At 47.2% G+C, this 144,179-nt stretch overlaps 1 protein-coding gene across 1 annotated transcript; it reads left to right on the top strand.

Annotated features, from left to right (window-relative positions):
* Positions 1 to 24,077: 24,077 nt before the first annotated feature.
* On the top strand, positions 24,078 to 82,078 carry LOC119445518 (pancreatic alpha-amylase-like). Its single transcript, XM_037709783.2, has 7 exons — positions 24,078 to 24,532; positions 34,713 to 34,870; positions 54,771 to 54,960; positions 59,470 to 59,791; positions 76,203 to 76,578; positions 76,921 to 77,239; positions 81,865 to 82,078. The coding sequence occupies exons 1-7, from the start codon at positions 24,266 to 24,268 to the stop codon at positions 81,886 to 81,888; spliced, it is 1,656 nt and encodes a 551-aa protein (XP_037565711.1). The 5' UTR covers positions 24,078 to 24,265; the 3' UTR covers positions 81,889 to 82,078.
* Positions 82,079 to 144,179: the final 62,101 nt, after the last annotated feature.

Below are 144,179 nucleotides of genomic sequence, written 5' to 3'. Positions count from 1 at the left end.
TAAGTCACCCTACTCTAACTTGTTGTAACTTTAATTCACTTCACTGTAATTCACCTTAATTCACAATAACTACCCATAATTACTACTAATTGATGTTGTAATACCATTTACTATCTTCTATATTACTACTGATTTCATTCAAGATGCTGATGATGTCACATTGACTTTTGATACCACTCGTTGTGAACGACGCCGGCTTTTCTGCCTCATGGCTCATGTAATGCTTTCGCATTAATGACTACTGTAGACGACAACGGTCCGTCTGCACGGCACAGAGTAAACAGCTTTCCCACTTTCATCTGCTTTCATTGCGATTTGCGCAGCCCCGGTGCGCGGCATCCCGTCATGCTCAGAGTTGATGCAGATAGTTTTGCGCGGCGACGAGGGCAAGCGTGTATACTGCTCGAGTGCACGCGATAGGAGTGAGACCGCTGCTCCGGCCTAAGCGGCCAGATGTGCTTCCTGGCGCCGTGGTGGGAACGCGCCTTTGCCGATACGGATGGCACAAGAGCTGAAGCAAGTGGTATACCGGCGTTGTTTCCGCCATGTTCTCTGCTCTGTGCCGAGTAGAACGACTTATATCACTTGTCACGGCGTGACGACGCTCGGCCAACGGCGGTGCCGGTGGCGCGAGGAAAAGAGAGGCCCCGCGTATACAGGGGCACTATCCCTCACCAGTACACGGGAGCCCAAGCCCAGAGTCCACTAAAGTTTGCTTAAGTGATTTAATAGTGGAGATGTGGTTTATGGTAAATGAAAAAAAAATAATCACGATAAGTAAGCCAGAGAATGTTGATTCCACTGTCAATCTGCATAAAATCGGCAAATTTAACACATGAAAACTTTTCTATAATCGCAATGGAACATTCGCATCACTTATGCTAAAACACTGCGTTGGATCTCATGTGAAGCTTTCATTGTTGTTGTACTTCCTCTATAATAATCATTGAGTAATAATGCAATACTAGTAGCAGTAGGGGTAGTAATAGCAGTAGTAGCACTGATGGGACTTCAGACCCCCCCCCCCCCAAAAAAAAAAAAAATTATTTCGTGCTGGCATGCACCGCCGACCAAAACAACCACCGGCGCCGGGAATCTTTCTGGATTTTGTCTACAGTGTCTTTTTCACGCTCGAAAAGACATTTCGGCACGCACATTGCGAACTCGGGCTGGATTTCGTCGCAGCGCCCTTGGCACCTGGACTCACATAACGCAAGGAGCCCCATCCGAGCACAAACTTTCAAGGGTATTTCGATAGCGAGCGGGCGCACTGCGGCATCTCGCAGCGGCCGGGGAATCTACGGAGCGCATGGAATTCAATTCCTAAACTTTATGGGTATAAAGTTCCCATAAACTTATGACGCGAAAGGTGCACTGACATTTCCAAAGGCGTGCTTTAGATTTTCAACTCTTCAAATTTATGGGTTTAATGTTCTTATAAACTTGAGCTAACATGCGCGCACTGGAACCCTCGTGTCCAAGCCGTTTCAGAAATGGAAGCCCGCGCTCGCAATCTTCCACACACACGAAAATACTAAATATGACCGTGACTGCCAGCTGGCAGCTGATAATTTTCTCCAAACATTTTCAGGAAGGGCGCCCGATGTGATCAATCAGCTGGACCAGGGCAGGTAAAGTAAAATAAGAGAAAACAGAAGAAAGTTAATGGCCTATTTTTCAGGCGGTTCTTTTTTGCGGACGACAAGGTCTGGCTCTCCGTGGCCATAGGGACAGTGGTCTTATGGATTTAAGCAAATCCCCTCTTAAAATATTGGTATTTTCAGAGCGCTTCTTCATTTGCGAGCTGATTGTGGAGATACTTATCTGAAGAACCATTTGGATGTTGCCCCAGTAATACCTCGCATTTGAGTCCAGATGTACAAAACCAAATTATAGAAATTTGTGGTGAAATTATCAAAGAAAGCCTAGATGCAAAAGTAAATGGTGCAGGCCGCTTTTTCATATTTGCTGATGAAACGACGGATATTGCCGGTATCCAACAGTTTACTCTTTGTGCAAGGTACCTAAACAAGGATGCCAACGACATCGAAGGAGTACTTTTAGGTTTTAGCACTGGAATAGATGCCCTCTCTCATTGCGACTGCAGGTTCTATGTAAATGTGTAGAAACGGCTTCAGATTCTAGCCACCCTTCCAGTGACCACTTCAAGCGCAGATAGTATATTTTTAACATGAGATTAGAAAAACTACTTGCGCTCTACAATGTCTGAAGAACACGTGGTTAGGCAGGCAAAGTAAAATAAGAGAAAACAGAAGAAAGTTAACGGCCTATTTTAGAGGCGGTTCTTTTTTGCGGACGACGAGGTCTGGCTCGACAAGGATGCCGAAGTCCACAGAGACGTCGGCATCAACGTGTCCGAAGTCATTGACCGCTTCACTAAACTTCTCCGCCGAGTGAAGCTTGTCCTTCAGATAGCGAAGCGGCAAAAATCAATGCAAGTCAAGGTTCTGTACCTTCAGGTCCATAAACGCGTAATTAGGAAAACATATGACTGTTCATTAGTTTCTAAAACCGCAGAAATTATCGCTGTTTATTCAAACAGGTAGCATCATGATCAAAGTTATCGTGTGAAAACGAAAATTACGAGGACATCATTAACAAATTTTTACCGACCTTGTTTATTGAAAGCCCGGCCCTCGCGGCGTTTCCCAACAAACACACTCGGATATCGGGTAGTTTAACTTGCCGCATCATCTGTGGCTTTCGTTGGGTCTTTTCTTTCCTTTTTAGCTACCCGCTTTTACTTCTTTTTTGAGCCGAAGAAATACCCTTCCTTAATTTTGGGTGCAGAAAATTTGTCGCCGCTCTGCAGGCAGTTAAATTACACATTTTCGTACTGATTTTTGCATTATTCCTCTATTATCTACCCATATGGTGCTGTCGCGACCACCGCATGGCCCAAGTACATATCACGAGTTACTTTCAGACATAGCGCAAAAAAGTACGCACAACACACACGAAGACACGACAGACGCAGACGAGCGCTACTACCAACCGTTTATTTAGTCAACAAACCCTCCAATTTCTAAGGTGAACCACGTACACCAGTGTCACGCCCCTTTCCCATGCGAGGTGATAAAAAGAAATCTAAAAAAGTTAACAGTACTATCTCCCTCAGGCAACAGAGTTCAAATAGTTCAGTTCGGCACTGTGCAAAAGAATTGACGCTTCGCTTATACAAATATCTGAGTTCTTGTGGATGTAGAATGCTTCTAGAGCCACTCGAGCCTTGTAGCTTGCAGATTTGCCTAAGATAGTGGTCTCATAAAATCGTGCCTCGCAACCACACGTAATGATGTGGGCAACTATATGTGCATACTTGTCCTCTTTTTTCTTAACTTTTAGCGCATGCTCCCTGAGCCGGTCGTTTATGCACCGTTCGGTTTGGCCGATGTACACCTTCCCGCACAACAAGGGGACGGAGTATGCCACTCCTGTCGCACACCCCACGAAGCGGCTATCGTGGCTGGTTTGGTAACCTCCTTTCTTGTCCCCGCAAATTCGAGGGCAGAGCCTGGATAGCTTATTAGGAGCCGTGAAGACCACAGGAATACGATGCCTGCTCGCAACCTTCTTCAGGTTGTGCGAGACCTGATGCATATAAGGCATGGCTACGGGTCTCGCCATCCATCGCTGGGTCTCAGCTCTTTCCGCTCCAGTTCTGTTCTTTACCCTCTGCAGAATCTAGACTCGGCCACCGCAACAACAAGCAACTCAGGGAATCCCGCTGCTAATAGGCGACCAATCTGATTGTCAAAGCTATGCTGCATTGAATGCGGGCATGGCTTACGGAGCACAGCATCCAGACATTGTAATGCGATGCCCCTTTTTACTATTTTAGAGTGGGCAGATTCAATAGGCAGGGGACACTTCTTAATCCGTGGGAGGTACTCTCAGCATACATGGCCTGCACTAAATTTTAGCCTGAGATCCAGGAATTGTAACCCCTCAGTTCCAAGCAATTCATGAGTGAAACTCAAACCCTGCCCAGCTTGAATAGAAACATCAAAAATACTCCCAGGGGCAGTGAAACCGTCCTCTTTCTTTAAAAGAATTAAAAAGTCATCGACGTACCGAAACACTTTGAATACCTTCCCTCCATTAAAAGCCAAATCAAGCACACGGTCAATATCAGCTAAAAATATGTCGCATAGAATCAGAGCCACGCAAAACCGAATACACACTCCTCTACATTGCAGAAAGGGCTGCTCGTTAAAAACAATAAATGTTACATTAAGATAAAATTCTAAAAGCGTTAAAAAATCATGAACCGACAAGCAAGCGGAGTTTTAGAAATCGCATTCGCCACTCTGTTCAATGCACTTCCTAACAGCAACTAAAAGCTTATCTTGAGGTACTGAATAAAACAAGTCCTCAACGTCGACAGACAAGCCATAATCTATACTCTCGTTGTGTTTCACATATTCAGTGACTTCTTCAGATTTCCTCACGCGGAAAGGATCAACAACCGTGAGTCACTTAAGGCTCTTCAGTAAAAACTGACTAACATTCTTTTGCCAAGCCCCCCCCTTCGCTCACGATGGTTCTGAAAGGGACATCTACCTTATGTGTTTTTGCAGAAAAGAAAACCTTCAGACTGTTCCCCTTACTATTTCTAATAGCACTAGCAAGATCATTCAATTCCAAGTCCTTACCAAATTTGATGACCTTAGTCTTAACCCTCACTGCACTTTTTTAAACAGCCACAAAGTTCTTGTCCACTGCCGCTTGGGCTTTTTCATTGAACATGCCTTTCGGCATCACAACAAATCCACCTTCCTTGTCAGCTTCTAGGAGAACCAAACTGTTCTGCCAAACTGAAAGAAACTAGGTTAGACCAACTAGCCCAACAGGCGGTCCTTCTGGAACATATCACGATTTCTGCGATCACAGTTTTGTACTTGCCTGGATCGTCTGTCTTTCTATGCGTAAAGCTACTACTATGTGTGATTGCGCAACATGTCTATTTGTCTTGTTTGACGCATTATATGCAGTGACGTTTGCTTAAATACTTGGATTTATTGGATACTTATACATATATTTAAACAACTTGTTGCGAGGCTTTGTGTATACAAACAGTGCATTTTGTCACCAGTGACACTTTTGTGCCCTTTATCAACTTGTATCTTCGCACTTGTATATTCCATTCTATTTTCGCATTTCTAATGTACATCTTGCAGAACTCCTGCTTCTTATATGTACTCACTGTTGCGACTATATTATCGGTATAATTACAATACACGACCGGTAACAACTGCTCATTCGCAATCTATTGCAACGAAGGACAGCGCCATTGAGGTTTTTCCCTGGCCGTTGCATATGTACAGTCACGAGCCAAAGTTTGTGGACCAAAGGTATGGTATGATGGTATGATAAAGCTTTATTACGGTCCCTCGGAACGCGCGTCAGCACGTAGCGGGCCGCTCCCACGTCGGTACAAAAAGGCCGAGCCTCTCTGCTGCCACGATTTTATTTTTTTCCTTCGAAGCCTGGGCATTCCAGCTGTAATCAAGAGCGCCAGCCTACGTGCGCGTGATGGACCAATACAACGTATTAAGCTAATTCGGGGCCGTGCAGCTGCACTTGAATATATTTAAATTTTTTGCTGATGCCATGGTCACCAAACTTCTGCTCGCGACTGTACAAAAAAGTAAACAAGGTTCTTTAATGACAAAGATTTATCAAAATATTTGTGCTCAACTTGTTCTTTTCATAGCTTTTACGTTTTTCGCACCAGCTGTATGCACTGATTTGCAGGTTTGGAACTGATATTCCATGATGTTCTGATGTTCTAAAGTTCGTGTGATATTTTCTTTACTAATTAAATAGACAAAAAAAACGCGGAAGCATTGATAGCAGTTATTTCTGCCACAATTTTTGGGACGTACGAATACAAGCTTTTATGAAAAAATACATATTTTACTTCACAGTGGGTAGCACTCAGTAGTTTGTTTGCAGCCTCTAATATACCATGACATTGGCAATGGCAATGCAGTTACTATTGATGTATTTGATCTCTCGACCAATTCTATAAGGAGGAGGCCGCGCTGCAACGTGAGCCCCCCCCCCCCTCCCTCTCCGAACAAAATTTCTGGCTATGCCACTGTGCAGTGAAGCAGGTCTTCGAACACTGACCAGTTACAGATGATTTTCTGCATTTACACCCGTCGCTTACCAAGAGCTTAGAAAAGGTGTTCGGCTGAAAAGTAGCAAATTTTCTTTACAAAGCCACTAATTTATTTTGTTCACAGGAACCTCCCTGAGGAAACTGACGTCAATCCGAGCATTTGTTGACGTGATTTTACTCTTTGCGGTGTCGGCCATTTTCGTTATGGCGCGGTTTCGCCAAGGTCACTGCCAATGGCACCGAAAATATAGCCATGCACCTAAGGCTTTCGCCTTCGAAAAATAGAAATTCCGTGGCAGTGAACATAACTCGATCAGGCACCTGCACGCAAATGCGCAAATGGACTCGTAAACTGAGGCCAACCGAGATTAAAGGTGTCAATCATGCGACTGCATATCCTGAAACATGCGCCCATCGCGACCATTTAGCAAGCTTACATTATTATTTTAGAATCAGCTTTCGAGAAATGAAGCGATAAAAGGGCAAATTGCCTTTCTGATTTGATCGGACAAAAAGTTGGACGGGGAAAAGATGGACGGAAGGGGGGGGGGGGGGGGCGGAGGCCGCTCTTTCAAGATTCTGCACCCGCTTTCTCGAAGCGGGGCTGAGCCTCTAAACGACTATCAATAGCAGCAAAACTGCTGATTCACAGTAGACTAGCTGGCCGCTCGTCTTATACGCTCGGCGTTTATCAGATCAGCCATTCCTGATTCGCGTTCGTCCATGCTGGACGGTGAAAGCTGTTGGCGTGGTCCCCCTTAGGAAGCAGGAAGCCAGCGCCGGAGGGAGCAAGGGGGGGGGGGGGGGCGCACTTCTCTGCCAACAACCGCGCTCGTCGCTCGCTCGCACCGTCTCTTATCTCCACGCGGCTCTGACCTTTAAGCGCCGGCGCATTCAGTTTCCGTTGAAGCGATAGACCGCACGTACCTTCGCCCGCTGCGGCGTATGCTTGCTGCCAGCGTTTTGACAGTGGTTGTCTGCTGTCATTCAGTGTGATCTCTTCGTGTTTGTGCGCGCTCACACCACGCTTGTTCATTCAGTTCGTAATAGTCGGGCCACATTTTCCAACGCACGCTACACGCGCAATGCTGCCCGGATCGGCAGTGCAGCGCTACAGGTGTGTCCCTTCGCACGCGCGCTGCCCACGGGAAGCGCTTCTCATCAACACCACCGTTTCACACGCGCCTTCTCGTGGTCATCGAGTCTCTCTTCATGTCGGTCTACTTACGCCGCAGCACACCTGCTTACTTAATCAGCTCATGTTTTTTCTTTTATTGTTAAAACGTGTATTCTGTTATCGTCCAGTACACTTCGTGCGTCATCGCGCGAATTTCGAATCTTAAAGGTCCGTACGCCACGTGGTGTAAAAGCTGTGAACTAAAGGCGATGTCCGGAATTGCTGGGGTTGCGAAACGGGCGTTTCTGTTCGCAATTAGCGCTCGCATATTTGACATAACTAGCATTAAGCTAATGCATACCGTACCTTATTAATAGAGGAGAAAATAAATGGCAGGCAGATATCCTCTGATGGACCCGCCGTGGTTGCTTAGTGGCTATCGTGTTGGGCTCCTAAGCACGGGGACGTGGGATCGAATCCCGGTCACGGCGGCCGAATTTTGATGGGGGCGGAATGAGAAAACACCAGTGTACTTAGATTTAGGTGCACGTTAAAGAACTCCAGCTGGTCTAAATTTTCCGGAGTCCCCCACTACGGCGGATTGTCCGGATTGCGGCGATCCCTTCTGCTCTGGCGGTGTCCCTCGTTACGGGACCACGATAATCTCACCACGGAAGAAGAGTGGGTGGAGGCGCTCAAGAGCTCCGACCTCACCGCTCAGCTACGGGCTGTCCAGAGGGCCCTCGACGCGGCGGTCAGGCACGGCCTGCCCGTCCCAACGTGGGAGCTGCCCGCGGTGGCTCCTCCCCCGTAAGTTGTTCTCGGAGTCGCTCCTCAGGACTTAAAATAAAGTTCACTGCCTGCCTGCCTGCCTGCCCCCACTACGGCGTGCCTCATAATCAGATGGTGGATTTGGCACGTAAAACCCCATAATTTTTATCCTCTGATGAGTGGTCCAGTGTTAAAAGTGCATTCGCTTCAGGCACGTCACAGCCGGCTCAAAGATTTTTTTGTTGGTCTCGGTCGCACGCGCTCTACGTGCTTTCCCGAATCGTCGGGAGTGAACAAAAATTATTTCAGCTAATGCGAAGAATATTACGCTAGTGGTGTGGGTAACGAAAGCTGCAGCAATTTCTAGGCTCGCAGTGAAGAGCTCCTTAAGTCATATTACTGCGACGCACTGCATCCTCCTGCTCGTCAAATTGGTTAATACCAATATATGATGCTTTAGAAATCATTTCATATAGGAGTTAAGTAAAAAAAACTAATTTACTCGTCAATGCGATGAACTAGAATGGTAGTGACCATGAAGAATACTCAAAAGAACGAGAGACAGCACTTGATTAAGGCGGTGGTCCCACTCCGGCGGCACGAGCCCCCCGTTTTCAGTACTTTTGGAGTAACCGTGGCGGCTCTTTTACTTAGGATATAAAGTTGTGGTATATACCATAAAAAGCTTAATTCTTGTACATTCCAACTATATATAATATAAGGAAATTGATTAATGTGATTTAGAAATAAATGCTCAAGAACAAGCATGAGATACATGGTTTTGCGAACTGTGTCTCAGTTGTGACCATATTTAGAAGAAACTACCGCACTTACTGCATTGCGGCTTGCTCTGTAGCTTTAGGACATATTTATCTAGTTCCTAGACGTAGCAAATTAATTTTTTAATTTTTACTTTTTATATAATTTGCTTTTGAATATTGCCAAATATTGCAATCTTCTGTTGTAAACAGCCCGGCAACTACATGCTCAAGGAAGCTAAATTTTGGATAAAGTAGAGCTCAAGGAATTTCCATTTAGGACACAAAATTTCATTCATGTAACTTTATTAGTTTTAAAGCGCAGCTTCGCAGCTTTATTACCTTCCCGCAAAACTGGGCAAAAATAAAACCAGAATTCTAAATATTGCTTATTTTCGGCCGCATTATTAGGAAAACTAATAAAGTTACACGAATGAAATTTTGTGTCCTAAATGGAAATTTTTGAGCTCTACTTTATCCAAAATTTAGCTTCCTTGAGCATGTAGTTGCCGGGCTGTTTACAACAGAAGATTGCAATATTTGGCAATTTTCAAAAGCAAATTATCCAAAAAGTAAAAATTAAAAATTAATTTGCTACGTCTAGGAACTAGATAAATATGTCCTAAAGCTACAGAGCAAGCTGCAATGCAGTAAATGCGGTAGTTTCTTCCAAATATGGTCACAACTGAGACACAGTTCGCAAAAACCATGTATCTCATGCTTGTTCTTGAACATTTATTTCTAAATCACGCCAATCAATTTCTTTATATTAGATATAGTTTGAATCTACAAGAATTAAGCTTTTTATGATTTATACGACAACTTCATATCTTAAGTAGAAGAGCCGCCACGGTTGCTCCAAAAGTACTGAAAACGGGGGGCTCGTGCCGCCGGAGTGGGACCGCCGCCTTAAGGAATTCAATATACGGGGTGTCCCAGCTAACATGCAACAAGATTTAAAAATACGCAAATGCCTCGTAGCTGGACAAAACTAAGGCAGTGTTGTTCGCCGTCACTTGTAGATACTCAGATTATTTTTGCATTCCGCCTACTTACATAATTAGTCCTAAGTAATTATTCAACTTCTCAAATATTATAATTAAATAGAAGAATCAACGAGAAAATTGTAGAGCAACTTGAAAAACTACCGACACAGCTTTCTGTTGCTCAATACGTGCTGCATAAAAGTGTTTTTCCGAGGGTGAAACAATTAAGCCAGTGAATACACGCAAAGTGCCTCGAGCGGCCAGTCTCGCTCCAATTTTGCGTGTATTCGCGAGCTTAATTCACGCTGGGAAAAACACTTCTATGTAACACATATTGAGCAATAGAAAGCTGCATCGGGTGTTTTCATATTGCTCTATAATTTTCTCATTGACACCTTTCATCTAATTATAGTATTTGAATAATTAGGCAGATTCAAAAAAAAATAATCTGAGTATCTAGAAGCGACGTCAAAGAACATTGCCTTGGTTCTGTCCAGTTACGGGGCATTTGCATATTTTTAAAAATCTTGTTGCATGATAGTTGGGACACCCTGTATATGATTGCACTGCGGTTCGAAGTGCAGCCAGATCTTCGAAGTCCTGTCTAAGGCCTTGACTGCACGGGGCACGGCCCGCTGCCACGCTTTAAGTGCCTCATCGTCATCAGACACCGAGAAAAGGTTTTTTTTCTGCTTTTCTAGCAGAAAGCATAGCCTGTTGTGCAGCCCGGCGCAAAACGGCGCGTCTGTCGTCTCATGCGACTTCCCATTGCTTCCTACGGCATGGCAATGTGTAGAAATATTGTCACCACTAGGAGGCACAACTCCACAGTGTGAATGCGAACAGAAGCGAGCGTGGAGCAAAAAATAACCGAACAGAAGCATGCCAACCGAGCGCACTCGCTAGCTCCGACAGCAGCCTAACTACAGCGGAGGCATCTTAGTGTCGACGTGCGCGCCACCACTCGGCATCATAAATCACTGCAACACGCGCCGCGCTCTTCGACGGCTGCGTTGCTCCCTCCTCCCCCTTCTAGCCACCGTAGCTCCGCCGCCACAGCAGAAGGGGCCATCAAACTCTGGTCTGGTCGCCTCAAGGGTCTCGTCCATCGAGACGAGGCCTTCACGTCAAACCTTCACATCAAACGTTCTCTCTCGCTCTCATTTTCTGTTTCGCTCTCCCAAGCATAGCGCGCGCCGCGCGCATGCTCTCCTTCCCTTTAACCCAATCTTTCCCCCTTTCCAACTATAATCTCTCTTTTCTCCTTCCCTCTCCTTAGCGTCCCATGCACGGGTCCCATGTCAAGGCAACATGTGCACGGCGCAGAGAAGAGGTGAAGCACACGCCGCTCCGCGAGGTGATTGCTAAGCAATGCGTGGTGACGTCATCGCCAGGCGTAGTTTCTGTTCGCACTACGCGGCGCAACCAAGAGCTTAAACAGCTCCGCCAATAAAAAAAACAAAAAACACGGCGAGCTCTGAAGCATGTGTGTAAATCCAACTGTGTAAAGAATTGGGCACGCACCAACATCATTGTCTCTGAAATGCAATCGAGTGAGTATCTCACTAAACAACTGCAAGATACCTGCATCACAATCAGTTAAGCACTTCAACTGTGCGGGAGATTTCTACCTGCTGCGTTCGATGCCTTGCAATTTTCTTGTGATACTTGGAAATTTTCCCTTGAATATGTATGATGTCCTTTGGCTGTGGAGTGTATTTTGAGAAAGGAGTAGTGGAGATTCCTGCAATGCGCAGAATGACAGAAGCAGAAGATAAGCAATACTGGAGCCTTGAATGCTTTCGAATGCGGGTACTTATTCGTGTAACGCATAGTTTTTTGACCTACTGTCTGTGGAAAACGCATCTACTGTCTCTGGAGAGACGTGCACCACAGATAGTCGCCGAACATTTTGTACACGTGCAGACGGGCAGGAATTCGGTTCTTTTACATCAAACCGTGGGTTACCACAAGGCTCCGTTTTGGCACCGTTACTATATAATATTGCCTTCATGTCTCTAACCTATAAACTACAGGACGTTGATAATATAAGCTTTTTTATTTATGCTGACGACTTAACACTGTGGTCCACTCACAGAGACATTGAGATAAAATGTAAACAACGGCAGAAAGGTCTTGTGTTACACGAATACGTGCAGTCTGCTGGACTCCAGATATCGACACAGAAATCTCGCTACGTACACGTTGCCAACAAACCGGGCAGAAATTCAGTTTCCAATAGCCACTTCCATCTTACAATCGGCTCATCGCTGATTCCTGAGACATAGGAGCGGCGGGTTCTTGGCCTGGAAGTTCACCTGTCGGGGTCTAGCATGAAGAGAACCAAATTGCCGTGTGACTGGCCACTCGAGGCACTACGCGTGTATTTGCGGGCTTCTTTCACGCTCGGAAAAACACATTTATTTAGCACGTATTGAGCAACAGAAAGCTGTATCGGGATCCAGCTTATCATGTTGGTCTACAATTTTGTCATTGACACTTTTCATCTTATGGTAAGATTAGAAAATTTGATTACTTAGTTAAGACTAATTATGCTTCTCCTTTAAAAATGGCAAGCGATAGCGATATTGGACGCCGTTGACGCTGACACCGTATTTTCTGCGACATGGGGCCCGATCAAAATGTACAAAGGCTCGGTTTTCAAGACTCTGCTCAACGTTGCCTAGAATCAGCGAAACACCATCACAAATGGAGGACGCTCAAGCTTCGCCATTAAGAGTGGAACGCGATAGCATTCAAAGATCCCTGGCTGCTTATCAGCTTTTTTTTCTCGTATGTTCAAATTACAGTCCGACGCTACCACGTCTGTAGGTGGTGGTTAACGATTTTTCTGACGGATTTTTCTTCGAGAAATTCATTTTTTGTTCACTAACGACTTGCGCCACGCAAGGCGTTATTTCGGGATGATGTGTTCGGCATGGTTATTTCAACCAGACACCGATGCATACGCCGACACCGACGCCGGGTTTTCTGTGACACGCGGCCCTTAACGCTATGGCATTAAAATTGAATAACACATCAGCTTACGTCAAAATCTGGCCCGATATCGTGTATAGTGCTATAAAAGAATGCATTTCGACGCTCTCCCCACTGCCGTCACGCGAGGAGTGACGCGATAAAGTGCGGTGCGCAGTGACCCCGCCCTTATCTTACCCACAACTCGCTCCGGAAGACTTTGTCTTTTTATCGATTTCAACTGGAGGTTCAATCGCTTTCCAAGATTTTTTATACATATCGCCATTTGTTGCCTAAGGGGTGCATGGTAAAAAACGAGGGCACCGGCCGGTGACAACCGACCCTACCAGTGCCAGGTGGCGCCAGAGTGAGGTGCAACACATAAACTTTAGCCAAATTTTTTAATCATCATATACAACAAGAAAGGTGAAGTTTGCGTGCCTGATTAACACATCTACCAATGCGGAAAAAGGTAAGTTCTGCAAGAGTACGAGAACCATCACCAAAACGAAACCACCTTTATGACAACGCAACAGTACACAAAAAGAATGTGCGAACGAGCTGTGAGGTATAAAAATAAGATACTCTGATTTATTTAATGCTGTATACCAGCTAGACAAAGATAAGTCGGGGCATTTGGTTGTCCCGACTGGGTGAATTAGTGGCACGGGACATTTACTGAAATATCGGGACTGTCCCGCTAATTTCGGGACAGTTGCCAACCCTAATTCTGCTGGAGCGCCTCGATTCTCCGAGCCTCCGTCACAATCAAGGGCTACGCTTCGTGGAGGTAGATGACCCAGGCGCGAGCATCGCCGCATTGAGTAACCACTATCTTGCCCGCAAAGCATTCTCACGTTATTAGGTTACAACAACACCCGTTCCTCTAGCGCGCACATTGGTCAAGTGCACATTGTCGTTGCTGATGTTTTCGCACAGATGACCGACAAAGACTTTGAAAAACAAGTGTTTGTTAAGATAAACAACGTGTGAAGGGCGGCAGAGGATCCCCACTGAAAAAGCATGTCAGACCATTGTATTTACCGTATGTGTGCAATGTTAATAAATAAAGTAAGTAATCTGGAAATAGTCAATTACTAGTTAGTAATTCCTCAGTTACTTTCATGGAACGGTAATTGCGATTTCTAACCAAATACAGTTTCATTGAAGATTGTAATCGGTCACAAGTCTGCTTCCAATTGATTTTATTATTGGTTATTTATTAATTTTACTACTGATCATTTATTGATTTTATTATTGGATAGTATGATAAAAGCACCCAAAAGGAAAAGTACAAGAACAACGTTTTTCCATGGTCACATTGCATGAAACCGATGTTTATTTTTTCTGTGTCACGTTAAAGGCACCTATGGTTTTCATATAACCTAACCCTTAATTGATGAGGACAATCGTTGGCCATAGTGCCACGTGGCGCCATCTCAGCTGCCCCAATTATTTCTCTTCTTGACCTCTCACCATTCCTGCCTTCAATAACGCAGGCTTCACATTTGGACTGCAGCCGTGCCAGCAACCGTGTTTTACATTCCTCTTCTTTCCTAGCTTGCCCTGAAATAGAAGCCCAGCGTAAAAAGTACTTGTATCCCGCATATCGTCAGCACATCCCTCTTCACCCAGCACTCTTTCTTAACCATGAGCCGCTTTTCAATTTTAATACAGTCTTAAAGTTTTTAGCAGACGTAAACACTTTACAAACCATCTGGCCAGGGAATCTGTAGCGCAGCCTCGTCTTGTAGGCTGCAGCTGGAGGGCAAAAAGGTTTTACAGCACGTGCTTCTCAGCCCTTGACTTCAAGGAACCTCTTGAAGCACTAATGCTATTGTATACGTTTTACTATATCATTAATTCCTAACAAAATTTTTGTAGTCATAACTCTAATTATTAGTGATTGTCATTATTTTAATACCAATATATTTTACGCAATTTACGGCTACTTGCTTTTAGACCTTTTTACAGCCACGTTACATAACCATTTTTAACTCATAGTCAACTCTATTTATAATACATTGAAAAACCATCACCATATGTCATGGCGCTCTTTGGCCATATCTGGCCCTTGCGCCAATAAAAACCCCATATTATTGTTATTCTTTCCTGGCTATGAGTCCCTACAAACTTTAACGGCTTTCTGTCGTTATATGCCCGTGATTTGATCTTCGATGCTTTCTGGTAGTCGCAGCGCGCCAGCCTTCGGTTCTGTGCGTCGTACTAGAAGACGATGTCTGGCGCCTGATGCTCGCACTCAAACAAGGGCTAGGCGACGGCAGGTTTTCACATGCACAGAATCGGTACTTATACCTCCCTCAAGGGAAATAAGTAAAAAAAAGAAAGAAAAGATAAGCGGACGCTTATCTTGAGGCGCATACAGAGCGGGCTCTGCCAACACAGACCTTGACTGCGTCTCTTCAAATAATGGCTGATCTTTTCGCCCATACTTTCTGAAGTTTTTTTTCCTCGTTTCAGCGGCAATGGCAGTGCTTTTAAAAGAAGTTGTCAGCCATTAAGAATTGTCACTACAGCAGGTAACTAATTCTGCGCCGTCTGGGATACATTCCAATGCAACTGGAATTTCCTCCTTTCGTTCGTGTGTGTTTGTTAACGTTTTCTTTTCTGTTCTTTTTTTTTCTTTTTTTTCGGGAGCCTGGAACACACCCAGTAGATTTCTGAACATGGGCGTCGTGATATTAACAACGCTAGTTGGTTGCGTATCTCTGAGTGTATGCTTACAACGCGTTCAGTTCTTCACTAAACCAAACCGAATAAACAGTTAAATCATGAAAACCCACTGCTCCTGGCCTGCACTCCCACCGGGATGGGCCCACAATTTTGCTCACGAACGCGGACAGGAAAAATTCCGAACACCGAGAGGCTAACAGCTTCGCTGTAAACTAATAAGATGACGATGACAACCTTTGTTTTTCCGTAGATGTCCTAACACCTCGAAAACAACGGACATTATATATATGAATTTATAATCAAAATAATTATTTTAGGCGGCATTACATTACGGAGGTAAAGTTAAAAACGTCACACTTTATAACCCCTTATGCAATAAGCCCCTTATAACCCGTTATGCAATAACTCCTGCAATAATGCAGTCTATCAGATTTTAAAATAATAGAAAATTATGCAGGTTCAACACACGTCGTGAAATCTATGGGAAGCGAAATTTTCCGGAAGCAGTTACCGTATAGACTCGTGTAAGGGTCACACTTATTTTTTAGAATTTTGACGACGTGCGGCCCTTACACGGGACCAAATCTTTTCGTCAGAAAGGTGCGGCGCATCCGGAAACATCTGCACAACCGGATCCCTGGATGCACCAATCCATCAGAAGGCAACGCACAGCTCTCGCCGTCTAGTAGCGGCACGCGGAAGTGCGCAGCGCGCGAAAGTTCGCCGATGGGCGCGGGCAGCATTGGGCCACCGAACGTGATTGCTTCGATTGCTTCCTTGTTGGAATTTTTTTTATAATGTTGGGCTGCCAAATTGGGGTTGCGGCCCTTACACGAGCCTATACGGTAATAAAACGCTATAAATCAGCCCCTTTCATTCTTGCGTCTTTGGCTTAAAGAAAACAGGCGCGCGCGCATGCGTCTTCGGTCAACCGTGCTACGCAATGCTACAGTCTAGCAAATTGACACACGTAGCGATCACCCCAAAGAGCAATTTGCCGCGAGATAGAAATATAGGTGGCAGCACCGTCACCACATTAGTGTAGACAGGCGCTCGACGGCGCGCTTTGAAATGTACGCGTCGGCGTTCGGCTGTGAACAATTTACTACGAGTTTCTTGTAATCAAAAGCACTGGCTGCAGTGAGCTGATCTTATTGCGCTCCAATTCCACATTTTTGCACGAAATGCGCACAACGTTTCTATTTACTTGAAAGAAGTGCGATCTGCAATTCAACGGTGGACTAGGCGGCACTCACCCACGCAGACTCTGTTTGCGGCACTTTCTCGGGGCTTTTTGTTGTATGTTGCGCTTACGTTCCGCCTACTCTATTATTACTGTTGCGTCAGTTATTAATACCGCATTCTCTGCGAATCTTGCACATGTTTATAGAAGTGTGCATTCCTGTACAACGAAGGCAAAGTAGAAAGTTAACGCGCACTCGACACCACCAATTGTTGCGCACTCTAGAGCTCCTTGTTCATTTTTCTTTATTCACTGTGAAATGAAAATAGTTATTGAGTTCAATTAGGCAAGCTAGGCCACTGTGGCAGTACGTTAGTAGAATCATCAGGTTGCTTCAGACGATGTTATGTTTGTCGCCCTGGCATGATTAAAAAGAATTAAATTATGGGGTTCGGTGTACCAAAACCACGATCTGATTATGAGGCACGCCGTTGTCGGGGACTTCGGAAATTTGGACCACGTGGGGTTCTTTACCGTGCACCTAAATCTAAGTACATGGGTCTTTTCGCATTTCGCCCCCATGGAAATGCGGCCGCCGTGGGCGGGATTCGATCCCGCTACCTCGTGCTCAGCAACCGAACACCATAGCCACTGCGCAACCACGGCGGGTGGCACGATTACGCGGAATTATGGAACCACGAATACGCGTGAACAACCCAGGAATATCAAACAACGAATCCTGCGAGCCAGCAAGATGCCGCATCTACCCAAGGCAGACACCAAGATCGTCGTCCGACCCAGGGGTGGTCTCAACTTAACCAAGGTAGGGGGCCCGGCGGTCACGACCGCCATTTTCCGCGCCACGTGTATAGCCAGAGAGGAACGAGCGCTAGACACCATATGCACGAACAACCATCACAATATCATCGTCATCAGCACTCCGAACGAGGCGAACATCGACAAGTACCTACAAATGAGACAACTACGCATCAACGACCAAGTCCGCGAAGTCAGCGTCTACGAAACGGCCCCAAACCTCACGAGCAAGGGATTCATCAGAGGCATCTCCCTCGAAGATGATCCCAAAACGATAGACGAAAAGATCGTTAACTAGAGAAACCCCACGGCCCTGGCCGCCAAGCGAATCGGCAAATCGACCACTATTATCATCGCCTTCGACGGCCTCAAAGTTCCCACCCTGGTGCGCTATGGAGAAACCCTCCTCAGATGCACCCTATACAGGAAACAAATCGACAGATGCCTCCAATGCGGCAGACTGGGCCACCGAATGGACGTCTGCCCCAACCCCCAAAACAAGGTTTGCCGAGGCTGCGGCGCCCGAAACCCAAACCAAGAACACCAGTGCACTCCCCGATGCGACCTATGTGGGGAAGCGCACCCTACGGCAGACAAGACATGCAAAGCAAGATTCAAGACGCCCTACATCGTGAAAAGAAGAAGATGGGAACGACGGATCCAAGCCGAAGAGCAGGCAGCCATGGAGGCCGCCGCCACCGTGCCCACCGGGCCATCGCGGAGTCGCTCCCGATCCCGAGGCCGGTCCAGTTATCCGGGCCGCTCCAGATCCCGGGGCCGCTCCAGATCCAGGAGCCGCTCCGGATCCAGGGGCCGCTCCGGATCCAGGGGGAGGACCCGCAGCCGTACCCCCGGAAAGCGAAGGGGGAACTCTAGGTCCAGGTCCAGGCCGGCCAACGCTACCGAAAAGGTGATCTGGGCGGACGTGGTTAAGGGCTCACCAAAGCAGGGGGTCTCGGGGCACTCTACACCCAAACATAACAACACTAGCTACAATAACACTAGCAAATTAGAACACGAAGCCATCGCGGAACTGCGGCGCGAAAACGCTACACTTAGACACCTCGTCCAGCAGTTAACCAAGGAGGTCCAAGACCTCAAAAAGAGCACAGACAACCGCTAGAGAGGCCGGTCAACGCGCCGGTCGTCGAACTACCCGAGGTCGACCACCAACCGGCCGCGAAGAAACGGGCAGTACACCCACAGCAGGAAAACGCGCGGGTCGCCGACCTACCCGAAGTCGACCACCAACCGGCCGTGAAGAAACGGGCAGTACAGCCACAGCAGAAAAGCAGCAGGGTAGCCCACGCCCGCTCGGAAATCAAAGACATGTTCACCGAAATACAGAAGACTGTCAGAAGTGTCCTGACGGCCGTCGCCGGCCTCACCGACAAAGTAATTCGCATCGAAGAAGTAGTAGGGCTCACATCGCCACCACAGGGACAACTGGGCCCACACTCGAATTCAGACATATTCATGGACGAGCTCCCCCAAACTAACAAAGCCGGATCGGCCAAGGCCAAATCACTGACACAACATGGATCCAAACCGTAAAGAATTCATAGTGTGGCAGTGGAACTGCCGAGAGCTCGGTAAAAAAAAGGCTGTCTTCCAACAACCACGTCAGAACCACACAACCCAAACCAGACGTAATCCTACTTCAGGAAACGGCGGGGTCGCAGGCTTCGCTCCCGGGATACCGCGACGTGCCGCTCTCGGCACCGATAGACAGGGGGGTAACCACCCTGATCAGAAAAGGCCTCGTCGCCGTACGACACAATATACAGGGAGTCAACCTGGATCGCCTGTTCATAGAAGTCATCCCACAAAGGCATCGCAAAGACCGCATATTCATCCTTAACTTAAATAGCAACCCGTCCAAAACGAGAGAGATATTCTTGCTACTGTTCACGAAAGCCACCACCCTCGCGGGCCCACACCCGCTCCTGATAGGCGGGGACTTCAACGCCCCGAACCCGGCGTGGGGATATGGCCACGCCACGGTCAAGGGCAAGCACCTCTCGCAAGTTTCACAAGACCTAGGCCTCACGATCATCACGGACCCCAGCACACCCACAAGGATGGGCAACTCGGTATCCCGAGACACCACACTGGACCTCACCATGGTCAAAAACATCAAGAACGCAGAGTGGCAAAATACGATAACCGACCTGGGCACCGACCAGATGATTATAGAAATCAAAATCCCGACCAGAAGCTTCGTACTCACGGACTGGGACAAGTTCCGCAGACAGAGAGACGCGGCCCAAAACGACGAGCGGATCACCGACATCGACTCATGGACCGCAGAACTGATCAATGACGTCGTAAGAGCCACACAGACCATCACCACCGAGATCCAAACCGAGAAGATGGACAGCCGCCTAGCCTACCTCATCGAGGCAAAAACTTCCATTCTAAAGCCGGTGGAAAGGCCAGCGACTCAACCGCAAGCTAAGAAAAAAAGTTGCCGATCTCAACCGAGAGATCGAAGAGCACTGTCAAACGCTGAGCAGGCAACAATGGGACGAGGTCTGCAACGCCGCGGACGGCCAACTTCACAACGTCCAGACGTGGAAGCTCCTCAAGCACCTCCTAGGTGAAACCAAGAGTAAATCCAACCAACGAGACAACCTGCGCAGGCTCCTCTACACGGAGATAAACGCAACGGACCGAAAAAGCGTCATCCAAGAACTAAGAAACAAATACCTACCTCAAAAATTCACAGTCCAGCAACGGGACTATCGGGGTGAGCCGAACCCCGCCCTAGACGAACCCTTCAGCACGGTCGAAATTAGAACGGCGCTGCACGGACTCACCGGCAAATCCGCGCCGGGACCAGACAGAATCACAAATAAATCCTTAAGAAACCTAGACGACAACTGCATTGACAAGCTAACCGAGTTCATCAACGGTTGCTGGAAAGAAGGCAATATCCCACTCCAATGGAAGACATCCAAGGTCATCCTCATTCCCAAACCCGGAAAGCCCCCGAGCCTCGAAAACCTAAGACCGATCTCGCTGACGTCTTGCGTCGGGAAGGTCATGGAACACGCCTTCCTCAACCGCATAAACGCACACCTTGAGGAGACACACGCATATCCACACACCATGATTGGTTTCCGCGCTCACCTCTCCACACAGGACGCCATGCTACAGCTCAAGGCACAGATCCTAGACGACCGAACCCGGGGCACCAAGGCGATCCTCGGCCTCGATCTAGAAAACGTGTTCGACAACGTGGCGCACTCCGCCATCCTAGACCAAATTTCAAACCTGAACCTGGGCGTCCGAGCATACAACTACGTCAGGGACTTCCTCACAGACCGAAAGGCCACGCTCATTGCCGGAGACATGGAAACGGAAGAACTGACCATGGGCAGCGAGGGAACGCCGCAGGGCTCGGTCATATCCCCCCTGCTCTTCAACCACGTGATGCTCGACCTCCCGCGGAAGCTACAAGAAGTACATCGCGTCCACCATACCATCTACGCGGATGACATCACGATCTGGACTAGTAACGGAAGTGACGGACAAATAAAGATCAAACTCCAAGAATCTGTCCCCAAGGTAGAACAGTTCCTCGTGGGGACGGGCCTACGATTATCCCCCGGAAAGTCGGAACTCCTGCTATATCGTCTCACCCTCAAGGGCAGACCGCCCAAGGGATATGGCGGACCGACACAACACGAAGAAATCAAAATCCACACACAGGAAGGGATCGAATCCCAAAGGTACGCAAGATCAAAGTCCTAGGTATGCTCATCGAAACGAACGGAGTTAATGGCGATAACTCTCAATAAACCAACGACCAAGGTCAGCAACGCCATGCGCCTAATCCGGCGGATCACAAACAGAAGAAATGGCATGAGAGAGGAAAGCACCATCAGGCTCACCCACGCTTTTGCCATCAGCCATATAGCCTACGTAGCGGCCTTTCCCAACTGGTCAACTAGCGAAAAAAAAAACAGGATTAACGTGCTCATCCGAAGGATGTTTAAGCTTGCCGCCGGCGTCCCGGACTCCGCCAGTACGGAACTCCTCCTCGAGCTAGGACTGCACAACACGCTCGAGGAGATCGCCGAAGCACAACGCATATCTCAGCTCGAAAGACTAACAGAGACTAACACGGGCCGATACATCCTCGATCGACTGGGTATCACGTACCACAAACAACACGGACACAAAGCACTAATACCCAAGGAAATCCGAGAAACCATACACGTTGCAGCCATCCCTCGGAATGTCCACCCTGACTTCAACAAAGGTCGCAGACTAGCAAGACCCAAAACCCTCCTCCGATCGTACGGAAGGGAAACCGACGCGCGCTTCGTTGACGCCGCGGAACACCCCGATGCCAGACGCTTCACTGTAGCAGTAATAGACACCAACTCCAAAACTGCCAATGCGTGTAGCGTCGAAACCCAACAGGCAGAGGAAGCCGAAGAGGTAGCCATTGCCCTGGCCCTGTCGAATCAGGATTGCAATACCGTCCTGAGCCACTCCCAGGTGGCGGTGAGAAACTTTGCCAAAGGACGCATTTCTCCTAAAGCCACCAACATTCTTCAGAGAATACGCACCCCCAAGGACCACCCGAGTCGTATCGTCTGGTTCCCCGCCCACGTCAACACGGGTGACCAGGCACCCCCGAACCTCAACGAGGTAGCCCACCGCAGAGCGCGAGAGCTGACGGACCGCGCCCGGCCGGCCTCTCGGGAAGACCCCCGAAACGAACGAGACAGACTGACCACAGGCAACGCCATTACAAAGATGTACCAACAAGCCAGAAGAGTATTCCCACCACCACACAAAGACCTAAACAGGGCACAAGCAATGGCCCTACGTCAACTGCAAACAAAAACCTTCCCGAACCCGTTTCACCTCAAACGGATATTCCCCGAAGTACACAAAGAAGACACATGCAAGATATGCAAATAGGAAACAGCTACACTCAAACACGTGCTATGGGAATGTAACGCCCAACACAAAAACGAATTAAACTCCGAGACCCTTTCGCTGAGGTGGGCCGCCGCTTTGCGCAGCTCCGACCTCAGCGACCAACTCTGGGCTGTCCAGCAGGCCCGCGAAGCGGCGCTGAGACAAGATCTCGACGTCCCGTCGTGGGAGACCTGAGCCCGGGTGGTCAGAACTGCAGGACAATTCAATAAAGTTATTACCATCCATCCATGGGGTAATCAGATCGTGGTTTTGTGTGCCAAAACCACGATCTGGTTATAAGGCACGCCGTAGTGGGGGACTTCGGAAATTTGGACCACGCGGGGTTCTTTAACGTGCACCTAAATCTAAGTACATGGGTGTTTTCGCATTTCGCGCCCATGGAAATGCGGCCGCCGTGGGCGGGATTCGATCCCGCTACCTCGTGCTCAGCAACCCAACACCATAGCCACTGCGCAACCACGGCGGGTGGCACGATTACGCACACGACAGCGATGTGATAAAGTTGTAACTATTTGAGGAGCTAGAATAATTAGGTAGTTTTATTCCAGCTAATAGTGAGCACTGTCTTGCATCAAGCTAACCAAACCACAATGCAGAGCGAAAGGAAATTATAACAGTCGCCTATCAACTCAGTGCTATGGCATCCTCCGTCTAGACACTCCCGTGTCACACATGATCTTCTTTTAATGCTATATTTTAGCTTTCGTTTTGTAGCATCTAATCAGAGTACAAAAGCGGACGAATTAATTGTGAGGCAAAATTTATTCGCCTTAGTGGCATAAGAACAACCCTTGTGGCGGAACCACTAAGCGAGAGTCATGCGATTATCGCAACTGTCATAATGAAGTTATCGTAATATAAAGTGTATGACGCGATATGATACGAGTGAACACTTACGACTACTATTTCTACTGAAGAGTGATATTCACACGACCCTGTTCGTGTTTCGTATTATCACAGAGTTTACGGAGTGATATACACGCTGTGGCAAGTCACCAAAGCGCGGTATTCACGTCTCGCTGCTACGACATCATTTTATTAAAACGAGGTAAAATGCTTTTTGCGATGTGTTGGTGTTGAGCTTTGGTGTTGCGCTCCTAGGCCCGAGGGCGCGGCACCAAAGCCCGGCGGCGACGGCGGCCGCAGTTCGATGGAGCGAAATGCAAAACACCGCCCCGTGTTCCGTGAATTGGGTGTACGTTAAAAATCCCGAGGTAGTTAATTACTCCGGAGTCCCCGACTAAGGCGTGCCTCATAATCATATCGTGTTTTTGGCACGCAAAACCCCAGAATTTATTTTTTCATTACTGTATCAGCATATTTTTTCAACTGAATCATTGTTTACGTTGTGTTTTACTTTTTTCTAATTATATTTAGGTATGAAGAACGTAAGCGAATAAATAAGCAGTTTTTAGTGCGCAAGGGCCGTGTTCGCGTCTTGTTGTCTTGTTAGTGTCATGTGCGTGCCTTCTTTACCGAGTAACCATAGACCAGACAGTCATTTATCTTCCTGGGCGAAATACCGGGTTTTTGCGTACTCGTTTCGCGAGAGTGATCGTTCTTTTATTGAATCACGAGACAAGCATAGGCAATCAATCGGCGATAATAGCTCGAGTACCCTCTTGGAGATAAGCCAGGCATGGTACTACGAGCGATGCGGTGCGTCGAAACGGCACACTTGTGCAGCCCTTGAAAGGAGGAAGTGCACCGGGCAGAACGGAATTGCAGGCGCAATATTTCAACCCCCTCGCACGCGTAGGAAGCCAAGGCTTATGTTTAAACGGCAGCGGTCATAAATCGTGAAAGAAAGAAAAAGCTTCGCCCGTACTTCCCGGGAAGAAAGAAGGCCGTCGCTAGATGAGTCGTTCAACGCATCCTTGTTTTTCTGCGCGTTGTAGGCAAGGTGTACGGCGACGCCCCGCAGAAATAATGTGGACGTTGCAGGTTTGGCTGTTGTTGACGGCTACGTTGCTGAATTGCTGCCACAGCACCTATGGAAGCAACAAGGAGCCGAACATGATTCCCGGCCGAAGCGTGATCGTGCACCTGTTCGAGTGGAGATTCGACGACATTGCCGAAGAGTGCGAAACGTTCCTTGGCCCGCGCGGCTACGGCGGTGTTCAGGCAAGTCGTGAAACTTCTCTCTATTACGGGACGCCCAGGCCAGTGCATCGTTTCGCGTATTTTTGTTGGTATACTATAAAACGTGGAATATTTCTTTATGTATGCACGTATATATATATATATATATATATATATATATATATATGCAGGGTGTTTCATTTTAGCTGCACCAAAATTTTTAAAATTGCCTGTGGCAGATAGCACCATTGTAATCCTTGATCTAAACTAATCGATGAGGCGGCCATTACTTCCACGAGAAATAAAAACGCCGAATTGAGTAATTAACATAATTAGGCTAATTAACTTTTTAATTATTTCTTTTACGGCACATCTTTCAATCTACGAATTATAGCCGCTGAGTTCGAAAATCGTATCCCCTTGGAACGAATTCTCAGGACTGCACCAGTTTCGAGATATTAATTTTCAAAGTGTCCGACGAAATACATGGGCGTTCCAGTTAACTTTGTGCTTCAATGCATAAAACAGCGTTTTCCTCAAAAAGTTAACTGGAAATGAAACACCCTGTATATATATATATATATATGGAGAGAGCGAGGGAGATACATATCAGCGTTCCTAGCAACTGTATGGGTATTGCAGTGACCCCGCGTTACAAAAATACGAAGACACTGGGAATCTTCAATTTGCCACTTCTGGCTACCAGAATCAGCCAGGACGATGTTGACTGTGCATGCTATCTGCATCGTGCTGAGCGCATGTTGGAGAGGCTCATCCCCACACGTTGCGGTGCCTTTCCGGTTCATCTTTCTCTAGTAGTATCCCTTAATTTTGAAATATCTGGTGTATCTATACGGTCATATCTCTCTTTCCTGCTGTTAGCGAACGCTGCGCTCCATCGTATATTAACAGATTCGCAAGCTCGAAACGGATGTGTTAACGAGGCGGTTGATGTTAATGGAATGCACTGGTTCAGTTATGACAACACGTACACTCGCTTATTGCTCTCATGATCGACCAATACTCTCTTTCCTGTGAATCTTGTCGCTGGTCACACGCGGCTTCCATTTTCATGCGCCCACCACAGCCCCAGCTCCATCAGTACAGGGGCAGAAGAGAAGCACCATCAGCCGAAACAAACTTTATGTAATCGAAGCCCAAGCAGGTGGCCAATAAATTATATGGGTATAAAGCGTACCCGATATCTTGCTTTTAGTGCCTTGTCAAACGATGACAGAACGCGAACTCATCAATTTCACCGGTGGGCGACGTGATCGCTGTGAGGAGGCATCCTCGAACGATGGCTTTCGGGGGTATACGATCACTTACGTGTGATTTCACGTCTTGGCATCGGACGCGTCGGACGCCGTTTGCTGCGCTGTGCAATGTGAGGTTAATTGGCGCATTGCGCGTCATGTGTCGAGTCGCACGAGATCTCGCAAAAGTAATCGTATCCCCAAATGCGATCGCTTTAGAATACCGCTTCAGCTCTTCGGCAAGCGTAACAATACATTTTAATGCTGGCGACGCTAAATGGGTTGACTACGCCGAGCGCGCGCCGGCCTCGCCGACGCTGCCACGCTGGTAGCATGTTTACGTTTATCCCGCGGCCAGCTGTCCCGGCGTTCGATTTTGCAAGCTTCCTGTTGTCTTGGGATCCCAGCACAAGTGACTTCCTATCAGGAGCGGGACTAGGTCGCTGCCATCTGGCTACCAGCGGGCTGCCAGAATTCCGAAAATCGAAAAGACCCACTGCTTTGATGATTCGGCCGGTGGCTCTTGATTGAATTTAGCCGGCCGACGGCCGATGCGTTTGTGTGTGTATGTGGGTGTGTGCATCCTTGCGGGTCTTTGTTCTCCTGCTGTCTTGAGCTGCTTTTTACTTGCCAAACCCACGATTTGATTATGACGCACGCGGTAGTGAGGGATTCCACATTAATTTAGACAACCTGGGGTTATTTAAACTGCAACCAATGCATGGTAACCGGGCGTTCTTGCATTTCAGCCCCATTTAAATGCGGCCTCCGCGGCCGGGATTCTATCCCGCGCCCTCGCGTTTAGTAGCGCAACTCCATTGCCTAGACCTTCCGTGGTGGAGACCATGGCAGGTCTTACCGACGCACACAAAGGTCGGCGCCGTAAGAAAAATTGAAAAAAAAGTTGCAAACAAGCAAATCAGTAACAAAAAATACAAGGAACATACATTGAACGGTTATAAACTTCGGGGCTGAAGAAAACACGAGCAGGTAGAACTGGGAGAACCACGGTAGAGTTTTCCGGTCTCAGCTTTCGCTCGGGCCCTAACTCCGATTCCGCCTATACAAATACATGTAAAAGTCAAAAATGGTTTTATCAGATAACTCCTGAACCAATTTTATCAAGTTTGCTGTATTTGAGAGAAGCAGGTAAATTCTAATGACGGTTCGAAACAAAATTTTGATATAGCCCTATTGCAAAACCCAGTATCCAGTGCCATGCCTGATTATGGGCCCAGTGTCGCGCGCTGGATGCTGGAACCCTGGCAAGGCGTGGCATACTGGGAGGCGCTGGACTTGGGGTACTGGTGCGAAATGCAGCACTAGAGCGAGAAATACGTGGTGCCTGGCTACCTTATATATTTTTTCGAATACAGAAAGAAACAAAGAGCGTTGTAATGCCATAAAAAAAAGAACAGTAAAACAAGAAAACACCAGGATTCGAACCTCCGACTTACAGATCCCAATCCCAGTATCTTACCACTTCGCCAAGCCGATTTTTTTCTTATTGCCGGTCTTTTACTTGACAGAAACACACTAATGTGCACACTTTCAAATATCACATTTGGAAACAATTATACAGGATGCAAGAAAAAAAAAGGAAGTAAAAAAACTACAAGCCTCCCGTCCGTGTTGGACCGGCGTTGTCACATCAAAATTCCTTCATGGCTGTCAAAGGTTCTAGCGTTGACAGCCAATCCGGCACACACTCTTGCATTTTCTGTGCTTGAATAAATCTTGCAATACATTCTTTGAAATTAATACGTGCAGGCCTAGCATCAGTATCACAATGGTACCCCGCCATTCGTGCGCGCCATAAACAGTGGAGCGCATTCAACATAATAAAGTCGTAGGGCACCCCGTCGTCATCCTTAATTGTTATAAATCTTATCCCGTGGGGGTCCAGCGGTAACTCTTTCTTGAGTGTTCGCTGTAACACATCCCAGAAGTAAACCCCCTCCCAACAGTGCAAAAAGACATGGTGAATGGTTTCGGGCTGCTTACAGATCAAGCAGTGCGATCCCCATGGTGCAGTACAACCCCGTTCTTTCATAAAAGTCTTGACGGAGAGCGTTCCGGTGTGAAGCTTAAAGAAAAAGGTTTTTACCCCTGGTGGTACCTGCATGCGTTTCACCCGTTTGAGCACATCCTGTCCAGGCCCTCCACTGTATATGGCTCTGTATAATGGCACTGGCAAAAGTACATCACAAAGATCTCTGTACAGTGTTTTCCTTTTCACTTCACTGAGATAATCATTCGAAAAACGCACAGAGAGGAAGCGTACACTATCGACCACTTCCTGGAAATACCCACGCGGTGTTCCGATCATGCTTTCCGTACTAACTACATGTTCCGGCAATGCGTCGCTCAACCTTAGCTGGCACACAGTGCGCAGAAAGGGGTCACGCACATCCCGAAAAAACAAAAATTGATTTACCAGCTGCCTAACAAAAAGATGAACCAAGCCCACACCCCCGTCCTTTACCCCTCTGAACAAGTTTGTTCGGCTACACCTTTCCCATGTCGAACCCCAGATGAAAACAGCAAACACTCTGTGCAGCCTTTGCACGTTTGCTCGGGAACAATACAACACTTGCATGACGTAGTACAACTTAGTTACACACAGTCGCTTTTGCAAAAATGTACAGGTTAGTACCTGTCCATCTGTCTGCTTTTTTCTTTTGTTTCTTTAGTCTGGCTCCTCTAGTATTCATCGCTAGTATTGTAGCTGTCGAGGGGAACACCTAGATACCGTGTCGGAGTTTTCACCCAGATCATGTTTGCGAAGTGGTCCGGTGCAGACGGCCACTGCCCGTGCCACAGCCCGAGGGATTTGCCCCAATTTACTCTGCTGCCGGTTACATCACAGAAATGTTTCACTACCTTAATTGTTTCGGTTATACTTGCTTTATCTGCACAACACACTGCAATGTCATCTGCATACGCGAGCAGCTTCACTTCAGTCGCTGCTACTCTAAAACCGCGTATTTTCTCATTTTCAGTAATCGCCAGACACATTGCGTCGATATAAATAGCAAATAGAAGCGGACTGAGGGGGCAGCCTTGGCGCACTGAACGCATGATGTTAATGGGGGCCCCCAGTGACTTATTAACAACTAATCTTGTTGTGCAATACTGGTACGCCAAAGCCACACCCTCAGTGATGATGGAACCGACGTTAACGTGATCTAGGATGGCAAACAAAATAGCATGAGCGACACAATCGAACGCTTTCTCGAGATCGAGCTGGAGGACTGCAACACCACCATAGGTGACGTCACAGCACTCCAGAACACACCGCATCTTATGGATGTTCGCAAAAATAGATCGGCCCTTGATACCGAAAGTTTGATGGTCAGCGACTATTTCCTTGATGACACCTTGGAGTCTGGTGGCTATAACCTTCATAAATATTTTATAATCAATGTTTGTTAATGATATGGGCCTGTAGGATGAGACGAGTTTGAGTTTATCTCTTTGATCGCTCTGCGGTATTAGAATTGTGTGAGCTTTCCCAAAAGAAGGTGGCAAGGTTTTCTGGTCATACGCGTTATTAAAGACGTCTGCTAACAGAGGGGCCAGTTCGCTTTTAAACATCTTATACCACCCAGCGCTGAGACCATCAGGTCCGGGTGACTTGCCCAAGTTCAAATTATCTATTGCAGTCTCGCCTTCTTTCTCGGTTATTTTGCCTTCTAATCCCTCTTTGGTGACATCATCCAATCGTGGCATACGATGAAGAAAGTGAGCTTTAAACCCCTCTACATTGGCTGCCTGAAATGCAAAGAGCGACTGGTAGTACTCGAAGAAGGCGCGGCCTATGCTCTCTTTGTCGTCAACAACAGTGCCATTCATTAAAATCTTATCGACGTTGTTTCGTCATCCGTATGCCTTCTCTAGACCGAGCGCCCTTTTTGTGGGCATCTCCCCCACCGCTAGTGCATCGGCACGTGCTCGCACAATGGCCCCTTGATACCGCTCCTTGTCGAACTGTTCGAGTTTATCTTTCACGTTGCGCACGTCGTCTTTATACGCACCAGGCTCTTTGCACTCAAGCGTTATCAGTTGCTTAAGTAGTGTTCTTAAACCCTTTTCTTTCATTTCCTTCTCATATTTTAGGTAGCTGGATCTTTCTAAGGCTTTCATTTTAACCTTTTGTTTGAAGCATTCCCACTTTTCTAGAATTGTTTCCGGTGTATCATCGCGTAATTGTGTAACCATATCGCGTACTGCCTCTGCAAATGGCTCGTCGTTAAGTAACTTGGCATTCATTTTCCAAAGATCCCAGTTAAACGCATGTCGCCTCTTCTCTATACCTATGCGACATTTTACAAGACAATGGTCTGAAAATGACACAGGTACAACGCAATGGTCGTGGCATTTTGGAATCGCATCCAACGAACAGTACATGCGATCCAATCGCGCATATGGCTACTGCCCTGATAACGCGTAAAAGTCACTTCACGCCCCCCTTCGAGACACTCAAAAACGTCGTCTAGTTCATTTTCGCCTATTATTTTTGCCAACACATCACTACTTCTATCACGCACTCCGGCATTGTTGACTCTGTCTCTCGCGCTCAGCACACAATTGAAGTCGCCTAACAGAATTACGCGCTTATCACACCGGACATACTGTTCCAGGTTCGAAAAAAATAAGACACGCTCATCCACTGAATTCGGCGCATATACGCATAGCACGCGGAATTCAACATCACTCATGATAAAATCACAAAAAACAATCCTTCCAGACGAACACGAAAATACACTTTGCCTCTGCAGTCCAGGCAGCGTCTTTACAAAAAGAAGGCAGCCCCCAGACGTGCCAATTGCATGGCTGACCGCAGCAAAATTCCTAGTCGTGAAACGTCGCACCATGCTCCCGGTCTCCTCCTCCCATCAACTTTAGTTTCCTGGACGGCTAGTACGTCTAGGTCGTGGTCAGTCACCAACCGCAGGACCTGACTTTGCCTACGACTAGCCGCCAACCCTCTCACGTTTAACGTGGCGATACTAAGTGACGGTATTGGAGCCATCGTGAACTAAAGAAAAAGTATGCCCGGAGCATAGTGCTTACCCCTCACGACTAGCCCTCGGCTAGTCACCTCCGGGACCTTCCGGCTTTCCGGCGTTGTTCCTTGGAGGCGCTTTGTCGCTGGGCGTTCTCTCGGGTGGGACGTTCGGCTTTGGCTTGAAGCCAATTCGCCTCCCAAGAGGAGTCTTTGTCGGCGGCCCCTCGCTGGAGCTCGTTGCACCCTCGTCTCGGTCCTTTGTCTCGTCGTGGGGGCGCTTGACTGGGCCTCCAGGAGTCGTAGTCTGGTCGCCGTCGTTGACGGCCTCGTCCTGTTGCATTGCCAACGTGTCGTCAAAGGGTGCGTCTTCACTAACACCCCCCGTCGCCAAGCCGATTCATGTTAGCCAATTCATATTTCGCCCTGTCAACGCGAAGACAGTGTTGCACCTTTGCACAGACCTCTCGCACAGACATGGTAGATGCGATATCGCCTTCAACTAAAGCTTACGCCTCTATCAGAACGAAAAAGTTGTTGTCTGTATTGCATAGTATGCCTGGAAGTGCTGCAACACTGATTTGTTTTTGCGATTGGTAAATTAACTACGAAAAAAGCCTTAAATGAACCGACCCGGGATGTTGTACGCGCTGTTACTGCCAATTTTGACAGCCGTTTCTTATTCTTCGCGCAAAGGTAATGCAACATTTCGATAGCTCGACAATGCTTTTCAGTCTGCACGTATGTTTAGTCACATATCTGCGTCAGAGAAGCGGTCGGTTAATGCGGCTGGCAGCCTTTGGCGACAGCACATATAGGTATGTTTAACGCGTCATATCGGCGCTCATCGCTTGTTCTGCCTACACTGTAGACACGAAAAAATGATCTCTTTAAAAACACCAATTGGAAAGCCCAACTAAAGAGTGACTCATCCTCGTGAGACTTGTTCATTCCTCAGCCCAGACGGGCCGATAGAGTGTAGACGGACTCGGCGGGTACGGTAGGCCTAACCTGACCTTCGGTGGAAGCGAACGATCTCGGTGTGGGTACCTGGCGAATGCGAAAATATTTGTATTCGAGCTTTAGAACCTTTTAACTATTATTTTTAGTGCACCAGGGAAAGTGGAAGCGCATGAATCGCCACAGCTTTGTTGTCGTTGCGAAAATATCAATCAGCGGCAGGCTTCCTGAGGTCCGTCCGGACGCGTCTGAACTGGCTGCTGGGTTTCGTGTCGACTGTACAACACTGCGACAATCCGCACTCATCGATTGCGTACAAACTACTAGAAAACGAGGCGTTATCTGCGTTTGCGTAATTTCGTTCACGAATACAGCTACCGCATACAGAATACCGCACAGTCAAAAGCGAAATTTACAAAGCGAAAGTGATATGAAATGTCGCATATGCATGGGCTAGCTCATGCACCTTTATTCCAAGCTGCAACACCGCCGACACGAAACAGACACTTATGATCCCAAATTATAGCGCAATTTAGGACAGGAGTCTGTTTTTTGAACAGGATATGCCCATTATATTGCATCAAGCATTTAATATTCAACAGCGCCTATACTCCGGCAGTGCGGCACAAACGAAACCAGCGCAGTCTACAGTACGAGCCAGCGTGCTCCAGCGAAGACCAGCGCGTGTACAGCGCACACCAGTGCGCCCCAGCGTCATAGCAGTGAAACCAGCACCTCGTCCAGTGTGACCCATCTCTTATCCAGCGATCTCACCAGTGTCGCAGTGACTCCCAGTGACCCCCAGCGTGCGCCAGCGTCCCCAGTCCCATCCAGTGTCAAAAAACGCGCTGGTTTCTTACTGGAAGGCACTGGGAGACGCTGGTTTTTGCAGTAGGGAGGGTAAATTATCTTTACAAATGTTGCCGATAATTGGTGCACTTCAAGAAACTGGCAGCACGAAATTTGCAATTCCGTAACTCTGCACCCGAAATGGTGAAATGCATCCCTTAGAGCATATCGATCAGGCGGAAAAATTCGGTACAACGATTTATATAATATGTGCATTTGTTGCAATCTTCATAAGAAGTCGCAGTTTCACCTGAAAGGCAAAGCATTAATTTCGATAGCAAATTTACTTGTAGAGAGCTATACGGAGTAAGGATAGTAGTTTTATCGGCTCCATAAACATGGAAGCATTCGCTTAATAACTGAGTTAACAAGCATGGTGTCAGCGTGCACAAGCAAACATGAATAGATCACACTCGATGACCGCAGACAACCACTGTCCAAACGCTGGCGTGAGCAAGCGCGGTGGCAGCAGCGACCGAAGGTTCGTGCGGTCTATCACTTCAACGGAAACTGACCAGGCGAAAGCACAGAGCACACAAAGGTAAGAGTCGTGTGGAGGTCCCTTTCAGGATACGGTGCGGGCGACAACCCTCAGCCGCGCAAAGTACAAGTACGCAGTCGCCGGCAGAGAACAAGCCGCCCCCGCTCCCTCCTGCGCTGCCTTCCCGCTTTCCTCCTTTGCCCAGTTCCCCATGCACGCGGTCACAAGATACGCAATTGGAACTGCAGCTAAACGTTGTCATCCCTCCCTCCCTCCATGTGCTTTCGCACGACAGAACACGCCGCGTTTGCTCTCCGCCGTGCGTTCGCTCTGCGTGAAAGCGTGCGTCCCTCGCGCGATTTCACTGGCACATATAGCATGCGGCGCGCGGCATCGATTTTATCGCCGTTGGACTTTATACGGAACGTCACGGCGACGGCAGAAATGCGCATGGAGTGTGCATATAATTGCTATCGCAATAAAAGGTTTTGCAGAAGTCCATTGAGAAGTTAGCTATGTCTTTCGTAGGGGTGTATATTCCATTTTGTCCGCTTTACTTGTATTATAGTAAATACCATGTGCAGAAGTTCTTATTGCTGAGTTCGAGCTGCAAGCTTCAGTTTCGTTTTTCTTATTTTGCAATATTCAACAATTTAGGAACATTTACGGCCTAAATAAAAAATCTGCTTCCTAGAGTGACTAGATTTTCACATTATCTTTGAAATCTAACGATCTTAATCTAAATCAGTACTGTGGTGGCCTATAGGAACACAATTTCTGCTGTTTCATATAGACAGCCCTTAGCTAAACCTTCCCCTTAAAACCGCTTGCATGGTGTTGCGCTGCTAAACACGAGATCGCGGGATCAGATCCTGGCCGCGGCGGCGGCCGCATTTCAATGGCGGTGAAATTCCAAAACGCTCATCTCCCGTGCATTCCGAGCGCGTTCAAGAAGGCCAGGTGGTCGAAATTAATACGGAGTGTCCCTGGTACGGCGTGCCCCGTGCTTTTGGCACATGAAACCTCCTAATTAGAAAAATTCAAACGGGTTGCCGTCGTGTTTGGGGCGGTGTCTTGTGTAAGTCTAGCGCTGTGGTGCTTGAGAATGCTGTCAACAGGCCAGACGAGTAAGCGCACACACATGATTCAATATTAGGCTGAATAACCCTCAGTCCCCAGCGGCTGCGAAGCACCTGACCGAGGCGGCGGTCAGACGTGCTACGTGGCAGAGGGTGCTAAGAATCTCTGGGTCCGGACAGGCCGCCAATGGAAAATGAACCTGGCAACGCTGAACACGTGCACCCTATTCGGTGCTCACACGCGCACTAATTCGGTGCTCTACTGTGCCGGCGGCTTTTCTATAGAGGCCACAGCCGGGAATGCTCGTCTGCCGATCGTTGTATGCCCGCTAAAAAACCGCAGGTGGTGCAGCACCCACGCTAGTCCCTGTGTTTGTCAGAAATGTTAAACGCAATCAATAAACAAACCAGTGTTCACGGTTTCGGGTGCAGCCTGCATTGAACCACTGTTTTGGAATCCTGCATTTTCCAGTCCTTATCAGAAGACAACAAATGCTACACTTACGAGTATAATAGTATTCAGTGTTCTTGTGGTTCGTTTTATAGCCAATTTTGCGGCGATCGTAATCCCTCTGTCTCCGTTAAGCAGACATCGCCGGTGAATGAACATGGCGTCGTCTTTGGAGAGACCGTTAAACGACCATGGTACGAGCGGTACCAGCCTGTCAGTTACAAAATTGGAAACCGGAGTGGCAATGAGACCCAATTTCGTGACATGGTTCGCCGCTGCAACCAGGCCGGCGTCAGGTGGGTGTTCACTTATCTTCCTGTTATCTTCGCGAGAACGTTTCTTTTCCCGCTAGAATATCTAGGCTTCAAACATGTGCGCCAAAAATTCCGACTATAACGAGACGGAAAACTAGCGCAACGGATAAACCTGATGCAGGAAAAGGTGTTGTTGCGAAAAAAAAAACATTCAGGGGACCGCCTTCGTCACGAATATGCTAATGCTGTAGCCAGGTGTTTCAGCAGGAAACAACGCATATACCGTGCGTTTGCGAGGCAACTACGTCAGATATTAACAATATAGAGATTTGAAACAAAATGTATTGACCATATTTCGTAGCCGCGGAACGGCGCACACGAGAGTTTGCCAGTACTATTATTGACCACATTTCACTAACTAGCTTATATTTACGACTTTAGTGGTGACATTGTACATTGCAAAATTGGTGTCACCGAGTACTTAAAGCACTACCTTTTGCTGGAAACTCGGCACCTTAGGCCACTTGTGAGAAATAAGTGCGCAAAACTCAAACGATATCGATTGCCGTTCCGGCTAAGTTTACACACTATTGGAATGATGCTGCACGCAATAATTGTAATGTGGAACCGCGATCCGTCTCCCGCAAAACAAGATTTGTATATTTTCAATTGGTGCTGGGCACAAAGTTCCTAGAAAAGCTTTGTGCTTGGAGTACTGGCAGTATTAAGTTGAACTCTTGCTAAGGAATAATCGAATACATTAGTGATTATCACCGAAATTGTAAGAACGCTTGGTTCGTAAATAGGATCGTTTGCCTAATCGCCTGTCCTAATGTTCTCAGACAGCCGTCCAAAAAAAAAAGGCAATTTTCCCCCGAAAGTCGAAGCACTGACTGCGATAGCAAGTGTTTAGCGTTGCGCTTGAACTTCTCGGACGTTGTTCTGACTTCACGCGGGTCCGACTGACGCGGACGCAATATACGCGGGTGCGCCAAAATTTCGGACCCCCCTAAAAGCTTTACCGCGCCGTGTAGGGCCTGTAATGACATCGCACAGGCTGGACTGCGCTGCTCGCTGGCCTCGTATGTTACCAGACTATCTATTAGTGCGGCATCCTCTTCATCGTTCCCTCTCGTCGGAACATTTCTGCTCTTTCACATTTTCTCATCCTTCTTTTACATGTTTTGCTATGATGTTAACTCATATGAGACGGTATTAAAACATAATCGTTGGTTGTGCCTGCGACAGCGTCAAATAACCAGTTTTCAACTCAGAGATATTTCCAAGTGCATAGAAAACATTGTCCACAAATTCTCGATGCTCAAGTATAAAATTTGCAGGATGACAGAAAAGAAAATGAAGCTTTGGTTTTAGTACAAGACAATTTGGCTTAGTGTATCGCTTTTATTTTTATTGCGATAGCAATTATAAGGACACTCTGCCGTCGCCGTGAAGTTCTGTATAAAGTCCAACGGCGATAAAATTGTCGCTGCGCGCTCTACGCTTTGTGTGAGAATGAGGCAAGGGCAAGGGGTCGAGGCGACGAAGAGGGAGGGAGGGAGGGGGGGGGGTGCGTTCTGCTCCGTCGGCTGCTGCTCACAGCGCGCCCGCGCGGGCACGATATATTGAAACCGATCTGCGAGGTGGGCGAAGTGCGCGCCCGCGCGGGCCTCATCTTCAAAGGGATCTGCGATGGGGACAAAGTGCATGCGCCGAGTGCCGGTAGCTCCGTATACACTGTGCTTTCGACGTTTAGTTCGTGTTGAAGCGAGACGAGAGACAGCGTGAAAGTTAATTTGCCCGCAGCTGCTGGCGCGCTTTCTCACTCAGGCGTTTTCACAGCTAGTTTCCGCGGTAATTGAGCGAGATGTGTTCATGTCTGCCTGTACCCGCGTGACACCGTGCTTGTCTATTTAGTTAGTAAGCGAATGTTTACAACTTTATACGGCCCGTTAAACTACTAACTTCGTATCGCTGTCTACTAATTTGCTATCGCCATCGATGCTTCGCCTTTCGGGGGGAAACTGCGACTTTACTATGAGCGCCACCGTATTGTGTAGGCACTGGCGCCATCTATGGGCAGTCGGTATGCTGGCCTGTGCGAACGCTCCGTGTAGTATGCCAGGTATACACTCGGTGGCAGTTACTGGTGTTCGTTTTCGTGCCTGTATAGTATAACGTGGCGTCTTCTAAATGGCAAATGGTTCTTTGAGATGTTCTGATGAGTTTTAAGTCGACATGGCTGGAGTTTCTGCTTGAGCTGAGGCGGATGGAGCACCGAGCGCGGTGTGGGGAGCTCAGTAGTGCATTTCTGAAAATTCGTTTCACGAATGTGACCTTACCCCAGTATTGCCAATGTAAATGTACGCTGTTGTTTAGCAGCAATGAATAGTTACGAAACATAAGACGGTGCTAACCGCGTGGGTACTGTTTTGGTGGAGAATGAGTTGTGCTGTTACATTGAAAAAAGTTGTAATTGTTATATGTAGATACATTGCGCGACTACCTCTTGCGCCCACGAATAAAATAGTTTTGGTTTCTAATAACAGTGTGAATCACACTTGTCGAGCGATCGGAGGCGGACTGCGCGAGCGTCCGAAGCAGCCGTAGGTAGATGCGTGGTTATATACAGGGTATCCCAACTTTCATGCGCCAAGATATAAAAAAAGCAATTCCGTTACTCGAACAAAACCCAGTGCATATTGTTTACAGTACAGTGGAGTACCAGCCAGTAGTTTTTTCGTTAATAAGCTTGAATTGGGTAATTGTAATTACTCGAGAAGTACTCTCCTAGTTATCAAAGTGTCCAAGAGAAAATTGTAGAGCAACATGAAAAACTTCCAATACAGCTTTCTGTTGCTCAGTACGTGCTACATAAAAGTGTTTTTGCGAGCGTGAAAGAAGCCCGCGAATACACTCAATGTGCCTCGAAGCGGCCAGTCGCGCGGCAATTTTCTCCCTAAGCAGAAAACATCTGTATCATGCTGTTTAACAACCGCATTGATCGCTGTGTTGAGCAACACCATCGGCTTCATCTTTTTGCAGGAGCCCAACGTAGACCAGCATAGTAATTTCAGGACTACTAGATTTTAAATTCTTGAGAACGATGCCAATGGCTTGCGCAAATATTTTATAACGGTTCGCGCTTAGATGCTTTGAGTTTGTTGAAGGTTGGTCGCACAAGAGTAATCTTATGTTTTAGTTCTTGCGCCAAGCGACCAGACAGTGAGAAGATTTTCCAATTCACGCTGGCATTTCAGAGGCACCACTGCCCTTCACCGAATAAAAACCGATACAGGCTAAATAGCAACATGAGCACACTCCGCGGCTGATGATGCGCGTCGCATCTTTGCGCAGCCAAGGGAAATTTCCACATGCTGTAGTTACCGCTGCACCGAAATGCTACAGAGTGATTCTTAGACGACCTATTATGAAGTGACATCCCGCAAATTTCACGGAGAGCGAGCTAAAGCATCTCCAAATAGTTCCACAGAACGCGACGGCAACACAAGCGGCGCCACGCCCGCTCGCACAAGCGGGAGAGGATGAAAGGCTCCCCGCGCACCCTTTCCTGCTCGCCCGATGAAAACCTATACGTATCGACGCGATTCTGGGGATTGATTTTCTTCGAAAGTATGGTGCTACTGTAGACTGCGGCGCTGGTGAAATTTTGTTGTCTGCTTTTATAGAGGAGTCTGCACGCTGTCAAGATACCCTCGCCGTCATAAAGGACGCCCTGCTGCCACCACAGTCGATGGCTATAGTGCCCATTGATGCCTTTGCTACAGATACTGCCGCGTCTGCTGTACTTGTAGACCCGGTCCATGTGAAATGCGCTCAGAAAAAGAAACAAAAAAGCAACGACGATTACGATACTCCCTTCTGCGAATTTTGGCGAGCTGGTTAGATGTTTTCAATTCGAGATATACTGTGGCAAAGAATTTGATTCTGAACTACAGAGTCCTCTCGGCGGCGGCGTTGAGCCTCCGCTCGGGCATCTCGTTTAGCAGCAGCGGCAGACGAAGCATTTGCACCGGTTGCATCGCTCATTGCTCAGAAAGAAAGCGTGAACCCGGGAAAGCGTGGCTCGCGCGGAGCACATTGTCTAGCGGCGGTGGCGCAGGCGAAGTAGCGCATGCGCAGTGGGTCCGAAGCGCACGACAGCGCTTTGATTCCACATATGGTATCGGTACATGCGCTCGCCGCATGCCTGGTCGCCGCCATTGACCACGTCTCGTGCGGCACTCCGCTTTCTTCTCAGCCTTTCGTCATACAGTCCTCCTCCGCTTTCCTCATCATGCTTCCGCTGCAGCCTCCTCCTTCTCTGCTTTCCTCCACGTGCTCTCTTCGCTATCATTGTCTTTCATCCCCCGCAGCGCTCCGTGTTCCCTCTTTCATACTTCGGTGGACTCGTTCGCTCGGTTACGCCGAGGGACGCCGACGCTCAAAGCAAGAACGGACGCCTAAAAGCTGCGATTTCAAATGTTCTTGTGCCGCCTTGCGTTCTTTCAGTTCTAATTGACCATCCGCCTTATGGGTCCTGAATTTTCTCGGGAGCCTGTTGTATGCCCAGTGGAATGCAGTTAGCCCTGTTCGAGCAAAACGCGAGCTGTTGTATAGCGGCTTTAAGTGATGAAAAACCAGAGTGTGTCGCTGTCCAACAGCCCTTGATTTTGCTCAGCGTGTCTAATAAGGTGGCACAGCAGCGTAACGTGACTGACACGAGATCCGCCCATCCTATCTGGGAGGAACAGCGCCGCGTCTCATCAGCAGAGCGCAAAATTCTAACTCAGCTGTTGGAAGACATCTTTAAGAAAATGTTATTCAGGAATGATAAATTCACTGGACTATTGCTCGAGTTATCCTTCTAAGGAAGCAATGCGGTTCTTCGAGGTTTTGTGTGGACTACGGACGTTTCAACTCTGTCACCAAGAAGGATGTATACCCGCTTTTCTGTAGTGATGACGTCATTGACTGCTAGCATTCGGCTTCGTATTTCTCTTACCCGGACCTGAGGTCAGGCTATTGTGAAATCAGCACGCATTCGGATGACAAGGAGAAAAGAGCCTTTATAACTCCAGATGAGTTGTTTAAATTTAACGCAATGTCCTTCGGTCTATTTAATGGCTCCTGGCGCTTGACGCGCACATTTCCTCGTGAATAAAGTGGGACGTTCGCTATATTATCTTGATGGGCAGGTACATCGTGATTTTTAGCCCCACACTTCGCGAGCACAACTGTCATCTTGACATTATCCTTACCCCGCAGGGGCGTCTGCGTCAGCAGGCGTTTGGTGTGTGGCGACACCACGGACCCGAGCACACGAGGGTTGGTCCCTCCCACGTTTAACCGTGCGTGGCCTAGTCGTGTCCGGGGAAAAGGGGATCCTGGGGGGTTGAGCCGATGCCGGGTGTTCGGACCTTTATGGCCCCTCGGCGGAGGCAACACACCTCTTTGGCGTCGGCTTCAGATAGACGGCACCCCCGGACTGACGCACCCGGGGGAAATCGGTAGTTGCCTTTTCCTGTCGCTCTCACCCTCCAACCTTCGTCTTTCTCTCTCACTTTTTATCTCTCCTGTCTTCTTTTCGCTTCGTTTTACTTCCAATTTTCCAGGCATCAAGGGTTAACCTGGTGTAGTTTTCCAACCTTGGGTCTATTACATTAGGTTATTGTAGCTAAGTACAGCTGGCGTATGCATTTCCTTCGGGACTCGCAGCGTCCCCTTGTTGGGCTTGGTGGTGGGCGGCTGGCATAGCTGCCGAAATTATAGCAACTTATATGGCTTTTTCGTCGTTGCCCCGACTCCCCGATCGTGCTCTTTCCAAGAGAGGGCGCGCCGATGACTCCCTGGAACTTTTCGTCCAGACCCGAGGTACCACGTTCTAAGTTGTCAAAACACTGATAAAACTGCAAGAACACTATCACCCTTAGTTGTTGCGGAATGCCTCACTGAGAAACTAGGTCCCGACTATAAGGTCACAAAAATGGCCAGCGGGGATCTGTTCCTAGAACTAAGTGACAGGAATCAGTTCGAGAAACTGTACGTAATTGCTGAAATTGGCAATACCCCCGTCTCGAAGAACACCCACCGTTCTCTGAACAGTGCAGGCGGAGTCATATCGGAATAAGATTTCCTAGACTTGAGTGAAACCGAGCTCCTTGAGGGCTTAAAGGAACAGCACGTGACAAATGTCCAAAGAATAAAGATCAGGTGGATCAGGTGGCACTAAACACTTAATTTTGACGTTTTGCACAAGTACATTACCAGAATATATTGAAACAGGCTATCTCAAAATCAAACTTAGACCCTACGTTCCAAACCCGCACCGCTGCTTTAAGTGTCAGCGATTTGGTCACGGCTCTGAAAGCTGGAGGGGCCGCACCACATGTGCAAAATGCCAGTCGGACGATCATCCTGCCGACAATTGTACTGAGACACTACACTGCGCAACCTGCGACGGTGACCATCCTGCATACTCCCGCTCATGTCCTTCCTGGAAGAGAGAAAAAGAAATAATAACGTCAAAGGTCAAAGAAAACATTTCCTTTCAGGAAGCGCGAAAGCGCATTTCCTTCATACATACCGCAGGGTATGCTGGTGTTGTGCGAAAGGGGGCAACGCCGCAGCAGACTCCGTCATCGGCCCGGCCCACAATGAGTGTGGCCGCGGCTGTGCCACCAGCCCCCCAGGCGACAGCAGCCAGCGCTGCTGCGCCATCTTTTAAGAAGGCTCCATCAACCTCTGGGTTGGTGGCCTCCAAGGCCCTGCTTTTTGAGGCAAGGCCTGAAAACACCCTGCTCGAATGAGCGGACGTCCAGCAGCTCCCAGGAGTCGATGGACACAACTACACGCCAGCCGGCGCACCCAGCGCCTCGTGAGCGGCGCGAGTCTCGCGACCGCTCCAAGAAAGACAAACCACAGATTACGGGGCCTGCAAAGGCTCCGTAAACCAACTTGACTCCTCTTGACACACAGCACAAGAACACAAACAATATGAATACAGAAATATTACACTGGAACGTTAGGGGTCTTATGCACAACCTCGACGACATTAAAGGGCCCCTAAACCACCCAGAGGTCGAAATTTAGTTGTGGTGTTGCAGTTGTGCACGAGTCTACAACGAACACGAAGCCGCGAGAATTTTTCGCAATGGTGCCTTAATAGCGGAGTTACACGCGTTTGATGATCGAAACACGGCCTCGCTCGTTTCGCTCTTTCCTTCGCTACTCTCCTCGTCGGCTCATCTCTCCTCGCCGAGTGCTGCTCCAAATGTCACGTGACATACGTCATCGCCAACGCGCTTCTCAAAACACCTCCCACTTCCGGTTAAAGCATGTCCACGCTGCGGCAATTATACCGACGGCGAACCGTGCCCGGCCTACCGTGCCCTAAAACGTCTGCCGTGCGAGAGGTGTCCAAAGTAGACGGTAGTTCGGCCGGCACACCGCCCGCAGCACGATCAACGGGCCAATCTACGACTGTGAAGGTGCACGCCTCCGCCACCGGCGACGAAAACTTCGGCTGCAGCTTCTGTTCCAAGCAAAATAATTTTCCCTATATAAAGTGATGCGTAAATTGTAAATTTTATGAAGAACGATATCCACTGTCAAACGTTAAACATGAACTCGAGAGCTCCGATACTTGTCGAGCTCAGCTGCCGTGCACGGCTACCGAGGGGAGACGACCGGCTCGGCTGTGCTCGCATCGCAGCCGACGGCGCCGCTAATATAAGTGTTTCCATCTTCGTGCACAATTATTGAGAAGAGCGATAACAACGGTAAGAAAATATTGCGGCTTGTGAGCGTCGGTAATATTCCGAAGCGCCGTCCATTTTAGCTTTGAAGTGAGCCGGAAAAGGCCTAGCGACGATATCGGCGCCGTCGAGCGATCGGCAGCGGTGGCGGTGAGGCTACCGCACAAATGGGTCCCGGTCTCATCCTCTCTATGGCAAGGAAATCTCGCCGTTCGCGAGGAAAACCGCCGTCGAACAGGCGGCCCGCGAATGGCAAACGGCCTGCGGCGAGTTACCGTGCCGGTAACGGGGACGTGGACTTCTCGGCTACCCGCTGTTGCTGCGCTGGCGGCCCGTGTTCATGCGAAGCGTGCCGCTATAGACCCTGTGTTGCGCGCTCGTCTACAAAGGCCAACAATGTCGCGCTCTGTTCGCGCAGCTAATCAGACCGCTAAGCATGACTGTGTTGGAACGCGAGCAATTTGGCACTTGCGTTGCGGGCTGCAATTACCGATTCGCAAGGGCGCACAAGCGAGCAACACAAGGAAGAGCAAAGAGCACGCGTACCTGCTAGCAGACAAACCGGAAGTCCTTGGTTCTTGTTCGACCAAAGGGCATCGTCCTCGACGCTGACATCACCAGATTCACCCTGCTGACATCGTGACGACCTCTGAGGATACCGGAAAGGCCAGGAGAGGAGTACGGCATTGTTTTTTTATTTATTTTGTGGCACGCTCACGGCGCGTAGTGCTGCAGCGTTTGGCATCGTTGATCGTCACGGCATTCGGAACTCGATGCGCGTGTTTACTTGAAATGTTCAAAAAATATCTGAGATGGTTTAGGGGCCCTTTAAAGAACTTCTACACAAATACAATCCAACGGTGTTGTGTGTTCAGGAGACACATCTTAAATCTACTCAAACTTTCTCCGGAAAGACCAAGACGACGCTGCAGCGTCGTCCGGTGGTGTAGAAATAGTTGCCGACAAGACTGTAGCTTGTCGACATGTACCCTTCAGATGCCCCTTGAGGCAGTCTCAATTCGGGCAATTCTTTTTAGTTAATTGACAACCGTGTGTGCCGTTTACATACCCCCGAATCATCATCTTGAAAAAACGGACTTTTATAACCTCATGGATGAGCTTTCCGAGCCTTACATACGCGTGGGAGACTTTAACGCTCACAACACGATGTGGGGAGACTCACAATACGACAGCAGACGTCGATTCATATAAAGTTTCTTAGTAAATTCCGGTGAATGCCTATTCAATAAAAAGGAACCGACTTATTACAATAGCACAATTCTTATTCTTCTATAGACCTATCGATTGGCTCGGCAGCTCTTCTTCCTTACTTAGAGTGGAGCGTTATTAAAAATCCATACGGAAGTGACCACTTCCCTGTAATGTTAAACCTAATTCATCAAGATGAATGTCCTCCACTTGCGCCTCGATGGAAACTAGCGTCCGACGACTTGGATCATTTTAAAGAAGCGACTTGCTTATCGCAACATTTTATCACCGATTTTAGCATTGACGACGCGGTAGGATATTTTACCGCTTTTATCATCGAGGCAGCAAATAAATTCATTCCACAATCAAGCGGTAGCTCATCCAGCAGACGAGTGCTATGGTGGAATGATGAGTGCATGGAGGCGCGCAAAAAAAAAAAAAATAAAGCGTGGGGCATACTTCGCCGATCCCCAACTACAGAAAAGTTGAGGAATTTAAAAACATAAAATCACAGGGAAGGCGAGCGCGACGCCAAGCTAAAAGGGCAAGCTGGGAGAGGTTCCTGTCCGGCATTATTTCATACACACAGGAGGCAAAAGTGTGGAACGGACTAAGGAGGCTTAAGGGACAAGTTCACCCACTGCGCGTGGTTGATACAGAAGGAACCAAGTTGGAAGACCAGGCCGACGCCCTTGGTGAACACTTCGAGCGCGTGTGTAGCTCCACCCACTATTCGGAGAGCTTCCTGAAATATAAAGCAATAGAAGAACGTAAGCCACTGAACCGGAAATGTAGCCCAAACGAATTGTTATAACCGTCCTTTTTGCATTCCCGAACTTAAAGCCGCCTTGTCAGCTTGTCAGAGCTTTGCACCGGGTCCGGATAGAATCATGTACGATATGATTAAGCACTTGCACTGCGACACGCAAATCACACAATTCACACTTTTCAATACCATCCGGGTGGCTGGGTATCTCCCATCTAAATGGAAAGAAGCTATTGTCATCCCAGTTTTGAAGCACGGTAATGATACTTCATTGCTGACCAGCTACCGTCCTATAGCGCTTACGAGCTGCCTTTGTAATCTTTTTGAGAAAATGATCAATCGCCGTCTTGTACATTTCCTAGAGTCGAACAAAATGCTTGACCCATTTCAATGTGGCTTTACTGAAGGCCGATCTACAACCGACCACCTCGTGCGCATCGAAGCAAACATACGTGATGTATTTGCACACAAGCAGCATTTCTTGTCTATATTTCTCGATATGGCAAAGGCGTGCGACACGACATGGCGGTACGGTATATTACGAGACCTCTCGCAGATGGACATTCGAGGGAATATGCTTAGCACTATAGAAAGCTACCTGTCTAAACGCACTTTCCGAGTTAGAATAGGCAATGTATTGTCCCGTCCATTTACACAAGAAACTGGTGTACCTCAAGGAGGCGTGCTCAGTTGCAAGCACTTCATTGTTAAGATGACCTCGCTCCGTGCATCGCTACCTCCAGCAATTATCTGTTCTGTCTATGTAGACGACGTGCAATTAGGCTTCAAATTTTGTAACCTCGCAGTTTGTGAACGACATGTACAGCAAGGCCTAAACAAAGTGTCTAAATGGGCAGAACAACGGATTTAAACTTAACCCCCAGAAACGTTCCTGTGTTCTTTTTACAAGAAAGCGAGGACTAGTTCCCGATCCCAGTTTCGAAGTATCTGGGCAACGAATACCTGTGAACAAGGAGCACAAGTTTTTAGGTATTGTGCTTGATGAAAAATCCACCTTCATTCCACACGTCAAATATCTGAAGGCTAAATGCCTAAAAACAATGAACCCAATAAAAATTGTCTCTCATACAACATGGGGAACTGATAGGAAATGCCTCTTGAACCTCTACAAGAGCGTTGTTGGATCTCGTTTGGATTATGGTGACATGGTATATCACTCTGCCATGCCGAGTGCGCTAAAAATACTACTTCCCGTCCACCATGTGGGTATCCGCCTGGCCACATGCGCCTTCAGAACAAGCCCTATTGAGAGTGAGTGGCCCCTTCACCTACAAAGAACATACAGCAGTTTCACATATTTCCTCAAAGTACGGTCTGACCCTTGACATCCTTGCTACAAACATGCTAACGATGTGGCAGGTGCTCCACTATTCTATAATCGACCGTCAGTGAGAGAGCCTCGCTCAATGCGAGTCAGAAAACTTAGTGATGAAATGAATGTCCAAATCCTCGAACATTGCCTAATGGCTCCAGTAAAGCTGTTACCGCCGTGGCAATGGCAAATCGTTCAATGCAACACATCATTTGTAGATGTTGCAAAACACGCTCCAGATGCGCACATAAAAATGCAATTTCGACAGCTCCAGTCGAAGTATACCTGCTCAGAGTTCTACACAGATGCGTCAAAGTCACAAGCCGGCGTATCTTACGCGGCTGTGGGACCATCGTTTTCGGAATCTGACGTTTTACATCCTGAAACCAGTATCTTCACGGTGGAGGCCTATGCAATACTGTCGGCTACTAAACACATCAAGAATGCAAAGCTCCCAAAGGCCATCATATTCACAGATTCACTAAGTGTCGTAAAAACGTTGAAATCGCTACGAAAACAGAAAAATCCTGTAATAAACGACATCTATTCGCTGCTCTGCAATAAGTGTGCTTCTAACCAACAGGTTGTAGTATGTTGGGTGCCTGGGCACAGGCAACTAACTTGCAGAACTTGGGTAACGAACTTGCAGATAAAATGGCAACTTCCATAGCAACACATCCTAGCAAATCGTCCATACCCTTTCCTGCCACAGAATTCAAGCCATTTTTGCGCAAAAAAACTCAGGAAAGTATTGGCAACACTTATGGCTTGAACAAACACTGAATAAGCTCCATGTAATTAAGCCACTTTGAGGCAACTGGCCATCAGTAACAACATTACGACGATCTGAAGTACTCTTCTGCCGCCTCAGAATAGGGCATACATATGATACGCACTTGTCGTCTTTTAACTGGCGCTGATCCTGCCCTCTGTGGCAGATGTGGCGAAAGGCTGACCTGACCGTACTCCACGTGTTGCTGGAGTGCCGGGTAGCAGAAGCAGAGTGAAGAAGGTACTTTCCTCTAGCATACAAAAAAAAAAAAAACATATCCCCTTACATCTGACACTGTTTCTTGGCCCAGAACCTCTGTTTGAAAACAAGGTAGTGCGTAACTTTTTAAATGATGTTGTGCTGCATGCTCAACATCCCTCCCTCTATCTAGAGGGTATCGCTGCGAGCGAAGTGTTTTGTAGAGCACGCGCCTCCTGGCCCTTGTGCTCAAGGGTCTTCGTGAGGCGGTAGTGCTAGTGAATCGGCACATTTTTCTTCGTTTTTCTTTCGCCCTACTCATTTTAGAATATACATTATAGTAATCGCTCACATCACCTGTCCTTAACACTATTTTAATACTTGCGTATTTTACGTACCTTACAGGAAATATGTTAGGCCTCTATACAGCCTCGTTGCACTCTTCGCATTCACATCATCGATTTCCCCATACCATTTCTTGGCGATCTTTGGTCGTCCCTGGCCCTTGCGCCAAAAACACCATGCATCATCATCACATTATCCTTACATGCCTTGAGACAGCTGCGCTCACCTTGAATTCTAAGACGTGTCACTTTGGCTATAGTGAAACTCTGGCTTTCAGTCATCTTGTCGACAAGCACGGTATGCGGATAGACTCGCAAAAATTCGCTGAGATTAGCAGATTCAAGCAACCCTAGTCACTACAAGAACTTCGAAGGTTTTGTGGGCTTGTGCTCGTACTGAGACCTTTTAGTGCTCAAATTTGCTGACCTGGCCTACCGGCTGACTTGCCTACTTAACGAGAACGTGCGCTTTAAATGGTCAGCTGAATGCCAGTCTTTGATCTCTCAGCTCAAATTTGTGCTTACTTTGGGACCCGTACTTCGCCACTTTACGCACCACGGGATCTCAGAAAACGCTAAATATCCAAGCAGTCCTTAAAAGTAGCCCGTATAACCGTACATCACAACGTTGTTCGCAGATACCAGTAGCGACTGGAAATTGGAATACCAGGCTGCGTATTGAGGCTGTGGAGATATTCAGCTTTTCGTCAGATCCCTTGGTCCGTAAACTTTTTTGGTCGATTGTACATACCGACGCCAGTGGAATTGGCCTGAGTGCAGTCCTAGTTTAAGGTGATGATACTGTGGAGGGTGTGGTTGCCTGTGCGAGGCGCTGTTTATATGTAAACCTTAGTGAAACTACACTGTAATTGAGCAAGAGTACTTCGAAATCATCGTCTCCGTCCACCTGTATCGCCCGTATATCTACGGCTACCGATGTTCAATTGAGACCAATCATCGCTCGCTATGTTAGCTCACTGGACTGCTGACCCGTCCGGCTGTCTTGCTCGTTGGGCCCTATACGATTTCCAGAATATGATCTTGAGGTATGTTACAAGAGCGGTCGCCGTCGTCACACTGACGCTGATTGTCCTTCGTGACTTCCCCTTCTGACAACCCAGTGCGACGCCGACAATTTCGACGAATATCTCGCCGTTCCTCAGCCCACGTTTCCCGGCATTGCCACTTTAAGCACAGAGCGACGCAACGACGACAGTTTGGCCCTTTCCTTTTTTTCCGCTTTCGAAGCGCCTGGTCAACGCCGCATCCTATACAAGCGGAATTATTCTGGCACAGGCGTCCGTCTCCTTTTAGTCATTCGCGCGAGTTTGTGACATGATGTGCTCCAAGCCATGCAGGATGACCCTGTGTTTGGACACACTGGTTTTTCCATGACCTTGCAGCGCACGCAAGAACATTTCTGTGGATCGAAGACGCGCCACAGTACGACTACGTACATTGCCAGCAGCCAGATATGTCAACGCTCCAAGCGCCTCACTTGCGGCCCACGTGGATCCATCTCGTCGCACTACCTATTTCATCGTTTGAGATCGCTGGTGCTGACCTGCTTGGCCCGCTTCCGCGATCAACAAATGGAAACCGATGAATAATAGTATGCGTCGACCACCTGACACGCTTTGGTTCATGGTTGGTTTTGAATCGCCTGTATATTTCACTTTATCATCTAGATAATACATATGAGCAGTTCTATAGGCAGCAGCACTTCCCGCCTTAATCAATTTTCGTTGGCTGATTTATGTCGCGCCTATAGCCACAGAATGTCACACAGACAACGACGCAGTCCTACCTTCTGTTCAAGTACTCAAGCTTTGCGCTAGCTGACCGCGGCTGCGCTAATTATTCATTTCGTGTTAGTGGTACGCCTAATCCTCACGCTGGTTATACCACTGCGTCGACCACCTGACACGCTATGCCGAAACTGCGACGATTCCGGCAGCGACGGCAGCTAAACTTTCGCACTTCATGCTGCTGTTCACCATTTTTTGTAGCATCTAGCCCCTCGTGTCACCATCAGCGATCGTGGCCGGCAATTTGTTGCGGATAGCGTCGAGGTGCTGCGGAGTCTTTCTGCGCCTCAGTTTCGTCATGCCGTTTCGTACCACCTGCAGACTAACGGTCTCATTGAATGGACTAGCTACAACTTTGGACTACATGTTTTCTATGTATGCCAATTCCAAACATAACAATAGGGCGTTGTCTTGCCTTTCATAACTTTTGCCTACACTACTGGGTAACATAAGACCCCCGTATACGGGCATTTTTTATGCTTTCTGCGTCCGCCAAGCACGCATCACACTTCATTCTAGTCTTCAATTTGCCCAAGACGGCGAACATTCTCTTGCCGAGACGCTCTGCCGCGTCAAAGAGGCCCGAAGTATTGCCGACCTCCGTACTTTTCCCTCGCAAGACCACACCAAAACTCGTTAGGACGAGCGCCATCAGCACGTATAGTATTGGGGGCGACGACATACGGAGTCGCCATCTGTCGGAAGCGCCTCGCTTGCGTAGTATGAGGGATAACGCGGCGCGCTCCTCGTAGGTATAGCTGTCGGCGCGCAATAAAAAAAACCAGGCAGGAACTCTCCTGGCTATTTCTGTAAGTACTCTCCAAACGAGGGAGGTTTCGTACTGTCAAGATAATAATCTTGGGAAAACATAAATCGTACAGCGTACCGAATACGTACAGCGAACTCCCATTGCGCGAGGTCGCCCTGATGGAGTCCCCCGAATCAGCTTCTTGCGTGAAAGGTATAGGCGCTCGCTGAGAACAAACTATGTGAAATATGTCCTTAGAGTGTGCTGTCTGTATAACCAAATGAAACATAACAGAATGAAGCCTCAATGCAACGATCGCACGAGCTCGCAGCGCCCGACGGCGCGTCTGCATGCATGTCCGCGCACCATGTTTCGCTTTCACTGCAAGCGCGTTTTCGCACTGTGCCGTCAGGTTTAGGTAGCTGCATATGAACATTTGACAGTACACAAGCAGTCATTGTGGCGTGGACGCTATCAGAGCGGTTCAAAAATAATTTCATTATTACTACGGACTTCGACGCTATACGGTGACTCGTGATGTGCCATCGCCAAGATTCAATTTTTTTTCATTTCTTCTAAATTCTTAGACGATTTCTCAAGTTGCGTTGCACTGTATGTTTATCGTTCTTCTCAGCTAGGAATTTCTTGCTGCTACTTTTTGCTAATCCAGTACATTCGTTGTTTGGTGCTAACACAAACATGACCATATGCCATGCCTTTTTTGAATGTGCTTCTTACCGTTCCCTTTCTATTGTGGTGAACTTGCCAGCATCTAACACCAACAAGTTCATAGACAAAATCTTCATGGCATTAACCGGTCAGTGCGCGCGAGCGAGCTTCTCAGTGCACGCTTTCTGCTGCTCACCGAACATCGCAGCCTCAACGCCGTAGCAAAAATCTTCCTCCCGGAAGTGCTTGCTACACACCTGAGTAGTAGCTGATGGCTGCTTGCCGGTTCTAAGTTTCGCAATCCAAGCTTCACGCACCTTCTTGGCCTGCGGGTACGCGTGAAGGCTGACACCGGGGACCAATGCGTACGCGTACGGCGGCATTGCGGTACCGAGCAAGAGCCTACCATGTTGGACGCCTTCAAACGCAGCCACTGTCTATTATAGTCCTTTCATGTGCTGTCAAACAGACACCTGAAGCGGGAAAACATCCCCACAGAACTGTAGCGCAGGTGGGACTAAACTTTCGTTTTCAACTCGCTTCGGCGCTTCCGAAGCAGACGACGCGGCCGCTGTGTCCACGTGATCCCTCATACCACGTCACGCCGACGGTGGCGCCAGCTTTTCCAGTGGTGGAGCTCGCCCCCAATACCAAAGGCAACTTAGTCTTGCTTTAGACGCCAGTTCGCAAGCGCGGCCTATACCAGAGTTCCTGACCCACTACACCGGACCCTTTGTCATTCTGCCATGTCTCAGTGAAGTCACGTACGTTATAGCTCGCCGCGTGTCCCCAGAGCTCCGCTCTAGCATGACCGAAGTCGTTCACGTCGCCTGTCCTAAACGTTTTCACCACCGGATCCGCGAATGACTCGCCCGGCGGGCTTTGTCTGCAACGTAGAAAATGATTTGCTACGGTGAACGATTCATAGAAAAGGACGACGACGGTGACCCAAACTGCTCCGTATTTAGGCCACTCGCGATCATCCTTCTCCTTCTCCAATAAGTAAACGCGTCTCACTGTAACGTGTACAAAGCTAAAGGCAGTTCGGATACAACACGCCAGTTCCAAGGATATGGTGGGTCGTTAATAACCTTGCTGGAAACTTTAGACCAAACAAGCGATTTGAAGCCCTAGCATTGAAGTTAGGCAAGACGCCCGATTGTCTTGCGAATGCCTTTGCCCAAGTGTACTCTTCTGGAAGGTCAGCCGGCACAACCAACCCGCCTCCGCCGCTATCGTCGTCTCCGATGGATGCTCCTTTTACACTGAGAGAGATGGAGCTAGCTATGAGCAGCCTCCGACATCGCTGTGCGGTGGGACCTGACCGCATAAGTAATCAGATGCTGACGAACCTACCGATTGAGAAACGACGGGACTTGCTGGCATTTTTTAACAAAGTGTGGGCTAGAGGGGATATACCACATTTATGGAAGGTAGCATGGGTGGTACCGGTTCTGAAGCCTGGAAAAAATCCTGCAGCTCTGGACTCATACAGACCGGTATCGCTGACCTCCTGTGCAGCAAAGCTAATGGAGAAGATGGTGTGCACAAGACTCACTTGGTCTGTCGAGCAGGGTCGAAAACTACCGCCGTGCATGACTGGGTTTCGCCAGCGTCTAAATGCGCAAGACAATGTGCTAGACCTGCTAAGCCACATAGAACATTATAGTGCTGATGGCCTGTCGACACTTGCTGTTTTTATGGATATTTCCAAGGCTTACGACTACGTGTCTCCAACAGCCATCATCAGCCAGTTACAAGTTATAGGCGTCACGGCTCATCTCTTGCACTTCATACATACGTTTATCAATGATCGCCGTATCAGAGTCCGTCTTGGTAACACTTTGAGCGATGAAATAGGTATATTTCGCGGCGTGCCACAGGGGAGTGTTTTATCTCCCTTATTGTTTAACATCGCCATGGCTAGCCTCCCAAGAGTACTAAACCATCGAACACCAGTGAAGATATCTACATATGCCGATGATATTTGCATATGGGTCTCCGGCTACCCGCATCGGCGCCTCGCACGAATAGCCCAGGGAGCATTAAATGCCATTCAGGGCCACTTGGCAACGCTTGGACTATCACTATAAGCTAAGAAATCATCATTCATACTATTTCCTGGAGTTAAAAGAAAATCTACGCGCTTGAAGCTGAATATGGACGGATACCACATTCGACAAGTCACCAACGTCCGATTTCTTGGCGTTACCTTGGACCACAGGCTAATCTGGCGCCATGCTGTTGACCACGTTGTGGCGTCATCGTCACAGAGGCTACATGTGCTCAAGCGAGTCGCTGGCATACGCTGGGGCAACCACCCGACGTCAATGCTACGGCTACATACAGCGTTGGTTACCAATCGGATCCTGTACCAGCTACCCTTGATGTCACCCTCAGATAGCCAATACGAGCGCTTAGAAGCCATCCACAGAGAAGGTAATCGACTTTGCCTTGGAGTCCCGCAGCCAGCGTCGAACAAGAAAGTGCTCTACGAAGCTGAGTCACAGCCTCTGCGACTTCAGGCTTCCCAGAGTCTCATGATCCAGTTACTACGATTGAGTGAGTCTACGCCCGGCAAAGCCCTGTTAAGACGTATAAGCAACAGGCCGTGGGCACATTTTTATGCAGCAATGAACACACTTCGCGTCTTAGGATTGCGCTGCTCGAGAGAGAGGGAAAAGATAGAACCGCTCTGAACATTCGAGGACAACACATGCGACATAAGTATACCACGATTGCAGTCAAAGAGCTGCATTCTATCTGCAGAACCCAAGTCATTAGTCCTACAACATTTGCACACGACTTACCCGAACTACCTACAAGTATACACAGATGGCTCTGTCAAAGTAGACGAATACCGCTGTGCAGCTGCATTCCGTATTCCCTCTCTGAAATATACATGGTCTGGCGGTCTGGAGTGTATGTCCTCGTCGACAGTTGTGGAAAGCGTAGCAACAGCTTCTGCTCTGCGCAAACTAAAGACTCTGCCTTCGCAGAAGGTGGTTGTCCTTACGGACTCAAAGGCCGCGTTACAACAGCTATACCGCGGTCTGCCATCCACCAAGTTCCCACGCAAATCACTAGCCCTTGTAAAAGAACTCAAGAACAAATGCTTCACGGTAAAGTTTCAGTGGATTGCCTCCCACATTGGTATTACTGGCAACGAGAAAGCTGATGCGCTTGCATACGCAGCACTTTATCATCCTCCCAAAATCAAGGCTCCAACGAGTAATCAAGTGAAAAAATCGGACATTCGAAATCACTTTGGGTCGCTTTGGATTCCACCACATATGCCCTGCGTAACCAAGAGATTTCATCGAGAGGAAGCATCACTTTTATATCGAATCAGGACAGGATCTGCTAGTACACCGGCCTGGTTATTTAAGACGGGACGAATCAATTCTCCGAACTGTGCGGCATGTGACGAGACAGGAGATATTGAACACTTTCTGTGGTCATGCCAGCAATTCCAAGTTGAAAGGGACGCTCTCCTGAAGAATCTACGAAAAAAGGACCTTCCGCATGCGTGCCTGCAACACCTTGTATTTCCCGAGGGATCAGTTATAGCCCGCACAGAAACTTCACGTCTCCTTATGGAATTCTTAAGAGAGACTGGTTTGATGGACATATGGTGAAACCATTCAGCGATATTGTAAGAGACGCTCAGGCGGAGCAATTGCCGGCCATGATCGCCAGGCTAAACCCGCCTGCTGCTACAATTCACCACCACCACCACAACAGACTTAAATCACATATTTCAATAGGTTCTTTCAGGTCTCTCGTGTACGTGACTCCGCTGAGATAAGCTGTTCCTCTCGCTTGAAATATCCGTTTTAAGTGCACGGTAACAAAATTGCTCTATCACAATTGAAAGTTTCCGTCGTTCAGTGAACATGCCAATGCGGTGTATACACAGCACCAGCAATACGAGTATCAACGCTGACTGGTGAAGTCTACGTTTGGTATATTTTCGCGCTACGCATACACTCATGAAATGAACTGCTGTATTCTGCACTTAAACGCCAGGATTTTTCAACATTTGGAGCCCATTGCGCCTGTCCTTATGTATGGTATCGCTGCGCACGTAGTACTAATTCATAGATATTTTTTCTGTGATCCGTCTTCCACTGCCCTGTCTCACGCTTCGTTCCCAGTTATCACTGTAGAAATATATTTGTCTTTTGCAGCCACCTACCAAGCAGTTTCAGCAAACCTAACGAGTGTCCACGTACTCGCACGCATTCAAATGTTCAGCCAGGTGCATGCAGCGATCTGCGAATATTTTGCTCGAGTCAGTAGGCCAACATTTGGGTTTCTGCACTTTTGTACCCGCAGAGTGTACGTGGACGTCGTGATAAACCACATGACCGGAAATCTGGAGATAAATAAGGGCACAGCAGGGAGCACGTTCAGTTACGATGAATTCAGCTACCCCGCTGTACCCTATGGTCCCGATGACTTCAACAAGAAGGAACAGTGTGGGAGCCAATCAGGTGGCATCGACAGCTACGGGGACGCACAGCAGGTGAGAACAATTCATGGGATCTGCTTTGTTGTTGTTTGTTTGTTTTGGTTTTCTAGAATTCGCCGATGGTCCTTTGTTGGCAGCTCTCACTTGCAGTTCACATATATCCATCCAAGATCCCTGGTACAATACACTACACGTTGATTTTAAGTTTTTTTTTCAATATTCACTCAGACGTGATTATCGGCACCTAGCAATCAATCCATCCCCGTATCTGTCATCTTCTATATCAAGGCATACTCGCCTCCACTCCTACTTCGCTGACACCCTATTTTGCACGAACAGATTTATTCGACATGTTTTCATTTTTTCGTCGCACTGTAACTGATTGGAATGATTCTTTATGACCTTTGGCCTCAATTTGATGTCTTCTCAATTATTAACGTTATTAACTGTGTTGTATTTGCTTTGTTTACCTTTTTACTCACCCTGCTTGGACCTGTACAAGGCTTGCAGTATTGAATAAATAAATAAATAAATAAAATTATGCAAAATATTTATTCTGGGTATGAAGTACGGTGCATGTGTAACTGTAAAGAAGAGGTTTACTCACATTCTTTTCATCCGCTTACGATAAATTTGACACTAAAATGATCTAGACCTCTGTGTCGTCCCAGACGGCCGAAAGCAACCTTGAGGTGTGTTTCGAAATCATTGAGATTGTGTGAAAATACCGGACGCGACAGCAACATGCAAGGTACTACACGCAGTTCCATCTTCATCTCTGCGTTTAAGCAGTGAAGTGCAGTTTTTACGACAGCAAACATGAGGAGATGATGGAGATACCACGTACATGGAGCTACCGCTTTTGGCATCAGACGGTAGTATATAAATTTTAAAAGTTGTTTTTCAACTGCATAACATAACAGTAGATAATGAAAACCTCCTTGAAGAGCGATTATGTCCCATAGATGTGTTCGGGTCTCAGGAGAATATTACAGATGCCTATATAGTATATTATAAACTTCGAAACTATCCGATGCAAGAACCTAACACTGATGTTACATTCCGTTGAATTTGCTTCCTGCACAAATGTTCGACATTATAGCTGTAATGGGAGCCCATATGTTACGCAATATGTTGCGCGCACACGCTCCATCGGAGTCTTCGAATGAATTACCATGAATTATGGTTAATTTTCCCTTTCTCCACATTTGCAATTTTCAACTTGAAATAATTAACGAATGGTATCGGACGTACCGATTGAAATACAAAAGAAGAATAAAATTTTACACATCACCACTTCAGTATAATCTCCAAGTACAAGCTATAAAAGTATTTAATTCGGTACTTGAAGCCCATAATTCTCACACATTTGTACGTTATACAAAAATTTTATTGCTCTTGCACATCTATACTTAGTGACGATGAAGCACTATCACCAAAATGACTAACTGAATACGCGCGTCAGCAAGAGTATACATAATTTTGTGAGCCTTCTTTATAAATTTTGTAGAACTCGTGCCTCTAGGCTCTCACCGTTAACGGCACTGGCGAGGCGGAATTGCTGCTGGCAATGACACATTTTAGTATATCATTTGTCTAACATATCTATTATTGTCATAGTACACGAAGCTAGTCATTGTCATTATGTTAATACTTGTACATTTTACGCAGTTCCCAGCGACAGTATTCAGGCCTTTATACAGCCAAGTTACATCTAACATTTGTCATTGACCGTGCCACCAACTACGTAATACAATTTCTTCGTACTCTTATACCATCCCTGGCCCTAGTGCGATATAACCCTATATACCATCATCATTATGGTTCTTTTTATAAAACGCATCTGAAGAGACACTCTTGTTAGTATAACGCCCTTTCAAAACCGCGCTATAAATAATAATATTGAAAAACAAGTGGCATTGTGGGATTTTTATAAATCGGCTTGGTTTTGGAAGTTTTGAAATCGACTTTGACTGTGCTGCTCCACTTCTCAGGCGGAAATCTAGAAGAGTTGTAAATTACCTGCATGAAAAATGGCATTGTCCAAATTGTTAACTTGAAACGCCGTATTTACTACATAATTATTATTTTTGTGGCGCTTGTTGCAATTGCAAACCGAAGACCATCAGTAGTGAAGGTTATGTCTGCTTAGCATGAACCCTACGATTAACATAACTTTTGAGGTATCTTGCACGGGGTCCGAATATTTGGTTACCCGCCGCGGTGGCTTGGCGGCCATGCTGTTTCGCTCTTAAGCACGAGGTCGCGGGATCAAATCTCGGCCGCCGTGGCGGCGTTCCGATGGGGGCGAAATACAGAAATGCCCGTGTCCCTTGCATTGGGTACACGTTAAAGATGCCCTGCTGGTCAAAATTATTCCGGAGCTCCCCACTACGGTGTGCCGTATAATCAATTCGTGGTTCGGGCACGTAAAATCCCAGAATTCGATTCAATTCTAGATAACCGTCCTCGAAATGTGCACCGAAATACATTGTCCTTGTAGTTAAGCTTCCTAAAAGTATCCCGCTAGCATGCTGGCGCGATGTTATCTTCAGGGCTGGTGCATTCTTAGCACTGGTGAATCCGGAGGGCGTGGGACGGCCGCATTCGCCCCCCCCCCCCCCTCCTCGCCGAGACATGCCGGCTGACAGTATTGAGCGTGCAGCGAATTCGACTATGAATGCAATTTCACATTCTAGTATACAAAATTTGTGCGCCGTGTACTTGTAGCTTTTAAATACCAGGAGCGATCTACAGCTGCATGTACATGGAGAGAAGTTCGCACGTTTGTAGAATCGATGGTGCAACAACGCGAAACATAGTGACGAACGTGGCAGTGTTGTGTACTAGCCTTCATTGTTATCTACACGGCCGCTATTAGTTACGTAATAAATTTTCAAGTGGTTCGGCAAAGATTAGAGGAAACGATCCCGCACACGACAAAAAAAATTGTCTTTTTATGGCACCACCTTTGTTTGTGGATGAGTGTATCGTAATTCGGTAAACCAGCAGGAGGCCTAACAATGACTCGATGGAAGCGGCTTTTCAAGCGCAGCTTGTATTGGCTCAATCGTGTCGGCGTCGGCGTTGGCGTACAAAAAAGCCCAAGCCGCGCGAAAACAAAAAATTATCGTCTGGATGAGGAAGTGAACCACGGACCTCCGGGTTGCGAGAGCACCGCGCTAAGCGATTCAGCCACTGTCTTTTTGTTTTATTGCCTGCATGCAGCACTAACTTTTAAACGCTAGAACATGTCAAACACACTTTGGCCAACATTGCAATATTAAAATCGCTTCAGCTTAATCAAATCATCGAGAATAGCCACCTGACTAAAGAGGCTGCACTCTGCTCACAGTATATTTCCCGAATATATGCGACACTCTCAATGAAGTGAATTCTCGGCGGACGGGTATCGACATCCGCATTTCGCACTACCATTGGTGTTTTCCACAGACTGTGGAAGCCAAGGAGCATAAGCATATTGCACGGAATTCCTCCTTCGTTCTCTGTTGGGCACAAACCGAATGCCTAGAGGTGTAATAGGTAGTTCTTTTTTAATGTCCCACCCGCTGAGTAATGTATGTGTAGGGGGGCCTCTGTCAGGCAGTTGCATCTGCCTTTAGCCCCTTCATCCCAGACAATGAATTGTCTAAATAAAGCATTACCAAAAAGTCTCCGTTGTAAGACATCCCAATGAAATATTGGATCCCAGCAATCGATGAACACATGCTCGATGGTCTCCGGTTTTTTGCTGTCGGTTCATTGTGCGCGCCCTTTAAAGCGGGGTTTCATATGCATAAGAAGTAGACGCGGCGCCCGCAGCTGGCCCACGCGATCACGCCATACCCGCAGCCAATCACAGGCGTCCCCTCTTTCCGTAGGAGGGAAACAGTGTGATCGCGTGTTCGCTCGCCTCGCGCCGCCGTTTCCCGCCAGTTCAGGCCCGGCAGTCAGATGGGGAGGCCGCGTTTGGTTATTTTTGACGAAGAGCAGGCTTCGTTGAAGGAATGGCAGCATCAGCGGGCCCGTGAACGTCTCAAACGCCGAAAAAATTTACCAACCTCTCACCTAGAGTTGGACAAACTTCACGTGCACCCCTGTTACTGGTAGGGAAGGGGTTTTAAGTTTTTTGTATGATTTACCCCTATCTCGCACTTTCTTGTACTTCACTACAATAACTGCGTATGTACCTATAAACACTTCAAGCTCTAGGAAGTGTGCGGAACCAGACTATTGCGTCTGTTCACTGGGGCTCGAGACGTCACACGAAAGCATTGTCGAAACTGGGTTGTTTTACTGCAGCGAAATCAGAGGAATGAGCACAGGAACGCCTGTGTTACAATTTGTCAATTCGTGTGTGTGTCTTATGGTGTTTTAACACCAAACAGCCTGTGGCGCCCTTTATGAGCCGACTCTCTTCCATTGTCGCTGTTTTCAATACGTCACGATATCGAGTAGAATTAGAGAGTATTCCTTCTAGTAGTATAAAGGGGTGTGATTCTGCGAACTTGTCCTACGAAGCCACAGAGCTTTCCCAGTGTTTACTTATGAGTGTTCACACAGGTGCGCAACTGTGAACTAGTCGGGCTCCGTGACTTGAACCATGGTAGAGAGCACGTTCGAGCCAAGGTTGCAGAGTTCCTGAATCGACTGATTCGCTTCGGCGCGGCCGGATTCCGCGTTGACGCCGCCAAACACATGTGGCCTGCTGACCTCCAAGCCATCTATGCTAGGCTGAATGACCTCAGTACAGAGTTCTTTGCCCCGGGAACTAAGCCCTTCATATACCAGGAGGTGATCGACATGGGCCACGGCGAGCCGGTCACCCGTTGGGAGTATCGCCACCTGGGCAGAGTGACCGAGTTTCTCTACGGCGCTAAGCTCGGTAAGTGCAGTGTGAATGCATGCTGCTATTTTCTATTTTTAGATTGCCGAATTTAAAAGAAGAGCTAAGGACAGCTCTTTATACAAGCGAGAAGAGACTATACAAGTAATTAGGTTTAACCTATGAGTGTCTTTTGTGCGCTGTGCATTCATATTTGAATTTAAGGTATGCGTGTGATTTTAGCAATAAGTGTGGGAAATATGGCACTGAATCAGGCGAAGCAAAGATTTTAAAAATTGCGATAACGTGTGCTCGTTTGCCATTGAACTCCGATAAGTATGGAAAGCTAGAATCAATCTTTGCCAGGATCTGGAAGCCCGAGCATAGGTAAACCGTCTAGCGTCGCTCACGTCTTCCGTTTTATGAGAATTACCACCGAAGTAACTAGAAACACGATGCATACAGCACAGTGGGAGAAGTAGGCTAAGAACGTTATGACAATAATGAAATCATAGGGAGAAGGAAAAAAAGAAGGAGGCTTCAGGCTAACCCACTTGCGTAGTTCCGCTCCGGAAAGACCCATCTTCTCACCAAGGGCAACAAATTTTTCTAGATTCATAATGCCCTTCAAAAACTAGCCGCGTGCAAAAATATCTGCCTAGATTTCAACTATCAAACTGCTCTCTGCACACAAGTTAGCAAAACCTGGTGCAACACTCAAAACTGTTTACAATAGCAATGTAAACGACCCTAGGTCCTTTCTCCCTACTATGGACACACAATTTGCACCAGAAAGGTCCCGTCGCGGACGCCAGAAATATTGTCACAGACCCCGATGAACGAGGCGCAGACGCCGGACCAAATTCCAAAGCCGAATTATCAGCTTACGAAAATAATCCCACGAAAGCAAGGACAATTAAGAGTGGGCCCTCTGGTGCGCCAGCAAACGCCGGTTGCTGTCCAAAGACCGAGTCAGAGCCCAGAATTGTCAAACACAACAAAATATATTCTTCACACAAGGCAGTTACACACACACTTGCACACTTAGGCTAGACACAACACAATACAAATCAGATGGGCATTAACAAACACAAGAAAATAATTAACGACAAGCACTAAGAGTCCAACACGTAAATTACAAAATAAAAAGGAGCACTAAGTGTCCAATAGTATTCACCAGTGTTGGTCTTGAAGTCGGACGATCTCGGCGTAACTCGGGGCAAATCTCGAAGAAAGAACTTCTTCCGGAAATGCAGACGCTCGATGAACCCGGCGACTAGCTTGCCGGGGAATCCCCTTTTTCCGCAGACGCTCGGTCTTCACGTTACATCACTTCACCGGTGCGGACTGAACTCTCGAACTCCCTGAATTCCACCCTCTGATTCTCGCACGGCGGTTATATAGCTTCCACGGGCGTTCTAGAACTTTCCTATCGGTGTCGTGATCTCGTAGCATGGCCAAAGCTTGGGATGCTTCGAGTCTTTTCTCGTACCTTAGACCGCCGCTGTCGGAGCATTCTCGAGGGGGGTGATGACTGATCCTGTTGGTGTATGCTCATGCGGTAGTAATGTCTGCCGACACGCCGGGTGAGAAGGTGTCTCTGGTTAACGTCGCTTCGTCGAGTCTCTTCCAGACGATTCGGCGCCGTGTTAGCGTTGTTGCTTGAGGCGTATGCGCTCTCCCCCTCTGTTGAAGTTGCCGCGGGGCCGGCGCGTTCTTTCGCTGGCTTGCGTGACACTCGGCGCGCGCTTGGATAACGCGCTCATTTGTGACACAGTCACTTCACCACCTCTGCTGGCTCATTTTGACCCGGCTGCTAGAACAGAACTTCGCACCGAAGTAAGCGGCCATGGCATTGGTGCTTTCCTCGCCCAAACACAGAACGGAGCCAACCGTGTGATAGCGTATGCTAGTCGTCTTCTGTCACAGTCGGAGAAGAATTACACCATTACTGAGCGGGACTGCCTAGCTCTCGTCTGGGCTGTCGCGAAATTCCGTCCGTACCTATATGGACGGTAAGGACGTATTTTTGGGCTAGTTGGTTCTTCATCATCAAGTAAAAAACAGCGCCAGAATATGCACAGGACCAAACGACGAGTAACGAGACAGACACAGGGCGCTTGCGCCCTGTGTCTCTCTTGTTACTCGTCGTTTGGTCCTGTCTATACGGACGGCCGTTCGTGGTCATAGCAGACCATCATGCGCTCTGCTGGCTCTCAACACTTAAAGACCCCACAGGGAGATTCGGCCGTTGGGCATTACGATTACAGGAGTACACGTTCTCGGTAGTGCACAAATCTGGCAAGTTACACAATGAAGCCGACTGCCTCTCGCGCAATCCCGTTGAACCATCCGACGCCACTGAAACGGACCCCGACACCTATGTCTTGGCGATAACAGACTTCACTCATGTGGCCGACGAACAACGTAGAGATCCATCGTTGCTCTCTCTTACTGACCATTTGCAATCCGGCACCCTCGACCCTTCTTCAACATGTTCTTACTTCAGGATAATGTTCCTTACCGCCGCAACATGCACCCCGACGGCGCACAACTCCTGCTCGTTGTCCCGCATCATCTGCGCAGGGACGTCCTCGTCCAGTTTCATGACGCCCCCACTTCCGGGCACTTAGGAGTCTCCAGAACTTATGATCGCATACGACGACGTTTTTTCTGAAAGGGTCTTTATCGGTCCGTTCGCCGCTACGTAACATCTTGTGACCTGTGTCAGCGTCGCAAGAAACCTGCGACTCAACCTGCTGGTCTCCTTCAGCCAATTGACATTCCAATCGAGCCGTTTCATCGAGTGGGCCTGGACTTGCTCGGTCCTTTTCCAATTTCCACGAAAAGCAACAAATTCATTGCAGTCGCTACGGATTATACCACTCGATTTGCAATTACTCGAGCGTTGCCAACCAGCTACGCTACAGACGTAGCCGACTTCCTACTGTACGATGTCATCCTCCAACACGGTGCTCCACGTCACCTACTCACAGATCGCGCTCGCTGCTTCCTGTCTCGTGTGGTTGACGATCTACTTCGATCATGTGCTACTCATCACAACTTCACGACCTCATATCACCCTCAAACTAATAGACTCACCGAGTGCTTAAACCGTACACTGACCGACATGCTTTCCATGCACGTTTCCGATGACCACCATGATTGGGACGTTGCGCTGCCGTTCGTCACATTTGCATACAGCTCATCGCGGCATGAAACTGCCGGCTACTCACCCTTCTACATTCTCTTTGGACGCCATCCCTTACTACCCTTTGACACCTTGCTCCCTTCTGATCCGGCCTCCACGTCCACGACTTCCTATGCGGAAGATGTCATCACGCGTGCGCTCGTCGCGCGCACAGTAGCCCGCGCTCGGCTCTCGTCATCGCAGACCACACAAAAGGCCACCTACGATCGTCGACACCGGGATACTGATTTTCCACCGGGCTCTCTCGTCCTTCTCTGGCTCCCATCTCGTTGAGTCCGCCTCTGTGAAAAGTTAATGTCGCGGTACGTCGGGCCCTACCGCGTGCTGCGCCAGGTGACTCCTGTCACCTATGAGATATCTCCCATGGCATCCACCTCATCGACTGCCGCACCACGAAGTGACATCGTACATGTTTCTCGCCTCAAACTTTACAACTGTGATAACCCATTTTGACCACAACAAGCACCGGGACGGTGCTTCATCGGCCGGGATAATGTCACGAGCAATGGCAAAGACAAAGACGTTGTATTGTGGCTGGGTCAGAGGCTCTCTTGTCGGACTGAAACCTGCAGGAACGTGTGCGCTCTGTGCAGACTTGACTAGACAAGCGCTAGCCGTTTACTGTTAATTAAATACTCCCCGTAACAATACATATTTATTTATCTTCTTTGGCTGCGGCTGTGGACGTGGCTCGCAGTGCGGCTCTGCTCATTTCTGTGCTATGGCTATGACAACGGCAACGGTGCGACATAGCCCGTGCGAAGCCCTTGCTTGCACCGTCGTTGGCACCGTCGCTGTCACCACGTGCGAAGCCAAGAATAGAAGTTCTCTGGCCAGTCGGGCCCCCATCGTTGGGCTCGCTCCTCTGAGTACTGCACCCGAAGATCGTTATTGCGTTATTCTGCCATCTCAGACATACCAGCTGATCCCAGCACCGTGGCTCGATGCGTCCCATTTTCAGATTTTGGTTTCCTACCTTTGTCCTAGATTACCAATTTCTTGTAGTGAAATAGGCAATGTAATGAAGGCTGCGAAAATACAGCACACTCACAAGCTGCAGGCGACATGTGCTTGAGCGTTGCTCCCTTTGTCGCTGATTAGGTTGAAAATATTGTTACGCGGACGAAGGATTAGGCACTGGAGACAATTTACAATGCATATTTACAAAAGACAACTGCAGCGTTGGCCAGTTCAGCCGACAGCTCGAGAGCAAGGAGCAGTTCGTCTTCTTCGTCGGGGCGCCCGCGTGCATCGTCCACACAAAAAAAACGCAATATGCATGTATTATTATCCCCGGCGACAGAAGCATCGTCCCGGCGCGTCTAAATATCGGTGGTAACAGGAGAGTAATACGGTTTTAGGCGTGCGACATGCACAACGTCATTGGAATTCGGGGCAGAGGAGGCACTGGTACTGACTGCACCGATTTCATAGGTAACTTGAGTCACGGCACGCAGCACTTGATATGGACCTGTGTACCGAGACACGAGTTTTTCTGACAGGCCAACATGACGAGTTGGGGACCACAGGCGTACCAGAGATCCAAGTGAACAGTGGACGTCTCTGTGTTGTCGATCGTACAAACGCCGTTGGCCTTCTTGGGAGCTCAGGAGGCGACCGTGGGGCAATTTCGCGTGCTTGGGCTGCCCCGGTGATGGCGTCAAGTGCATATTCGCTGGTCTCTGCTGCAGCGGATGGAAGGTATGTGTCGAGTGGCAATGTGGGTTCTCGGCCGAACAACAGAAAGAACGGGCAATAATCGGCGGTGTGGTGACGTGAAGAATTGTATGCAAATGTAACATAGGGTAGTGCAAGGTCCCATCATTATGGTCGGACGAGACATACTTTGCAAGCATGTCTGTCAGCGTTCGATTCAGACACTCCCTGAGACCATTAGTCTGTGGATGGTAAGACGTAGTCAGCTTGTGCCAGGTTGAGCAGGACTGCCGGATGTCGGCGATGACTTTAGAAAGGAATGTGCGACCATGGTCAGTGAGCAGTTGGTGTGGTGGCTCCATGCTGTAGAATCACATCGCGTATAAGACAACCAGCGACATTTGTCCCGCATCTTGCTGGAAGCGCTCTGGTGAGGGTGTAGCGCGTGGCGTAATCTATCGCCACAGCGACCCACTTGTTGCCAGTAGTTGAGAGACGGAAAGGGCCAAGTAAGTTCAAGCCAACGCGAAAGAACGGCTCCGAAGTAATGTGCAGCGGTTGAAGGCACCCGACAGGGAGCGTCGTTTGTGTTTTGCTGCACTGGTATTTCTCACACAACGCAACGTATTTTCGGACGGGGTGGGCAAGGCCTGGCCAAAAGAAATGCCGGTGAATGTGGCCGTAGGTGCTGCAGACCTGAGGTAACCGGCCGTTGGTAAACCGTGAAGTTCTTGGAGAACAACTGACCGGAGGAGCTTAGGAATGACGAGGAGTAGGGCAGGACCGTCCGGATGTACGTTGTGGTGGTATAATACACCATCCCGGAGAACAAACAAGTGAAGGGACGAATCGAAAGGCGAAGAGTCCAAGCGATCAATTATGGCACGCAAGGTGGCCTCACGGCGTTGCTCGTCGGTGACGGGTAGCAGCTGAGAAACGGAGAAAACGCAAGTGTCGGCATCGGTGTCAGGGTCGGCGGGTGGTTCGTCCACTGAAACAGTCTACTTCTTCATGTAAGCGGCAAAACGTGTATACTACTGCATATATGAATATTCCTCTAGCCGCAGAGCCCCGCGACCAAGCCGGCCGGCGGGACCTTGACTGAGGAAAGCCAGCAGAGCGCGTGGTGGTCTGTGATTACAGAGAAGTGCGTGCCATACATGTGCGGGCAGAATTGGGAAACCGCCCAGACGAGAGCCAGGCATTCACGATCTGTAATCGAATAGTTGCGCTCCGCTGCTGTGAGGAGGCGGCTAGCGTAGGCGATAACACGATCACGTTCCTGTTGGCGTTGGGCTAAGACGGCTCCGATACCGTGATCATTGCCATCGGTACGGTCCCCTGTAGGAGAAGACGGGTCAAAGTTGGCCAGTACAGGTGGCGTGGTGAGAATGTTGGCCAGGTGGGCAACCGCGCCAGCTTGAGTGGTACCCCACGTAAACAGCACGTCCTTCTTCAGAAGATCAGGAAGTGGTCGGGCAATCGCCGCGAAATCTTTAACGAACCGTCGGAAGTACGAGCGGAATTCTTTGAACTTCGGGTAGCAAGTTCTTTTCTTGCAGCCAGCTGCCGACCGGTCGGATTTCCAAAGAGGTCGCCGAGCTTTTCGTTGAAAGTATCCCAGCTAGAGATCTCGTCCTCGTGGGTCCAGAACCAGGCACGAGGTGTTCCGCCCAAGTAGAAGATGACATTCGCTAGCATTATGGTTGCGTCTCAGCGTTTGTTTTGGCTAATCGCTGAACAACCGCGTGAAAACAATGCAGGACACTCTTGCGAAGGTTGATAAACAGTTATCTGCACTCATTTCTAAAGTCGATGAGTTAGAAAATAGGAGTCGCAGAAACAATTTAGTTATATAAGGGCTGACTGACGATGACGAAGAGACAGCTGCTGAACTTGAAAGTAAGGTAGTGACTGAGGTCTTTCAGGCCAAATTAGGATTAACTGTCTCTGGCATTGAGAGGTGTCATAGAATTGGTCGCAAATTTAAAGAGAAGAAACGCCCTGTTATACTCAAATTTTTAGACTACCGAGAAAAGGCGTCAGCATTGAAATCCGCGCACAAGCTAAAGGGTTCCGAAATATCAATCTCTGAAGACTTTTCCACCAGAACGCGAGAAATACGAAAGCACCTGTGGAAGAGTGCCGCGCAAGAAATGGCCAATGGAGCCAAGGTGAAACTAGTGCACAATAAATTGTCCGTTGACAATGTAATGTACGGCTGGGATGAAGTCAAAGGTGCCCGTTACAAGCTGAGCAGTAAAAATAAATGACAGCACAAGCACATTCCTAAATCACTAAAAATACTAAATGTAAATTGTAGAAGCATATTAAACAAAATTAGTGAGTAGAAAGGAATTTTACTTTGCGAAGATCCTGACATCGCGGTCTTAACAGAGACATGATTAATGATACCATTTACGATAGTGAATTTGTGCCGGCTTCCTACAGTGCACTTCGGAAAGACCGTGGTGGTAAAGGTGGAGGTGTTGCCACTCTCTTTAAAAATATTTAAATATATTGAGCATGCCTGAAGTGCCTAATATTGAATGCATTTTCTGTAAGGCATACCATAACAATGTGCGGAATATTGTAGAAGCGCTGTATAGGCCGCCTGGATCGCCTGTTACAGTCTTGGATAACCTTAAAGATTATATGACAACCTTTATTAAGCTAAATGATAGCATTATTTTAACAGGCGACTTCAATTTGCCGGATATTGACTGGTGAACGTTTGCACCAAACACGCATAGTGATGAATCAAGCGAGGCAATGCTTGATATAGATTTCTCATTTGACTTGCCGCAAACTGTAGAGCACCCCACCCGGATACAAGGGAATTCAAAATCGATTTTAGACCTCTTCTTTGTTTCTGGAACAATTTTAGATGTAACTAAATGTGTAGTGATACCTGGTATCTCCGATAGCGAGGCCGTTCTCCTGACTCTTTACGGCCTGACTGTTGATAAAATTTGCTCTCAAATGCATTTTAGAAACTTCTCCCGTGCTGACGATGTTTCCATTATTGATGTTCTTTCCTTTAATTTTTATCATTTTGTAATAACACTGCAAGTTTTCAAGAACTTTGGGATTAAGTTTAAGGCCATGGTACATGAATGTATTAATGTTACGTGCCGGTTATTGTTAAAACGAAAACAAAAAAACCCATGGATTTCTCGGATGACACCGCAGCTAAAAAGAAAACTGAAGCGCATGAAACAGAAAAGAAAAGCAAACATTCTTTCTCCGGAATTGGAACAAAATATAACTTGCCTTAGTTCTCAGCTCAAAAAGCAAACGGTCATTGCCAAACAGCGTTATCTTGAAAAATCTTTGCCCAACTTTATATCAGAGTCTCCTGAGAAATTCTGGCGTTCGGTTTCCCTAACCTCAAAGACCCATGATCAGTTTGAAATCAAAGGTGTTGTGGTCAGTGATGCACAAGAAATATCTAATATCTTCAATGAACATTTTGAGTACGCATTTACTGATGACAACTTTTTTCCAAAATTTGAAGCCTTACTGCCGCCTTTGGAGGATCTTGTCATTAGTGAGCATGGTATCTCAAATATGTTGCTTAACCTCGAGGTAAAGAAATCACCTGGACCGGACAATATACCTAATGCCTTTTTGAAAAGATATGCACAATGGACATCTAAATATTTCTTTGTTTTATTTACAAGGTCCTTGTGTGAAAGTCAAATTCCGAGACTGGGGGACTGCCTGAGTGAAACCGCTTCACAAAAGTGGAGACAAGCGATTGATCAAGAACTACCACCCAATTTCGCAAACATCGACTGCTTGTAAACTACTTGAGCACATAATTCACAATCACATATCAAACTTCCTCGAAGCTAACAGTTTTTTTACTAAATATCAGCATGGATTCAGGGGGGGGGGGGGGGGGCTACTCAACTTGTACACAGCTTAGTCGGATACAACTTTAGAAGACAGCGGCATTTGCCCCTCAAAGGCGGATGCACACGAGCCGGCACCAATAGGCGCGCACTTCAGGTGACGTCATGAGCTGGACGGCCGGTGTCCCCCGCCGACGGAGAACATGCCTAACATGGCCGCCCTCGCTTCGAACTGGGCCGAGTCGCGTCAGCTCTGTGCGTCTCCCTTCGTCAGAGTGAATTCGAATTGTTTGTGGTGGTCTGTCATGCCGGAAATATTATTGTGAGCTTACGATGCACAATTTGTGCCGCGTGCGTTTGTTCTGAGCCGTGAGCCGGCGAAGAAAGATTGCAGCGAACATCGGTGACGCTGCACTGCGCTTCGTGTCGAAACAGGATCCCGCGGCGACATACCGCTGCAAAGAAACATCGTACGTGTTTGTTCCGTGGTGTTTTCTTTTGCTCCTAAGGGAAGTTACGACGACGAGAGTTCGCCAAAGTGTGGTGCCTACTGTGAGCGGCGGGTGTGTTTGTGTACTGTGCCCCTGCGTTTCTCGTCGGACGTGGTGAAGTGATGGAGTACAACCATAATCAGGATAACGGAGAAAAGCGTGCGTGGATGAAACCAACCTGCGAGTTTCTCAACAGAAAAGATTTGTGAAAGCAACCTCCAACGCAAACATTCGTTGCTGCCAGCTCAGCGTGCAAACGACCGATCGTTGGCAGCAGTGTGATAAGATAGCCGAGCGTCTAGCAGCGTCGTTCGAGTGTTGTGTAGCACTGTCGATTGATTGCTTTCCACCAATGCTAACAATCAGTGACTAACACGCGCTGCTTGAGCGAATGTCATTAGATTGTTAACGGTCAGGCGTTTGAAAGCAGTGTTTGTTTCCTTAATGTCAGCCTGACTGCTAATATAAAATTATGACTGATACAGTGGTGCCGTTGCAAGGGAGCTTGGCATGAATTCGCGTCGCTGTGTGGCTTAGAACTCTTCGCTCACTGCACGCGCCAGCTGTAGAAAGCCTGCTGTGACACAATCGCGCATAAGCTGTGCTGTCAGCGCTCGACTTGCTTTCCCACAACACAGCTTTGCGCTTTGTCGTGATATGTCGCTACTAAAAAATTCCTATGACAGTGAAGGCAACAGAGCCAATATGTACATTTAAAAAAAGTACGACAAAGTAGGCACAGCTGCTTGTGAACTGACTCCTAATAGTTCTACTTGCGTCTGCGTTAAATGTGTGTGCGTGTTTTCTTGTGCGTTTATGTATATTTGTTATTTTGCCCTTTTTTCATTTTAGATCTTAGTTTTCGTGCTCGCGTTTGTGTTCATGTGTGTGAATATGTGAGTTCTTCCGTGCGTGTATGCATTTATTCCTATTTCTATCCTTTTATCTTTGTTTTTGTTCTTGTAAGCATGCTGCAGCCACGACTTTCTTTACAATTCCATTAACTCGTCTCATTCAAAGCACCAAGTGCAGTGAATAGCAGGGCTGGCCTCTTCGATGTCATTAAAGCCATTCTCTCTTGTCTACCTTGCCTCCTCAGTCTGTCACCTTGCTTTGTTTTCTCCTACTATTGTGACCTTGCTTCTTGTGCTGTTGCCGCAACGTGAGTAACCAACTTGCACCAAAAAAAGTTCTATCAGCTGTGACAACAGAAACATTGACAGATACAAAATGTTAAAAGCATCACGTGGCTTGCACAGTTACTTCGTCTCTTACCCCTGTTAATGTGTTTATGCATCAGTGCATACGGTAGCTTGCCAGAAGTGCACATGAAAAGGTGCCATATTGTGAAACAGCACCTTGCTATGTTGTTGCATTCAGTCTTAATAAACAGATGGTTTTGCTGCCCATCACATGTGGTGGTACACATATATAACATTGTGCAGTGGGGTATCATTTACTGTCTTGACGCTTTCATCATTACAAATTCAGTTTTCTAGTGGATTGGGTCCAGCAAAGCAGTGCTGTGAGAGCTTTTGCAACTTTCACCATTTATTACTTCCCCAATACCACTGTCTGAATCTGTCCGTCACTTTGCCTACGGCTTGTAACGAACAAAGTGACTCACTGAAACACGTTCAACTTTACTGAGCATTTTTCCGGTACGCACATATGACAAAAAATGCTAGCAAAGTTAACCACGTTAGTAATTGTGCTTGCATTCGCATTACTTGCTCGAGTCAGATTAATAAATTTAAAATTGGCTATGACAACACTTCAATTTTCAGTGCAGACTGCTAACGGAGCCATAAAGCGTGCTCCGCCTCTTGCTATTTCACTATGGGGCGCGTCAAACTCGAGGGTGGCTGCCTGAATGAGCATTTTGGGCTTCACTAAGCTAATGATGTCTTATATTTGTTCTCTCATTCGCATTACTTGTGTGAGCCAGATAACAAAATAAACATTGCAACCACATGAATGTACTTTGGCATTCAAGCTGCTGACAGTGGCTGTCAGTTTCGTGTAGTCTGCTGCTATTTCACCACCACTCGCTATGACATGACTTTGATTTGCAGTGCAGACTGCTAACAGAACCATAAAGCGTGCTCTGACTACTGCTATTTCACTATAGGGCGCGTCAAACTCGACGGTGGCTGCACGAATGAGCATTTTGAGCCCGCCAACGATAATCAGGGTTAACAATAGTGTTTCAATTTAGATATGCCAGCATTTAAATGTGTTTCTATGCCACTTCTTAAATCGAGCACAATGTGTGCAGGACGTTGCTTATGAGAGTTGAGCTTCTATTATAAGGAATATGTCATAAATGGAACTGCTTATTTATTTGAGAGGTCACGGAATGGATGGTTGGCTGTTGCGAACCCACCGGCAAAATTTTGATAGCCCTAATAAGGGCTGTTCTTTTGTTAATAAGAAGCCTTTACGCTTCGTCGAGTGGCTCAATGCCAGACAGCTCGCAGTCGGAGTCGCTTTCTTCAGTGTCATCTTCACCCAGCTGGATGATGATTGGTTGAATGTGCTCACTCCCAGACGTGTAAAGTCTGAACTTTGCCTCCAAGTCCATCACATGCTGCATGCTCTTCCTCCACTCTTCCGCTGTTACCTGGTTGATTTTCTCCCGCAAGATGACGTCAACCGTGGACAGCTTGAAGTCTCTGTTGTCCGCAGCGATGCCATTTTTGACCTTGGCCCACACAAGCTCAATGGGATTAAATTCGCAGTGGTACGGTGGGAGCCTGAGTACAATGCAACCGGCCCTTATAACTGTGTTGTCTACGATGTAGCTCAGAAAGCGTGACTTTACATATGCCACCAGCTCAAGCCGCTGCTTCATCATGCTTTCACCGTAGGTGATGCTCTTGATTGTGAGCCACTCCTGTACCTTTTCCTTCTTCCAGGCCGTCGTCGGCAATTTCTCTTCTCGCCGGCTATGGTAAGGTGCATTGTCTAAAACAATGACGCTACCAGCTGGCAACTTCTGCAGAACGTCATTGAACCAGCCCTCAAAGCGATTGCCATCCATTTCTTCGTGGTAGTCGCCTGTCTTTTGGCCTCTGAATACATCCAAGCAGCCGTCAACGAAACCATCCTCGCTGCCGATGTGCGTCACGATCAGGCGCTGAGCTTTCCCAGAAGGTTGTTTTAGACCCGTCGTCAGGCCATTTGCTCGAGCGAACAGGCGTCCGCGCATCTGCACCACGGTCTCTGTCCACACGATCGACCGAGTGTGTCCCGCCGTCACCCATATCTCGTCAAGGTAGAAGATCTTTCGGCCTTACGCCCGGTAGCACTCCACGTCACGGAGGTAGCGATTCCGTCAATTGGTGATGTCATCCCGGTCGATAAGCAGCGAGTTGCGGCTTCTCTTTTCGTGCTTGAAGCCGATCTCGGCAAGCAGGCAACGCACAGTACACCGCCTTAGTGATGGGGAAACTCGGTAGTTATTTTCTCGACCGTCGGTATCTCGTTGCAGCGAAGGAAATCGTGCGCACATTACCTCAGCGCGCACAACGTGAAGCTGTCAAACTTCGCGCTGCCTCTTCTCTTCTCCGCATTGCGTGGGCGCTTTCGCGAGGGCGTCGTCAGTTTGCCACCCGAAAAATGCGAAGCTTTAACTTCCTCCCTCACCCTGAACACAGTCCTTTCGCTGACACCGAGCATATCGGGGACAAACTTGCTCGTGTCCTCCACGCTGCGTTCAGGCTGCCTGTTACGCCAAAACGTGTAGCAGTGGAAGATTATGTTGCCTGAATCGCTGTTCAGGATGTGGCCGCTCTTGCTCTTGCCGAGGCTCCTTGGTGGTGTGGTCATCGAGGCGACACAAGGCTCGTTCGGCAACAAAGGATCGCGTTCCGATGTCACCTCGCTGGGCTCCATGGCTGAAAGCTGGCACGGAATGCCGCGCGCGATCGTGCGCGAACTCACGAGATCGCAGGTTCGCAACCGCGAAAAAAAGAAAAAAACATTAATTAAAAATAAGCCCAACACATTAAAAAATGAAGTTGTGCAAACACACAAAAAGTATATATGAATCTTATGCTATTAAGCGAGCGACTACTACGCCCGGTGCCGTCGATCTTGCTCCGTAGCAGACGACGCACAGCGTTGTAGAAGGCACGGAGTTATTTTTCTCTCGCGATCCGGCATGTGCGGTAGCATTTCCATCATGATAGTTTTACCAAACCACTCGTCAAGATACACAAATCTTCTTTATACCGACAAATACGCGTTTTAGAAGCAGTCACAATTTTTTGAGCGGGACTACTTCTTGAGTCGCCGAGGAATTGGCTGCTGCGCTTCGGTCAACTGGGCGGGGCCTCCTCCTGTCTTCTAAAGTTGTACCCGACTATAGTAGAAACTATACATGATTTTTCCTCTTCAATTAACAATGGAACACAGATTGACACCGTACTTATGGATTTCTCGAAAGCTTTTAATAAGGTCAGTCACGAAAAGTTGTTTATAAGTTGGACACAATACTTCATAAAAAACAATTAGTAACGTGGATTTCAGCCTGCTTTTTAAACCGAGAACTATGCGTTTTTTTAACAATTATTGTTCTGACAAGCTTACAGTTCACTCTGGTGTCCCTCAGGGCTCTGTTCTTGAGCCTGTATTGTTTTCAATATATAATAATGATATTGCGTCTAACATTCCTGTGAAAATTAGGCTTTACGCTGATGATCGTGTCATTTATACAGAAGTAAGAAGTGTCTCAGATCAAGCACTACTGAATAGCGCATGGCAAAAAGTTTCTATGGTGTGAATCATGGCAAATGTCCATTAATTTTGAAAACACTGTATTGATGAGGATTACTCACACAAAAAATGCTTTACGTTTGATTACAGTACTAATGATGGGACACTTGCAGAAGTAACAGAATATAAATATTTAGGCCCCTGGGTCACTAACAACCTCACCTGGAACAAACACATTGATTTCATTACGTGGAACGCTTTTCGTAATTTTTTTTTCTTAAGACGGCCAGTGCGGTTATCCACTCCATCTGTCCGCCTCCTTGCTTACAAATGTATTGTTTTGCCTACCTTAGATTATGCCGCTGTCATTGGGGACCCATTCACTAGGACTAACATAAACAAAGTAGAGAGGGTTCAAAAGAGGGCTGCTCGATACATATATAATAATTGCCAACGTCCATCGGTAACACATCTTTTTAATCAAAGCTGGTCTGCCAATATGAAATGAGCGAAATCGGTCTGAAAGACTTAAATTCATGCACCAATTAATTAAATTACACTACAGAACTGAACTCACCCATTTAATTCATTTTTCATCTGGGTATGCGACCCGACAACGACATCAGCTAGCTTTAACTCCTTTTCGCATCCGCAATAACTGTTTTAAATACTCAGTTCTTCCACGAACTACTACCGATTGGAATAACCTCTCTAACAATGAAGTGTTGCAACCGTCACTGACGTTATTCGCCCAGCATATTACCTAGTGTGTGTTACTGCTTTTCATCACTTTACTGTGCTATTGTGTATTTTATTTTTACTGTTTGATATCTTGTTCAAATGTTGTTTTCCTGATGCTGGCTGCAGAGCTTCAACCTGCTCCCTTATTTCTTTTGTTTCCATTTCGCCAGTTTTGTGAAACTGCTTAATTAATGTTCCCACCCTACTATAATCCCGATAACGGGATTGCAGTATTAATAAATAAATAAAATAAATAAATAATACGCTCATACATGTCGAGCCAGTCCTCAAGGTCGACATTATCTTGGCCGGAGAAGATGCCAGGATCGCGGGGTGTGGCAACCATGACGTACGTTGTTGTCGCAGAAGTAGAAGCAGACGAAGTGTCGTCACCGGGCGCCATGGGGGAAAACTGTGCGGTGCGGCCGCTGCGGTGCTCCGTGGCGAGGACGAGGAGCGGCACTCTCCAGTAAAATGTTACGCGAACGAAGGATTAAGCACTGTAGGCTATTTACAATGTGTATTTACAAAATAGAACTGCAGCGCTGGCTAGTTGTTGTTGTTGCCTCAAAACATGCCTCGTACCTACAGGGGGGATTGGTCACATTAGATTGTTTGAAATGTGCGTCTAAAAAAACACAAAATGGGAGAAAGGCAAAAATTTCACACAAAGTAATATTCAACTCAATGCCAACAGAAAATTTGAGAGGGCATATTCATAAATTTAGGGGGAAAAAATAAAGTGAAGTGTCCCACGGTCGGTACCCTAGCAATGAAGCCTTCCAGACGCTTCAATAAACTTGTGGACAGCAGAAATCATTAACCCATGGTTTGTGCCTAATTGAGACGCACCAAAGGACAAAATGTTTGGAGTAGTAAGCGCTAAACCCAGCTTACTTGTAGGAAATACTGGGAACATTCTGTGGAGGGAGTAGAAGCGGCGGCAAGAAAGAAAGAAATGGTCCATAGTTTCTGGTTCATTACAAAAAGAACCAAGGTTAGTTATAGACAAACCGGATCTATGAAGGTAAAAATTTAGGCGGGGAACAATACAACGGAAGCTTGATAATGTCACCTCACATTGTCGTGAAAGGCATTTGCTCATGTTCCACCGGAAATTTAGATGTCGAAAATCCTCTGCGGAAAGTAGGGATGATTTAGTACAATTTAGAAATAAAAAGCGTTTAAATCTAGCACCTGATATAAAAGCGAAATCAGGAAGGATATTTAAGACAGGACCATTTAGTGACAACGATGCGAGCGCGTCAGCTGATTCATTTAAAGAAATTCCGCTATGACCGGGGAGGGACCCATACAAAGCGGACTTCAGACAAATTGTCTGGAACAAGAGTCGAAAATATACTCATTAGGTGTGACCGATTTGTAGAAGTTAAATGTGTACAAACCGACAACGCATCGGTAATCGGCTGGCTAGTTCAGCCGACAGCTCGAGAGCAAGGAGGAGTTCGTCTTCTTCGTCGAGGCGCCCGCGCGCATCGTCCACAAGAAACATGCAATATGCATGTATCAATGTGCTTCTCGTCTCGCAGGCTTGCATCCTTAAATAAGGGGTAACTCTAATCATCATTTAGCTACGGTGCGGAAGACGTGTGTACGTGACGTTATCACCGAACGACTAGTAATAATGTATGCCGATGAAAGGGAGCAAGTATTTTTAGGGGCCGTATAAGTGATGAATCTGGGGCGGCTAACTAGTATACTAGTTTACCAAAAGAAAAAGCACACGCGCGGAAGTGAATCTTGGTTGAACGTTTTTCATTTTGGTTTATTTCAAGGAGCCGTTCTGAGGAAACGACCGAATGAGCTGTTGAAGAACCTGAGAAATTTTGGCGAGGACTGGGGTTTCCTTCCGGGTGGAGACGCGGTGGCTTTCGTGGACAACCATGACAACCAGAGGGGCCACGGAGCCGGCGGCGCGGACATCCTGACATTCTTTGAGCCCCGCCTCTACAAGATGGCCGCCGTTTTCCTGCTCGCGTGGCCCTACGGATTGCCTCGCGTTATGAGCAGCTACCGCTGGCACCGGGATTTCCGCGATGACGTGGACCAAAACGCCTGGTTCGGACCGCCGTCGGATGCCTCATGGAACATCCAGCGCGTCATTCGGCACCGTGACAACACTTGCGGAGGTGGATGGATATGCGAGCACAGGTAAGCAATGCTGCACCGGAGGCGAGTGTGGGAGACACTTAGGCTTACTTGTGGCACAAGAGAAGGATTGCGTCATTCTGCGTTAATGTACACATAAGTTTTTCTTATTAAAGGTATTCAGAGGGAGGCTGGTGGCATACGTTTCTTGGCGGTTTGAATGACATATATGTTGCCAGCCGAGAGGTTAGTAAACCTTGCAGCAACAGCCTCGAAATAGCACATTACCGGACACACAACTTACAGCGCCAAACCGTAACACTATCTACTGCAGACGACCAAACATCTCAGATTACTGTGCGCACACTCAATATGTCTTTATCCCTGTTTTGACTTTTGCTCCAGATGGAGACAGATCTACAACCTTGTCGAGCTGCACAATGTGGCGGGGTTCTCACCTGTCTCCAACTGGTGGGACAACGGTTACCATGCAATCGCATTCGGCCGTGGAAACGCGACGTTCGTGGTCATAAACAATGAGGATTTCCCGGTCGACAAAGTTCTTCAGACATCTCTACCAGCGGGAACATACTGCGACGTCATCTCTGGCGTCAAGACTTCGACCGGTTGCACTGGAAGGTCATTCGTCGTAAAGCCTGATGGCAAAGTGGATGCTACCGTAGACAACTCATGGGAGGATCCTGTGATCGCGCTGCACATTGCGGTGAGACTGTATGCATGCATTTCCTCGCAGTGAGACGCACGAAGTCAATATTTCTTCGCAACAGCTCTTGCTTGGCATTGCAGTTATTCCCTTAAAAGCCAAATGAAATGAAATTTTGACTGCCGAAAAAGCCTAGCTTCACACAGTTTAGATAAGAGCAGCCTCCGTTCGAATTTGTACCTATTCTTGGGCAATACACACACAAACGGAACACGAGGAAGAAGATAGGACAAGCGCTGGTCTAACATCTGAAAGTCTTTGTTTGAAGGAAAAGTTTATACACCCAGTAATCATAAATGTCATGCCAATTACAAGTAAAAAGTTATCATACATTCACGAGCGATAAATGAACGAGATCTCTTCGTTTCCCAGAGAAACTGACGGCTGACGTGTACTAATGTTGTTGTTCCTCAGCAATTTCTAGTGTGCGCTAATCATGATGTTTCATAAATGATTGATGTATCCTCAAAAGAAGGATCGTAGCCGCAATCACAACAATGGTAATTTGCGACGACACCACTCCCTTTAAGGAATTGGCTTGCTCATGTAGATATTTACACACCGGCCAGTCTGTCCAATGTACACATCGTCACACGTACAAAGTATCTTATACACCACTCCTGAAGAACAATCAGTATAATTAACATGCTTAAAGGGCCCCTAAACCACCGCAGATATTTCTTGAACATTTTAAGGAAACACGCGCATCGAGTTCAGAATGCCGTCACGATCAACGATGCCAAACGCTGCAGCGTGACGCGTCGCGGGCGCGCCACAAAGTAAAATAAAAAAACACCGCATATCCACGGGGTGAATGATGATGAGTGGGCGAAGCTCCGGAGGGAATCATCGGTAAACCGTGAACCTTCCGTGTAATTCGCCCAGTCTCGCCGCACTAAATCGAACGATTGACTTCCACCAATGACACGCGCCATATGTGACGTCATTCCTATTTTATAACAGCGCCCTTCATTGTAATTGCACCATCTCCCGCTTAAGGGGACGCTAGCACAAACGCGTTAGAAACGTGCAGTACTCTCTAGTAAGGGGGAGAGGCCACAGCGTCTTACGCAGCCGTTTACACATGCCGGAACGTGCACCGCGTTTGCCGACGCCATGACATGACTGCTGAGAGAGTATAACCCCCGTATTCATAAACGCTCCTCGACTTGAACTTAACTTGCCACCGCCTTCAACGCGTTTCGAACGCGCTGCCCAAGGCGGTGGCAAGTCAAGTTCAAGTCGAGGAGCGTTTATGAATACGGGGGTAAGGCGGAGAGGCCACAGCGTCTGACACCAGCTTCTAACACGGGCCGTAACGCGCTAGCACAAAGGCGTTAGAAACGCGCAGTCTTTCGTTAATGTTGGGTATTTATTGTCATCGTGGTGCGTGTGTCCATGTGCGCTTCGTGGCGTAGTGGCTAGCGCCGCCCGTTCGGAAGCGAGGGGTCCCTGGTTCGATTCCGCGCTATGGATACAACTTTCGGAATTTCTTTTTTCATAAAAGTAGACGTGGCTACCTACTACGACGACGACGACTACTACTACTACTACTACTACTACTACTACTACATACTACAGAGGAGGGACAGACCCACACCCTAAGGAGCTTCGCCCCTAAAAAACAATGCCGTCCTCCTATCCTGGCCTTTCCGGTATCCCCAGCGGTCGTCACTATGTCACCAGGGTGCATCGGGTAATGTCAACCGGGTCGACGATATCGATTGGTCAAACAAGAACCTACGACTTCCGGTTAGTCTGCTAGCAGGTACGCATGCTCCTTGCTTATCCTCGCCGTGTTGGGCGTTGTGCGCGCTTGCGAATCGGTAATTACAGCAACAAACGGAAGTGCCAAATCGCTCGCGTTCCTACGCAATCGCGCTTAGCGGTCTGATTAGCTGAGCGAACAGAGCGCGACAGTGTTGGCTTTTCTAGGATGCGCGCGCAACACAGGCATAGCGGAACGCTTCGCATGACCCCGGGCCGGCACGGCAGCAACAGCGGGTAGCCGAGAAGCGCTGAGTCGCGGCTAAGGCCCGTCCACGTTACCGGCACGGTAACTCGCCGCACGCCGTTTGCCATTCGCGGGCCGCCGTTCGACAGGGGTTTTGCTCGCGAACGGCGAGATTTCCTTGCCGTAGAGAGGATGAGACCGGGACTCGCTTGTGCGGCAGCCTCACCACTGCTGATCGCTCGACGTCGCCGATATCATCTCTAGGCCTTTTCCGGTTCCCTGTCAAAGTTAAAGCCGACGGTGCTTCGGAATGAATTACCGACCCTCACGAGCCGCACTATTCTCTTATCGTTGTTGTAGCTCTTCGCAATAATTGTACACAATGAAGAAAAATACGCGGATATTAGCCGTGCGCTGCAGCTGTGCTCGACAAGTATCGGAGCTCTCTTTCATGTTAAACGTTTCATGTTGGACAGGGGATATTGTTTTTCATAAAATGTACAATTTATGCATCGCTTTATCTAGCGCAAATAATTTTGCTTGGAACAGAAGCTGCAGCCGATGTTTTCGTCGCCGGCGGCGTAGGCGCACAGCTTCGCGCGTCGTCGATTGGCCCGTCGATCGCGCAGCGGTCTGTACGTCGGCCCAACTGCCGTATACTTTGGACACCTCTCGCGCGGCAGACGTTCTACGGCACTGGAGGTCGGTTCGCTGAGTTCGCCGTCGGTACATTTGCCGCTAGCGTGGACGTGTACCGGATGTGCATTGGCGACAAGGAATGTCACGTGACATTTGGAGGAGCACTCGGCGAGGTGGAGACCAGCCGACGAGGAGAGTAACGAAGGAAAGAGCGAAACGAGCGAATGCCGTGTTTCGATCATCAAACGCGTGTAACTGCTATACGGCACCATTTCGAAAAATTCTCGAGGGCTAGTTGTTCGTTGTAGACTCGTGCACAAGTGCAACACCACAACTAAATTTCGACCTCTGGGTGGTTCAGGGGCCCTTTAACAATGCAAGCGTAATCACTTACTCCCGCACAACAATTTGCACGCTTAGCAATCGCAGCGCATAAGACTACCAACTTTCTTGCCACCTGGAATTTCTTTAACCTATGCGAAATCGAGTGCACATACGGGATTACAGCGATTCTTCTGCACTCACTCTGTGACGTGATAGTCTGATTGTTTTGCTATGTGATTGTTTTGCCAGTCTGCATGTTGCATTGTAGTTTTGAGGGTGAGGTCAGAGGGTATTTATGGACACACTGTTTGGTATACGCGTGGGGTACGTTAGGTACGTGAGGACCCTGAGACAATGGTATTTATCCCACTGTGCTGTGCGGCTTCCATAAACGCGGCCGTCTTTTAAGCCCACGCCTTGTGATCTGCGCTAAAATAACCTATGAGCAAGCCGTTATTTTTGACAATTATGGACAGATTGGTTACCAGGTAGTTGACAATTTTTTACCTTGCCTCGGCGGACTTTGTACGTTCTGCAAGAACCCGCTATCGCTTTTTTTAAGGCCTGGGTGGAAGGGGAGGTTTCAGCGCTCATATTACTGAAGCACATAAGGCGAAAACGGTTGCGTGGTTACACAAGCTATCTCTCAGTAAAGATAATTACATGCCTGACGGCGGAAATAAAACCTGGTTTTTCCAGTGCCGTAGCACGTGCACTCAATCATGGCTCTGGATAAAGAATAAGGCAGATGAAACAAACGAACGAACGAATGAAACAAACGAAGGCAGATGAAACCTTAGTATGGTAAAAAACAGCGTAGGTTTCGTTCACTTCGAGAATCTTCAATTGTGTCTGCAGATTTTCTGCAGAACTGTTTCCACGACAGAGTCGATAGGCTGTAGAAAAGATTTTGCGCAGAATTCAGATTTTTGGCGGTATTACATGATAAAAAAATTGTTGCGTCAAGATTGATCTCATCCCAAGACTGTTGACATCGGTAGATAATAAAAACCTAGTTTGTAGGTCGTATTTATTGCTTTTACAATAAACAAAGTTATTTACTTTTACCATGTCCTAAGAAGGCGAACAAAAATCTGGTGTGCATAGCGTAGATGTTTTGTTCGGGAACTAAACTTCGGCCCAAGAGAATTTCTGACAAACGGTAGTAACGTATGCTTCTGTACAGGAAACATGCCTGCGGGTATTTTAAGCATTTGCAGGCCGTCTAAGAATTAGAATGCTAGTGCGCATCGATTACGATCAACAATGACAGCAAAATGCGCACAGCTGGTGCACTTTCTACTGGTACCATTCTACTGGGACGGGCTAAGGCAGTCTTTAAATATGGTGGACCACCTTCCAAACAATAAGTTCTTAGTACACAGAGAGCGCATGGAGCAAAATTGCACATAAACGTACGAGTGTGCCTAATCTGCATAATCTTGCACATTTTTACTAAAGTGAGCAGAGCCGAAAGCTACGTTTCACACTATTTAGGTTAAAGAATTGGCCAGTGGAATTGTTTTGTCGAAGTATGGGCAAAGTTCAAGATAAAGTAGTGCGTGCTCAGCAAACTGTGTGAACTCTTGATTAGGCTCAAAGCATGGCCATTGCATTATTCGTAGCAGTCGATGCGGTTGTTTACGAGTTCTGTGGTAACTTTAAGTGTTCTAGTATAGTTCTCACTGCATTGTCCTTTTCTTTGCAGGCAAAACTCCCAAGTACAATGTGAAAAGCCCACTGCATCCTCCTATAGCTGGAAAGATACAAAATATTATAAATAATGTTATCACTTCTTTTCAATTGACTAAATATATTTCTTTCTCAGCATGCCGTACTGTGTAACTTGCTACAGCCTTTCTCAGCATGTAGCAAGTAACATAGTGTTGTAATATATTGTCCTGCAACATTTCGCGACCATTACATGTGAAAATCAGTCTACGCAACAGGTGCTGTAATATTGGGGGCGATTTATACCACTGAAAAAGCTGGCGCCACCGTCGGATTGGCGTGTTATGAGGGATCACGTGGGCACAGTGACCGTGCCGCCTGCTTCAGAAGCGCCGAAGTAAGCTGAAAGCGAAAGCTTACTCCTACCTGCGCTACGATTTTGAATTAGTGGGGATATTTGCACCCTTCGAGTGTCTGCTTGACAGCACTTGAAAGCACTACAGGGTTTCCCAGCTATCAAGCAGCACGATTTAAAAAAAAAGAGGAACGGTGTTACGCGAAGCAAACCTATTGCGTATTGTTTCCAGTGCAGTGGAGTAGCCGCCAGTAATTTTTTTGTTGGTGAGATTTAATTAGGTAATTGTAACTAATTATATAACTCCAGAAGTAATGTCCTAACTATCAAAGTGTTAATCAGAAAGTTGTACTTCTCGAGTTAGATAATTAATTACAATTAGCTAATTAAATCTCAGCAACGAAAAAATTACTGGCGGCTACTCCATCGCACTGGAAACAATACGCACTAGGTTTGCTTCGCGTAACGCCGTTCCTCTTTTTTTAAATCGTGCTGCGTGACAGCTGGGACAACCTGTATCTATTGGTACATGGTAGGCTACTTATTGCTCGGCACCGCAGTGCCGGACGCGTACGCAACGGAGCCCGGTGTCAGCCCTCACACGTACCCGTAGGTCAAGAAGCTGCGTGTAGCTTGGGTTGCGAAACTTAGAACCGGCAAGGAGCCATCGGCTACAACTCCAGTGCGTAGCAAGCACTTCCCCGAGGAATATTTCTGCTATGGCTTTGGGGCTGCGATGTTCGGTGAGTATCAGAAAGCGCGCACTGAGAAGGTCGCCCGCGCGCGCTGCCCGGTTAATGTCATGAAGATTTGGTCTATGAACTTGTTTATGCTAGATACTGGCATGGTCACCAGAATGAAAAGAGAACGGTAAGAAGCACATTAAAAAAAGGCATGGTATATGGTCATGTTTGCAGTTAGCACCAAACAATGAATGTATACTGGATTAACAAAAATAAGCAGCAGGATATTCCTCGCTGAGAAGACCGATAAACGTACAGTGCGACGCAACTTGAGAAATAACGATATGGAAACGTCCACGAATTTAGAAGAAAAGAAAAAAAAAATGATTGAATCCCCGCGATGGCACATCACGAGTCGCCGTATAGCGTCGAAGTCCTTAGTTATAACGAAATTATTTTTGAACAGCTCTGATAGCGTCCACACATCAATGGTTGCTTGTGTACTGTCAAATGTTCATATGATGCGGCCTAAAGCTCACGGCACGGTGCGAAAGCGCGCTCGCAGCGAAAGCGGAAACATTGTGCGCGATCATGCTGTCTGCATGGACATCATGCAGACGCGCGGTCAGTCCCTACGAACCCATGCGATCGCTGCATTCAGGCTTCATTCTGTTATGGAGCTCGATTTTGGTTACACGGACAGCACACTATAAAAGAAATTTCACATAGCTCTCAGCGATTGCCTACCTTTCACGCAAGAAGCTGGTTCGAAGGACTCCATCGCGTCGCGACCGTGTTCAATGGGCGTTCACTGTACGTATTTGGTAAGGAGATAGCGCCTGTAAACTATTCTGCGCTTTCTGTTTGTCCAAGATTATTATTTTGACAGTAAAAAACTTCCCTTGTTTGGAGAGTACTTACAGAAATGGCCAGGAGGGCTTCCGCGCGGTCTTTTTATTGAGCGCCTACAGCCAAACCTATGCGGAGCACACCGCGTTATCCCTCATACTACGCAAGCGAGGCGCTTCCGACAGATGGCTACTCCGTAACTCCTCGTCCCCAATATACTCGTCAATAAGACAGATGTCCGCAGAAAGATTGGTGTAACATGGAAGACTGACATGACGAAAAGTGGTCAGACAAGGATATCGGTTTCAGCCTCAGGCTTTCCATGGTCCATGGGTGTCGATGCTTCCCGATGGAATTTGCCGATGTAGCAACATTCAACTGTTGCAGTATACATATATAGAGAAAAACAATTCCCGCATATCCATCTTACGATGACTGCCAATGTTAATGCGATTGGCATTGAAGCAATGCGGCGACAGACCAAATTGCTGATGACACCTGTATTTGAAATCTGTCATGGTCATTGTAAGATTTTGATTGCTTCTTTTGGCTATATGCGGCACACATTGTCTCTGGCACTGGCCCACTTTGCCATGACACTAGCTCGCCATGGTCGGCTATGACTCATGACAACGATGGGATGACGATTCTGAAATAATGACGATGGTAGAAAGACCACACGCTGAGGATGACGGTCCGAGGAAGGACAACGGATTGACGACGATGGCGTGACGGTGGTATGGCGGTAAACAATGACAAAGCTGGAATAACGACAGCGGGATGGCCAGGACGACACTACCACGACGGTATATAAAAAATTGCATGACGAGGACTATATGGTAATTGCTAGCCTGCTCTCTCCCAATATTTCCCTCTTTGTCCACTATATGTTTGTTTACAAATAGAGTGATAACTATAGAGATGCCTAAAGTTAACATCGTTAGAAGTAAAATCTCGTTGACGAACTTATAGGTACCACTGTGCCTGGTTTTCTACTATAATAACGTGATGCTAAGAGCTCACATGACATCTTAAGTCGTATTAAATAGAAATTATCGAGTAATTATTGAAGTCCTAATTTTGTTGCGTGCAATCGGAGATTAAAGTTTGTGTTACCTTTTGCCGATGTTGCGAAGAACATTGCCGGTCTGTGGCAGGACTTTGGCCGTGAATGCGGGCCTGCTGAAATTCGTGACGGAAAGATTGTGAATCTGGGTAGTGGGTCCCATGTTGGCCAATATGGTGGCGGAAAAGTGGGTAACGCAGCCGTCTGGTATTTTTTATGCTGGATCAATTTGCGGCCTTGTGATGATATTTGAAGCCTTTCAATATGCTCTTATCCGCAACTTGTAATGCGCTCGTAAAGTGTGTTGAAAAGGCCAGCGGAGGCCACCAGGTCGTTTGCGGCAAATCGAGGAGCTCCTAGAGCTAATCTGGTGTATTTGTTTGAGGAACGCCGTTTCTAATTGGGAGTGCTGTGTCTTGGTGAGATCGATATGGAAGGTCTTGGTGTCAGTGTTATGGAGTGGTCAAGTGATTTTAGTAATCCTTCGACGTTCCTGGTCTTTGAATCCTTTTTGTTTACGCGTTAGAGTACAGAGCATCTGGTAAATCTAATTTAGTTGCTGGATTGTTTTTAGCATCCATACTCTGGCTTTACCGCCATCCTGGAGGAGTCAGGGTGACGGTGGAGCCATGCGCCCAGTATGTCGTTGTTTGATCAGCGTGATATCGGGGTGCGCTCGATATGGAGACCAATGCTTTCGCGCTGCTCTTCTGCTACAGCGAAGTGGTTCGAAATGAAAATTGGGATGTCTGGTGTCTAGCTGCTTCTAGGTGACTCTTGTGCCTTGTTGACGAAGCCGGTGCGTCCTGCTTGCTTGATTTCCATGCTACAGAAGCCCGCGATAGCACGTGGCAGTGCTGGTGTCGAAGTGGCGTCAAGCCCAGTGCTAGCGCGAACGCGTGGCGGCCGGCTAAGCAGACGAAATTTTTGCAATAACTCCGCAGATGCGGCGGAAGTTTATCTCAGCGCAAGGCGAGCTCTTTCAGACGTTCTTTTAGCGCCAATTCCGAGTCATACCAGGGAATGCTTTGTTGTTAGGCGACGAATTCGAGGCGTGGATCCGTCTTTTCTCAGGCGATGCTCATGCGCGGATGCCCATGTGCGGAGCGCAGGCAACGTTCGACTAAGAACTGAGGTGCCTGCGCTTTGATGAGACTGCTGCAAGCCCAGATATAACGACTGAGCGGCGTGCTTAAGCAGAGGTTTTTGCATCCAGTGAGCAACAGTGTTCTTTAGGGGGTAGAAACGCCGGCCTTGAAGCCACTCTTTATGCAACAATGTAAATAAATGTGTTGTTTTTGTTCTACGTCCCGTTCTCTTAGCAAAGGCCTTCTTCAACGATCGACGGGTGAAAAATTCTTGCCATGGGCTAACACTATCACTGATGCTGATGATGCCCTTGCAACATCGTTCAAAATATTAAGCCATTATCATATTAGGCGATACCTGAAAATCAATAAAATGGAAGCGCCGATCTCACAGAGGAGGATCACGGCTTCCCCGCGCTGCGACAGCGCCAATATCAAGGGCTTTGACTTGAGCGTATCACGACGCCTGGCACGTGTCTTATATACTCTAGATCTGAGGACGTATTCTGTAACGGTTCGCTTTGGAACGTTGTACCGCGTAGCATCGCGTCATTGTGTAATTTTTCTCACTTTATTTTTTATGTTTATTCCTTCTATCGCCTTTTATTCTATTTACTCCTTTCCCCAGTACAGGGCAGCCAGCCGGTACTTACGCTGGCTAACCTTCCTGTCTTTCCTTTCCTTTTGTTTCTCTCTTGGAAACAGATCGCTTTTACGATCGCCATTGGCCGGCGCTTAGCTGTCGTCATTCCTGGTGGGCGTGACTACAACTTTAGTCACACAGCTTTGCAATCATCTGCAAACCGAACCCGTCGTTTGCTACGAGTGGAACCGCGGAAACGTGGTCCATTCGAGAGTCTCATGTGGTGGTGAGCGTGGTCTCGAGGCTTGCTAAGGCAACTGTGGCCACCAGCTTGTCTCGCGCTGGCCGACGCGACGAGACAGAGAAGCCAATGGCGGCTCCTTTGGTTGTACACAGCCGGAATGGACGGGGAAGCGCTCGCGTCGTCCAGTCCGGCCGTGGGCTGTGTTGAGGGAACGGTGCAAGAGCGTTTGCCACTCGCGAGGAACAGTCCCAAAGGCATTTTAGGCTCTCCAAAGACGCAGTGCGATGGTTTTGCGGCGAGCTAGATTAATATCCCGGACCACAAAAATTGAGAGGCGTAGACGCGAACGTGTTGGGCGCGCGGCGTTTTTTTTTTTTTTTTTGCCATGGTGAGCTTTCACCAGTGCATCTTTGATGACGAAGTGATTGGTTTGTCGCAACCGTCAGTCAGTCGCATCATTCCAGCCGTCGCTAGGGTCATTACGGTTGAAGGAAAAAAAAAAGCGGCCGTTTCGCCCCAAGGCGAAGCATCGATGGCAATAGCGAATTATTAGACACCTACACGAGATACGGATAGTACTTTTATTGACCGTAGACTTGGTAATATTCTCTTACTATATAAATTAACAAGCATGGTGTTAGCGCGTACAGGCAAACATGCACACATTACAATCGATGACCGTGGACAATCGCTGTGAGAACGCTGGCGTCAGCAAGCGCGGCAGTAGCAGCGAGCGAAGTAACCTTCGTGCTGTCTATCGCTTCAACGTAAACTGAGCGGCGGGAACACCGCACACACAAAGGTATGAGCCGCCTGCACATCGCTTTCAAGATAAAGCACCCGCGACCGTGCGCGGCCTTGTAAAGTACGCACTTCGTGCCGGAGTAGAACGCCGCCTCCCCTCCCTCCCGCGCTACCTCCCCGCTTCCCTCCCTGCGCGAGCGAGATTGAGCCGTGATAGTCGGTTCCCCATGCGCGCGGTCGCGAAATACGCAGTTGCTGTCGGAGTACAACGCCCACCTCCCTCCTTCCTGCTCTCATCCCCCCACGACCTCTCGCGCGACGGAAGACGCCGCGTTTCCTATCAGCTTCCCTCTCTTGCACGCGCCCAAGATTGAGCCGAGATTGTTGGATCCCCTCGCGCGCTTTCACTCGCACATAGAGCTACGGCGCGAGGCGTCGGTGTTATCGCCCTTGGACTTTATACGGAGCATCACGGCAGCGGCAGAAATGCGTTCGGGGTGTCAATATAATTTCTATCGTAATAAAAGTGTAGGTGACACTTGCTTCCACGGTGCAAGAGACAGCCGCCATCACGCAGCGTTATCCTGGCAGCGGCAAGATTCCCGAAGGGTTGAGATTGAAAAAATTAAATTAAATTATGGTGTTTTACGTGCCAGAGCCACGATCTCATTATGAGGCACGCCGTAGTGGGGGACTCCGGAAATTTGGACAACCTGGGGTTCTTTAACGTGCACCTAAATCTAAGTACACGGGTGTTTTCGCATTTTGCCCCCATCGAAATGCAGCCGCCGTGGCCGGGACTCGATCCCGCGACCTCGTGCTCAGCAACCCAACACCATCGCCACTGAGCAACCACGGCGGGTGAAGGATTGAGATGTGAGGACGGAACTCTCATTGTAACCGTCCGCCATAAGAAGCTCAGCTCCGACGAAGAGGAATCATACTAGAGCCGCGGCCTACACCCAAAGATAACCGCCTCGGTTGGTCTACCTATAGTGCACCACCTAACGAGAAAAAAATAAAAGAAATTATAAGAGAATTTAACCACCAGTGGCTGTCCGCGTCGCAGTCTTACAGTTATTACTAGAAATTAAACCTGCAAGTGTATTATAGAAGTGAATATTTTTCATTAAATTACAACATCCTCCAAATACTATATCGTCTGGAAAGTACAAACAAAAATAATTACTTGACCTCGCTGCTCGTTGATTGGTCTCATTGGCTCTCACTTCGAGTGACGTAATCGCCAGCGCGAAGCAGTTCCATAGCGAACGGTTACAGAATACGGTCCCTGCCTGACCTGCGGGAAGGCATAAAAACTACTGTGAGTCTTTGTATTTTTTCCCAGTGAATTCTATTGATCTCTTATCTACCGTTAATGGTTGGCCGATCGCGCTGATAATGGTTCGCCTCTCGGACCCCCGACGAAGCGCAATAAAGAAATTGCATTGGAAGAGATTCGCTACATTATACCCGCCCGGGATCGTTTCCATAGGAAACGAAGCCACTAAGAGCACTGCTGCGTAGCCACACTACGCCAAGGAGGCTGGCATTCACCACCACATTTATCGTCACCTGTTCCTGTTACCCAATAAACCTCCTCTGTACCAAATCGACGAGGCTTCCAACACAGCTAGTTAGGAAACGAAAGAAACAAAGTAAGGAGACACACATGCAAAGGCTGTGTCCCATTACAACATCCTGTGTTTTCACGTTGTTAGTGTTGAGTTTCCAAAAATGGCATCTTATAATTTTTTTGTGTTTGTGTTTTTCGTTATCCACATAATGTTACTGGTCGAGGTAACAGAACTTTGTTGAATTCTATGCTGTGGAGCAACTGCGTGACCTCCTTTCTTGCTCTGCGCCCCCTTTATTTCATCATGTACAAGCAAATCACCCCATCCCACAATTTCCTCAAATCGTTGTCGGTTGGCATTTACAGATGTTATTGTGGTAATAGCTATCAAAACGCGTGAAAGACGTCTCAGTAAAAACAAAGAAAGGTTATTGTGACGTGCGCCTGTAGAGAAGTGCAGTTAAATCTGACCTTGGTTCTTCCCATAGCGGCGCATTCTAAAGTCTTATTCATGCAAGCTGCTTTTTGACGAGGGGGTATTTCACACAAGCATGGCATGCAAATTATTCCTTTACTTTAGTTTTCCTAAGCCTCAAAGAAGTGCGCAAGAGCACGCGCAAAGTAATATTTTTTCTCGTTTTGCGGGCTTTCTTACCGCTTGGAAAATAATTTTATGTAGCCCGTATTGAGCAAGAGAAAGACGCACCGGGAATTCTGATAGCCTACAATTTTCCGACTGACAACTTTGCTTGGATTATATTATTTTAGAAGTTGAATAAGTAATAATAACTAGTTATGTAATCAGGCAAAATACAAGAAATAGTCTAAGAATTATTAAACGTACTCAGGAATATTTAGCCTAAGATCAATTGATCAACATTAGATTGATTAATGCTAATCAGGATTAATAAAGGAATCATGAGGGTTTAAGCCTAATTGCGATTCATTAAAATTAAGTAAGGCTAATCGGGATTAATTACGGGTGGCAAGGACGACAAGCCTAATTGATAAATACTGTGAATACATTAGTTAAGACAAATTAGGAATAATAAGGATAATGACACTTAATTGATCTTACATTACTTCACCCTAATTCCGTTGAATTACGATTACAATAAATTCACCCGATAACAATAAGTCCGAAGGATTCGGTGCACCCACTAGGTAATCGCAACAGGTCATTGCAATACTTGAAGCACATTGCGTCATCCTTGACACAGTGCGCTACGCTTTGCGTAACCTGGCCGCTCAATCATTCGTTGCATGGTTGCAATAGAAGCGACTAAATAATGCTTACGCATTATCCAACAAGTCTGCAGTGTATGTATATATATATATATATATATATATATATATATATATATATATATATATAATGAACAAGAAGAAAGGGAACCGAGGGGCCCGATTTTTATTATTCATATTAAAAGAAGCCAACAAACATTGACACCAAGAACAACATAGGGGAAACTACTTGCACACACTAATTTAATTAAAGAAATGATAAATTAATGGAAATGAAAACGGATGATAAAACAACTGTCCGCAGGTGGGGAACGAACCCACGTCTTCGCATTACGCGTGCGATGCTCTCACCATTGAGCTACCGCGGAACCGTTTTCCCATCCGCTTTCTGGGGTATTTATGTTTTACAACTACAACTAACTCTGGGAGTGTTAGCCAGCGCCACCACTGCCTAGGGGCGGATGTGGAACATCCTTTCTGCCGCAGGCGTCACGAGCACGTGATCTTTTTGGGTGATGGAAACTGGTCAATAAACCCACGCATGCTCCCTGAAGGCATCAATGTTGCCGGATTCGAGCCCTCGTTATGTTATGAACGAGAAGAAAGGTAACCGAGGGGCCCGATTTTTAATAATCATATTATAAGAAGCCAACAAACATTCACACCAAGAACAACATAAGGGAAATTACTGGCACACACTAATTGAATTAAAGAAATGATAAATTAATGGAAATGAAAACGGATGAAAAAACAACTGTCGGGACGCCTGCGGCAGAAAGGCTCAGTCAGCTAAGGCGTTGCGCTGCTGAGCACGAGATCGCGGGATCGAATCCCGGCCGCGGCAGCCGCATTTCGATGGAGGCGAAATGCGAAAACGCCCGTGTGCTTGCGTTGTAGTGCGCGTTAAAGAACCCCAGGTGGTCAAAAATTATTCCGGAGCCCTCCACTACGGCGTGCCTCATAATCAGAACTGGTTTTGGCGCGTAAAACCCCCGAAAGAAGAAGAAGAAGAAGAAAGAAGAAGACAGATGACGACGACGATATGCACAAATAGCGCTCACACAAGATGCTGAGTCGTTTGTACAGATGACGACGACGATATGCGCAAAATGCGCTTACAATATATATATATATATATATATATATATATATATATATATATATATATATATATATATATATATATATATTTGTGTGTGTGTTTGTGTATATATGTCTTGCTCTCTGGCGAGCGTGAAGTTGATAATGAAGGTGCAGATCGAATCCGACGTTTACGGCGCGCCAGGCAGTAGCTACGTTACGCCCGCGACGCCAAGAGCCCCGGAAATTTACTTCCTGTATAGTTAGGCGCGCAGAGCATGGTACAACTGATGAATACTGGTCGAGCTGCTCAGAGCTAGGGCGTTATACAGTAAAACTATTCCACTGTGAGTTTATTCCAATCTCTTGAAGTCAAAATAAAGTAGCCACTGACGTAAACGTGGAAGAGGAGATGTAATTCTTCAACAGCCCAGGCGAGCAGAACCCGAAGCCTCTCCTCTATTACAGGAAGGTCATTTTTGTTTAGCTTTAAAGCAAATATCATTGCCTATCGTGACAAGTTTTCCTTATCACACCAGCGGACGAAAGGCGAAGAGCGAGCAAAGGGGGAGGGGGTTTTATTGGAGCTGGGCCAGCGGTCCGGGAGGGGAAGGGTGCGCTGGCGTCTCGAAGTGGTGCGACAGTCAGGCAGAAATGACGACAGCGGTGTCGTCATCTGCGGTTGGTCCACTTCCCCTTGCTTATTTTGCAATGGCTCCTCGGGAAACGCGGCGGCCTGCAGCGCGCGCTATGTGTCAATAAGACTCGGCAACATTGTACGAACCGGAGCGGGGCGGAATAGCAACAACTGAACCACATAAGAGCTCAGCACGCGGAGTGGTACGTCGGTAACCGGGATGTTCGACTGCTGCGCTAACAATTAGCTTGAGAACCATTTCGTTAATAACATTTTCGGTGCGCTGTGCGCGGTCGGCTGTGGTTCCACACGGATATCGGTAACAGTCAATATCGGTAACCTAGACCGGTTTCCCAGCAGGAACGCAGGTCACTGGCATCCGAGAACGAGTTGTCCCGTTCGCCTGGCTCCCTGGACCGGTTGCCCAGCAGGAACACAGGTCCTTGGCGTCCGAGGACGGCGTGGTAGGCGATCTGGGTTCTCTGGACCGAGCGTCCAGCGAGAACCGGCTGGCCTTCAACGCCGAGCTACTCAGAACACTCGCACGCGCCACACGATTACACCACTTCGTCATCGTCCCCGCACGGCGAACACGTCAATGTCTTTTTGTTTTTCGCGCGCTTCCGTACATACCATGACAACCCCCGGTTTTAAGAAAGTTGTTCACAACTTTTCTAATGGGGAAGAAGGCGGAAAACAAAGGCCAACGTGTTGCGCGAAGGTCCACTTTCAAAACGAGTTCACTACATAGACAACTATTGTTTTAAAAGCAAAGTCGGTAAAGGTCTTCTTGTCCTTCAGCACTCCGAAGGTTAAAATCTTAGCACTGAGATAATATACTCTTGATAGTTCAATGATTTACGCACGCCTCAGGTAATCCGCTCCGACGTTATCCGACCCTTTGATGTAATCAACGGCAAAGGAGTACTCTTGCAAGAGTAAGCTCCATCGCAAAACTCTGTTGTTAAGGTGTTCGTCGGACTGCAAGTATTGCAAAGGCTGATGATCGGATTGTATGACAAAGTGTGTGCCGTACAAGTACAAATGGAATTTTTGTACTGCCCATACAAGTGCCAAGCATTCCCGTTCAATGGTGGAATACCTTGTTTCTCGAGGCAACAGGTTGCGGCTAGCGTAGGCAACAGGATGTAAGACCTGATCCTCTCCTAGCTGCAGCAGTACGGCACCAAGACTAGTGCTTGAGGAATCAGTGCGGAGGACAAATTCCTTTCTCATATTGGGTGCTTGTAGAATGGAAGCGTCGCCAAGCTTATTCTTCAGAATGGTGAAAGCTTACTATTGAGCCGGTCCCCAAGCGAGAATGTTGTTCTGTCCTTTCCGTGTATTCAGTCAAGGGCTTGGTGATCGCAGCATAGTTAGGGATGAATTTCCTGTAGTAGCCGGTAAGACCTAGAAAAGACTGGTGGGTCTTTTTCGTCTTAGGTCTTTTGACTGCGAGAATCTTGTCTAGGGTCTTCAGAAGAGGTTCAACTTTACCGTCTCCAATTCGATATCCCATGAAAAAGATGGTCTGCTCTCCTATCTCACACTTGCTGGGTTTGATCAGTTAACTTGGCCTGTTGCATTCGCTCAAACACAAGCCGCAGAGTGAATAAATGCTCATTCCACGTATTTGTAGCAATGACAACATCGTCAAAATAATGGTGAGCATATTCTAATGCACGAAGAACGGCTCGCATGAGGCGTGCGAAAACAGCCGGAAGCTGTCTTGATCCCAAACGGTATGTATACAAAGTGATACAGGCCAGATATACTGGAAAATGCTGTTTTTTTCTACTGTCCACAGACATGGGCACCTGCCAATAGCCTTTGGTAAAATCAAATTTTGAGAAAAACTTGCACTGACCAGCAAGGGCAAGAACCACGTCGATGCGCGTTATGGGCTCACTGTCAGCAGTCAAGGTCTTATTAAGCTCCCTGAAGTCTATACATAAACGGATCGTATTGTCTGGTTTCTTGACAACTACGACGGGAGCTGATAGGGTGACTGAGACTTTTCTATAACGCCCAATTTTAGCATTTCTTGTACTTCCTTCTCGACGCTTTCCCGTAAAGCTAGTGTAATAGGATACTCAAGAACATGGATAGGCTTATCAGAGGTAAAGCGTAGGACGTATCACAGGTCAAACTGAACGAGTTCAGCCTTTCCCGGTAGGTCAGAAAATATATTCTCAAATTCCTGAAACACGGCAAGCATCTCTGAACGCTGTTCATCACTTAGCTTCGTAGATAACTTCACATCAGCCGCCGTCTGTGTACGGAAGAGACTAGGGGAGGGAATCTCGTATGAACCTTCTTCGCTTAATGGCTCCTCATAGGCTTCCGACGGGCCTTGGTCCATCTCGGTTATAACAGAGCACTGGTAACGGTTCCCGTTCCTCATACTTCTTAAGGATATTGTTGTGGAATATTTTTCTTTTTCCACTCATGTTCAAAACATAGTCGACCTCGTTCTTCCGTTCGATGACTTCAAATGGACCCTTCCACTGCATGAGCAGTTTGTTGGAATCAGTCGCCAGTAGAAGAAGTACTTTATCGCGAACATTTAACTTGCGAGGACGGCTATTCCGGTGAAAGTAGGTTTTTTGCTTTTCGCGTGCCTTCTCCAACTCGTCATGGGCGAGTTGGCATGTCTCCTCAAGGCGATTTTGAAGATCAACAAGATAGGTGTAGGTTGTACGAGTTTCGTCGTCGATATCTTCATTGGTCCGCAGCTTCTTGAGCACCGTCCGTGGTCCTCGTACGTGTCGACCATAAATCAACTGAAAAGGCGAGAAGCCCAGGCTTGCTTGCGGCACATCTCTGTAGGCGAAGAGCAGTGGAGCAAGGTAACTGTCCCATGATCGAGGTTTGTCCTGGCACATCCTCTTCAGCGTGGTCTTCGGGGTCCCGTTGAACTTCTCAACGAGCCGATTCGCCATGGCATGATAGGGAGTCGTTCGAAGAAACCTGATGGCGAGTAGACGGACCACTTCTTCCACGAGTTCCGCTGTGAAGCTTGTTCCTTGGTCGCTTACGATCTCTTTCGGTAGACCAATGCGAGAGAAAATCTCAACCTTTCCCTCTGCCACGTGCACAGCATCAATTGCAGGCAGTGCAATGGCATCCGCATATCGGGTGGCAAAGTCTCTGAAGGCTAGAATATAACGGTTGCCACGGTCCGATTTCGGCGAGAAAGGACCGATTAAATCGACCGCAACGCGCTCAAAAGGTGTACGTATGATAGGCATGTTACTCAGAGGCGGAACAGCAATTTTGCCTTTTGGTGCAGTTCACTGGCACTTATCGCACGTACTTGACGAAACGTTTCACGTCGCCATGCAGATCTGGCCAGTAAAAATCCGCCAATACTCGATCTGCCGTGCGCCGAATGCCTTGATGTTCAGCCACCTTCGTGTGCGACTTCAAGGATAAGTCTTCTAAACATCTTCGGCACGACAAGCTGGTTACATGTCCCTGCCGGTAGCAAGAAAGTACTGTCGATAGAAAATACCGTCTTTTTCAAGGAACTAGTAGCAGTGGCCTTTTGGTGACTTGAACTTTCTGTCGACTTCAGCAAACAGAGATTTCAGCGCTTTGTCTTTTTGCTGTCCCTCTGCAAATTGGTCTTTGGTAACATCGCACCACTTTATCTTTGGTACACGCGATGGAGTCATCTTATCCTCTTGTGGCTTGACCATGGCGGCAACATAGTGAGGGTGCTCCGCAGGTATCAGTTGCACATTGGAGTTTAGCAACGCAGTGTCTCCTTGGTCGACTGAAGCGCGCTTCCAGTTAATATCTGGCTCGTGAGGTCCTCGGACACCCGGTAGGTTTCCGAGCACAAGATCATAAGGCGGCTTGTTCATACATAAGGCTGTGATTTCTCCAGTAAAGTATGGTGTATTAACTTGGAGTTTGGCCTCTGGTACATCAATTACAGAGCCATCAATAAGTAGGACTCTGCTACTCTTTCCGGTCAAACGCTGATCGGGAACTAAGTCTCTTCGGATAATTGCAGTATTGCTTCCCGTATCACGAAGACCTCTAATCGTTCGACCGAGCACTTGCGCTTCAACTACTGGCATTCCTTCCACCAGAAAAACGGGATTTCTTTCATCCGGTTTTTTAACAGAAGTACGATGACTTTTCCATTTCTTGTGTTTTCCAGTTTGGTCACACAAAGGAAAATCATAGCGGTTTTTGTTCACCACGCAGGCTGAACTTTTCTCTTTCTGCGCCTTCGTACTCCAGCAGTCGTCGCTCTTGTGACTAATCTTCCCACAGAACTTGCACTTCGTCACTTCTTTAGCTGGGTTGCGACATTCATGAGCATCATTGATGCCCCAGGTGCTTGCAATGCAGACACCTTGGTGGTGGTTTTCTTGGAGCGTCGGTGGAATTCCTAGTGAAGTCTTTTGCGTCCCCCGGAACCTTCCCGAGATTCGATAAGTTCTGAGCTTCAATCAACCGATCAGCCGCATCAGCTAGCTCTTGGAGTGACTTGCATTCTCGTTATTTCAGGAATTTTAGTAAGCTTTGGATGGCAACACCGGATAAACTGTTCGGCAACCATGTGGTCTCGAAGGCTGTCGAACGTTCTGGACACGTTAGCCATGTCAGTCCAGTGGTCGAAGCACCCTGAAAGCCTAGCAGCTAACTGTCTCCCGGTTTCTCCATCCTCTGCCCTTGCCTTGCGAAATTTCTCCTGGTAACCTTGCGCAGTGAATGGAAACCTCTGCAGCAAAGCTTTCTTTACTTGCTCATAGTCTAATGAATCAGCGGCAGTCATTCGGCCAATTACTCTTAGCGCTTCACCACTCAAACACATGCTCACAGCTAAAGCCCGCTTCTCTTGTGGCCAATCTTGTCCTGTTGCCACGCACTCGAACCTTTGCAAGTATGCATGCAAATCATCGCGTCGCTCGTCAAACAATGGAAGCAATTTTTGCGGGTTGAGAACTGAAGAGGTGGCACTCGGAAGAGACATCGAATCAGTGTTCGTTCTTGGGGATTCAATTTGAGCTCAAGAATTTGTCTAGTTCTTTCGTCTGCTTCCTTACTTGCTTCTCTCTCCGCAGGTCGTTCCACTCTTTGTTGTGCCTGTTCGTTCTCAATCCACGTACGCAATTCGACACCTGACAATCCTAGCTGTGATCCAATAGTGGCTAATCTTTATGTATCCAGAGTTTAGTTTTCTGTGAGCGTGCACTCAAGGGATGATAATTTCTTTCGATGATTTTACGAGCGGTATCCTGGCAGGCTCGCCAGATTGTGATGAAAATGAAATGAGGTTTGGCCCAGGACCACTCACCAAGGAATGCAATCGACCACTCGAGTGCACACAAACACAGAGTATATATTGACAGCACAAAGACGTACAGACTTCTCGATGGACATGTACTTAAGAGTTATGCTAACGCATGCAGTCCCGAAGCTGCTACTAGAGTGTCCTGTTATATAATATAAAGTCTCTCGCCGTGCGTTCCCTTTGCGTGGAGCCCGTTGACGCGTAGAGGCCGATGTCGGTCCCAGGGTCGGCTGACGGCTGTACGACGTCACCATGGGCCTACCCACGGCATCGTGGGATCTGCAGCTGCAGCAGCGACGGTAGCAGACACAGCCGTGGTAGCCGTGCAACAGCTCTCGCTACTGTTCTCGCCTCCGGCAGCAGGCTGGTCGTGGCAGTGGCCCGGGAAAGCGACGACCTCACCTGGCTCCCTGGACCGCTTGCCCATCAGGATCGCAGGTCACTGGCATCCGAGAACGAGTTGTCCCGTTCACCTGGCTCCCTGGACCGGTTGCCCAGCAGGAACACAGGTCCTTGGCGTCCGAGGACGGCGTGGTGGGCGATCTGGGTTCTCTGAACCGGGCGCCCAGCGAGAACCGGCTGGACTTCAACGCCGAGCAGCTCAGAACACTCACACGCGCCACGTGCCACACGATCACACCACTGCCGTCATCGCCACCGCACGGCGAACACGGCAATGGAGTTTTGTTTTTCGCGCGCTTACGTACATACCATGACAGTGACATTCTTTGCTGAAGACTGTGGTGGCCGCTTGGTTTTCAACAAATGCCAGGTCCAAGACGAATATGCCCTCGACCTTCCTGAACACGTAACCACAGGTGAGCTCGTCGGCATTGTCTTGGCTGAAGCCTCCATTTCGTCCAAGGATCTTCTCGACAAAGGGTCAGCAAAAGTAGATCTACAGACACCCTTATTCGCTGAACTTGTGTTCACGCGACTTCAGTCATGCCCTGGCATTAAGTCATCTCCATTTGACGTGCGGTCAGCTATTCTACGGTGATTGGAGATACAGCAGCAGCAATTGTCGCAGCGAAACAAGCTCATGGAAGCGTTAATGTCAGCAGTGCACCTTCGTGAGAGTCGTCGTTTCGAAAGTGTACGGCCAGAGATATTCGATGGATCCTCTGAACGTCCAGAAATTTGGATAGAGTTCTACGAACAGGCTGCAGAATACAACGAATGGAAGTCAGACAGAGACTGTGTAGTTAACATGCGACCATTTCTTGCTGGACTAGAAAGAAAATGGCATGAGTCGCGGCTGTTGGAATGCAAAGGCGAACCATGGTCCAAATGTAAACCACTTATAATTTATAAACACAATTTGTTACAACCTTTCAAAGAAATTCAGTTCAAAGATGGGACCAGGTTATTTACTACCGCTTCAAGTCTGGTACTCTACTAGAGTATTTCCTTGAAGAAGAACACCTCCTTCAGCTTGCCGAGCCGCAGCTGCCGTTAAGATCCGTGTTAACGCTCATTACTCATGAACTACCAAAGGAGCTGCGGCGGCTGGTGCAGGTAAGAGGTCCCGAAACGCTCAAGGCAATGTTAGAGCTGTTGCAAGCTTTTCCGCACTTCTGGGTGGAGAGAGCCAACAAACATCACCAAGATCTTCCCGAGCTATTAGACTAGTTTCACACCACTTACCAGCGTTTTTCACAGGCGATTCAGGAAGAAACTCCCAAGCTTGGTTCGGCCATTTCAGGAACAATTAATCCCACATGAGGTAAAATGTTTCGCAAGAGACAGAAAAAAGAAACTACTGATATCAAAAGTGCGCCTTTATTGGCCAGCGAGACTGTCTTGCTGATGTCGTCAGGCCTACGGTATATTCAGCTAGAAGTGAACGGACAACCTATGCGAGCTCTTGTGGACAGTGGTGCTTCGGTGTCCATCATTAGGAAAGACAAAGTAAAACCAGAACATATATTCCCCGGCAAACGAATACTTGTATGGGGCTATGACGGGAAGGAACGTGAACACTGTGAATGGGTATGTGTTAAGTTGAAATATCAGTCACAGACTACGGAAGTACTGGCTTTGGCTATTGAAAGCGTGAAATACGATTTCTTGCTCTCAAGCCCGGCCATAGAGTTAATCAAACTGAAAAATTACTATGATGACACTGTGTCGGTGTGCCCTGGTGTGGATAACGTGAATGCAGAATCCAGCTAGAAACCACTGCGAGTACCCAAGAATGGGGACGACATTCGCCAAGTTTTTCTAGAACTGGTCTGTTTAGGAGGATACCCGCCAGCCACAATCAAGTTTAAAGACCCATTCAAGCTAAATGACACAAGTGTGGTACGAAAGAAGCCATACAATCTAACGAGGGAAATGAAGGCGTGGCTCAAAGAAGAACTCTAAAAGATGCTGGATGCTAACATCATTTGGCCGTCCTTGTCCGCGTTTGAATCACCGATAACAATAGCTCCGAAAGAAGATGGTAACCTGCGGCTCTGTGCGGACTATAGGATAATCAACAGCCAAACACACCTGATCCCTTTTTCAATGCCCAAGATAGACAGCATTATCGATCAAACTGGCGGCTGCACATGCTTTTCTAGGATCGATCTTTCCAAAAGGTTTTGGCAAATGCCACATGAAGAAGAGACAAAACAGTATGCAGCTTTTATTATACCTTTTGATCGCTATGAATACAATCGCCTGCCCTTTGACTGGAAGAGTTCGGGAAGCTGTTTCTAAATGATGATGACCACTGTTCTGAAACCCTACATTGGTCATTTTGTAATGTTTACGTGGACGACACCATTGTATACTACAACAATGAGCATTTGCATACAGAACACCTGGTACATGTGCTCATAGCTCTCTCAGAGGCGGCTCTGAAAGTCAATTTTAAGAAGAGTGAATTCTTCAAGAACAGAGTGACTTTTTTGGGTAGAGTACTAGACGAAACCACGAAAAACACAAAGGAAGAGTCTGTAACACGTATCACAAAGCTAGTCAAACCATAAGACATCCATTCACTCCGTGTGTTTCTGGGTTTGGCCGGCCACTTTAGAGCATTTATAAAAGATTATGCCTTGAAAACAAGATGTTTGGCAACGATGACACAAAAGGAAGTGCCATTCTGCTGGACGGAGGAGTGTGAGGCGGCCTACAGACATCTGGTTCAAGTGATATTCTCTGATCCCGTCCTCTGCCTTCCCGACTTTACTCTTCCTTTCGAACTTAGTACAGATGCTTCTCATTGTGGAACCGGAGCAGTCCTGTACCAGCGAAACTGCAGCCGAGCAAAAAATGAACAACTTCGTGTAGTAGGCTACCACAGCTACACATTCACTAAGCACTTACGTTTATATTGAAAAAGGCAGAGCCTAAGGGTAAAAAATACGCAAACAAATATGCAGCTTTAGTACAGGAAGATGAAGACAACATAAATGTAATGAATGAAACCGTAACTAGGCTGATCTCAGAAGCAGCAATTGAAGTGGGAGGTAAGGCACCGAGGCAACCAGTAGGTAAGCTCTCCCAAGAAACAAAAGACCTAATAAAGAAACGACAAAACCTGAAAGTCTCCAACTCAAGAGATCAGATAGAATTCGCTGAACTGTCAAAACTGATCAACAAGAAGAAAGTAAGGGATATTCGAAATTATAACGTGGGAAAGATTGAGGAAGCCGTAAAATATGGACGCAACATGAAATCAGTAAGAAGAAAGCTAGGCATAGGACTCGGCAAAATGTATGCACTGAAAGATAAGCATGGTAATATCAGCAATTGCGATGATATAGTACAAGCAGCGGAAAAATTCTATACTGGCCTGTACAGTGCCCAGAGCAGCCAAGCTACTTTCACTCGAAGTAGTGATGAACAGGATACAGAGGCTCCTTCTATAACTAGCAGAAGGGCGTTGAAAGACATGACCAGGCGAAAGGCTGCTTGAGAAGATGGAATAACAGTACATTTAATCAAAGATGGAGGAGATATCATGCTTGAAAAGCTTGCGGCCCTTTATACGCAATGCCTCACAACTTCAAGTGTACCAGAGAGCTGGAATAACGCCAACATTATACTAATCCATAAGAAGGGAGACGTTAAAGAATTGAAGAATTATAGGCCCATTAGCTTACTTTCAGTATTGCATAAAATATTCACCAAGATAATTTCCAATAGAATCAGGGCAACACTTAACTTCAGCGAACGAAGAGAAAAGGCTGGCTTCAGGAAGGGATATTCTACGATGGGTATTCTACGACAAGGATTGCACAGCAACCTTGATTCTCCACAAGAAAAGTACAAAGTAACCTATAAAAAAGCGGTCCGTCAAGGAGACACGACCTCTCCAATGCTATTCACCGCATGCTTAGAAGTATTCAAGCGCTTAGACTGGGAAGGCTTAGGAGTGAGAATCAGCGGCGAATATCTTAGCAACCTTCGCTTTGCAGATGACATTGTCCTATTCAGCAACAATAGGTAGGAATTACAACAAATGATTGAGGACCTTAACCGCGAAATTGTAAGAATTGTCTTGAAGATGAATATGGAGAAGACAAAGAGAATGTTCAATAGCCTGGCAAGGGAACAAAAATTCAGGATCGCCAGTCAGCCTCTAGAGTCTGTAAAGGAGTACGTTTATCTAGGTCAATTACTCACAGGGGACGCTGATCATGACAAAGAAATTTACAGAAGAATAAAATTGGGTTGGAGTGCATACGCCAGGCATTGCCAAATCCTGACTGGGAGCTTACCACTGTCGTTGAAAAGAAAGTGTACAAACATTGCATTCTACCGGTGCTAACATAAAGGGCAGAAACTTGGAGGTTAACAAAGAAGCTCGAGAACAAGTTAAGGGACCGCAGAAAGAGCGATGGAACGAAAAATCTTAGGACTAACGTTAAGAGGCAGGAAGAGAGCGGTGTGGATCAGAGAACAAACGGGGATAGCCGATATTCTAGTTGACATTAAGCGGAAGAAATGGAGCTGGGTAGGCCATGTAATGTGTAGGATGTATAACCAGTGGACCATTAGGGTAACGGAATGGATACCAATAGAGGGGAAGCGCAGTCGAGGACGGCAGAAAACCAGGAGGGGTGATGAAGTTAAGAAATTTGCAGGCGCAAGTTGGAATACGCTAGCGCAAGACAGGGGTAAATGGAGATCGCAGGGAGAGGCCTTCGTCCTGCAGTGGACATAAATATTGGCTGATGATGACGATGATGAAGGATAAGATTGCACGCTGGATAGGCGTACTTCAGCAGTTCGACATCGAAGTCAAAGGACATTTTCGACATCGAAAAAGTCCGAAGGTGTAAAGAAAACCCAACCGTTCCTGGTATGTGTCGACGAGTGTATCAGGATGGTGGCTGCGAAACCGGGAGGAGAGGACGCTAACAGCGTTACTGCTTTCATGAGCCGAAAAAAGTTTCAGAATGTGAAAGTAATGGTATCCGACAACGGGCCAGCATTTAGGAGCCGTCGACTGCAAGAGTGCGCGGAACAGAGAGGAATCGTGCTAGGTTCACTGCACCATATCATCCAGCAGCTAACGGCGTGGCTGAGAGAGCCATTCGTACATGGGCATGTATCCTGCAGTACATGGGCATGTATCTAAGCAGTACATGGGCATGTATCCGGCATTTCCGGGTGTATCGAAATGTTGTCTTGAGGCTGTGGTATCCCATCACAACCGATCCTACACAACAGACCTAGGATGTACGCCAATGTTCGCCGCCACTGGGAAGCCTACATATCTTCCAGCTGACACGACAGTTCGGAGTTGACAGGATGGTACGACTTACAGAAGCCAAAAGAAAGGAGGAAAGCCAAGCGAAGTACAGCTCACGAATCAAGCGGAACTTCGACAAAAGACAAAACTGCTGGTGGGGGACTGGGGGCAGGTGAGGAAAGCACTCCCCGGGTCAAACTCGACACACAAGGGACCATATCGTGTCGTGAAAACGGCTAGCCAACAGGGACAATTAAAGACCGTTTGGTACATCGGCCCTAACGACGCTGCAGAGTCAGCCTCCATAGCCAACGTCTTCAAGTATCATCCCAAGAGGGATGAAAGCAATGTTGGGGGGAGTGAAGCGACCTGGCAAAGAAGAAGGGGGAAACAGAGGGGGGAGCGCCAGGGTATAATAAAAAATGTGGTTGATCCCTCTTATATAGGAATCGGTATAGAACACGAAAGTGAAACGTGTCTTCACAGAAGTAGTGTAATGTTTATTGCACATTGATATATAATGTCTATTGGTGTTTTGTGGCTAAAGCGCCCTTAGGCGTTGATGCACCCACGCTGACGCCTGGTGGCACGTCTCCTCCATCACGACTACCAACGTCGATGACCATGAGCAACCGTCGTGCATATGGAAGCTGCACTACGCTGCACACGCTAGCACAACGCGAAAGACGAAGCACGTAACTGACACACTAATACAACGCGCAAGACAAAGCACGTAACTGAATCGTCACCGAGTCAAATCAGCGCGTACAGCGCGTCGTAATTGCAGCCTCCGCGATCAACTTCAGAAACATTTTCAGAGCTAATTGCGGAGGCCACGCTCCGCTGTGCTGAGTACGGTGAACGCCACCTAGGTGGCGTTGGTAGTGCTTCTTGATGCCAGCGTCCCTTCGAATGCTGGCATCGAGGCGTCGTAGTGCTGAGACCACCGAAGCGTTCACTGTCGGTGCGCGTTAGTGCAATGCCTCCTAAAAAAAACTATGCCTGGGACGTGAGCCGGAGACGCGGCGCCCTACCCTTTCCGTTTTCCTCCTCTCCACATAGTACAACGCCTAGAGCCTCTCGCGGCGAACGCTTGCAACACACCTGCGGCGGCGGCGGCGGCGCGTCGCCGTGCCATGGTAACTCGAGCAGACGACGCACGCCCGCCCTTGCCTACCGTGACCTTTGCTTCACCAGACGACATTCATGCTACATATTGTCGCGTTGAAGTGACGGTCTTTGTCAGTTGGCAAAGAGAGGAGGTGACTTGGGATAACAGTAGCCTTTATTTGGACTTTAACTCGTGTACAGCGCCACGTCGCTAGCGCGTTGGAGATGCGTTTGAAGAACGCTGGCATTCTTTCTGCCGACGGTCAACCGTGCATGCTGTGTTCGCCGCTGCCGAATAGTTTCGCCAGAAGCTCGCTTATGGGCACAAGTTCGATGATGATGATAAGTGGTTCTTGAGGGAAAGGGATAGCGCCAACCTTTCCCTTACCCTCAAGAACCACTTATCATCATCATCGAACTTGTGCCCATAAGCGAGCTTCTGGCGAAACTATTCGGCAGCGGCGAACACAGCATGCACGGTTGACCGTCGGCAGAAAGAATGCCAGCGTTCTTCAAACGCATCTCCAACGCGCTAGCGACGTGGCGCTGTACACGAGTTAAAGACGAGTTAAATTTTGAGCGTAGCTCTCTTCGCCACGCATTTTTTTACCACGATTTTACCAATCTTGACAAAATTTTAACTCTTCTTCGAAAATCCGCCTGGTGACTGTAATGCTCAAAACTTCAAAACTCATTACGCGGCATTGTCGAAAGACGGTCGAAAAAAGCTTATAAAAAAGCTAGGACTTGGACTCGGCTGGCATCTTCATGATCTTCTGCCGGGCGGCCCAGAGCTGGTCTTCCTTCGAAGAAAAATTTTGTCACGCAGCAGGCACGTGCTCTACGCCGCACCTCAAATGCACGCCACGAGCGCGCAAGCAACCGCCTGCACAACGCGTAGTTACAGTGATTCTGGCCACTGTAGCGTACTTTCTGTACCGTAGTCGCTGCGCCGACACAGCGTTGCCGACAGCGTCACTCCGGCAGTACAGTCGCTAGCGCCAACACGCGGCGCTCGCTCGCAACGCACGGCAGCGTACCTCCAATGGCAAAGCAAGCGACGTCCCAGGCATTGTTTTTTTAGGAGGCATTGGTTAGTGTCATAATGCAGTACTTCTCTTTTCTGCTCGTAGGCGGCGGCACCGCCCCGAGCAAGAGCGCGGGTACACGGAGGAGTGTTAGATATATAAGGCGCGTCTGTGTAGCTCTGTGCAAATGCGTTTGTGGCGCAATGGGTTAAACGCTCGGCGATCTATCGTCGCGGACCGAGAGGTCGTGGGTTCGATTTCCAAACTTTGCATGTTTGTGGAACTTTTAACACGAAAGTGTTTTATGCCGGGGTCCACCAAGACTTCACTGACGTATTTCCGTCACGGAAATACGTCATAGAACATAATACAAAGAAAGAAACCAGAAGAAAAAGTTCCACAAACATGCAAAATTTGGGAATCGAACCCACGACCTCTCGGTCCGCGACGATAGATCGCCGAGCGTTTAACCCATTGCGCCACAACGCATTTGCAGAGAGCTACACAGACGCGCCTTATATATCTAACACTCCTCCGTGTACCCGCGCTCTTGTTCGGGGCGGTGCCGCCGCCTACGAGCAGAAAAGAGAAGTACTGCATTATGACACTAACGCGCACCGACAGTGAACGCTTCGGTGGTCTCACCACTACGACGTCTCGATGCCAGCATTCGAAGGGACGCTGGCATCAAGAAGCACTACCAACGCCACCTAGGTGGCGTTGGTAGTGGCGTTCACCGTACTCAGCACAGCGGAGCGTGGCCTTTGCAATTAGCTCTGAAAATGTTTCTGAAGTTGATCGCGGAGGCTGCAATTACGACGCGCTGTACGCGCTGATTTGACTCGGTGACGATTCAGTTACGTGCTTTGTCTTGCGCGTTGTATTAGTGTGTCAGTTACGTGCTTCGTCTTTCGCGTTGTGCTAGCGTGTGCAGCGTAGTGCAGCTTCCATATGCACGACGGTTGCTCATGGTCATCGACGTTGGTAGTCGTGATGGAGGAGACGTGCCACCAGGCGTCAGCGTGGGTGCATCAACGTCTAAGGGCGCTTTAGCCACAAAACACCAATAGACATTATATATCAATGTGCAATAAACATTACACTACTTCTGTGAAGACACGTTTCACTTTCGTGTTCTATACTTCTGGTTTCTTTTCTTTGTATTATGTTCGTGTACATTGTAAGAACGTCATATCCGTGACGGAAATACGTCAGTGAAGTCTTGGTGGACCCCGGCATAAAACACTTTCGTGTTAAAAAAGACGTGACAAAAGGTGAAGTGCATAATATTTGTTCTGTGTTATTATGTCCAGTACCGCTACAACGCTTATTTACCACGTGCAGTGGTAATTCTGAGACTTTCCCTGTATCGGGAGCTATGTACCACATATTCAGACATTGCCCCCCTTTGTGGTGGCACTAGCCTGCCAAGTTCGCCAATGAGCATGGCCGCATGACGACGACTGTATGGCGCCGACGCAGTGACAACGGATTTAGGAAGAAGGAACGATATGGATGGAACGACAAATAAGGTATAATGGGGACAGTAAAACGACAATGAGCTGTCAATTATTAAATTACGACGATGATGTAACGACAGCAGCGGGACAACGGCACGTAAGATAATGAGATGACGGACGACTGTGTGACGACGAGGGCACTACCACAGCGGCACGACGACAACGGATGTATGCTAGCGTCTGCTTGACGAAGACGAAACGACGGTGATAGCATGAACAGCGGCATAAGTACGATTGGTTGACGATAGCATCACTACGAAATAAGGACGACCCAGAAACGACGACGATGGATCGATAAAGGCGATATAAAGACGGCGGCATGGCAATGGTATGACGTTACTGAAGTACTGACGATGGTGAAATGACAGCTCGACGACGATGGCACAATGACAACTGTGTGGCGGCGATGGCTATCGACGACGGCATCACGAGAGTTGGATGTTGAAGTTACAATGAGAATGATTCAACGACCACAACGCCATAACAACCACGAATTCATACCTAAAGGCCAACGCTATTAGAGAACTAGGGGCGCTGGGTTGGAGTAGAAGGCGTTACGACGACGGCCCGACGAGAGTCAGATCACGAAGGTGGAATGACGACAATTGAACGACCACGACGGCATCACGACCACGAGGCAATACCTGCTGGCTAAATTTTGGCATTATTACAGCTGCTCGTGAATCTTGATCGTGAATCTTGATTGAATCTTGATCGCTGTCGCACAAATATGGAAAACCGATGGTTCACTGTACACTTCTTACGTTGCTCAATAAACCTGAACAAAAAATGGCCGCGACATAGGTCTTGTTTCTGCTAAGAACGGTTTAGCGATGAGTACCGCATGTGGCTCAACTAAAGGAAACAGGCTGTTTATGCCGGCTGTACAATCTACAAATGTTCTTCTTCTTTCTGGGGTTTTACGTGCCAAAACCAGTTCTGATTATCAGGCACGCCCTAGTGGAGGGCTCCGGAATAATTTTTACTGAGCTTACTGAGCCACCCTGGCGGGTACAATCTACAAATGATTCAGAGAGGTAATATACGGATGCTGTTCTGGGTATTTGGTAAAAGGGATAGAACGTCTGGCGAATTTTAGCTTCTGTTTCTTCGCACCTATTGCCAGAGTGCATCATATCTTCTCCATGATCTGTCATGCTTTTCCTTGGCCGAAAAGGGATCTTCAGATATTCCACACTCCTAGCAAGGAGACCGTTGAGCCTGTCACATGTTTCTAAGGAGTTTTTCGTGCAATGTCATCGCGCGTACTCTTTTGTTTCTAATGTTATTTGCTAAATAAGCTTGCGAAGTTCGCGCTTTTCTTTATGTTCCTTCCAATTTTGCACTAGCCTGTGCATTTTATGCCGTTGACTAAGCAGATGAGAGTATAAGTGGGCTTTCGGGGGTGTACGGGATATTTTTGGTGCATTATTTCTCGTTTCGCTAACATTGTTCACCGATGACTGTAAATACGGCTCTTTGCAAGCCTTCCATGTGCCTAATCTAAATCGGTGCCACTCAGTAGGTTACGTATGGGGAGCAACCTTAACAAGGCGGGTTTTGGTGCGAGGTATGGCTAGAGTTATTTCGATAATGTGGTGGTCGCTGCCAAGATTTCCATGAAGATTCGTCCAAGCTACAGTACCAATTCTGTGGTGCCAGCATAGGTCTCGGCTAGAGTCTCTTTCTACACTGTTTCCTTCACACATAAGGTCGATAGTGTCATTAAAGAGAGTGTATGTGTTGACTCCCAAGTAACAAAGGACCTAATAAAGAAACGGTAAATTATGAAAGCTGGAAGAACGCCAACATTATACTCATGGATAAGAAGGCAGACGTTAAATAATTGAAGAATTATAGACCCATTAGCTTGCTTTCAGTATTGCAAAAAATATTAACCAAGATAATTTCCAATAGAATCAGGGCAACACTTCAGCCAACCAAGAGAACAGGCTGGCTTCAGGAAGGAATATTCTACGATGGATCATATCAATGTCATCAATAAGGTAATACAGAAATGTGTGGAGTACTATCAACCTCTCCCGTCTTTCATAGATTATGAAAAATCATTTGATTCAGTAGAGATACCAGCAGTCATAGAGGGATTGCGTAATTAATGAGTACAGAAAACAACGTGAATATTTTGGCAAATATCTAAATTCCACAGCTACCTTGGTTCTACACAAGAAAAGTAGAAAGTTACCTATCAAGGAAGGGGTCAGGCAAGGAGACACAATCTTTCCAATGCTATTCACTGCAATTTGGATCAGAAAGGAAACGAGAATAGCCGGTATTCTAATTGACATTAAGGGAAAAATGGAGCTGGGCCGGTCATGTAATGCGTAGGATGGATAACCGGTGGACTATTAGAGTTACAGAATGGATACCAAGAGAAGGGAAGCGCATTCGAGGACGGCAGAAAACTAGGTGGGGTGATGAAGTTAGGAAATTTGCAGGCGCAAGTTGGAATGAGCTAGCGCAAGGCAGGGATAATGGGAGATCACAGGGAGAGGCCTTCGTCCTGCAGTGGACATAAATAAAGGCTCATGATGATGATTTGCTGACTTGCATATCTTGTTCGAGGTTCTGCCCTGCTTTTCTTGTGTGCGGGTGGCTGCATGATATAGTATGTATATTGAAATCTCCAGTTATGATTATGTATTTCACCTGAAGCAGGTTGCTGTACATGTCCAAACATTTCAGAGCACAAGGAAAGACAAGCCGGTGGACCCAGTATATATTGATGATTAGAAGGTCACGGCTGCCGAAGCGCCTTTTTGTAGTAACGTGCGTCTGTGCCGAATTTTTATGAAAATGTCTCGATTTGTATTGCAGGAGTACGTTTGGCCACATAAGTGACATTGATGTCTAATATGGCCACGCACTGTGGACCTTTTCAGTGCCGTTTAGCAATACTGCGTTGGATAAAGTGTTCACATGCTGGAATTGAGACAAGATTGCTTACTTCTTCAATTATAGCAATATCTCATTAGACAGTTCTATTTTAGCGTTTGCAAGGAAACGTAAACGCATTATGTACGTAAATAAATTGCGTTGTCATCACTGTGCATGCTCTAAACGTTATTGGGTATCTGTCGTTTACATGCGCTATGATAACGTACACCCGTGAGCAAAAGTATACGAACCACAGGGTTGCCGAAAAAACTGAAGTTCTTCGTAATCATTAAGCATAAACTGGAATTAATTGGTGCACTAAAAAGTTCGCAATGGCAACTTTGGACTGCAGTCCTCAATTTCAAGTTGTGTTCGCAGGCAGAGGAAAAAATTGGCTTTATTGCGCGACCCCAGGCCTGTATACTTTTGCTCACGGGTGTACGTTATTCGCGAGTTTAACGTTCTTAATGTTTACCTACTCCACAGACCGCGCAAGGAAGGACCCCTCCCGCAGGGCGTGCTCCACGCCCGTCGTTTGGGCGTCCACGTCGCGACGAGGGAGGGGACCCGAATACCGACGGTGTCCAAGTTGCGAGTGCTCGGCCTGTGGCTGGAAGAGAACGGTGCCAACCGCGAGCTGGTTTCCCGACTGCAGAAGAAAGTAGCCGCCGCCACGCACCTCGTGCGGCGGGTCGCGAACAAGAGGAAAGGAATGAAAGAACACAACGTGACGAGGCTGATACAGGCGTACGCGCTGAGCCATATATCGTACGTCGCCGTGTATGCCGACTGGAACAGGAGCGAAACCGACAAGCTGAACGTGGCGATCCGCAGGGCGTTCAAGACCGCCCTGGGGGTACCCCTGTACACGCCAACTCACAGGCTCCTCGAGCTGGACGTACACAACACGCTCGAGGAGGTCGCCGAGGCGCAGAGAATAGCGCAGCTGGAGAGGCTGTCGGGCACCAAAACGGGAAGACGAATCCTCGACCTGCTCGGGATTCGATATCATGAGGCGCGGCGACTGAAGGAAACATTGCTACCGGAAGTCAGGGACGCCATACAGACGGAAAACATGCCGAAGAACATGCACCCGGTGCATGACGTGCAAAGACGTAAACGAAGGGCGGTAGCATTCCTCGAGGAGCACGGAAGACGAGAAGGCGTCCTCTTTGTCGATGCAGCCAGGTACCCGCGGCCCGCCAGTAACGTTGATGGCGACGAGGGACGACGACCACCATCGCCACTACAACGAAACCTGCGAGACGAACCGGGGATGCCAACACCACCATCTCTACTACTACTACGACAAAAACGGCAGCAGCAACAGCACCAACATCAACGACACGGCCGGCCGACGGCGGCGGAGCCCGCCTTCTCCATGGCGGTCGTAGATACGAAGGGAAGGATCCGAGTCACGGCATCAGCTAGGCTGCCGTCGGCCGAAGTAGCGGAGGAGATGGCCATAGCCCTCGCGGTACTCCACGGACGTACGGAGGATAGCCTGATCATAAGCGACTCCAAATCAGCGATCCGGAACTACACCAAAGGTTGGGTGTCCGCGGATGTGGCGCGCATGCTCAACGCCAGAGCCGGAGACTTCGTGTCCGGCAGGATTACGATCAAGTCCCTCAAATGGTTCCCCGCGCACGTCGGGGAGCTTGGTACTAAAGAAGACAACAGCCGCAACAACAACAATACTAACGGCCGAAAACACACCGGCATCCCGCCCAACCACAACGAGCGTGCCCATCTCGTCGCGAGGCAACTTACCCGCCGCGACGCGATCACCCAGAGGGCAGCCGCCGTTGTTGTGCGGGACCCCAGCAGAGGAATTATCAACACAACCCAAATCGCGGCGGACGGAGCTGGGGGCCACGGGGACGCCGACTGTGATATCGAGGAGTTTCCGGCCTCGTACCGAGAGGTTCTTGCACACTATAGAAAAGAACGTATGACATATCCACAACCCCACGGGCGGCTCGACAGGTCCCAGGCAGTCGACCTGAGGCGGTTGCAGACGGGCACTTTCACCAACCCCTATCACCTGCACCGCCTGTGGCCCGCGCTGCACCCGTCACCCGGCTGCCCGTGGTGCGAGCACGAACGGGCTGATATGGCCCATATACTTTGGGAATGTCAACGCCCTGAAGAAGAAGGACCAAGAGGGAGGGGGAAGATAACAGCAGGACCTTCTGTAGCGGGGCGCCTGGCTGAGAGATGGCAAGCCGCCCTCCTCAGCGAGGCACCCGAGGACCAGGAGTGGGCCAGTCCAGCGGGCCAGGGCCATTGCCGAGGATCTCGAAAGATTTTTCTCCGGCGATGGACCCCTGGCAGCCTAGCCCCGGGCACCAACAGCCTTAACCGCTGGACAAATAAAGTTTATTCCTATCCTATCCTATAGAAAGGAGCTTTCGCTTTCTCTAAACTCACCTGAAATGTTAGTTATCAGTGCATAGCGCGTCCAATCGTTAGTCGATGCCGAGTCACCTAGGCCTAACGGGACGCGTCTTCGTAGCAACAACAGGATGGTTGCTACTGAATTGTCTTGGCTTGGATACGTTTGGGATGAGGCACCAGACGGCGCCCCGTTTCATAACGTCTTCCTTACGTTTGCGTTATTGTACGCTAAACTAAAAGCCTTGAAAGGACGTGCATCGTAATGTCCGGCAAATGTGCTTACGTTTAAGGTACGTAAGGCGAGAAACGCTATTCTAAAACTCGCTATTTTTGCTTTTGTCGGTGGATGGATTGTTGTAAGAGAGCCTTCTTGTTTCGATGCCTCCGGCAATTCTATTGCCATATTACTAGCGGTCGATCAGGGCTTGCCGTATTACATATTTGAAGGGGCTGAGGACTCACCAGTGTTATAGTGCGTGGATGTCTGTGCACAATGAATATTGGCGCGTGAAGCTGCTGAAGCATGACTTCTCAGCGCGTGCGATTTGCTGCTTTAGATATTGCTTTTGAGCCTGTATTGGGCGAATGACGGCGACCTTCTTCGCAAGGTTGTCTACTTTAGCCGTTAGAAGCTGGACAGCTCGTTCTAAGCGTTTCCTGTTTGTTTTGTCCGCCATGTACGCCGGTATTGTAGATGGTGTGACAGGGCGCTGAAGCACTTCAGATTACGAGCCATGAAGTACTGGAGAGTGTGAACTGCAACTAGTAGAATGTGAAGAGTTACATGATGGCGGTGAGGCATTCCTAAGGGAATTTATTTTATTCTATTTTGATTGCTGTGCACGCCATATGAAATATCTATTATTATGCACTCTAAAACTCAAATACGCCCCTTGCACAGAAAATAATGACAAGGCTGATATTATCGCCTATCACTTGGCGCATATTCCTAAGGTCATGCTGAGCTCTGCTGAGTCAGTGTGATATACAAAGACGCTGGCCGTAATGACCTACATAACTATAGGCCTATCTAAGTACTTTCAGTTATCGCAAACGTTGCTGAATATGTAATTTACAATACTTTATATACTTACATTTCGGATAACATTATTGTAGATCAACAATTTGGGTTCGGAAAAATGAGATTTTAGAATCCGCCCTACTAGGTATATAAAAAATCTTGACAACATTAAGCGCTAATTATTAAAGGTAGTGCTCTTCTTGGACCTGCGTAAAGCTTTTGATTCGGTAGCACAGAACATAGTAAAATAAAGTTGAGTTATTATGGCATCAGAGAAGTAGCGTTAAGCTGAATCAGTAACTATGGGTATTTGAATAATCGCCAACAAATTCACAGCTATAAATCATGTGAAGCCGAACACAAGAATAACCCCAACAGAATACCTGATGAGTCTATATTAGGTCGCGCCCTATTTTTACGATACATGAAAGTCATTATTTGATTTATGCTGAAGACACGAATGCGATTTTAGCTGCACAAGATTCTTAGGAATTACTGGATATAAGAAATGCATGGTTATCTGAACTTGAAATATGTGTCAAAGGAAATCACTTTCAATGAATGCTACCTGCGTGGTTGCTTAGTGGCTACGGAGTTGTGCTGCTAAGAACGAGGTCGCGGGATCAAATCCCATCCACGGCCTGCTGCATTTCGATGGCGGTGAAATGCAAAAACGCCTGTGTACTTAGATATAGATGCACGCGTTAAAGAACCCCAGCGTCCTCAAAATTATACCGAAGTACCCCACTACGGCATGCCTCAAATCAGATCGTGGTTTTAGCATGTAAAATGCCAGAATTTTTTTTAAATGTTAGCAAACTAAAGTATGTATTGTTCAGACCAAATAAAAAAAAACTAGCAACAGTAATTTCTACATCACATATCGTCCTAAATACCTTGCACGCTTATCAAAAGTCAAATGTCTTGATGCTGTCCCGCTCAAAATCAACTTTGCTTAGGCGGGCTGACAAAGTACTCAGATTGTATATTTTATGTTCTAATAATAAAGAATGAATGAATGAATGTGCATTTCTAGAGAATATTTTTTGGTCCGAACACATGAATCATTTATCTACTAAAGTATCTCTCTGTATAGGCATAATAAATAAATTACGTTAAGTACTACCCATTCGAGTAAAGCTGCTGTTTTATTACTCTGTTGTTTACTGTTATTTTTACAAACTAACACAGAGAACGACTGCAGAAACTAACCTAATGAAACTTTTCATGCTCTTAAAAAGAGCAATACGTGCTATTGAAAATAAGACACTTCGCGAAAGCAAGAAATGTGAACTTTTAAAACACAGCCTGCTGAACATGTCACAAACATATCGGCAAAAAATTATCAATTAAAATTTCTTAGTAGAAAATGAGAAACAAATGTTTCAGCAAAAACGTTCATGTTAACACATCCTACGATTTTCGACACAAGCACCACGAGCTTGATACGACAGGAAGAAATTTTGGACTGCACGAACCTCAGGCTATTATACCTCGTAGCTTAACGTTCATCCACAAATCTATTTTCAAATTAGGGAACGTTAAAACCATAATCTTTAATCAAATCTTTAAGCAGTTAGCTGTTAAGAGAGATGTAATATCAGTATCGCAACCTTTGTCTCTTTTGCTTCTTCACTGAACTCGTTATGATTCCTTATCTACAATGAATGCTTTGCTACAACCAAGCACTGATTTTTAAACTATTGTTTTGCATGATATATAATGATTTGCGTTGCCTAAATACATTTTAGCTTCGTACATATTATTTTTGTAATTGGTGTCGTTACTACGTGTGACGTAGAACATGTTTTAATTCCGATTAGTATCTTTGTAAACCTTATATGTAACACATTCTAAATCTTATGCTGCAACCGCATGTACTTACCGACTTGAGAGTGGGCCTTTGTAAGGTGTTTCAAAACAGCTTTAGCCCAATCTTCCTCGGCTTTGAGTGTATACTGTGAATCGAAATTAAAAAAAATAGCTGTATTTGAGCGAACTGGCTCTCCATCATGGAGGCTGGCTGGCTGCTGGCATGTTTGGGACATTTTCGCTCCGGAGTGCTGGATCGCCTGGTGGCCTTAGGCAGCGGGCTTTCATCTTTAGAGAGCTCTTTTAGGAAGCCTCGGCTCGTACGACGACTCTGACTGAGGCCGCAGCAGTGGTGGCGACTGGGAATACGACGGCGACTACGAGTGTGACTGTTCTGGTGAATCCCGGCGAACCGCCTGGATCTGGCAATTGAAGTGTCTGGCGTCTTGCTATTTCTTGTGACTCTTGTGTGTCGTTGACAGGGTCTGTGCATCCTTTCAGGTAATTCTGGGAAATCCGATTAATCCTGGAAGCGTTTCTCGTTGAGTAGCCGTCAGCCACGCTACTTGGACGCCTGCGAACGTACCGCGTGGTCGGCCTGTTTTCTTGCTGGGCAGCCTATCGAAGCCGGAGAATGTTCACCTGCGCAGTCGTGGCAGCCGGAGAATTACTCATGCGGTGGTATGCTTCGAGCACTGCGAAATGTTTTGCTGCAATAGAGTATACCATACTATACGTGGAACGATTCGGGCACATGCCGCTGCCGTGACCAAGCTTGAAGCAGTAGAAGCATGGCGATCTTCCGTGTCGACACAGGTACAGGCGCTGAATAACGACTAATAAGAGCCCTCCTGGGTAAGCACGAACCTTCTAACGCCAACGTCATGGTGATGGACGAGCTGATTCGGCGCTTTGTGAACATTTTGCGTGTTCCACTTCCAGAATGCTCTCCAGCTCACGATCGGAAAACGAGGTGGGTATTTTATGTACTCAACCGCTGGCGGTGACCGGATAAACGGCCACGTATGTGTTTGTTTTGTAAACGAAACTGCTAATAATTGATGAGGATGACGATTGATTGGCATCCCGTTTAAAACGGGGCGGTTACAAATAGTCACCTAGCCCGCTTGAGTTAATCAGGTGTGCCATACAAAGGCGCACGTCTGTGTCCCATTACAACATCCTGTGTTTCTCACGTTGTTATTGCCCCGTTTCCGAAAAAAACGTCGCCCTATAATTTTTAGGCGTGTTTTTCGTTATCCATATTAAGTGCCCGATCGAAGTAACTATATTTTGTTGAATTATATGCTGTGGGGCAGCTCCGTGACGTCCTTTCTTGCGCTGCTCCATCTTCTTTATCAAGTATAGCAACTACTTCCATCCCGCTTTCCTCAAATTGCTATCGCTTGCACATATACCGATGTGTTTATGGTAATAGCTATCAAAATGTGTGAAAAAAAATCACAGCAAGAAAACGTTGTTATGACGTGCGCCTGTAGAAAATTAACTGCACTAAAATACGACCCTCGTTCTTTTAGCGGCGCATTCTCAGGCCTTCGCATGCCTGTTTGTCGGACGACAGCTGCAATTAAGAGTACCCCCTCGATAAAAAAGCAGCTTCAATGAACAAACTATTCCTTTAGGACTTACAATAAACTAACTAAATTAGCAGAAAGCGCAATAAAAACTTTAGGAATTCAACGTCTTATTCAATAAATGAGCGCGCCTGCTTTAAACATTTACGCACCCATTTGACGCGTTAAGTTAATTGAATGTTGAACGGCGGTGTCTGAAATAAAATTCTGTGAGAGCGATTAAAAAAGGGGTATATATTCCACGTGTTACTCTGCGTCTATAGTTTCTCTGCTTGAGGAAGGACTCTCCACGCCAGAAAAATGTATCTCAAGACTTGCCTCGTCGTCATGGCTCTAATATGCAGTGAGTTATATTTGTAGTTGTTTCAATACTGGAAGAAGAAATGACGTGGCACATGCCAATGGAACCTCATTCTCACTGACTATGCACCAAGCTGAAATGACGCAGCGTTGCGTTCTTCATATATTTATGCGGCCACTATAGCAAGGATAAGTTATTTTGCATGTTTCATAATTGAATGACTGGCGATTTGGCCGTGATATAAGCATCGCGTTATTACGTAAATACCCATCTAGTGGACTGTCCATTTCTGCCGCAGCTGATTGGCTGGATCTGAACCAGCTGTGGGCACCGTTTTCCTTCTAGCTGATAGCCCAACCCAGCCAATCTGCTCTTCAGCAACAGACGAAATGGACATGTGCACCACGCGGACATTTACAGAACATCTCGCCACGTTAAACATTTAATAAATAATCTAGCGACGCTGCTCACTTGGAAGGTGGACAATGCGTCCGATTGAATTACCTCACAAAGTCTGACACTTTAGTACGAGTTGCCGAATACATCGTTGGGCTCTCCTGATTGGGCCAATGTCAGGACAGCGTTGCACACTCGGAGTTGCACAAAACTGGTGTCTCATACGTAGTTGCGAATATTATCTGTTACTGATTGCAAATATTCACAGCTATTCACATTCATTCTTATAAAAATGCCGTAACTGTCTATTAGGAACAGAAACTCTTTAAAAAAACACCTTACAAATTTGGGTAGTTCAGTAAGAAAGGAGTAAAGTGAATATTTCAAACAAATTTTTGTAATTAGCGCGGAAGCACTTACTTGGATACCGTCTGCGCATTTGCGCCATGTTCGTGCGTAACACCCAAGGACCTGCAAACCAATCGTGTTATAGCTCCACAGGGGTTTTGCACACGTTACGTGTGCAAAACCTAAATTTTAACGATATGCGCGCGCCACGTAGCTGGAGAGAACCAAGGTAACGATGTCTGCCGTCGCTTGGAGCACGTCAGACAGTTTTTTTATTCCGCCTAATTACATACTAGTTATAAACCATTAATCAACTTACCAAAAATCAAACCAAGATAGTCCGTCAGAAATTTGTAGGTCATCATGCGAAATTCCCAATCCAATTTTTGGTTCTATATACGTGCTACATGAATTTTTTTCCCAAGCGTTAACGAAAGCCCACAAAACACACACACACACACACACACACACACACACACACACACACACACACACACACACACACACACACACACACACACACACACACACACACACACACACACACACACACACACACAAAAGCTTCGCGCGACTAGTCGCGAAGCACTCTTCCCGTGCTTTTGCGGACTACTCTAAGCCCTGGAAAAAAACATTCTAGTAGCACGTATAGAGCACCAGAAAGATGGATCGGGAATTTTGCATGAGAGCCTACAGTTTTCTGACGGGTAATTTTGCTTTGATTTTTGATAAGTTGACTACTTATATAATTAGCCCAAATACAAAAAACAGTCCGCTTGCATCAAGCGACGGCAAACATTAGCTTAGTTCACTCCGGCTACGTGCCGCTCACATAATTTTATATTTTGGCACAAGTTACGTGGTACACCCTGTAAAATAAAACTGTTGCAAATCGCGCTATTTTGTTTGCCATATCTGTGTGCTTTCAGAGACCCATAAGATAACTATGCATACTACGACTATTTTTATCGCGATTTGTTTCATTACGCGGAACCGATGCGCTCATTGGCTTTATTCTATGGGTGCAAACGCTGTGCTACATAAGCTGGTATCTTATGGCTTAAAGCGTCTGCCGCGCAAACAGCTTATATGACTTGGCGATGATGGGCGAAGCATTTATTGCGTAAGCATTCTACGCCTATTTCCGTCAGAAGTCTGTCCGTCTGTAAAGCGTGATTGATGGGCTCCATAGGTATACATGGGGCCCTATGGAGGTATATATGAAAATGCCTTATGCCTGCGTATTCATAATAAGATTTGTAATTTTGACAATATATAGTTAGTACTGAAGATGTATTAAGAGTAATTTGGGTTCTGAAAAGACTAATGAGATTCCTTGGACTCCTTAGACAAATCAGACTCCTTGGACTAATACAGGGTAATGAAGCCTAATCGAAATTAATTGCGATTGTAATACTTAACGGTGACGATAAATTGTTGATTAATTAGCACAATGAACAGTGACATGCGTTAAAATAAATAAGCCTATTGAAGAATAATTCAGGGTACTTAAGTTTATGTGGCCTAATTTCGGTGTATTAAAATAAATTTTATTAAGGGTAATCAGGATTAAGGGTAATAAGAATGAGTTAGGCCTAATTAATATTACAAATATATTACTTAAGCCCACTCGAGAATAATAATAATGAAGATGTACGAAGTGCGGCCACATAATCCTTCAGAAGCAGATATTTTTCTGACATAAATATAGCGCAAAAGTCCCTCGACGACAGATTTCACAAGTGATATCATTAATTTTAGTCCAACTATACCGCTTGCGACTGCTTCAGTTGACATTCGTTCATGCCATAGTTCAGTTTCGTCTAACAAATAGCCTGATGTCCTTCGTTTCAGTAATATGTGAAGCTAACGGAAGTAACGCGGGTGAGTAGACACAGAACATCTTTTGCCTTAATACTTATGTCGGATTTCTACACGAACTCTAAAAAGCAATATCTTCAAAAAATATACGCGCAGCAGGGCAGGAGCTCGTTCTTACGTCATTAGCTTTAATGATTTGTAGCGCGATTTACGATCACTACGTGCAAGGATGACGCCGTAACAAATATACTTATGTTTTAGATAATGCTGTAAGTTACGCTTTGGGTATCATTATCGTGATGCATTGACACGAGATGTATTAGTATCTGCCTTTTCGATACATCAATTGAAATATCATGTATCTTTAGACAAATGCACCTGTCGCTTAATGCACGAAGACGACCAGATTCACTGAGCAAAGTGCGGCAAGTAAAACCTATTTCCAAGGCGATAGTTTTGTTATCTCGCATTGAAAATAACGTGATATGACCAGAAATACTGTGACGATCCAGATCTCATCGATAAAGATGTATTTACAATGTATACAAGAGCGGCAACGATACACAAACAAGATGGCTGTCGAGACCGATTCCACCTCCACACGTCAAATTGTCGTCTTCTAACTGGCGCCACTCTTGGTTACACCGTAGCCCGACCATCGACTGTAAAGGCGCCGTCTCGGCGCTATCTATCTATCGTCATCATCATCATCACTCCATATTTATGTCCATTTCAGAACGAAGGCCTCTCCCTGCGATCTCCGATTACCTCCCTCTTGCCCTAGCTGATTCCAATTTGCACCTGCAAATTTGCTACCTTCATCACCCCACCTAGTTTCCTGGCGTCCTCGAATGCGCTTCCTTTCTCTTGGTATCCATTCTGTAACTATAATGTCCCACCGGTTATACATCCTACGCATAACATGGCCTGCCCAGCTCCATTTTTTCTTACTGTCAATTAGAATATCCGCTATACCCGTTTGCTCCCTTATCCACACTGCTCTCTTCCTGTCTCTTAACGTCAGGCCTAACATTTTCCGTTCCAAAGCTCTTTGTGCGGTCCTTAACTTGTTCTCGAGCATCTTTGTTAACCTCCAAGTTTCTGCCCCATATGTTAGCACCTGTAGAATGCAATGATTGTACACTTTTCAGCGACAATGGTAATCTCCCGTTCAGGATTTGGCAATGCCTACCGTAGGCACGCCAACCCAATTTTATTCTGTAAACTTCCTTCTCATGATCAGGGTCCACTGTGAGTAATTTACCTACATAAACGTCCTCCTTTACAGACTTTAGAGGCTGACTGGTGATCCTGAATTCTTGTTCATCTTCAACCCAATTCGTATACTTTCTCGATTAAGGCCCTCGATAATTTGTTGTAATTCGTCCCCATGGTTGCTGAATACTGCAATGTTGGACAATGCTCAATAGGACAGCGATAACTATAAAGGACGTGAACTCGCGGCAAAGTAAGGCTTCAGCCGAGACACATGCACAAAGTCAGCCGGGACAGGCGAGTGCAGCGGGGCGATCTCCTAGTTCACATCGCCAAGCTGATGAAATATTGCGGCATCAGCTTTTCAGACAAGCCGATGCGGCGACATGGTGTCCATAGGAGGCCAACGGAGCCAGGAGAAAATCGAACGTCCGTATGTCGGCTCATTTGCACCGGATCATTTGCACGGCTTCGGACTCAGTGAGTGAATAGCTGGCAATCTGGCACGCCTTGTGAGCCGCGCGAACACGTCTTGAGCATATTCAGTGGGAGTGTTCATCGAGGAAGGAAGCAATGTGTCAAAGGGCAGAGTAGGGTGTCGGCCGAATAGAAGGTAAAATGTTGAAAAGCCAGCGGTCTCGTGAAAGGAGAAATTATAAGCGAAGGTCACGAAGGGTAACATGCTGTCCCAATCACTGTGGTCGTCACAAACACGCATAGATAGCATTTCTGTCAATGTGCGATTGAGCCGCTCCGTGAGTCGGTTTGTCTGCGGGTGGTAGGTGGTGGAAAGCTTGTCCTCGGCAGAAGAGGAGCGAAGTAGGTCTTCAACTACTCGGGACAAGAAGGTGCGGTCGAGATCAGTGAGGAGCTGCCTGGGTGCGCCGTGATGGAGGATGACGTTATGTGAAAGCAAATCCGCGACCTCATTTGCACAGCTTGTGGGCAAAGCTCGTGCGATCGCGTAACGGGTCGCGTAGTCAGTGCGACAACAACCCACTTATTGCCAGACTTCGACGTCGGAAAAAAGCCGAGAAGATCGAGACCGACGCGAAAGAATGGTTCTGAGGGCACATCGATGGGGTGAAGACGTCCAGCGGGAAGCACAGCAGGTTTTTTGCGGTGCTGACACAGCGCACAGGCTGCAACGTAGCGACGAACAGAGCTGTACAGGCCTGGCCAGTAGAAGCGGTGCCGTACGCGGTCGTAAGTTCGAGAAACACCGAGGTGGCCTGCAGAATGTGCGTAATGCAACTTCTCTAGAACACAGTAGTCCGGAGATGGCGCGCGACTACGCGTAAAAATTCAGGTCCTTCAGGGCGTAAGTTGCGACGGTAGAGAACGTTGTGGCAAAGTACTAACCTGTCCAGCGTGGGCTACGAATGTCCAAAATTGAGACGATCGATGAGAACACGTAAGCAATCATCACGCCGTTGTTCAGTGCGGATTTCACGCAGATCAGAAATGGCCAGGACGCAAGCGTTCCTGTATCATTTTCAGGATGATCGACTGGATGACGGGAGAGGCATTCGGCGTCCTTGTGCACGCGGCCGAACTTGTATAAAACAGCAAATGAATATTCTTTAGCCGTAACGCCCATCTTCGGAATCGTCCAGTGGGGTCTTTAAATGACGAGATCCAGCACAAGGTGTGGGGATCGGTAACCACGGAATATGTGCGGTCGTGCAAGTATGGGCGGAATTTGGCTACTGCCCAAACTAACGCCAGGCACTCCTGTTCAGTAATTGAAAAATTCCTCTCGGTGGGTGACAGGAGGCGGCTGGCGTATGCAATTACGCGCTCTGCGTTACGCTGCCATTGAACCAGTATAGCCCCAATTCCATGACCACTGGCATCCGTGTTAAGTTCACTGGGAGCCGATGGATCCTAATGGGCCAGTAATGGGGGAGTCGCTTGCAAGCGTACCAGGGCGGAGAAGGCTTTCGTCTGAGCATGGCGCCATGTGAAAGCAACGTCCTTCTTAAGTACGTCGGTGAGTGGGCGAGCAGTATCGGCGAAATTCTTGATGAAACGATGGAAGTAGGAGCATAGTCCATCAAAGCTTCTTACATCTGCTGTAGAAGACGGAACAGGAAAGTTCTGGACAGCGCGAATCTAGTCAGTGTCGGGTTGAACGCCAGCGGCACTGACGAGATGGCCAAGAACAGCAACTTGACGACGTCCAAAGTGGCACTTGGATGAGTTTAATTGCAGACCGGCGCGTCAGCAACAATGGCCGATAGACGCGTGAGATGATTCGCGATAGTTGGTGAAACAGTATCACATCGTCTATTTAACACAGACCACGGCCGCTGTATACAATTGCACACGGTGCGGCCTGCCCCGCGCTCTGAAAACGGCGTGAGAGGGCTTAGTTTTCAGTGCCACCGCCGCGGCGCCACCGGAGAGGGACCGGATGTTGCGAGTGCGCGTGGGATGAAAAGCGCGGCGCGCTGCTGTAGTTTTGCTTGAGCGCGTGCGTCGTTCCGCCACGCGCAAAATATTCTTTCAAATAAAGTACAAAATGTTTCCTTACCATCCTTGCTTATTGACAGCTGCAGCTGTTAGGGAATTTTTTGGGCTTGCCATGCATGCCCGAGATGCGACTTCGCGCACCGATCTCTATTCAAAAAGTAATCATAGGACATATTTTCCCGGTATCCAATAGAATACCAGCTAGCGGTTCTAGAGATGTTCCACCTTGCCTAACAGATGAAAATTCCTTTGTGTCCTAATATGTTTGACCATTCGGGTTTTATAATTACAATCACATAAAAATACTCCGGAAATTACAGCTGCTGCTGCTTACTTAACATCAAATATAAGCGAAAACTTATTCGTTCCTGCACATAAGCGAATTAGTCTTAGTACAGGTAGCCACTCTAGGGGTTCACTTTGTGCTCTGAACAAGTCTCGTGTGTATATAATACTCTGAACAAAACATGGTCTTGCTGAGTCAGCCTCTATATGAGCATGTGTAATATCCATTCTCCTCTTCCATACGCTATGCATGCAAAACAACATTAGCATATCACTCGGCACTTCTCCTGTATTCGTACGTTGAAGATACTCGATTCCGAAAGGGCTTAACGACAATTCTTTTTTAAGATTTCTTTGTAGGATATCCCACAGAAATGCGGCATCGTGGCTGCAACACGGTACTGACTTACTAATGATGTGCCTAGTGCGCGCCTAATTGCACACGTCAGGTGGTCACAGAGACTCGCTCGTGCCACTACTCGCGTGTTCGTCGTCGTCTCCTTCCACTGCTGGCAGGCTTTCGCCTTTACACATTAAAAACCTGTAACACTTGCCTTCTTGCATCGCCGGTGCTGGGAAAATCAAATGCCTTATTGTATCTCGTTCAATGTTATGGTAAAGAGTCTACCAAGAATGAGAATGAAGAGTACTGATATCGGACTGATCATTCGTCTTAGCTCTTTCAACGTGATAACATAAAAAGATTTATGAGACTTCTTAGCTTACGTTTCCTTTCTGTTGTTGGGACTCGGGGTAGCGTTTAAGCCGGTGATCCATCAGCCAAGGGGATGAGTACGTCCGGGAGTAATAGCGAGAGAAGAAGGGTTTATTCTACATATTTACAGTGGCTCCAGATATGAAAGCCCACGCCATGGTGGAGAACTTTTAACACCTCAGCTCACTACATGTCTGAGCACATTTCTGAACACGTCAGGGCACACCACTGCACTCAAGGTGTCTCCTTATAAAACATTGGTCTTCCCTAGTTGACCCTACTTGGGAATCTGATGACCTTGGTGCGGCCAATCAGAGGGGTCGTATTGTTTACAGAACTCCACCTCTAATGTTGCACCTTCGAACCAACGACGAGCCAATCTGGAAACAGGGGATTCACACTCCTTCTACGAAAGTCGTCTCCTTGGTTTCTCTCTCTCAGTGACGTTCGTCTTACCAGGGTCGGGAGAGTGATCTTCGCGCTGGTCCCCGCTTCCATGAAAGGTGGCTGTTGTGGTCGCTTCGTGAGCTTCTTTGTCATCGCGCCCCAGCCGGTGTCGCGGCGAGTCGCCGGGTAGGCGGCCGCTGTTGTAGGGGGTCGCATCGGGGAAAACACAAACGATGCACACTGCCGATTTGGGGCGCTTGTTTGCCCGTCCGTGTCGGTGTCGGGCACTGTCACCGTCTCGGCGACGCCAATGAAATGGCCTGCCTCGATGGGAAACAATCAAAGAATGAACACGGCCGATTCGGGACGCAACCCTGTCGAGACTTAAAATTTGCTTGCGGTGACGTTGTGTCGACTCTGGAGCCAAATATAAAAACAAAGATTGTCTTTAATTTCGAAGTATATGTTGTAGTTTTATTATTGTTTCATTTATGCTATATTACTCATTTGTATTTATGTTTACCATAACCGCTATTCTAGGTCCCTCTCCGACAAAAAAACCACCTAGCCTTCAAGGTAGGTTCCACTAAAGCATTGATACGTAACATGAATTGTTTGCTTCTATCACGGGGACACCTTCTGTGTCGTTCTTGTCCTGTTTATCGCGCCCTAAGTATATAAGGCAAGGTGTCAAAACTCGTCTAAACCGCCACACGTTTGCGCTTTAAGAAGCTGTACAAGTTTAGGACACATAATTTGTCTCACCGGTGCTGGTAAAATCAAATTCGAATATGGCGTATCGTTCAATGCCATGGTAAGGAGTTTGCCATGAAGGAGAATGACGAATATTGATATCGTACTGAGTATTCGTCTTCGCTCTTTCTACATGATAACATAAAAAGCTTTATGATACTTTGTTCGTTACGTTGCCTCGCTCTCGAGACTTGACAATTCCTTCCGCCAACACTGCGCTTATTCTGCTACCAAGTATATTCCCAAAGATCATGTTAAATTTAGATGTATATATTTTAGTTTTGTAATTATTTCATTTATGAATAGATACTATTCCGTATTTACGTTCACAATAACCGCTTTTCTAGGTCGCGCTGCTACAACAAAACCACCTGGCATTCAAGGTAGGTTCCGCTAAAGTAGGGCCAGCTAATCTGGGCTTGTGGCTTCTGTCATGAGGACACCTCCTCTGTCCTTCTTAACCGCTTTTATCGCGCGCTGACTACATAAATTCAATGTGCACGAACTCGCCTAAACCACCTCACTTTCACACTTTATGAAGTTGCACAACTTTAGGACTCAAGATCCCACCGGTGCTGGTAAAATCAATTGCCATTATAGTAACTGGTTCAATGTCATGGTAAAGAGTCTGCAAGTAAAGAGAATGACTGGTTATTGATATCGGACTGAGCATTTGTTTAAGCTCTTTCAACATGCCAAGATAAAAGGCTTCATGATACTTTGTTGCCTACGTTGCGTAGCTGTCGATACTTGAAATTTGATTGCGGCGACAATGCGTTTATTCAGCTGCCAGGTAGGAATGTATTTCTAAGATCGTGTTAAATTTAGAAGTATACGTGCTCGTTTTATAAATGTTTCATTTATGCTATAATAATGTAGCGCATTTACACTTACAATAACCGCCATTCTAGTCGCTCTTCTACTACAACATCAAAGCCATCTAGCGTTGAATGTAGGTTCCCCTAAAGCTCTGACATCTAAAGTGAGTTTACCGCTTCTATCGTGGGATCACCTTTTTTCTTCTTTTGTCTTGCTTTATCGCTCGCTGAGTATATAAATTTAAGGTGTACAAACTCGCCTAAATCGCTGCACTTTCACACTTTGAAGAAGTTGCACAAGTTTAGGGTCTATTAATTTCACACCCGTGCTGGTAAATTAAAATTCCCTTGACGTATAACCTTCAATGTCATGGCAGAAATACTCCCGGGCATAAACATGACGTGTATTGATATCGGACTGAGTATTCATCTAAGCTCTCTTAGCATGCTGATACAAAAAGCTTCATGTAATTTCGTTGCTTACGTTACACTGCTGTCGCGAGTCGAAATTTGCTTGCGGCAACACTGCGAAGTGTATTGGCAAAGATCGTGTTAAATTTCGATGTGTCTATTTTAGTTTTTTCATTGTTTCATTTATGAATTGATATTAATCCAGTACTCACATTTACAATAACCTCTTTTCTAGGTCGCTCTGCTCCTCCAACAAAAATACCACCACCTCGTTGAGGTAGGTTCAACTACAGTGGTGACATTCAACATGACTTTGTCGCTTCTGTCACGGGGTCTCGCTCTCTCCTTTTTGTCCTTGTTCATAGGCGCGCTGAGTATACGTATTCATGGTGTACAATATCGCCGAAACCGCCACGCTATTCCAATTTAAGAAGTTGCGCAAATTTAGGACACGTCAATATCACACCGGTCTGATAAAATCAAACCGATATACAGTGTATGTAGTTCTTTCAACGTCACGGAATAATGTGCGCACAGAATGATCATTCACAATCATCACAAGCTTGTGTCATAATATTGCATGTTTTGAAGCGTTGATTTAGAAGCATAAATTGAGCATTTGGAACAAATAGGCAGTTGGTTCCCAAACCCAGGATTCGTAGGTGTGTGCAAAATGATTGTTCCTTAGAAGGAAACGTCTAGCAAGCTTGGTATATTATGCTCCGTTGTGTAACTTATATCTTTTAATTATGGGGTTTTACGTGCCAAAACGACGATCTGATCATGAGGCACGCCATAGTGGGGGACTGCGGAATAATTTGGACCAGCTGGGCTTCTTTACCGTGCACCTAAATCAAAGTACACGCGTGTTCTCGCATTTCGCCCCGATTGAAATGCGGCCGCTGTGGCCGGGACTTGATCCCGTGACCTCGTGGTTAGCAGCCCAACACCATAGCCACTAAGCAACCACGGCGGGTGGTATGTAATTTATCTCTTTTTATGTCTACTTTGACCACGAGAAGGCCATTTGTCGCTCTTTTGCTGCAATCATATGTGGGATAATTGCGCACGCTTCAGGAAATCAACTATTTGAAATATATTTGCACTTATAAACAGTGATAACCGACGACGGCATCATTCAATGAATTATTTGAAAATTTTAAATATTCGCACACTCCTGTGTTTGACCATAAGCAAGTATAAATAAGAGAATGAAGTGGAGAATTCTAACTTGCTGTCTTCTCCGTGTTAAATATACAAAAATCAATAATGATGAACTTCCCTAAATCCGTACACCTTTAAGGAGTTGTAGAAGTTGACTTAAACTTCTTGTCGCATCGGCGCTGGCATAATAAAACACTATGACGGCACCGCTTTCAATGCCATGATTAAAAAGAGTCTGCGAAATAAGCATTACAAGTTCTTCTTTTTAATGAAACGACTGTTATGATTTTTCTGGAAAATAAGGCGAAATGAAGGTATTTTGTAAATGTGGATTAAGATGTCTACTGGTACAGATATGAATTCTCAAATATCTAAATATTGCAGTAAATATTATGTGAGCATCAGCTGTAAAAAGAACCACTTCAGCATGAAGTTCTTTTTGTCTCGCACAGAAAGTTGTAGAGGTCTTCAGAAACGTTCCTGTGGCTATAACCCACTACGGTAGCCCCAAAGGAAAGAGTTAACGGAAGAGTCGAATTCAAGGAATGGTTGCAAGGGTTCTTTTAAAAATATTTTCCTTTGAATCATGAACCGGCGACGTTGGAAGTTGGACGACCCCCGCAGGGGCGTCTGCGTCAGCATGCTTTTGGTGTGTGGCGACACCAAGGACCCGAGCACACGAGGATTGGACCCTCCCACGTTTCGCCGTGCGCGGCTTAGCCGTGTCCGGGGAAAAGGGGATCCTGGGGGTTGAGCCAATGCTGAGTGCTTGGACCTTAATGGCCCCTCGGCGGAGGCAACACACCCATTTGGCCTCGGCTTCACGTAGATGGCACTCCCGGACTGACCCATGCGGGGGAAATTGGTAGTTGCCTTTTCCTGTCCTCCTCTCCAACCTTGGTCTTTCTCTCTCACTTTCAATCTTTCCTGTCTTCTCCTATCTTCTATATTACATCCTATATCCTTGGCAGCGAGGGTTAACCCTGTGTGAGCAGCCAACCTAGATTATTTCATATTCGGTTATAGTGGTGACGTACAGCTGGCGTCTGCAGGACTTGTGTTTACAGGCCCTGCAGCATCCTCTTGGTGGGCTCATGGTGGGTGGCTGGCGTTGCTGCCGAAAAATACATATACACTTATGGCAAGTTCATCCCCCCCCCCTCCCTGATCGCCGTCTGAAACGAGGGCGCACCGAAGACGTTCCAGTTCTCTGGACATCAAAGACAAAACTTCCCACGATTCCATGTAATTCTCTCCGATAAAGCAGAAAAACAAGTATGAACAATCTCTGCTTTCCTAGGCTCTAAATCCCTAACTAAGGCACTTGGGCCAGGTTATAAGGCATCGAGGATGGCCAGTGGTGATCTCCTCTTGGACCTCCATGATCAGACATAATGTGAAAATCTGCTTATTCCAGTGTCTTTTGGGGACATCCAAGTAACTGTAACCCCGCACCGCACCATAAACACCACCCGCGGCGTTGTCTCAGACGATTTGTTGAAGCAGACTGAAGCTCAACTCTTGGAGGGCTTCAGTGAGGAGAAGGTCATCAACGTTAAACGAATTAAGATGAGGCGTGACGAAAAGAAATCCAGACTAAGCACCTGATACTTTCAATCCAAGTGTCCTGCCCGAGTCCATCGAGGCCGGGTACATCAAATTTAGTTTTAGGCCATATGTGCCAAATCCCCTCAGATGTTTCAAATGCCGCAGTTCGCAGATCTGCCGAGGCCGCCAAACTTGCGCGGAATGCAGTGCCCACGAGCACACTTCTGACTCTTGTGAAAACTTTCTCCACTGTGTAAGCTGTGATGGTGAGCACGCCGCATACTCACGGTCGTGCCCGTCATGGATGAAATAAATTGTGTCTAATAAAGTCAAAGAAAATATAGCGTTCAAGGAGGCACGTAGGCGGATATCATACCAGCCCAAGAACGCCTTTGCCGATGTGGCGCGTCAGGGGGCAGCGACACAACGGCTTCCGGCGCCTGTCCGGCCCACACGCAGTGAGCCGCCAGCGTTTCCAACAGCCCCTCGGCGGCTGCAGCTAGCGCTGCTCCGCCACCCCGGCAGAAGGGGGCATCGACCTCCGGGCTTGTGGCCTCAAGGATCTTGTCCCTCGAGGCGAGGCCTTCACGTCAAACCAACTGCTCACAAGAGCGCGTGTCCAGCGCCCTGCAAGAAACTATGGACACAAAAACCGGCCAGACGGCGCCACCAGCACCTAAGGAGCGGCAAGAGTCTCGCGATCGCTCCAAACAAGAAAAACACCACATCACGGCGCCCGGAAAGGGCTCTGTGAAGTAACTCCTCTTTCTTAACACACAGCACAAAAACCGCATTCAACATGGATACACAAATATTACAGTGGAATGTCCTAGGACTCCTCCACAATCTCAATGATATTAAAGAACTCCTACATAATTGTAATGCAAAGGTGCTTTGTGTCCAAGAAACACACCTCAAACACACTCAAACAAAGTTTCTCCGACAACATGCTATTTTTCACAAAGACCGCGATGACACAGTCGTGCCTTCCGGTGGTGTTGCTATCGCAGTGGACAGAGGTGTTGCCTGCCGGGAATTAAAATTAAAACTTCGTACGCCCCTGGAGGCAGTTGCTGTCCGAGGGGTATTGTTTGACAAGCTGATCACTATCAGCTCTATATACGTCCCTCCCAATTATCAACTTCATAAAACCGAATTTCAAAACTACATATATGAATTTCTGTCTCCATACATATTTGTCTGAGATTTAAAGGCACATAACACTTTGTGGGGAGACTGCGTTGCGATGCGAGAGGTCGCCTAATTGAAAATTTTCTGTTTTCTTCAGGCGCATCATTACTTCACAGGAAAGAGCCAACGTATTACAGCGTTACGCATAACACATACTCATGCATAGACCGAAGTAAAATATCCAGTAGACTAATGCCTTACCTGGAGTGGTCCGTTCTCAAGAACCGTTCTCAAGTGGTCCGTTCTTAATTGTAGCAATTAAGCTACAATTAACAAAACAAGATGGATGCTCGCCACAAGTTCCCCGATGGAAGGTGGACTCGGCTAACTGGGAACTTTTCCGAGAAATAACGTATTTAAGCCGGGAGGACATTGCCTCCTTTAACATAGACGATGTTGTAGCGTATATAACAGGTTTTATCATTGACGCTGCAGAAAGGTGCATACAACAATCTAATGGACTGGCTAATAAGCGTCGTCTGCCTTGGTGGAACGAGGAATGCCAAAAAGCATGTAAAAAGCAAAACAAAGCCTGTGGATTGCTTCGCAACTCCCCAACAGCGGAAAACCTGATTAACTTTAAACAAGCAAAGTCGCAGCCCAGAAGAAAGCGTCGACGTGCAAAGAGAGAGAGTTGGGAAAGGTACATTTCTAGTATTAATTCTTACACGGACGAGACCAAAGTCTGGAATAGGGTAACTAAATTAACAGGACGGGAATCACATCCCCTACCCTTAGTAAGTAGCCAAGGCAATAGCCTGGAAGACCAGGCGGATTGTCTTGGAGAACACTTTGAAAATGTCTTTAGTGCATAGCACTATGCATAAACTTTCCTGATGTTCTTAAAGGTGGGCCAGTCTGACATTTGTGGAGAATTCCTGTGCGGATCTCGAGTCACCAACCCAAATAGAAGGCTTGATCACGTCCGCCCTCGGTGAGGCCACGCGGAACTTATGTGCACCGACGCCGGGGTCTTCTATCGACGTGGAATTCGAGAGGTTACGCGCAGTCCGACGGCGCGCTGAAAGGAAATACAGAAGGACGAAATCTACGTACGATCTCGCCCTTTGTCGCCGAGCTCAACGACAAATAAAGCGCCATCTCGAGAAATTAGGAAGGAAGCGCTGGAGGAAGTTCTGTTCATCACTGGATCCTCGCAAGCCGCTGTCACGTATTTGGCATGTAGCTAGGAGCCTGCGTTCTCCCCCACAAGAAAGGTACCCTTTCAGTGCTCTGGCCCTTTACCAGCGTCGCACTGATGTAGAGGTAGCGGACGATTTCTGCAAGATGATTGTGGGCACAACTCGGCCAGCCTCAATTCAATTCGAGGTTTTTGCGCCACCTTCCCCCAGTGACCACTACGACTTGCTCTTTACGATGCCTGAATTAGAGGCTGCTCTTGCGTCGTGTCGTCATTCATCTGCCCCTGGTCCTGACGGGATTTCATATTCGTCTCTCTCTCACCTTGGCAGGGCTGGTCACACTGCGCTGCTCAATTATTACAATGACACATGGGTCACCGGTATTGTTCCGGAGCAGTGGAAGATCAGCCGCCTGGTTGCTCTCTTGAAGCCAGGAAAGACTCCTTATGAGCTTACCTCATACCGGCCAGTTGCATTAGCGAGCTGTGTTGGAAAAGTTATGGAACGAATGGTCCTGGCGAGACTCGAATGGTTTCTGGAGAGAAATGATCTTTATCCGAACATGATGACCGGCTTTCGGCGAGGTCGTTCTTCGATTGACAGCGTCATTGACCTCGTTACGACAGTGGAACATGAAAAACATCGACGCCGACTTGTCGCCGCTGTTTTCTTAGACATCAAAGGGGCCTACGACAACATCCTTCATGAAGCCAATCTCGATGCCCTAGATGACTTGGGAATTGGCGGCCGGCTCTATCTGTGGATTGTGAGCTATCTCAGCGGCCGTTTCGTTTACATGTCCACGCCTGACGGAGAGACTAATAGTCATCAGGTATGCCGTGGAGTTCCTCAGGGAGGAGTCCTCAGCCCAACATTATTTAATGTGGCCCTGATTGGCCTGGTGAGCGAACTTCCAGCTCACATCCACATCAGTGCATATGCAGATGACATCTGCATCTGGGCTTCTGGTACAACACGCCCACAACTACGTGCGAGATTACAACGTGCTGTGTCATCTACTTCACGATACATACGGCGTCAGGGTTTGCTCTTAGCTGCTGAGAAATGTGCTGTGGTTGCATTCACGCGAAAATCCGTCTGCCGCTATCCGATCTCCATTAACGGTGTTATAATACCTTATGTCTCCCACCACAGATTCTTGGGCATTATCATTGACCGTGGTTTGTCGTGGTCGAGGCATGTGAATATGTTGAAGCAAAAACTTAATCTGTTTTGCCATGTTCTTCGCTTCGTAGCAGGCATGAAATGGGGCCCCACGGAAGGCTCCCTACTACGACTTTATCAGTCTCTATTTATAGGCTACATTCGATACAGCCTCCCGATACTCTCAAATTTGAGTATTTCCTGCTTACGGACATTAGAGAGCGTTCAAGCGCAGGCACTCAAAATATGCCTCGGCTTGCCACGGCGTGCCTCCAACAAAGGCACAATTGAGGAAGCCCGCGTATGCCCATTATCGGTATACCTGTCCCACGAACCACTTCGAGTATATCTACGCTTACTTACACGACACCATTGCCATCCATTGACGTCGGTTCTGCATGAGCGGTCGGACAGCAGTTTCACAAGTGCACTCCGCAGCCATCTACCCCACATAACATCAGGCTATGCCCTTCCATATGACCCCGTCAAACCACCGTGGGTGATGACTCAACCTTCGGTATGCGTGAACGTCCCCGGCATACTAAAGAAATCAATGGTTCCCGTTAGCGGACTACAACAAATTACTTTGGCATACATCTGGTCAGAATACCAGACCTATGTTCATGTTTACACATACGGGTCCGCGTCATCAACGGCATCGACAGCAGCTGTGGTGATACCAGCCCAGCAGATGACTCGAGGTTTCATTCTAGATCATAATTCGACTTCAACCGCTGCAGAGCTTGTGGCTATACGGGAAGCGATTCGCCACATCTGCGGGGAAAGACCTCAAGAGTGGTGCATTTTCACGGACTCAAAACCCGCGCTGCAAATTTTGAGATGCTTCCTGCGCCACACCGCATATCAGGTTCTGGCACTGCAGATCGCCGAGCTACTTTCATGCGCTCAAGAAAAACACCACCGCATAGTGTTCCAATGGATCCCAGGACACTGTGGGCTCAATGGTAATGAGATGGCCGATGCTGAAGCAAAGCGCGCCCTCAGCAATGGCCTGCGAACTGTAGTGCCGTTCTCTAGACCAGACATCACATGCCTCCTGTCGAAATTAATGAGGAGTGCGACGAAAACATACTGGGCCCAACCAGACGCTCGTCACGTTCGCCTTAAAAGGCTGGATCCCGATATGCAATTTCCTGTTCTGCGTGGAATTCCACGCCCTCATACATGCTTGATACACAGACTGCGACTAGGCGTCGCCTTCACGCGCAAATACTTGCACATCATTGGACGGACAGACTCCCCGGACTGTTCAGTGTGTGGTGTTATAGAGACTATAGACCATGTGCTCGTGGTGTGCCCTGAGTATGCACGCGAAAGACTCACACTGGCAGCCACCTTGAGGCATTTATATAATAGACCACTGTCGGAGGACCTCTTGCTAGGCGCAGGGCCACAGAGTTGTCAGACAACAGAGGCAATGCGTGCTTTTTCACGCTTCTTAGGCGACACGGGCCTGGACTCACGCTTGTGATAATCATCTGTGCAATGTGTCCTTTCACCTAGTTCCTCCCATTATCATCCACCATTGTGACCCTCTTTCTTCCCCTCCTCCCCTTCCCTTACGTAGAGTAGCAGGCCAGATGCTCCATATTCCGGCCGACCTCTCTACTTTTTCACATCAATAAACTACTTCTTCTTCCTGATGTTCAAAAACGCGAAGAACGGCGACCCCTAAATCGTAAAGGCTCATCGACTGAGACCTACAATTGCCCAGTTAGCCCTGCTGAACTTAAGGCATCCCTCACCCTTTGCAACAACTCGGCACCAGGTGGCGATCGTATCACGTATGTTATCTGTGGGAACGCAGCGACAAATCTAGGCCTTAAGTTTAGCACAGAGAAATCAGGGATTATGATCTTTAATGAACACACGAGTAACTTTGTGGTGTCAATTCAACAGCAAGTAATACCCATAGTGAAGCAATATAAGTACCTCGGCGTACACATAAACTAAGGAAAGAATTACTCAAGCAACCACCAAGATAATCTGAAAATAAAGCGGAAGCGGAATGCAGCATTAATGAAACACAGAGCACTGTGGGGCCACAATAAGTATGAGGTGGTGCGTGGAATCTGGAAAGGAGTAATGGTACCAGCGCTAACATTCGCAAATGCCATTAAATGCTTAAAATCGGATATATTGGCGGGTTTGGAAGTTAACCAAAGATCAGTAGGCCGGTTGGCTTTGGGAGCACACGGTAATACGACAAATGAGGCAGTGCATGGAGACATGGGTTGGGCCTCTTTTGAAGTCAGAGAAGCACAAAGCAAAATTAGTTTTGAAGAAAGGCTCAGGAACATGGATGAAAATAAATGGGCGGCTAAAGTGCACAAGTGTCTCTACATGAAAAGCGTGGACACAGAATGGAGGAAGAGGTCAAGGAAGTTGGCAACCAAGTACAGGATAATCGAAACTGTAAATAGACAGCCAGGGGTCATCAGAAAGAAAGTGAGAGAAATAAAGACCGTGAATTGGATGCAAAGAATGGAAACGAAAAGGACAATGGAGATTTACAAGAATGAGAAGAAAGAAATTAGAAGGGAAAGTCTGTACGATAACACAAAGGGCAGTGCCTTGCTATTTGAGGCTCGAGCCGGTTGCCTAAGGACGAAAACATATCGGAACAAATATTCGGAACTAGATGAGACATGTGTATGCTGCAGTAAAGATCCAGAGACCACTCAGCACATCTTAATGGCATGCGACGGGATCCACCCAGCGAGAACCGTAGGTAACGTGCAACTCCTAGAAGCGCTTGGGTTTAAAGTGGAAGGAAACAAACAGATCAGCCGTAGAGATCAGCAAGAGACGATTAGAGTACTGGTGGAAAAAAAGCAGGGAAAAGATGGATACGACCTGATCTCTTAAAATCATAGGCAGCGGTACAAGCTAAATTTTTGAAAAATAAAGATAATGAGAGGTATACAAAAATGCTAGATAAAGAACATGTGTAGTATACCTGATTAAATCAAGCAGGCTAGGTGACTATTTGTCGCCACCCCGTTTCAAAGGGGATGCCAATAAATCATCATCATCATTAAATGATTAGATACCTACATGGTGAAGCACATAAAACACTCGTCTCTTTTTAATGTCATGTGGGCGGCTGGGTGTATTCCGTCCTCATGGAAAGAAGCCATAGACATCCCTCATACTTCAACAAGGCAATGACCCGTCTTTAGCCATCAGCTACAGGCCAATAGCTCTAACAAGCTGCCTGTGCAAGCTGTATGAAAAAATGATAAACCGGCACTTAATCTGTTTCCTAGAAAATAACAAACACCTTCCAGTGTGGTTTTCGAGAAGGTATGTCGATATCAGATCACCTTGTCCGCATTGAGGCATATATTAAGGATGCTTTCATACATAAGCAGTATTGTCTGTCAGTATTTCTAGACTTAGAGAAAGCTTATGACACGACATGGCGCTTTGGAATTCTCCGAGATCTTTCGGCGATGGGTGTCCGTGGCAACATGCTAAACCTAATCGAAAGTTACCTCTCTAATCGCGCATTTCGCGTGAGGGTGGGTAGAGCTTTGCCTAGGTCATTCACACAAGAAACTGGTGTGCTGCAGGGGCCCGGTGTGTGCTTAGCTGCATACTATTTATTGCGAAAATGAATTACCTGCATACAGTTGTTCCACGCACAATGTTTTATTCTGTTTTAGTCAAGTCGTGTAGTATTGCCATCTGCGAATGACAAGTGCAGCTGGGAAACAGATTGTACAAATGAGCAGACGAAAATGGTTTCAAAGTGAACTCCCAGAAGAGCACTTTCGTAGTCTTTACAAATAAAGCAGGCGTAACACCAGTCCCAAGTATTGAAATCAAAGGAGATACGCTCTCTGTGAACAGCGAGCATAAGTTCCTAGGAATCATTTTAGATTCCACGCTGACGTTTATTCCTCAGCTCAAGTATATGAGGGCAAGATGCCTGAAGACAATGAACCTTTTAAAGCTTCTGTCGCGTACGACTTCTTGTAGTGATCATAAGTGTCTGCTTAACTTGTATAAAAGTCTTGTGCGCTCACGCCTTCATTATGCAGCTATAATTTATAATTCCGCAACGCCAAGTGCATTAAAAATTCTAGACCCCGTTCGCCATCTGGGTATCCGTATCGCGACCGGTGCTTTCAGAACAAGTCCTATGCAGAGCCTCTACGTAGAGCCGAACCAGTGGTCACTTCATTTCCAGCGACCATATAGCAGTTTCACATATTATCTGAGCGTACGCGCGAACATAGAACATCCGTCTTATTCAACCATAAACGATATGACCGCCGCCTCACTCTTTGGAAATCGACCGGCAGCGAGAAAGCCGTTCTCTTTGCGAGTGAGGAATCTTAGTGAAGTAATGGGTGTTCTGCTGCTTGAACAATATCCTATGTCTCCAGCGAAACTGTTGCCGCCATGGCAGTGGCAGCTCAGAGGTGCCGCCATGGCAGTGGTAGAGGTTCGTAGAGGTCACTCAACACGCACCAGAGGAACACATCAGAATGCATTTCTTAGAACTCCAATCTAATTAATCGTGTAGAGAGTGTTACACAGACGCTTCCAAGTCGCATACCGGGGTATCTTAAGCAGCCGTCGGTCCATCCTTTTCGGAATCCGGTGTACTGCACCCGGAGACAAGTATCTTTACGGCATTATGCACTAATGTCGACTGATAAATATATAATGAAATCGAAACTTCAAAAGACTATCATATTTACAGACTCCCAAAGTGTCGTGAAAGCTTTGAAGTCACTCTGTAAACACAAAAACCCTGTAATTAATAAGCTCTATTCCGTTCTGTGTAAAGCGTATATATCTAACCAGCATGTGATTATACGCTGCACGCCCGGCCATAGATGTATTGAGGGTAATGTGTTTGCAGAACAGTTTGCCACATCAACTGCATCGCAAGATATTAATCATGCCGCTGCTAGTCCTGTCACAGATCTGAAGCCTTTTTTCCGAAGAAAACTTCGAGACCACTGGCAGTGCTTGTGGGACGCTGAAACAAATAATAAACTTCACTTGATTCAACCACAGTTAGGTTTCTGACCCCCCCCCCACCGTAACGAGAACACGACGAACTGATGTCCTGTTTTGTCGTCTAAGAATAGGACGTACATATGGCACCCATCGTTTTTTGCTGACTGGCGATGAACCACCAAACTGGGGTAGATGTGGTGAGAGGCTGACCGTCCTCCACGTCCTCCTGGAGTTTCGGGAAGCCGAAACAAGAGACAAAGAAATATTTTCCACAAGCGTACCGATATCATGTCCCTCTTCATCCCCTTATGTATTCACGCCAGGGAGGCTTTAGGGGTGGCCGCTTGATGAAAAACCGCTTTTTAATACCAAAACAGTCGTCGATTTCTTGAACGATGGGGTCCTGCATGTGATTAGCCCAATAAGTTCGTAGCGCATTCTCTCTCCAGAGGATGGCGCTGTGATAGTAGTTTTTTACAGCACATGCCTCCAGGCACTTGTGGTTCAAGGGCTCTGTTTAGGCAGTTAGTGCTTCTTGCCAATTACTGCATCTTAAATATTTTAAATATCGTGTCATTCTTTCTCAATGCATTCTTCATTTCATAGTACACCTCATTAGTCGTTGCCATGATTTTAGTACACGTATATTTTACGTACTTTAGAGCGATTAATTTTAGGCCCCTTTACTGCCATGCCTCAACTACTCAGAATTCATCGCTCCACTGCAAACTCATAAACACTAGCATGGTGCTCTTTGGCCATAAGTGGCCAAAGATTGCGGAAGAGCGTCTACCTCTAAATTTGTAATAAAAATATCCAATAATATGGGACTTATAATTGCTTTGCATGCTTTGTAAAATTCACTTGAAAGTCCATCAGGGCCGGGTGCTTTCGATAGAGGCAGCAGATCAATAGTTAATTCAGTTTCTTGGATCGTAAAGGCACCACTGATGAAAGTGCACTCATCATCCTGTAAATGTTTTACAAGAGACACAAATCTCTGTAAGACTTTTGCATCGTGATCGTCGGGAGGTGCACTAAGCAGCACAGTGTAGTAAGTTTCGTATTGAGAAATTATGTCATTCGTATTTGTTCGAAGACTACCTTCAAAGTATATTTCCGGAATTACTTTGGAAATAGCGTGACGTCTCTCATAAAGTGAAGTTTGACGTGTTGGCTGCTGAGACTGCAGAGCAGGCCTATTTCGAGATCGAACTCGCGCACCACTGTAACGCATTGCATCATACTTTTGTGTGTCACATTTAATATTTCCTATGTCATCGATGCAAGTGCCTGGCATTTCGCACTCCATCTCGTAAAGGCTACGTAGGCTCGTAAGAAGCATTTTTTCTTCATTGTTTCTATAGATTGCTTTCACCGATCCAATCTCTATAGCCATTGTAGGAACATCTTGCTTAAAGAGATCCCAAGCAGCAAATAACGGCAAGTCTGTAGACAAAGTTGTTAAGGCCATACGCACGGGATTAATAAATATCTTATCATTTAGGAGTTCAGAGTTAAGCTTCCACAAGGCCCATTGTGGTCGGAAATTAGTTACAGATTTCTCACCTATCTTTGCGATAACTATACAATGAATAGAAAATGAAACTGGGAGGGTAATATAGGACAGTCCTCGGGAGAGGAGTCATGAAGAGACATAAATCCGATCCAGGCGGGCGTAACAGCTTCCTTGTATTCGTGTATAAGAGCAAGAACCCCTTCCCGACACTCCAACATCAATGAGCCCTGCATATTCTATTACGTTAGACAAAACTTCACCACTCCTGTCCCGCTGAATGTTAATCCCGCTTCGATCACTCGGATCACATACAAAATTGAAATCGCCCATTAACACAATACAGCGTTCATAGTCCATTAGACTAGGCAACGTATCAAATAAAAGAATTCGTTTTGCAGTGTCATTGAATGCATAGAGGTTGACTATACATGCCATGGCACACCCTGCAACACAATATCGCAACATATACAGGGTGTTTCTGCGAACACTTTCAAAAATTCTTAAAGGTTGCCTGTGGTAGATAGCACAATTATAGTTCATGAGCTGGTCTCCTCGAAGAGGCGGTCATTACTTGCACAACAAATTGAAATGCGTTACGAAATAATTAACAAAAATTCACTAATTAAGTTTTTAACTAATTACCTGATGGCTCATATTGCAATTTACAAATTGTATCCGTAGAGTTCACAAGGCGGATCTACTTGGAAATAATTCTCATGATGACACCAGTTTCGAGATATTGATTCCCGAACATTTTGCAAAAATGCATTGGCGTTCCAGTTAATTTTGTACTTCAATGCATAAACCGACGTTTTGTTAAGAAACTAAGTGGAACGCCAATGCATTTTCCCACAAAGTTCGGGAATTAACATCTCGCAACTGGTGTCATCATGAGAATTAATTCCAAGTAGATCCGCCTTGTGAACGCCACGGCTACAATTTGTAAATTGCAACATGGGCCATCAAGTGACTAGTTAAAACTTAATTAGTGAATTTTTTTTAATTATTTCGTAACGCATTTCAATTTGTTGTGCAAGTAATGACCGCTTATTCGTGTAGACCAGCTCATTAACTAGAATTGCGCTATCTGTCACAGGCAACTTTAAATAAATAATGAAAGTGTTCGCTGAAACACCCTGTATATCGACCTTCAGTGTCCACATAGTAACTAAAGGCTGAACAAAGTAGGCTCTTTTTCGGAAACAGGAAGCAGGCCGCAGATAAACCAAGAGCGTGTGAAACGCAGACATTATACTCAGACAGAAAAGGTTGCAAAGCTATTCCTGTCTCGTCATCACTCTCAATCTTCGTCGCCATGTCTAGGCGCTTTCTAGATAAAAGCTGGCGAAGCTATGCCTGTTTCCTGCAAAGACCTAAGGCCCCATACGTACTTAATGATCTATGGGGTCCTAGAGGGGTCCTAGAGGGTAACGGTGAGGCTCCCTCCGAACCCCCGCCAGGCCTTCTGGACCGTGATCGTCGGCACTTTCCTGGGTGTTTCGATGTTTGGCGGCTTCGTGCTTTTCTTGTGGTACTTGTCCTGTCGCTGTCTGTGCTTATTTCCGATCTGTTCGTCGCACGGCGTTTTGGAATTGACGTATCCGCGCTACTTCCTCTGTCCTCTACCAGCATAAGGCACGTGTCGAGGTGCTTGGGTGTAGCAGATGAGTCATCAGCAGCTGTCTCATTCGCTTGCTGGACAGGAACTGGCTGCATGGTTACGGGTGATTCATTGCGTTGTTGCTTGGCTTGATCATCTGTCTCTTCGCTACCTTCCTTGTCCCCGGGCAGTTCTGCGTTGACATTGTCTTTAGCATCTAGAGGGGATCTGCTGGCACAACTGTTCTCAGCGGCAGATGGAACATCGCCGGTCGCGTCGAGAACCTCCGTGGCATCCATTATGCTTTCATCTGGAGGCCGTGCTCTATGTTGTAACGGTTAGGACAGATCGTTCAGCTGTGTGGCCAAAGCGCCGGTAGACTTTACAGCGTGGGGTTCTGCAGTTGAGACGAATGCTGCCCAACGCTGTTGCAGCGGAGACAAAGCGGGGGCCTGCCTGGAATCGATAGAAGGCTCTGCACTCCACAGACAGATAGGGACATGTGGAATGTCACCCACGCCGACTCCGATCGGTAAGAGTCAACACCACATCACGATTTAGGGTACGCATTTGTTCCATATCCGATACTCTCCAGCTTTCCGCTGATATAGATTTCAGTTCTCCGTAAGCCTGAAGTGCGTCTCGAATGTAGCCAGTCTTCCAAACGCTCAGGAAGCCATAAAAGCTTCATTTTAACTTGTGTGGGCTCAGGGTCAATGACGACGCAGTGTCTACCTTTCACTGATAATTAACCGCACGGGACTAGCTTTGATTTTGTCATTGCTGATTTTCACGTGACCATCCACACGTGCTACATCTGAAATTGACCTATGGAACTTATTGCCTTCAGGTCAATAACCTTCCGAAGGGCGTCTCTGAAGTCTTGGGCTCAGTACGGTCGACCAGTTAAGTCAGCAAAAAGGAAGACGGAGTCCACAACCAGCTTACCTGTAGGGAGATGAGGTAGCACAATACGGAAGTCATTGCTGCTGGCTGATTGGCGAGCGTCGTCGTCTTCGTCCACACGTGGAGCGTTCGTACGCTCGTTCTCTGCGAGGTGAAGATGTTTTGCGCGGTATAGACGCATTCACGGAGCGCGTCTCCTGGAACGTGGTGTCGGTGTTGCAAGCTGCGCTATGCAACGTGCAGTGACGGCCGTAAGTCCGAGACGCTCGTAAAGAAATTATCATCATCTCGAGTAATAAGAAGAAACGTTCCCGCGCACTTTCGGAAAATGCTGGGCTACGATCGCCCAGCTTCGCTGTTTCAAGCGTTGCGCGGCCGAGTACAAGGTTAAGCGTTTTTTTTCTCGCGTCTGATAATTTTGCTAAGTCGTAGGAAATCACTGTACCTCTATAATGTGCCTTCCCTTAAATAGGTACAAATTAACGAAGGTAAATGCAAGTATTAATTCAAACGTAACGACAGTATGAATGTGTTACGAGTGTGGAGCATATAATAAATCGAGCAATTGTAATTTTTTTCAGAGACATATAGTTTATGGCATTTGCGACTGCTGGGTTTCAGAAGGGTAGTATCATTCATTTGGTGAACGGCGGTATTTATGCTTGGTTTAGCAGGAAAATTATGTTATTTTACACAGTCATGCAATGTTTATTGTGGTTGAAAACGATTTACCGTCTCCTATACACCCCGCTTGTTCATATACCTGCCCAAATACTGTTTAAATTGTCTGATGAATAACACCTTAGGGTTATTACTGAGATTTTCCGTCGAATTTGTATCTAATATAACTAATAGTTTATTCATCTTCCAGCCTTCCTGGCGTGAATACTGAATGCAGTGCCCTTACATATTTTAGAGACCCGTGGGTGTATGTTCCGGGCCCAGTGATCTTTTTCTTTTGTTCTTTACGATATTAATTCATGCGTAAAAATGAGGGTAGCCATATGGCGTCGAACTAATGACTTCGGCATTTACATCGCGGCTTCGGCAATAAATGAAGAAAGAAAGCACAACCGAGTGCAATGCTGCTGTTGGCTTAATACATGGTACACTCAAGTTATTGCGCAGAAGATAACATGTAAGAGAATAATTAATCCATAGAGAGCCCTTCATTTTACGCTAAAATATTTGGACAATAAACTGAATTGGACAAACAGAGTAGGAAAATTTGGTCACGAAAATAGCAAGACCGTCCAAATTTGCGCATTTTTCTTGTTTGCGAATGTTCGTAGGATCGTCTCCTCAGAATGACTATATTCATGAAAATGTCATAGTACAAACCACAATACAGTACCACAGATTAAACTATGCACAAAATATATTTAATGGAAACAATACCAAACAGAGAAAAGCTAAGACATCTTTTTCATTCCAGATGCTCAAGGTTTCTTACTGTGCTTTCAATTCAAGGCTTCATGCAATATCCTTAATGGTGAAAGGTGCTGTGTGCCAAGTTTGTTGGTTGTGATGGCCTTGGAGTAAAAATAAAAATGATTTGCTGCAGTTACCGAGTCATCATTTTATTGCTATAGCAATTATATCATCATTGTTCGTCATCCTTTGGGTTCAAACTATCAATGCCTTGGGTGGTCATCATGCTTGGCCAGAACAAACGAGATGGCTGCTTGCAGCAAAACGCCTTTGCGGTGCCCCCAAGGCATGGGAAATCTACGAAGGCATCAAGCAGCGGTTCTGGCCTGAATGGAGTGCAGCTCTCATCGCTGCTTTTGGCCCGCTCACGTATGCCTGCGACGAGCCCGGCCAGCACTGCTCTGCGGCGGGAGCTCCTCAGTAGCAACACCTTCATGCGGCAGTAGTTCCCAGTAACGCCTCCACGGAGAGGTCCGCAGTCTGCCCCACCGTAGTGTGTGGCTCACCGGGTGTCGCCATCGGTTCTACCGAAGACGGTGGGAAGCGCATGGCGACCATCGCTCCTACTTCTACATGGCAGTCTGCGCCAGCCCCAGCCGATCTTCTGCGACTGTAGCCCCGCGAGGCTCGGGAGCAGCACGATGTCGCCGCTGCAGCTGCACCCAGCAGGGTATTGGCCGAGAGGCTCGCGGCCTGTCCCCGCTGTGGGCCCCGGTTGCGAGCTGCTTTTCCCGCCGCGGGTCTTGGACTCTGCTTTGGCACCCGGCACCGTGCCACCATTGGCAGAGCCCGAGATGGTATCCAATACACTGCTGTTCGCGACGAAATCTCCAAGCTGCACAGCAGAGCCACGGCTCCCGACTTCAAAGCGGTCAATGGCCGAATGCGTGGCTGAGCGCCCCGCGCTGAGTCAGGCCTCGCTAAGGGGATCGAGGGCGCGCAGCGCGGCTGACGTCAGCCTCATCGACGGACACGACGCGCAAGAGGCCTTGAGATACTCAAGGGGCCATTGCGGGATGCCATCGCGGGGGACCGCAGGAGCAGCGCAAGGAAACATATGCGCAAGCGGCCATCGGCTTCAATGCGGACGACCGTTGTACCACCTTCGACAAGGACGAATCAGCAGCAGTTGGCGTTTCGTCGAGCTCAGCGTGTTCGAGCACATCGGTGAGACTCGATCGGCCAGCGGCAAAAGTGCAGGGACGCGCGCAGCAACTGATCGGGGCAGCT

This window comes from Dermacentor silvarum, chromosome 3, assembly GCF_013339745.2.
Source record: "Dermacentor silvarum isolate Dsil-2018 chromosome 3, BIME_Dsil_1.4, whole genome shotgun sequence".
Taxonomy (NCBI): Eukaryota; Metazoa; Arthropoda; class Arachnida; order Ixodida; family Ixodidae; genus Dermacentor; species Dermacentor silvarum.
This window is presented reverse-complemented; position numbering and strand designations above follow the sequence as displayed.

What these genes read in the sequence shown, in the direction of transcription:
- LOC119445518 (XM_037709783.2), top strand. Translation starts at nt 24,266, where the DNA reads ATGAGTCGTTCAACGCATCCTTGTTTTTCTGCGCGTTGTAGGCAAGGT. An exon ending in TGCAACCAGGCCGGCGTCAG is followed by an intron (nt 34,871 to 54,770) that starts GTGGGTGTTCAC and finishes TTGTACCCGCAG; the next exon opens with AGTGTACGTGGACGTCGTGA. An exon ending in GGATGGATATGCGAGCACAG is followed by an intron (nt 76,579 to 76,920) that starts GTAAGCAATGCT and finishes CTTTTGCTCCAG; the next exon opens with ATGGAGACAGATCTACAACC.